Below are 120,140 nucleotides of genomic sequence, written 5' to 3' on the forward strand. Positions count from 1 at the left end.
GAAATGTTTTCAAGGAAAAAACATTTATATTAGGGCTGCCCCCAAATAGTCGACTAAATGTTAGTCGATATGAAGAGGGCTTGGTCGAATACATTTTCATTAGTCGGTTAGTCGCAAAAAAAATAAAATAAAATCACGTGAAAAAATTACGCAATCAGGGGCTGCGCACAATGCGCAGTCAGTGTATGACATGACATCAAAGCAACGAGAGATCAACGAGATCTATGGTGGTAACTAAAATAAACATTGTCACGTGTTTATATTTCTTCGCGTCAAGTATAATTCTCCTCGACCGTTTGGAGAGGCGCGCGCGCAGTCAGCGGAGACTCGCGCTCGTGCGGACGCGTCGAGTATAAACAAGGCTTTAGCCCTGCAGGAGGGTGAGCCCGAACCGAAAAAGGAAAAGCAGGCCGAGATATCCATGCTGATGCCCATTGATGAGGAGGAGCATGCAGAAGAGATGAACTAAAAATGTACTTGGCAAATAAAACAAAGGTTGATTCGGGACCATTGGATAGGTGGCAAATTTTTTTACATCGATATCCAAAGCTCGCTAAAGCAGCTAAACGCCTCCACTGTATCCCTTCCACATCCACTCCATCAGAGCGCATCTTTTCAAAGGCCGGCTTCATTGTGAACAAGTCGAGAAGCTCCCTTCTTCCCAACAATGTGGACAAGCTGGTGTTCCTCTCACATAATATGAAAAAAATAAAATCGAATTGAAAGCTTAGGTAAGAATGCTTAATTTTCTTTTTGTAGTGTTTCTGTTTGCTATCCGTTAGGCTATAAAATAAAAACAACAACGGGTGTTTTATTTTATAACGGGTATAGGCTGTACAAAATTAAATAAATATTATTTTTATTTATTCGTTTTTATATAGCCTAATGCAGAAGTAGTTTTTTATTCTGTAAGAAAAATTAGTCTGATGTTTGCAATTTGTTGTTTCAGTTAACTCATCCGTCGTCTTAATGGCAGTTTGCGGCTTTGCTCTGATATTTTTGATTTGTATTAGTGTTCTTTAAATTAGCCTATTTGTTCCACATTTTGTCTTAAATATAGCCTAGTTGTTCTAAACAATTTAATCAAATACTTAGGCTGTTGATTTGTTTGCCGCCTTCTTTTTTATTCTAAGTTTTGGCGTTGTGCGATGTGCCGTACATTTATTAAATTGTTCGGTTTTGTTAATTTTCCTTTTGAACAATATAAAAATTATATTAATTTTCCACTGTATTTTATTTTTATACCAAACAGCGTTTTTGATACAGTATTTATTTGTTTTTGTTTTTTTGCCTTGTTTTGTACTAGGCCTAAGTTACTAATAAGTTTATTTAATTTATTTTAAAGAACTAATTTTATTTTATTTTATTCAAAACTGACATGTAACTGTTACAGTTTGTATTTTTTTGATAATAAATTATTAAAATGCGCAGGCAGTCTGATTGCCGTTTTATGTTATAATTAGCCTATAACATGCACGCGCTGTATACTTTAAATGCTTTACTATTCTGTTTTAAGCGCTTCATTTTCATTTTGAACGCGCTAATATCATGCTTTAGCATTTTCTGTCATATGGAAGTGTTAAACTTCAACTTGGACTATACCTTTCCTTGTATATACGCAAGTTTTATATTAATATCATAAATGAACGATTATTCGACTAATCGCTAAAATGCAGGAGTGTTAGTCGACTAGGAATATCTTTAGTCGGGGGCAGCCCTAATTTATATATGTAATTTTGGTGATCAAAGGTGAGTTTTAAGGGATAAAAAGATTGACTACAGGGGGACTTTAACTAATTACATTTTATATAAATTTAAACTATAATACTTTTTCATTTAATTGCAAATAACAATTTCATTTAATTGCAATTAACACTATTCAGTTCACACAATTTCGGTAATACTTATTTTTTGTACTCTTTTAGAAGTAAAAAGTCTACTTCTTTTTCAGAAGAATGGCATGAGGATGAGTAAATGATAACATATCTAGTTTATATTGATCTAGTTTAATAATTTCTCAATTCTGGTGCCCAAAGTAGGGTAAAGTATGATGGATTAGGAACTTAATTCAAGTGTGCATTTGTAAACCTATGGCTTAAAAACATGTTAATCCAATGGGGCAAAAGGGTTTTAGGTTCATTATTCGCTGTTATTCATAAACATTTAAAGGTCCCATGACATGAAATTTTCACTTTCTGAGGTTTTTTAACATTAGTATGAGTTCCCCTAACCTGTAGGCCTATATGGTCCCCAAGTTTCTTGCTCAATGCTCATCACGGCAACATTTTATGTGATGGGAATAGATCTAAATACTTTAAAAACTTCTGACGATTCGTTAATCTCGATAGCTGTAATAGTAAAAACTTATAATAGCTGAAGTAAGAGTATTCTAGAGAGTTTCACATGTAATACGTAGCTATTTCATATGCAAGCATGTCAGCCAATCACAGCAGTGGGCGGTTACACTGAATCTCACAGCACCCAATCACAGCAGTGGGCGGTTACACTGAATCTCACAGCAGCCAATCACAGCAGTGGCCGGTTACATTGAATCTCACAGCAGCCAATCACAGCAGTGCACGGTTACACTGAATCTCACAGCAGCCAATCACAGCAGTGCACGGTTACACTGAATCTCACAGCAGCCAATCACAGCAGTGCACGGTTACACTGAATCTCACAGCAGCCAATCACAGCAGTGCACGGTTACACTGAATCTCACAGCAGCCAATCACAGCAGTGCACGGTTACACTGAATCTCACAGCAGCCAATCACAGCAGTGGCCGGTTACACTGAATCTCACAGCAGCCAATCACAGCAGTGGCCGGTTACACTGAATCTCACAGCAGCCAATCACATCAGTGGCCGGTTACACTGAATCTCACAGCAGCCAATCACATCAGTGGCCGGTTACACTGAATCTCACAGCAGCCAATCACAGCAGTGGCCGGTTACACTGAATCTCACAGCAGCCAATCACAGCAGTGGCCGGTTACACTGAATCTCACACAGACACGCCCCTTCAAACAGAGCGTTCAAATCAGAGGCTAAAATCAGGCTAGGAAAAATGCCTTTTATTTCTAAATTATGACTATTTTTTATCTAAAAAACATACTAACATTATAAGGGCAACCCAGGACACATTATAAATTATAAAATAACCCCATGTCATGGGGTTCTCCTTCTTCAGTATGTTTCCTCTGATCATATGCTGCCTGCGGGAGAACATACAAGATATGAATTGGAGTTGACATCACTGTAATCACGTGAAAGATGAAGGTCTACAAGCAGGATGGTTTTTTTAGCTGAAAATATAAGTCTGAAGCTTTTTCCCCCATCAAGGAACGTAAAGCCTTCACTCTTGGTCTGAATACTGGGACTGTAAAGAGCAAATCTTGTTCTCGTATCTTCAGCTCCATGCGCTCGGCAGAGGGTGGACGTGTAAAGTGAGAATAGCAATCTGACAGATTGTGGGGGAAGATAAAGAAGAGGACAATTATAGTAGCACATAGTTCATTCAGAAGGGAAATGAAGTCTCGGATAACTCGTGGGTAACCTGACGATGAAACTTTGTCTTCCTCGAGCTTCTAATAAAAGTAATTTCCACTGTGTAATGTGTAGAAAGAAGATGGTTGGGAAAAGCGGGGTTAGACAGCTCTCCCAGCCCGTCATCAGAGCAAATACAGTCTAATTTGATGTTTTAAATATTTGAATAAAAGTTTTACGTACACTATTTTGACTTAAATCTTATAACACACTTTACATAAAACACTTTTATAAAACGTTCAAGCATTACTAAATTATATCTTATGTAGTAAAATGACAGTCTCAGTCCAAGAGTATTTACATTTAAACATAAATAAATTTATGTCAAAAATTTAGTACATAAACTTATTTATGTGATATAGTTAAGACAAAGGCAACACACACACACACACACACACACACACACACACACACACACACACACACACACACTCTCTACTCTCTCTCTCTCTCTCTCTCTCTCACACACACACACACACACACACACACACACACACACACACACACACACACACACTCTACTCTCTCTCTCTCTCTCTCTCTCTCTCTCTCACACACACACACACACACTCTACTCTCTCTCACACACACACACACACACACACACACACACACACACACACACACACACACACACACACACACACACACACACACACACACACACACACACACATACACTCTCTCTCTCTCTCTCTCTCTCTCTCACACACACACACACACACACACACACACACACACACACACACACACACGCATACACACACGAACACACGCAAGTTATTGTGTTCTTCTATATATATGATGCCTTGTTTTTGTTTTCTGTCCCTCTCGTGATATTATTGGCTTATAATTTATTAAATCATTGTTGTGTTAATTTTCCCAGGCTCAAGGACACACCTGGTTTCTCAAGATGGCAAACAAATACAAGGTCAGACAAAAGTTATACTTACATTTTATCCCAAATTCCCAATAAAGGGCTTACAGATAATGTTTTGCCTTTTGAGAATATAGTCAAAAACAAGCTTGGACCCTGTAATCTGCTTTTAACTCACAGAGAAATCATCTCATATGTTTTGTTTCTTAAAAAAAATTACAGGTAAAAAGTGAATTACACATATTAACCTTATCAAGCGCCCCCCTTTTTTTGAATATACATGAAAATGCACATTCTGAACTTAAATGGTTGTAATTCAAGAATGCTTTGGAATATAGATGTAAGATTGGTCTTGTTTTTAAGAAGACATTTGGCAGATTTTTGTAGAAGAGAAATAAATTAAGGAAGTTAAACAGAAAAAAGAAAGTTAAAAATTTTACAACGATTTAATTATTCATATTTTATATACAATATATATTTTAAAAACCTGGAGGACTCTAAAAATGCAAAAAAATCAAAGGCAAAAATCTGAACAAGTTGTGTTTAAAATTTTAGGTTGATATCTCAAAAAATAAGCTTTCAGTGAGATTTAGTTTGGGCGCAGTACCACACTTCTCCACTAGTGGACATTACTGCCCATATAAGGGCGACTCCATTTCCATATGTTGTTTGAGTGATCTGAACCATTATTTTTACAATTTTCATACAATTTATGAAGTAGAAATCCTATTCAGAAGTAGTGTTGGAAGTTTGGCAGATTTTTAAATGAATTCAACCTCTAAGAAACACAAAAAGATCACGTATGTGCATTATAGCTCGCTGCCACGAATGGTGAATCACAAATGGTAAATCTATAATTTTTATTTATTTATATTTAAAACATTTTCAGACCTTTTTTTCTAAAACAATTGAATGGATGCTATCTTTTGAACTCTTGGCATGAAAACAAACTGAGGTTTCTACCATTCTTTCATGATTTTTCATGTTCATCACTATTTCAAAATAAAGGTCTGAACACGCCTTAGGAGTATGAAAATATTCTTGTTGCAAATTGATAAATTACGGCTCCTCTTTAATGTATTTTAAAAATCAGTCACCACAAATGAAAACTAGAGATTTTAAGCTTTCAAATGACATATAGTTTGTCAAGATTGGTTTAGGTTTAGTATAGGATATTACGGTTTAAAATATATAATGGCCGCGGTGCCAATATAAAGGGTTAAAAGTTTTTTTAGAGCTTATTTTCTATTTTAAGGCCCATTTAATTGTACACAGCACTGGATATATATATTTATAGTTCATATTATAGATGTATGCAGTGTAAGCATCTTCAAAATAGGTTAGTTATATACAGCCACGTCTGCTGACTCTAGAGATTTCTTTTTCTGGGTTTTACAACAGGACAGATTTGATTAATCTGGCCATACAGACTGGATCAGACAACCTAGATAGAGATATAAAATACAATAGAAATAAAACAGAAATTGAGAAATAAAATAGTAATACACAGTGTTACAGTATGTACACTTAAGTATAATAATGTAAAGTTGAATTAAAAATATACTTATTTAATCATGTTTCATGTCATGTGATCTCTGCATTGTTTTCATTGGTTCTCTTGTGTCATGCTCTGATTGGTTCTGATATTTTGTTAGCAGTCTTGTCGTTTCATTGGTCCATGTTAACTTCACCCTAACATTCAAAATAAATAATTGGTTTGAGTAATGCAAACTTAAATTAAAGAAATTAGTGTGTATTTTTATGAGTATTTAGAACTACACTGTAAAAAAAAATGTTGGTTTAACTTAAAAAAGCAAGTTACCTTAATATTGTGAGTTCGTTGTAATTAAAAATTGTAGTTAATACAATGAAGACTAATGGTTTTATTAAACAGAAACTCAAAATAGTGTTATCTTCACACATTAGTTATCGAAGTTGATTTGACAAAAGATACAAAGTTGTGATAACAAATCATGGAAATATTTTTTTACAGTGTAGCGATGGGGAAAAACTAAGCTTTTTATATCGCTGCGTCCGAAATCGCATACTGTAGGTATACTTTTAAATTTGAATTTATTTTGCGTCCATTAAAAAAGTACGTTCTATAAAGTAGGAATATGGTAGTATGAATGAAATTTGAATACATCTGACATGTTGTTACTGTCCCGTGACCAACCAGAGTCAGTTGCTTTTTCAAATACCAATCAATTGCCAAAGTTTAAGTAAGCAGAACTAGCTGATTTTTATTTTGTACTTAAACATTTCAAGTTGAGTACAATTATAATGTATGAGTACATCATACAATTAACTTAAAGCTTTCATGTAATCTCAATGTGAACACTTTCATTAATATAGACTTAGTAAGCTTTAACAAGCTAATCTGTTAACATACTAATTTGCTAACATACTAGCAATAGTATGTTATACAGAAGCACTTGCTCTATAAGCGCAACAATATAAAGATATTATTTGCTCTCAATCAATCTCATGCATCACTCGTCACCATGATGGTAACTATCCTAAAACCAACATTAACAGAAATTCTTCTAAATTAGCATAACAAAACATCACTACTAAATCTCCCACTTAACATTAATCTTGCACACAAATAAACATTATATTACACTTAATTTTAGCATTTACTCTCCCTTTCAAGTGCCATCGGCAAAGCATGCTGGGAAATAGACATCCCAGCCTTTTCAGTTAAACTTAAGTTCTTCTAAATTAAAAGAAATAATTTCATAAAACTCAGAACAATGAAAAAGTTCAGTTTACTTAAAATATATCAGTTCTGTGAACTTGAAAGAAAAAGAAAGTGCTAAATACTCATAAAAGTTCATTTGACTGAACTAATTAGTTTAATTTAAAGGTCCCGTTCTTCGTGGTTAAATTTTTTAAACTTTAGCTAGTGTGTAATGTTGCTGTTAGAGCATAAATAATACCTGTAAAATTATAAAGCTCAAAGTTCAATGCCAAGCAATATATTTGATTTAACAGAAGTCCCCTTTCAAAGCCGACAGCGAACAGCCGGTTCGGACTACATCCTCTACTTCCTGCTTTAATGACGTCACTAGAACAGTTTTTTGACTAACCTCCGCACACAGGAATACACAGTAAAGGGGGAGTGGTCTTGTCCTACAGAGAAGAGGAAGAGTTACGTTTGTAAAGTGCGTTTGTCGCCATGTCGTCGAGACGCTGTTATTTTCATCCCGGAGTCAAATCACCTTTGTTTGGCCATATGATTTGATTGATTTGATTTATTTTTATGGATTGACAAACATACATAATCCAAAGGATAACATGTTAAAGTGTAAACACTTATTTCCAACATGGTCCTTGGTGGTAAAACATTTCATACAAAAAACACAAAGACAAAATCATTTACACAAATCATCCGAATTTCAACAACATCATAAAATCAGAAAATCATAAACCACATAAATTAATCAATCTATGCTAGTTAAAAAAGATCAGCTACTCTACTCCATAAAAGGGCCTTAACCTGATATCTAAAAGTCCCTCTGGTATTTACCATTTTGAGGGAAATTGGCAAATTATTCCACAGCATGATACCAGTATAAAAAAAAAGAATTTCCAGCTGCATTGTTGACTCTGGGTACTTTACAAGAACGGACACTGGCCCTAGTATTATGGTAATGCTGTGTATGAACCATTTTTATATTGGAGTGTAAATATTTAGAAGCAGAACCATTTATGACATTATACATATGTTTCAGCTTTAACTGCTCCACTCTAACCTGTACTGGCAATAGTCCTACTCTTTTAAAAGCATCTCTGCCAATATGAGTCCTAGGGGGTGCATTTAACAGGTAGCGGATAACATTATTTTGCATCACATGCAGTCTGTTTTTAAGTTTAACTGATAATCCACAGTACCAAGCTGAGCATGCATAATCAAAATGACATTGAATTAACGATACAACCAGTAATTTCTTGATAGAAAAATCTAAAAGCCTTGTTCTGCGATATAAAAATTTCAATTTACCTGCACACTTGGATAGTATTTTGTCAGCAATAGATGAACAGGTTAATGACTGGTCTAATGTTAACCCCAAGTATGTAACACTTTTCTGAGACACTATTTCAGTGCCATTACATTCGATCTTAAGCAATTTTACTTTAGACAACTTCTTTTTTGTTCCAAATAGAATGGACTCAGTTTTTCCCAGATGTATTGAAAGCCTGTTGTCTATAAGCCACTTGCTGACACTATTTAATTCGTTACCCAGTGTCTTCTCAATCTTGCTGATGTCATCCCCAGAGACCAACAATGCAGAATCATCAGCATATAAAAGCAGCTTACATTTCACAGCAGCTGGCATGCCATTAATATAAACTAAAAATAAAAGAGGGCCAAGGATTGAACCTTGAGGAACCCCACAAGTAATATCTCGAGAATCTGATATGGTCCCCTCAACATCACAAAATTGAGTTCTTCCAGTGAGGTAAGAGGTGAACCATTTCACAGCAGTATTTCTGAAGCCTATACTTTGCAGCTTTGATAATAAAATTGCATGATTTACAGTATCAAAGGCTTTTTGTAAATCAAGAAGAATCATACCCACATACTTTCCTTCATATTTACAATAACACTGAGCGCATGCATCTCCACGTTACGGTAAGAGGCGTGACCTTTTCGGGCAACGTGCGCTAAGCCGCTGTCCAATCACAACACAGGAACCGCTGGCACAATCAGAACTCGTTACGTATTTCTGAAGGAGGGACTTCATATAACAAGGAAGTCATCAGCCCGTTTTTAGGACAGTGAAAACAGCGGTATACAGATAAGTACATTTTGTGAAAAATACAGTTTTTTTTTTACACGCGAAACAGTTAAGGGGGTTTAAAGTCCCCCTGTGGTGTAAATCCAGCTTTTAATGTTGTTTATGTGTCTATGTGTGGTGTTTTTAATCTGCTTTAAGACAAACCATGTGTAAATTCATAAGTCGACAGCATTGCTGAGTATTTTGTGCTTAAAACTGCATTGAACCAAAGACAGTCTCAAAAACACGGATTGAAATCGCTGGTGTTTCTGACGTCACACACTACCTTGTAACCAATCAGATCAACGTGTGATCGTCCACCAGTGGATCTTTGAGCTGAGTGAGTGGAGGCGGGGCTCATTTGCATATTCATAGAACCGCGTATACTAAATGAGGTCAGGGTGTCGAGTTACATTCAAGATATTTTAAGGCATTACGATTTTATTTTTTTATACAGAAAAAAACGGTAAAATAATAAAGTTGGTGATCAAAGGTGAGTTTTAAGGGATAAAATGATTGACTACAGGGGGACTTTAACTAATTGCTTGATTCACTGTTTAAAAGCGCTGCACGCCACTCTGGTTTAGGGCTTATAAGACCAATAAGACCAATAAGAGACTTTTAGCTGCAACTCTTTGTATTATACAAATGTGTGATTAAATGTCAACAAATTTATAAAACTAATCTGAGAGCAGGCAAAAAAACATAGACACTGGTTCATGGATTAACAGATCGCCCCCTAGTGGCGAACTATTAAAATTTGGAAACATTTCGAAACAGTTATGACATAAAGCTTAATTTACTGAAATCACGTGACTTAAGACAGGCTATTGGCTTCTTGACAAGAAATGCTAGACTAAGACACTCTTCTCCGCTTCTCAATACATAAACTATCAGCCTTTATATTGCCAATATAGTGGGCTGATGAAAACACTGAACTTATTCAAAGAAGCTCTTTATTTTACGCTCCAAACTGGAGCTTATCTTCATTCACGATAGAGGTGGGCGGAGTTATGAGGTTTGACTGACAGTTTGAGGATCCAATGGAGTTATGAGGTTTAATCAAGCTCTTTTTCATACTTTTAATTGATTCATTATTTGTAAAACTAACACATAGTAAGGATTTATGGGGGAGAAAGACGAAATATGGTGACGATATATACTTTCCCATAGTGTTGGCCCACATCTGGTACACATGGATTCCACACGTACCGGATGTGGGCCGGATCTGGGCCGGATCTGGGCCGACACTATGTTGCTGTCTGGATAAACATGCTTTAAATATCCTCATAGCAACTGCACATTTGGTTTGGTTGCATGGATTGTTTTTATTTAGGTGTCTTTAAACCCCTTATATTGGCCATTACATATTTAAAACAGTAATATACTAAACCTAAACTAATCTTGACAAAATATATATAATTTGAAAACTTGCAATCTCCAGTTTACATTTTTGGTGACTGATTTTCAAAATAAATTACAGAGGAGCCGTAATTTATCAATTTGCAACAAGAAAATGTTCATACTTCTAAGGCGTGTTCAGACCTTTTTTTTCAGACCTCAGTTTGTTTTCATGCCAAGAGTTCAAAAGTAACTAAATCTCACTGAACGCTTATTTTTTAGATATCAACCTAAAATTTGAAACACAACTTGTTCGGATTTTTGGCTTTAATTTTTTTGCATTTTTAAAGTCCTCTAAAGGTTTTGAAAATATATATTTTATATAAAATATGAATAATACAATTTTTAACATGGTACATTTTCATAAACTCAAACTTCTATAACTTTTTAACTTTCTTAATTTATTTAACTTCAACAAACAATCTGCCAAATGTCTTCTTTAAAACAAGACCAATCTTACATCTATTCCAAAGCATTCTTGAATAAGTTCGGAATGTGCATTTTCATGTCTATTAAAAAAAAAGGCGGTGCCGCTTAAGAACTCCTTGAAGTTGTCTTTGCCACATAAAGCCATGCTATCCTTCCCTTTCATTTGAAATGAGGAAAGACGAAAAAGTATGCCAGCAGTTCAGCGAGGCAAGACGTTCTCTTAACGTGAATTTAAGGTCAAAACTGTGTTCTAAAAATGGCGGGTGACCTAAAACAAGACGTCTCCAGACATACTTCATAAACAGCCTCTGAGGAACACCACTACAAACCCATAACCACAGCGTTTCCGTGTCGCTGCCAAACATCAGTGAAAGTCTAGCGTGCATACCTGTCAAACACGTCTGAGATATCTCAAACCCTTTCTGACCTCTCTCCTGTTTTGCAGGGTGACTTGTGGGTCGAACCCCAGGGAACATTAAGCAGGTTTACGTAAGGCTTAGTTGGGAGTATTGCACTAATGTGGAGCTCACTGTCTAAACAGTGCATGACTATATTGACGTCATGTGAGTTGCTTTTACCTCCCTGCAGTTCTTCAAAGCTCAATCCTTAGAGCTTGTGATAAAGACTTGTATCTGTGCAGGATTTGTATTTCGTATTGGGGAAATTACAACATTTAGGGGCGAATTCAGGTTGATTGGGAAGCCAGGCATCTCAATGGCAAGATGTGTCCCAATTAACCTGAATTCACCCTATAGTATATTGTTTTGATATGGGGGAGACAACTATTAGAAAATCTGGAAAATCTGGGTGCAAAAAAAAAAAAAAAACTTTGAGAAAATCTCCTTTAAAGTTGTGCGATTGTGCTGCATTCACTCACAAAAATACATGTTTTATATATTTACGGTAGGAAATTTACTAAATATCTTCATGGAACATGATCTTTACTTAATATCCTAATGATTTTTGGCATATAAGAAAAATCTATAATTTTGACCCATGTATAGTTGGCTATTGCCACAGATATACCCGTGCGGCTCCAGACTGGGTTTGTGATCCAGGGCCACATATGTAAGATAGGCTCGGAGGTTGGTCTTTCATTGCACAGAAAACGTCATTCTTACTTACAATCTCTTATGAAATTCTAGACTAGAAGCGGGAAACTTAAGCAAAGCTCTTTGTCTGCCCTCCATTTCATCTCAATGCAGTTTACGAGGATACACTGACATATTAAAGAAATACTTCAACCAAAAATTATTTTTGGGTTATTTTGTTTTGTTTAAGGCAAGACACCCCAGGTAAAAAGATTAACTAATAGATATCACCGTACTTCCCCAGTTGATTGGTTACATTAAAGGGACAATATGTATCTTTTTAGGTATTTTATTATCTAAAATCAATATTTTTATTCCTAAATATGTCCTCAATGGTGTACAAATACCTCGGGCAATTATCTGACTTATCCTTATAAATGAAGAATTTATTATCTTTATATACATGGGACGGGTAGGTCCACGGAGGCTTCCATGTAGTTCCGCCATCTTGCAAAACTATAATAGCAGAGAGGGACAAAAAGTACTAAGCCAACGCGTTTCCACAGAGCGTTTTTTTACGTTCAGAGCCAGCCAGTCATGTGACGTGACTGAAACCAGCAGAAGCGCAGGTGCAGAGCAGTGAGAGGCGCTTGAAACTGCACCGGCAAGTTTAAAAGTCTGGATTGCATTGTTATTATGGACCATACATATGCCAAGCCACAGGAGAAGAAAACATCGTCGCCAAAAAAGTCAAAAATAGAACGTAAAAGGAAACGTGACCGTAGATTACAGAAAACAAGAGTTAATGTCGCTAATGTGGCTAATTTTATATAGCTCTCCTTTTTCAAAAACAGTCCATTAGCTCAACTTGTGAATATTTTGCTACGTGCATAGAACTGTACAGACAATGAAGATTCATTGCTATTGCTAGACATAAATTGTATACCTCGGTCGCTTCTCTTCTCTGCCTTTGTAAACTTTCAATTCTATCAAGATCGTCTCTCGTAGCTGCCGGGCAACTTAGTCGTCGTGGTATTGACTCTCGCCCCCCAACCCCGTCCCGTCCAATATTTCATGTTTTTCACAGTCAGTAATTTACTGTAACATTCGTTTGTTTGTTGTCATGTTGCAGTTTGTTTGAAATAACACACCTGTTCACCTGAAGGAAAACTCGACGAAGTGCTATTAGAAGACATCTTGTCAAAGCTTTTTGGTACATATCGCCTACCGTAGATGCAACGCGCATTTGAAAAAGCGAGGCGCTGGAGAGCAAAATTAGTTTGAATGCAAAATACAAATTCACCACTAGATGGGAGTAATTCCTACATAATGTCCCTTTAAGAATTGCAAAATAAATAAATAATTAAATTACAAGTTTTCTGAAAAGTTATGTTTAAATATGCAAATGAGACATTATCTAATTAAATATGCATGCACTACAAAAATCTAAACATTGGATAAAGCCAGGTTCAAAATTCTGTTTTTTGTTTTGGACATATTCAAAGGATTTTACAGAGGGGATTTTGGATATCTCTTTTTTTCAGCAGCCAGAAAAATAAATAAAATAATTCACCATTTTTTTTAGGAATAAAATGTTGTATAAAATCATGGAAATTATAAACAAACCTCTCTGTAAAAACATTCAGAATATAGATAGGAATAAAAGTTTGGTGTAAGTACTACTGAGGTGGAGATATAAATATTTTGAGAAAACGGCCTTTAAAGATAATTAAAATCTACAAACGTGAATAGATAAAGTCCTATAAAAGATTGACTTAAAAGCGTATGAATAAACAGTGTTTTTGCCTGTAGTGTCTCGCCTTAATAAAGATACGATGCTAATGATATCCGTTTCGCTTCACCTCGTCTTCTTCCTCATAGACTGTACCAGTGATCATTTGCAACAACATCCAATCAACAACCGATGCACAGAACCAAGTCCCCGCCCCACATCTTTCTATTTTTTCTATTTATCTTTCTATATGATCCGTTACTGTGCGTTCACACCGCCGGCGGCGAGAGCGTCAAATTGGCCGGAAGCCATTCATTTTCAATGAGAGCCGGCGGCGACCTCCGGCGAGGGCGGCGCGGCACGTCTTGGACGGCGAGAGCGGCGAGAAGAGTTGAAATCAAGTCAACTTTATGAAAAATAAGCTTTGACGCGGTTCGGCGGCAACCATAGACAGTATATAAAATGGACACAGCGACCCCATAGATTTCAACGGAGAAAAGTGAAGCCCATTTGAAGCACTCACTTCCTGATCGCCAGGCGAACTGCGCAGGCTCAAACTGAGCTTGGTGACGTGAGCAACGTGCCTGACAGTTTTCAGTCTTCTAGTCGCTGTGCCGAGAGAAATCTGAATCATTCCCTTCCGAATCTTGCAGAGACGGCGAGCGTGAGCATTAGCTGTCCATGAACTAGCGGCAGGATCAACTTTATCACTCTCTGTGGGCTACTCCCTTCACTTTATCGGACTTTATGCCTCAACGTCCCCCCGATTGCTTGCGAGCTTCTCCGCCGGTCTATACGGTAATTGCTCTACAGTGCGACAGAGAGTCGCGTGATTATGACGCAATCGATAGCCTATTTTTTACAAAAACGGCTTCTACGGGGCCATAACGTAAGGTACAAGGTAATGGAGCCTTTTATACATTGTCGAGTTTCTTTAGAAGTAAATAATGGACAAATGGAGTCTTTGGACGCCTCAGGTGATGTTCTGCTACAATGGCGGCGCCCGCGGAGGCTTCAGTTTCCGGCGGATGGATTACTCCCTTGGCGGCAACCAATCGGAATGTAGAAGTCCTCCGCCTGAGAGGATAACAGAGAACACAATCCTGTAAACTTTGGTTCCGACCGCATTAGTTCCTAAGCAAAATGGAAGAAAAGTTCATTATTTCTGTTGCGGGTTTCCCGTTATTGTACGACGTGTCCCTGTTTACATACAGGGACATTAATAAAAAGAACGACGAATGTAAAAGGTGTCTGAAATTGTTGGTGTTTTGTTACTTTCACATTTAAAAGATTTTAATAGGTTAACTTATACCCTACGTGTGGCCAGAATGCACAAAATAGGATACTGATTTATGTTCAGTTTTTGCTTTGCGGCTCCTTTAAATAAAGTTTTAAAAAAAATCACGCATTCTAAAATCTACGTCAGAGCGCCAGAGAGTCCCCGAATCTCACGGCGTCGGTGGCAGGGCGGCGAGAGCGAATTTTGCCGCTCTCGCCGGCGGCGGTGTGAACGTACAGTTACACACATACAGTCTATGGTTACACACGGATGTACGTCACGCCAGAGAAGAAAAGACCTGCCACGATTTGCTACTTCCATTTCAATTAAACATGTAGAAGATTATGTGACATTAACCCTCTGGTGCTCTTTGCATGTCGGTCAAAAAAAGAGCGTGATTTTTTTCTCTCTCTCAATAAAATGAATGTACGATAATGTTTTTTTTTATTTCATATTTTGTATTTTTAGGGGATTCTATGGTAGCCTACTAAATTATATTTACGCTGTATTTCTAATCCATTTATTCACTTTTAAAGCATAGACCTGTAACTTAAACTGTCGTAAATCTTAAATGATTGAAATCTTGAAGATTATGTGACTTCACAGACTGAAGTTTGAAGAAAAAAAAGTTTATTTTCAAAGACAACTCTTGGCAGATTATTGCTGGAGTGGAAAAAGTAAAAAAAAAAGTGAAAAAAAAGTTACGGAATTTTACATTTATTGTAATTACATTTTTTTTTTTTTTACGAATGCACAAAAATACAAATTATTTTTTTTTATATGAACTATATATTTTCAAAAAGCCATAAATATAAACAAGTTGAGTTCCAAATTTGAGGCTGATATCTCAAAAAATGAGCTTTCAGTAGGATTTAGTTTGGCCGCAGTACCAAAAGTTTTCAATAGATGAAATTTGTCTTCAATTAATTTCCAGTGCATGCGCTCATTTTTAACGTGAGAAGCAAAACTGTGAATATTATTTTCAGGATAATTTTCTGTGTGTTACATTAGGATGTACGTCACAACACAGAAGAAAAGACTTGCCGCTACTTCCGTTTCATTGCAACTTTAGTCATTCAGAAGATTATGTGACATTAATTACAGGGAAGATCCTCTTGAGGCAGAAGGGTGTTAAGTTCATCTTATCTTGCCAGATCATGAGTCCAGGGAGTGAACCTGCAAGGTGTATGCTACCATCCCTGAGCTACAGCACAATTTTCTGCGTTATATCTGTAATTGTGTACTGAACTAGTAATGCTCGTAAACTCCTTTAAAGGTTAGCTTGCTTGTTTTGAAAGGTTGATGTTGCCAACCAAATTTTTTTACAGCTTATCTTGACATCACATTCCATGCACCGAATTACTTTAAAATGGCAAGAATCAATGCTAAAAACCTGTTCGGTCAAACTGTGACCTGTAGTTGTCAAGCCAAGTTGGCATGGTTTGAGGGGAAAATAGGATTTACCTTATCCTTTTACAGAAGGACTTGTGAAATGGAGCAAGCTGTTTTTAGAAGATTAACACATTGTTGCTATTTGTATTTAAACACTTTGCATTCCCCTGGATCTCAATTGAACACTGCATACATTGGCAGATTCCTGAAAGTTCATAAATCTGGCAGATTTGCTGGATGTGATTGGTTTATGCACGATTATGTTGGTGTTTTTTAGAGTATGATCATAAAGATGCTTTCAGACGCGATCCGATAGCTTTGTCCAATTGCTTTCACTGAGAAATCCCATACGGAAATGTAATATGTACACATATGAAATATACATATATTAAATATATCCACATATATAAAATATATATGCCCATATATAAAACCTATTAGAAAATGGAACAATTGACATAAAACCAGTCCATATATTTTCTGTATGTATAATAGTGTTTTTTTATATACATGTCACATATATAATTATCAGTTTTCAAATAGAATTTGTGTAGTATATGTAATAATAATAAATAATACATTTTATTTATAAAAGATTCGAAAATGAGATAAAAATTTGAAATGAAATGTGGATATGTAGACTTGATCTGTAGACTTGAAAAAAACAGTTAAATAGTAAATAGTTTGGCATATATAAATTAAACATATCGGTGACATATATGGTCAAAACATACAGTATTATATAAATAATAATCATATACATCATATTAATATATGTCAATATACTCATTTAATATGGCAATTTTTTTTTATATATGTTAAAAACCTATATCAACATATATGTAGAGATATGTATATATGTGATAGCAATATATTGTCTTATATTTAGCATATATGACGGCGTCACTAGCGATATAGGTCATATATGTCATATATTACATTTCCGTATGGGATATTTGCCATCAACTGACCTGAGGTAATTTCATTATCTTGGAATGATATTCTGCAGTATAATTTTGTAATCGTGACATGATTTTCATTATTATCATACGCAGGTTGGCAGGAAACTTTATGAATTCACAGTCTGTCTGCAGTCTAATCTTCAATGTATTTACCATAAAACATTAATCTTGAATTGATTTGGTATATAATCACATCAAACTAATAAAGTCATGTAATTTGAGTAAACGAGGCTTCGTTACGTCACTGTTTTGAAATTTCAATGGTTGGCCTCTATAGGGGCGATCTGTGAACCCACAACCCAGTGTCTATATGCTTTTTTGTGTGTGTGCCATGACATGTAATGGCACATTTGTATAATGAAAGGAGTTAATAGTATATTATTGGCCTGATCAACCAAGCTCTCCACAAAACAATTTAATAAAATTACTCCGATAGCGATTATACAGATGCAGTTTGTTATGCATTTAATAAATTACATATTTAACAAAACATTAACAATTGGTTAGTACCTGTTACGTTCCTCCAGATGGTAAATCCAGGGGGAGGAGGAGCGACAATATTTGAAATAAACCAGGGAAAAAGACAGGAAGTCAGATTAAAGTGCAAACTGAAAAGTATATTTATTACAATATGGGCCAAAGAAAACCAATAACAGCTACTTTCTCAGAAGTCAACCCAGCACACAAAGTAAGGCAACTAGACACCGGCTAAGTAATTAAAGAAGCAAGGTTCAATGCTACATGAACCAACATGAACAATCCTCTCTCCACTGAGGAGGTTTCAAAGTCAGACACTGTTCTGAACTCACAAACACATCTAAGTCAAAGTTCAACCCACTGGTTGACTGGGCTGTCGCTGTCGCTGTCTCTGTCTCTGTCTCTGTCTCTGTCTCTGTCTCTGTCTCTGTCTCTGTCTCTGTCTCTGTCTCTGTCTCTGTCTCTGTCTCTGTCTCTGTCTCTGTTCTGCTGGGCTGACTGGTTGGCAGTGGTATGCTTCCGGATGTTCTGCTGCTGCAGTGTGAAAATCAAGCCTTCTTATCCTCCAGGCACTGAGTGTTGATTAGAGTACACCTGCTGCCACTCACTCATGCAAGGCTACTACCTGAGAAAGAAAAGAAAAGAACAAAACACACCCCAAACCAAACACATATCCCTTAGGGTCGTAACAGTACCGGTAAAACATTTTTTTTTTCTGTGCATGTTTCTGATGGAAATACACCGTTCACCAGCGTGTGGCGTTTTGAGCGCTTTGAAACAATGAATGATTTTGTGAAGCAATTGACCAGACACTGACAACATGCTGACAGACAGGACAGACCAGGTTACTTTTTTGTTACTTTTGATATTAAACATATTAAACTAAGTCTCACCTTTCAAATTTGGTCATTTTCTAAAAGAAATTTAAACAATAAATACCGTTTTGTGGCTCTTTAATGTGCCTGACAGATCGCTGTAGAGCCTCAGTTAAAGTGAACCGATCATCTCTTTCTTCTAGTTTATTTATAGCATCAAATAAACATGAATGAACATCAGAAGGAATGTTGTTTTAACCGCGGAAAGCCATCAGCACACTCCGCTTTTTCGTTCAAATCCTCCCATGTTAATCTACTAACTCTCCTGACTGCTTTGTCGGACAAAATGGCGGATCACCTGTCAATCAAGCTTCCTACGAAGGGTCAATTCACCTTTGGCTAAGCCCCGCCCCCTTAGTTACTGTTGCTACGTCCGTCAACTTTCATCTGGGCTCTGGTTTGGTATCAACATGGTTTATGCTGTGACGGCTCTTCCTGCTGAAATTTTATCAAACTTTTATAAAGCAGCAAATAAAGTGTCCAATAGAAGTAGGCAAAAGGGGCTGCAGTGTGTGTTCGAAGGCTATATTCAAGACATACCGGTGAAACGCAAGCAACAACAAGGCATCCAAATAGAGGCAAAAGCATAACGGTCATAGTCAAAAAATGAACCACCGCATATCCTAATGGAGACGGAGGCTGGGACTCACAATATCAGGAGCAACACTGTTCATGCAAAGCTGGGTCTCTATTCACTTCTATAATCGTTATTACAAAGCAAACGGACTACGCGAGTATAAAGTTGTATTTATTAGCAGCGTGTGCTAGCGTATCAACAATTAGCGTAGAGAACCGAAATCATAACCTAAACAGCATAAAACTGTCTAACTAGTATAACTTCACAGTAAGGTTAAAAGCTAAATGTGTCTTAGAGACAAAAGTGAGCTTGTTGATCTTGAGGGGTTTCGCTGACTGAGGACGTCCACACAGTTTAATCCAAAGACAACACTTGTCAGGATTTGACTTCGGTTTTGGGAAGGGAAAAAACAGACACTCCCCTCCAACCTCTCTGGGAAACGCGTATCTGTGTTACAAATGCCTGTCTTAGCCAAAGGCGAATTGGTTCAATTGATTCAAACTTTCGAAAAGCTCGGTTTCTCCCATCAATAGATGAAGGAAGGATGAGGAGATATGGATGAAGCTCTTAAGACATTATTAACAGAACAAAACAAATAAGGATAATCCACAGAAGAAGAACCGCAACAGCTTTACATACACAGAGTAAAGACTGAACATACTTCAGGAACGAATCCTTGGTAACGAATTCGGTCCAACACTTTTTCAGACAGATGTTACAGCATCCATGATACAAAACTACTGCATCATTTTTAATGTGAGTCTGTCTTTAATGCTGGTACTTATCACATTAGTTAGTTACATTAATGATTGTTTGATCATTTATTATTGTACTAAGTTAGAGCTATATTATGCAAAAAAAACCCAAAAAAACGTCTCGGTTACGGATGTAACCCTCGTTCCCTGAGTAGGGAACGGAGACGTTACGTCGAATGACGACGAATGGGGTTCGCTTAGAAGCCTATCCTCTTCGAACAGTAATAAAACGAGCCAATGGCAAGCAGCGGTTCTAGCGGTACAGCGGAAGTGGCAGGAAGACGTAACGTCTCCGTTCCCTACTCAGGGAACGAGGGTTACATCCGTAACCGAGACGTTCCCTTTCGTTGTCACTTCGAGTTACGTCGAATGACGACGAATGGGGTTCCCAGTCCAATCACGCCACCTCGGCTGTCTTCCAGTGCCCTGCGTCAGTCGGAGCTCCCTGTCGTGACTAGCACGGATGAAGGACTCCTACTTAACACAGGAATACCAAGGTACACTGGGAGCATATCTCAGTGGAATATGCAATCAGTGCCCGCCCGAAGGGGGGACTTAAGAATAACATATGACCCGGAGGGGGGTGCATACGGAAACACTGGGGTGTCCAGCCCGTAGGGTGGAGTATTTCAACCCCAGGGGTGGTAGACTGGCTTGCCAAGGGAAAGACACATGCTCGAGAGAGGCTTACAGTGGAATACACACGTGGGGGTCGCCCAGCGGGGGAACCATGCACATGGTGGCACCTAGCCAACGCGAAAGCTGCCGGAGGCATAACTCTGGCGTTGACGTCAACAGCGCTGGAGGAACTCAGGGCTTATCAGGCTCACCTGAGGAAATATTGCACGTATCCAGTCCGTGGAGTGGAATGGCGAGCAAGCGAAGACACCTGAGCGGGTCCTAGCACCATGGTTGATAGCGGCAACATACACTTTCAGGGTGGAGGGAGACAGCTTTCGCTCCAACCGATCCTGCAGGAAGGAAAGCACGACACTGATCGGGCATGATCTGGGGTCTTCTGAGTGAGAAGAGCACCAAGAGACGAAGAGGTTCCACTTCGACGCGTAGGCATGCCTAGTGGACGACGCTCTAGCGGAAGTGATGGTAGCCACCACCGCTGGTGGTAGGGTACTCAAACCTGCCTCGTCCAGTCCAGGAGCCACACGTGGAGGTTCCAGAGATCGGGACGAGGGTGCCAAAGGGTGCCCCGTCCCTGAGAAAGGAGGTCCTTCCTCAGAGGAATTGGCCAGGGAGGAGCTGTGCAAGAAGGCTCACTGGGGAAAACGCATACTTGCGGAGGCCCCGGGGCCAGCTGTGCGCCAGAGCGTCCGTGCCGAGCGTGCCCTCGGTCAGGGAGTAAAACTGGGCGCAGTGGGACGAGTCGTGGGAGGCAAACAGGTCTACCTGTGCGTCCCCGAACTGATCCCAAATCAGCTGGACCGCCTGGGAATGGAGTCTCCATACTCTCGGAAGAGGCTGAAGCCGTGAGAGCTCGTCGGCTGCACAGTTCAGGTCTCCCGGAATATAAATGGCTCGAAGCGACCTCAGATGCTTCTGACTCCATATGAGGAGGTGGCGGGCGAGTTGCGACATACGGCGGGAGCGTAGACCACCTTGTCGTTGATGTACGCTACTGTCGCGGTATTGTCTGATGGGACTAGTACGTGCTGGTTCTTGAGCAGCGCCCAGAAGCGGTGCAGAGCGAGACGTACTGCCAGCAACTCGAGGCAATTGACATGCCACAGGCGGTGGGGTCCTGTCCAGGAGCCCGCGGCAGCATGTCCATTGCACATGGCGCCCCAGCCCGTGGAGGAGGCATCCGTTGAGACAACAACATGCCTGGAAACTCGTTCTAAGGGCACTCCGGCCCGAGAAAGCTGAGATTCGTCCACGGGGTGAAGGTCGGATGGCAGGCCGGAGTAACTGGTACTCGGAACGTGCCCTGACGCCATGCCCACCTCGGGACTCGATCGCAAAGCCAGTGCTGAAGCGGTCTCATATGAAGCAATCCGAGCGGCGTTGCCGCGGCTGCAGATGCCATATGCCCCAGGAGCCTCTGAAAAAGTTTCAGTGGAACCGCACTCTTGCCCTCAAATTGTCTCAGGCAAGTCGGCAGTGACTGCGCGCGCTCGCTCGTAAGCTGCGCGCACATGGCGACCGAGTCGAATTTCCTACCGAGAAAAAAGATCCTCTGCACGGGGCAAAGTTTGCTCTTCTCCCAGTTGACCCGAAGGCCCAGACGGGCTAGGTGCCGGAGCACTAGGTCCCTGTGTTCGCAACCCTGGTCCGAGAGTGAGCTAGGATTAGCCAGTCATCGAGATAATTCAGGATGCGAACCCCGTGCTGCCGTAGCGGCACAAGGGCTGCCTCGATGACCTTCGTGAAGACGCGAGGAGACAGGGCCAACCCGAATGGGAGAACTGCGTACTGGTATTCCTGCCCCTCGAAAGCAAACCGCAAGAACGGTCTGTGTCGAGAAAAAATGGAGACATGAAGTAGGCGTCCTTCAGGTCGATCGCTGCAAACCAATCCTGTGGCTGCACACATTCAAAAATGCGCTTGGCCATGAGCCTCTTGAACGGAAGCCTGTGAAGGGAACGATTCAAGACGCGCAGATCCAGGATTGGCCGTAACCCACCGGATTTCCTGGGGACAATGAAGTAGGGGCTGTAGAAGCCGGATTGCGGCTGGAGGGACAGTCTCGATCGCACCCTTCACCAGCAGGGTGGCGACCTCCGCTCTCATGACAGGGGCATTGCCACCGACCATAGTGAAGCGGACTCCCCTGAAGCGGGGAGGAGACCGTGCGAACTGAATCGCATAGCCGAGCCTGATGGTTCGCGCAAGCCAGCGGGACAGGGGGGAAGCTCTAACCAGGCTCCCACGGACTGTGATGTGGTCATGCGAACGACAGACGTCCCCCCGGGGGTGCAGCGAAGCGGAATGACCGGCCCAGACGTGGGTGGCATAGCGGCCCGGTGTGGGGGCACGGTCATTAGCCGCGTCCTGCCAGAGGAGGCCAGGGAAGGACCAGCGTTCCACAGGGGCGTGCTCTGGCAGGGGTCTGGCGACAGAGGGGGACGAGAGTGGCGAGGCCCGTGAGCGTGCGCACTGTCATCCGAGAACTCTGTGACAGAGGAGGCGAGAGTGGCGGGACCCGAGGGTGGCGCGCACTGTCGTCCGAGAACTCTGTGTGCTCAGAGATGGGAGAGACAGTTCTTTGGAAAAAGAGGTTTTTCCCCGGCCCTCCACCGGGGGAAGGAGTGGCCCTGCAACCACCTCCTAGAAAGAACTGCAACCCATCTCTGAGCTGCCCGTAACGGGAGCACTGCATTGCTGCGGGGCTGGTACGGGCTGGGGCGCCTTCCTGCGACTACCTCCACGGCACGGCCTGGGTGAAGGGTGCTGCTAGGGCCGGCAGGGAGTGTCGCAGGAGGGCGCCCTCGGCGGCGAGCGGAATGAGGCAGCTGAGTCTGCTCTGGGCAGCCGAGAACTCTGGGCAGAGTCCTCGACTGCGCCGCCGAGGAGGCCAGTCTGGGATATGGGGAGTTGAGGAAGCGGTTTCGCTCAGCCTCGCCCATATCAACCAGACTAAGCCAGTTTTTGTCTCTGGACCACATATGTGGACATCACCTGACCCAGGGAGCGTGTGGTCACCTTCGTCGCCCGTAGAGCGAGGTCGGTGGCGGCACGCAGCTCTTGCAAGAGCCCTGGACCAGCCCTACCCTCGTGCATTAGCAATGAGCACCCCTGGCCTGGTAGACCTGAAGGATGGGCATAGCATGCAGTGAGGTGGCAGCCAGCCCCACAGCTCTATAGATCTCTGCCACCGGAGTAGACAAAAACCTACATGCTCTGGGGTGGGTGGGTGCTTAGGGCCGCCACACCAGTGGAGGCGCTGTGGGGACACAGTTGTGTTGCCACAGAACACTCCATAGGGGGAACCCCAGTGTACCCACTGGCCGCGACCTCATCGAGGGCAGAGAAGGTGGAAGAGGCCGCTGAGTAATCTCATGACCTCTTCATGCACGTCCAGGAAGAAAGGAATCGGGGGCGGGCCGACGTGTGCCGGTGCGTCCCCAAAAACCGATCATCAGCCTCAAGCACCTGGGACATGGCGGAGGGTTCCACACAAGCCCAAATGCCCGCGACTGCCCGGGGAAGCATGGCAGAGTTCTGGTTCAGACTCGGGCAATGCTGGCACACCCGGAAGAGGCAGCACAGCCGAGTCTTCTCCAGCGTACTCACGCCCACCTTGTGATGCGGCGATAGACAAGATTTCATCTGCCGGGGCATCGAATGAAATGCTGGACCAGCCCGCGACCTCTGGCCGGGACTGGTCAGCGATCTCATCCGGATACCACACGGATTGCAATGTGAAGAGGAGTGTGTGGACCGAGGATAGATCGTCGGGTTGGTTCCACACAGCAGCCTCTGATCACCCTGCCCACCAGCCGAAGTATTCCCTCTTGCGGAGAAAATAGATCGGGGTGTGGATGAGGGGACTCTTTCTCGAGGAGGTCATCGAGTCTCGATCGTTACATTGCGATGGTCATGTCCCCGCAATGAGAACATGACGCATCCACGAACGCTGTCTGTGCGTTTGCCCAAACACATCAGACAGCGTCCGTGCCCATCAGCTGATTTAATCTGTGTATCGCACCCAGAAACACACGGGCGAACCGTCTTTAAAAAGACGCGCCGCGTGCAGCTCTTTTAGAGAGATAAAACTCAAACAGCAGTGTTGAAGCGCCCAGGGAGAGACACACGACTGGCAGACCACTGCGCAGATCGGCAGGCAATATGAAGCTCGCTGGAATTCGCCGTCACACCAACACTTCTGAAGAGTAGCTCGTCTCGAAGAGTGAAGAGAGATGATCTCAGAATGGCTTGTGGAGTGAAGAATGCTCTTGGCTCCGAAAGCGAAAACATATCTGCATGTTGCCAGCTCACTTCCTTTATACCCACATGGTGGGGCGGAGTTATGCTATGCAAATTCAGCAGACCCATGGCATTTGCTTGCCATTGGCTCGTTTTATTACTGTTCGAAGAGGATAGGCTTCTAAGCGAACCCCATTCGTCGTCATTCGACGTAACTCGAAGTGACAACGAAAGGGAACTGTCTTTACCCTAATATATTTTAATAAACTTAAAATAATTATTAAAATTTTAGATTTGTCAGCACAGATTTTGCAGGAAATTGATATACATATGTCATTCACCCATGCATGTCACTTCATATCTGTATACAGAGAAAAGAAGCTCCGAACGTTTCTTGTCACAACAAACAAGAAAATTCGACTATGGGTCTTTGAAAATGGCAAGGAGGGAATTACCCATCTCGAATAACATTCATCCATGTAGATCAGTACAGCTGAAATACAACCAAAATGCATGCATGTTAATTCTCCAACTGCTAGAGGGCTAAAAGTTACACAGTGTGGCTTTAAATGTTGAAATTTGATACACACACTGACATGGAGATAAACACAAGGCCCAGGACGAGTGCACAGGACACTTGGGGATTATTATTTTAAGGGCATTTTTAAATGCTGTTAATAATGAGTTGTAAAATCTGTGTGTCTGTGTAAAGAACTCCTCATGTTGATTTGATGGCGATACTGAATAAAGTCTTTGATTAATTATTTTAATTATTGTATTTCAGAGATATTTGACATTAAAGGGGTGCATAATGCCCCTTTTTACAAGATGTAAAATAAGTCCCTGATGTCCCCAGAGGTGAAGTTAGTGAAAGATATCAAAAATTGCCATTGTTACTAGTGGAAATGTAATTCCTGATATCAAGAATGATCATTTCAACTAGTGAAAATTGAATTGTTGTTATCAAGAATTCATATCCTGGAAATGAACAAAAGTGAAAATGGCTTGCCATGCAAGGCTCACATTTGTGATGTCATCATATAAGGACTTAAACAATATTACATGCAATATCCAACTTTGAACAGAAGGGGTCACTTTACTACAACTTGTATATAGAAGGAATCCAGATTGTTCATTGAACAGCACAAAGACCATTTCTAAAACACTAAATTTGAAACCAAGTATATATAAACTATTTAACAAGACATCAGCTTTTTGAGCTTAATTTATTTTGACATTCAAAAACTTGACATAGATATGCAAAAGGTTTTAACACATGCACACACACACAAGTGTTTGCACTGAAAAAAACAAAGTTGCTTATAAAAAAATACAAACTCACAAAGAGAGATCATGCTTTATAAAAAAATTAAGATCTGTCGCCTGTTCTTCAGTGTGACTGAAAGGAATAGTTCAGCCTAAAGTCATTATTCTGTTTCAAACCCGCCGTCACACATACTATTCCACACACACTGTAAAAAGTAAACATGTGCAATTGTTGCTTTAAGGGGGTATTTCTACCTCATTTATAAATTAAAATTGTGTTGTTGTAACCTAATTAAATCAGGTTTATGAAACATATTGACAAGGGAATGCTGTTTTTTTTTTTTTTTTTTTTTTTTTTACTTTTGTTTGTATTGGAACAAAGAACACAAAGTTATCATGGATGCCAGAATATCAGACAGTATCACAAAATAATTCCAACATCTTGATATACATTATCACACTTTCCTCAATGGTTTACATACATAATCCATTTTTCCCAAAACTTGTTACATTTGTACAATTTGAGCCTTAATATAAGTCTCTCCATACTGTATATTACATTTAGGATCCCTAACCATTGATCCTAGTTGGAGGGTCAACCTGCAACCATTTACAGGTTATTGCTTTCCTCCTGCTTGCTTACAATATTTTTTATAAATATTTATCCTTGTCTAAAACATCTCCTGGTATTTTACCTAAATATATAGTAGTGAACGAAAAACCTCTACTCCCATTATTTTCCCAATCTCTGCCACTACTCCTTGCCAAAATAATTATATTTTTGGGCATGCCCATAAAATGGTAATGATTAGCCATTGGGGTTTCACATTGCCTCCAGCAAAAGCCACGGCTCTGTGAGCCTGTATGAAGTGCTGTTAATTTGGGAGTTATAAAAAATCTTACTAAATTCTTCCATCCAAATTCCCTCCAGGATCTTGAGTTTGTGGTATTTGCCTGTATCACACATATGTCTGTCCAGTCTTCATCTGTTATTTGTGAGTCAGACTCTTTCTCCCATTTTTGTTTAATGTATATTGATGAATGGTTCTTGGATGCTTGCATACTTCCATACAATCTAGAAACCAGATTTTTGTTAACTTCTAATGTGTACGCATTTGAGATATATAAAAACCCTGCTTTTCTAGTCCAAATGTATTTGAAAGTGGCTGATAACTCTGTAATTTCTCATTAGATATGACTGAACAGTAAGATGTGATACCTCTCCAAACCCATTGTTTAAATCTCTCGTCTCTCCTAGCCGGCTCAAAACCTGGGTCAAATACTATCCAACTTAAAACTCCAGTTTGATCCTCTAACTGTAATTTCTTCAATACCCTGAACCATACCCTCAATTAAAATACAGTACAAGTACTCAATCTGTTTTTTTATTTCCAAGTATCGACTGTATAGGTGAATCTATCTGTGAAACTTCTAGGGTTTTCCATCTTGATTCATAGCCTGGTATACACCAAGTTACTAAGGGTTTCAATTGAGCAGCGTAATAATAGTCCTGAAGACATGGTAGAGCTCTCCCTCCCTTTTCTTTTGTCAACTGCAAAGTTTTAAACTTTATTCTCGGTTCTCTTTCGAGAGTACTCTTGTGTTGCGTAAGCTAGCTTTTCTTCTCGAGAAAATCCCTTTTCTCGAGAATACTGAAGCCAAAAATTATCTATAATTTTGTATTATTTTAAAACGCATGTTGCTACAGCGAGCAGACCTAGGCGAGGCAGCTCGCGCGCCTATTGGCTGCTCTGCGCCAACTTGCTGCAACCTATCGGCAAGCTGCCCGTGACGTAAGCACCAATGAGGGCGCTGGCTTATGCCTATATAAGCCAGATCCCGATAGGGTGCTCTTTGATTTTTCATCTCTTCAGGGAAGTGTTTACTCACGTTCCTCCCCGAACTTCACGAGGAACTTTCGAAGTGCTGGAAGGCTCCATTTTCGGCCAGGCTAAGGACCTCTATCTCTTCGACGCACTCCACCGTGGACGGCGCGAAAGACAAAGGCTACCCACTTCCCAGTGTTCACCCCTACACATAAGCACAGCCCGCACTCATTCATTCGGGGCCAGTATCAATAAAATCGGCTATAGCCGCTTGTGTTTCAAATGTAGGAAATGTGCCCGATATTCAGTGCTCACACCTACTCATAAACACTGCCCGTTCAGTGACACACACTCACCTAGGGCTCTCATCTATAAACACCCCGAGTGTTTTAAGTGTAAAAAGTGTGCCTGCTTCTCAGCGCTCACTAATAAACGCTGTGCGCCCTGTGTCACACACACAGGAAATAGGGTTTCCTTCAATAAAACACCTCCCTGTCCCCACGACAGATGTGTTATATGTAAACAGACCGGCCGCTGCTGTCAGCGCGCCGCCTCATATTTGATCTGTCTCTCTATTTCCTCATCATAAATCCCATTTAGGTCTTGTTTAACTTTTCTTATTCGAATCAGTATCTGTGGATCTTTCTGTTTGCTGTGTTTGATATCCAAGTTTTCCATTTCCTCCTGTAAAGCTAAAAATCTTTTTTGTTTCTCTTTTTTACGAAAAGCAGTTAGAGCAATAATTCTGCCTCGAATTACAGTCTTTGCGGCATCCCACATAGTACTTGGAGATACTTCCCCATTATCATTGGAGATACATTTCAAATTCATTCTCAATCTGCTTCTGTATCGCTGTATAATTCAAGACACTCGCATTAAGTCTCCAAAGTGTATCTTTCTGTTGATTATCTAAATGTTGAGTAAGGTATACCCCTGAGTGGTCTAATACATTCCTAGTACCAATATTACAATTTCTAATTATGTCTATCTGAGTTATACATAAATAGATAATAAATTATTGAGTACAATGGCTTGCAGAATAAAATGTAAATTGTTTCTTCCTTGGGTGTAATTCTCTCCATATATCCATCAAACCCAGTTCTTTAAGCATTCTTTGAACCATTTTAGTATTTGAGTTTTTCTTTTTGATCCCACCAGAAGGATTAGTTGTATCCAGTCCAGGCTGAAGTTTGCACATTTAAATCCCCATCAAATATAAGGGTTCCATAGGATTCTGTAGCTATTAAATCAAATATTTTCTTAAAAAGAGATTCAGTGTCTCATCTGGTGGAGCATACAGGCCTACATTAAGTAACGTTACTTCTTTATTATCTAATTTGCCTTCAACTAAAATATATCTTCCCTCTTTATCTTTAATTTCAGACTTAAATTCAAAATTCACTGCATTAGAAATCACATTATAATCACTGTAAACACATTATAAATAATGCGAAAACGAAACCATCGAGAGAAATACCGGAGTGAACATGGATGTCAACGACTTTTGTAGATTATGTGATGTAAATCTACGCATCCACGGCACAATCGGGGCCTCTAAACTATTATTTGACAGTAAAGAGAAACAGGAAAATATTTGCAGCCAACTGTCAAAGTTAGGATTAGTTCTGTCAAAACGGACCGTTTCTAATTGGTTTTTCGTTTTTTGATTCTGACACCAAAAACGGTTATTTGGTTTTTCGTTTTGAAACAGAAAAAAACGAATTACGGATTATCCACCACGTGACCTCCATTTTTGGAAATTAATTTTGTGAATATTCTCCACAACAGAGCGAATTGCATCCCTTGTCTCCATATCCGCCGTCGTTTTCGATTTCCCCAATCTCAAACTCGGCGCTTAGCGTCTACGTCACGGCTCTCAGCCCGCCTTCTGTTCGTTGATTGGCCGGCTGTTTTCAGGCCGGAGGAAAACTGAGAGACATGTCGATGTCTCAGACTCATCCCTAATTTCCACCAACTGCGGAACGGCTGCAGATCCGCTCCGGAACGGCGGCGGAGTCAATAGGTTTCCATTAAAGTCAATGTGTGTATTTTCACTGACTGCGGAACGGCTGCGTTCCGACTCCGGCGATCCGCAGCCCTTACAAAGAACTTTATAAATTCATGCTTGCTGGGCTGTTAATAAATATACGCTGTAATATCAATTTATCTCCCGAGTCTTTCTGGTAGAAATGGAAGCTTTAGCGTAAGTTCTGCCAGGAAGACTCAATCAGCGTGCCACGTAATACTTAACTTCTAACCAATCATGTGCTAACACTCACAGTATAAAAGATTGGTACTTACAATCGTCTGAGTTCGCAGATGCTGACGCTGCCAATTACCTCCATCCTCCCCCACCACCACCAGGATGGTCCCTTCCTTAACCTCCAGGGGGGTCGGTTGCGCCCCTGCCTTCGTCTTCAGGCAGGATATGCAGATTTCGCTACCCTCGCATTGCTCTCTAAGGACGGGGCCTACACCAAAGAACTTTATAATTCATGCTTGCTGGGCTGTTAATAAATATACGCTGTTATATCAATTTATCTCCCTAGTCTTTCTGGTAGAACTCATGTTCTGGTGGAGATAAATGGGTCTCTTGCCAATAAATTACCTGTATTCTTTCTCATTTAATTTTTGCAATAATTCTACTCCTTTTAATCAGAGTATGTAGCCCATTGACATTAGTGTAATTATTATATATTCCTGACCATGCATTTACTTGTTTCAATTCGCATAACTTTTCATAAAATTTCCCTCCAGCCGGAATGAAGTCCGACTTCTACAGCCCCTTCTTCATTGTTCCCAAAAAATCTGGTGGGTTACGACCAATCCTCGTCCTGCTCACTTGAACCGGTCTCTTCACTGGCTGCCGTTAAAGATGCTCTCGGCCAAATGCATTTCCGAATGTGTTGTTATCACGGGTTTGCATTCTGAACGATTATGGGTGGCTGGTCCTAGCTCACTCTCGAGACCAGGTTTGCGAACACAGGGACCTAGTGCTCCGGCACATAGCTCATCTGGGCCTTCGGGTCAACTGGGAGAAGAGCAAACTTTGCCCCTTGCAGAGGATCTCTTTTCTCAGTATGGAACTCGACTCGGTCACCATGTGCGCGCAGCTTACGAGCGAGTGTGCGCAGTCACTGCTGACTTGCCTGAGACCGTTCGAGGGCAAGAGTACGGTTCCACTGCAGTTATTTCAAAGGCCAGCTTCTGTTTCTTTAGCGAAGTGATATGTGTATCTGTGTGTATCGGTCCGTGAGGACGCTCCGCTACCGCCGGGCGTTCTTCGAGGAGGATGGTTCGGTTCATGTTACCCGAAGCGCGGGTCCCGCTGTTGCCGAGGCGCGACATTGACTCGCATCGTGGGGTTCGCAAACGGATCTGACAGCGGGGTTTGAGACGGGCGCCGCCCTATCTCAGCTTTCACCTGCCAAATCCAGTGCCTTATCTCAGGGAGAAGCACGCTCTGAGTTTCTCCTCCCCGCGATGAGGCACTCATGCTGCGATTTTCCAGTTCCGAGGAATTGGTATCGTTAGTGTTTTGTTAAGAAAGAGAGAACAAAACAATAAAAATATAATGAATAAAGCAGATGTTTATGAGTTTTCTATAATAAATAAATAAGTCAGCTCATAACTCTGTTGAATAAAGAGGAGGAGGTTTTATCTAGTGCTGTTGCTAAGTTAATTATTTACTGGCCAGCCGAACATTATGAGAGTGAGAATAAAATGAAAACTCTATATCTCAGCCTCCTCGTGGCGTTTTGACGTTTTGACACTGAGGTGTTGAGATCGTGGAATAAACCGGTTTCTCTTTTATGTGTTTAATCCCCAAACTTCTACTATAGTAATATTATGGGTATTTAGTATCATGGTATGACAGAGCCTCGGTTTAAAGAGACGCTTGCAAGCTATCTCTCTCCTGAGTCGGCGTCATTATAACTCCGACGTTACCCACCAGCCATCATAAATAATAGATAAATATTATTAGGCAGCGCTGGTCGGTAAAGTATATAAGGACATGGATGAATGGGAGGATGTCAGCGCTGACGCTATTCGAGAATTGCGTCGCGCAACAGATAAACTATACCGGGGAGGGACGGTTTCGAGAAATCGTTTCTCCTCGGCGTCCTCTGGAGGGCGACTCTCTGAGGAGGATCGTAGCGCTGCCAGTTCGGTTGTTTCCTGATGGTGGCCACGGAGTGATATATATTAAGTTTTTCTGATGTAAAGAAAAATAAATATAAAATATGTCTGTTCTTCTGAACGCTCCGCTTTCAAATAAACAAAGGAATAAACTATTCAGCGGTGTTCCAGAGGTTTCTTCCTCACCGATCTAATGTTCCTGAGACTGCTGGGCGGGAGCAGTCTCAGCCTACTAAAGCTAGCCAGTTAGAGATATGCAAGATCTGAGGACTGTTTTATCTCTAATATAGCTTGGAAGAAGAAGCCCTGACGCTGAGGCTGCAGGCTTCTGAGGGTGGTCCCCTCCGGGGTAGGGACGGTTTTGAGAAATCGTTTCTCCTCGGCGCCCTCTGGGGTGCGACTCTCTGAGGAGGTGTCAGCGTCCCCAAACGATCCTCCGAGGAGGGTCGTATAGGGCAGTCATTTCGGTTTCCCTGCCGGTTCGCCGTTTCAGGGCGCCGAGGTGCCTGCTTTTTCCAACGATCCTCTGAGGAAGAGTTGTTGGAACTAAGATAGTTAGAGGTAGGCAAGATCTGATGACTGTCGTTATCTCTAATAAAACTTAGACAAGAAGTCCTGACGCTGCGGCTATCGGGTTTCTGAAGGTTCCTCTGGTTAACTAGCTTGACAATTTGAAACATTGATAATGTAACTAATCTAAAACTATACAAATTATATTACTATATATTTCTCTATATATGTGTGTTTATGCTGCATGAATAAATATATTTGCAATAAATTACACATACAGTAGGCTACTATATCTGACCACATATACATATATGAAGTGTATTACTGAATATAAAATTACATACATTATGATATACTGTCACATATTTATTTGTGTTAGAGTTTTATTTCAATTAATCTTTGTAAAGAAAAGCCAGTGATCAAGTCAAATTTTGCCTGCAATAAGAGATATTGTTATGCAAGGTCAGCAACTCTATTGTTGTACTTGTACAGTCCCCTAGTACTGCAAGGAGTGAAATAGTGTATTAGCACTTACTCTGAAGTTCCCTTTGAAGCAACTCTATCTCTAGTCTAGTGCCAGTTTTTTCTTTAAGTTGTCAAGTTCTATTTCTCCCCTTAAATTAATTTTTTTTGGGGGGGGGCACTACATTTTCTGTTGAAAAACGATCAACACGTCTCATTCAACAAATAAAAAGGAAAACTACTGCACTGCCCACCTCTGTATAACTTCTTTGTGCAGACTCTTCTGTAGATGTGGACTCCTGCAACTCACATTGCAGTCAGAAATAATAGGCACAGTATAAATTATATAAAGTTATTTATGCACATACAGGTACTTCCAAAGGACAGTGATCTGAGAGGGTTTCTTTACTGTCCTGTGCAATGGAAACAAATAGGCATTACAAAGTGATGTAAAATGACCTTTTGATGTAAAAAGTTACTGCACGTTTCACCACTTTCTTGGGAACAGATAAAAGTGTTGGTGTATATTATGTAAAACTGCACAAAAGAATGTCATTAATGAACTACACTGGGAAAAAATGTGATCAATAACTCATGGCAAAATATTTTTTCATAAGTTTATCAGTACAAGTCAAAGCAATTCAACACTACTCAAGATTTAACAGTTTAAACGACTGTACCAGCCATTTGGATTATAGGCCTACTTAATTTAATGCAGCAACAAATCATTTGACAGGTGAGTAAGGACATACATCTGTTGCTGCTGCTGGTCCCTGGCTGCGGGTCTAAGGAAGAGCTAAACCCGGGGATGCCCTTCACAATGGCTCAGTTCACATTCAACCCAGTGTGGACCACCACCTGTTTTTTCTTTTTTTTTCTTTCTTTTTTTGCTCAGCCTTTTTATTGGTGGCCGTTATAAACAGACAAAAACATAATTTAACAGTGCTTTTTAAAAGGGACTAGTATAAGTACCTAGTAAAGATGATTATTTTGTAGAATATTCTCGTCACTTTTACTTGTTCCCATGTTCTATTGGACGGTGGCTCTGACATTAAAAATTAACAAAGTAATTATGAAATTATTAAAATACAACAATATATACTGTTATAAGTGTAGCTCTTGCTCTGCTGCGGAGAAAAACTGTGCGCGCTCTTTGGTCGCGGTGAGCAGCCAATAGCAGCGTTGCTGATCAATGTTTCTACTATCGATACATATCCCCTTTTAAATCAGCGCATGAATGCCTAATAGGGGATTATCACACTGATACGTAGTACTTCCGCATTCAGTGATCTTTGTGCACTGCCACTTCCGGTGAATCACTCATCACTCTGGCGAACCCATGATGGACGACCTTAAGTTTATTTATACTGCATCCCTGGTATACTGCATCCCAAAAAACGTGCTACCTTGTTTTATTTTTAAGTTTGGCCCTTCATCCCGGCGAACCGCTTTAATCCAATTCTTCCTTAGACTCAGTTCAGTCGGGAATCCATGAAAACTTAAAGGAACACTCCGACTTTTTGGGACTTTAGCCTATTCACCTTTTCCCCCAGAGTTAGATAAATCCATACATACCTTTTTCATCTCCGTGTGTGCTATGAGTCTGTTTGACGCACCCACCGCTAGCCTAGCTTAGCACAAAGACTGGATGTAAATGGTTGCAGCTAGCATACTAATCCAAATAAGTGACAAAATAACGCAAACATTTTCCTATTTTCATGTTGTGATTTGTATAGTCACAGAGTGTTCAAAAAACAAAGTCAAATGAGACACAGACATATTTTAACCGTATAAATACTGGGAACTATATTCTCTGAAGGCGAAGCACTGCTACTTGGGCGGAGTGATAACCGCAGCACCTGAGACGCGCCGTGGTGAGGAGCAGAGAGTTCGTTCAGAGCGCGTCTCAGGTGCGCTGCGGTTATCACTCCGCCCTATATCAGGGGATATAGTTCCCAGTATTTATACGGTTAAATATGTCTGTGTCTCATGTGACTTTGTTTTTTGCACACTCTGTGACTATATAAATCACAACATGTAAATAGGAAAATGTTTGCGTTATTTTGTCACTTATTTGGATTAGTATGCTAGCTGCAACCATTTACATCCAGTCTTTGTGCTAAGCTAGGCTAGCGGTGGGTGCGTCAAACAGACTTATAGCACGCACGGAGATGAAAAAGGTATGTATGGACTTATCTAACTCTGGGGGACACGTTGAATAGGCTAAAGTCCCAAAAAGTCGGAGTGTTCCTTTAAGTAGGGTTGGCGTTGTTTGTTTGATTGACAAAGTGGAACAGAGCAGTGACATCTAGCCTTCGTTTCAGCCATTGTTGAACTGCGCCGGAAGTGGACATGCACAAAGTTGAAAAATCCCGCCCATGAAACCCGGAAAGCGTGATAATCCCCTATTATCTCAGATAACTCAATCCAGCTATACTAATCATAACCGGCTGGTGTGTTTGAAGAACCCAATTAGCCGGATCATGATTAGCACGATGATATCATCTTGGATGTGTCATTTGATCTCGGATGTAATAAGCGACGTACGAAGAACGGACCCCAGATGAGAGACCACTGAGGATGGAGTCCTGCTGACTTAAACATTCACATGATTCTCTGTACATGTAGGCCTTCATGGTAAAATGAAAAATCAAACAACATGGAAATGACAGGTATGTGACACCTATGTTTCAGGAATGGCACAAAGGTGTGATCAGTGTGTTCAATAATGTGCTTTTTTGTCCTTTTTTGTGTATCTTTGGATTATGTTGTGTTGTAAATAAGTCCCAACAAGCCATTATTTTTTAAATGCAGTCATTCTTTGTGCCTCATAATGATAGTGCCTGAGAGCTCCTAATAGGGCCATTATGGGAGGGTCTTTGTCTTTCTCAGGTGTGAAACACTTAATATGCATGGCTTGTTAACGGCCTCCTCGCATACAGCTTTCTTACACAAAACATGTCTTAAAATGTTTAAATCAATGTATTGTCTTATCTGAATGAGTATGCTGGATGATTTTCACATAGTTTTGAAGCAAAGATTCTAGGCTACATGATACAATTCTCAAAAGTCTTGTAAAGAAATAATCAGTTTGGGTATTTTGACCTTATTTCAGTGACAATTTTTTATTTATTTTTCACAATCCACGCATAAACATCATTATCGCAAAACTACAAACTTTTACATACATGCTGCTGATATATTATTGTAGCAGAGTTTGTGCTGAATGCAGTGTAATCAGACTTTAGCCATGAAAATGTCACAAGTAACAGAAATAAGTGCAAATGTCAGAGCATGTCAGAACACCTCCAGGACCCAGAAAACACCTCAGACCCCAGAGGGTTAAACATTATTTTCAACGTTTATAAAACATTCAGAAATAAAGTTTTCATAACCTAATTGGAATGTTAGCAAAAACATTCTAAGAACATATTTTTGTTTGCTGGGATGCTGCTCTTTGCACTTTAGTGAAGCAAAAAAAAAAAAAAGAAAAGTCTGACAATATATATTTCATCCATCAGGCAGCATAAATGTTGTGCAGCTGATGGAAAAATATTTGGCAGGTTTTGTTTTTTGCATGTTTCAGTTAACAGCTGCTAAGGGTTTGGACGAATTTCATTATAGTTTTTGAGAACTTGAGAGAAGCGAATGATTTTGATCTCCCATGGTTTAGATTTTCTGTCATCCCACAGATACTCGGGTGAAAGCAGTTTACTGGGTTTATTATAAAGGAAGTACTTGTTCAAATGAGACTCCTCCTGCCACGCTGCCTCAATGGATTTAGATGCATCAATCTCCAGATTCTCTCGGCAGGTTTTAGCAAGTTGATATACATCTTTCACTAAGCCACCGATCACAGCCCCGCCATAATAATAATCACCCTCAGCAGAAGGAATAAAAGCTTGAGACTCTGGTCGGCGTTCATATGGGAATTTTTTACGATGTTTACCATAAAACCATGGATGTATGACACCTACCAGACGACTCAAAGTCTCCACCCCCCAGCGACCATAAAACTTTGAGTCCACATCAAGGCTGAAAACATAGTCCGCTTTATTGAAAAGTCGACTCTCAATCAGTTTCTCCAGTCTTGCCATCCTGCTCAAACTGATATCCTGCCATCTGTTAGAACTAGGGACTGTCAACACCGTCAAATGATGTTCTTCTCTCAGTTTCACTGCAGGAACATGTTCTGGATGATCAGTGAACACATAATAATGCACACGGAATCCAACAAAGTAATTCTGCTCTGCAGACTCCAGGAAATCTTTAAGAAACAGTGTGTACCTGAAAAACAGAGAGGTAGAGTGACAAAATTATAGAGTAATAAACTGACAAAATATTAGAATTTCTTTTCCCCTTTTTGGCAGTTTATTAAGAAAGACCATATAAGTAAGTAAGTAAGTAAGTAAGTAAGTAAGTAAGTAAGTAAGTAAGTAAGTAAGTAAAGTTTATTTATAGAGCGCTTTTCACAGATACAATCACAAAGTGCTTTACAAAGTGCAATCATACAAAATAAAACTTACGATTATACAATTTAAATTAAAAGGCAATAAAGCCCAGTCAACTAAAAGCTTGTTGAAATAACAGTGTCTTTAGTTGCTTTTTAAAAGAATCGACAGAGTTGGCCACACGGAGGGACAGGGGCAGGGCATTCCACAGTCTGGGGGCTACAACCTGAAAGGACCGGTCACCCCGGGTTTTATAGCGAGTCTTTGGGACCAATAAAAGACTCTGGCCTGAGGATCGAAGGGCACGGCCTGGTAAGTAGGGGAGCAACAAATCAGCAAGATATTGTGGGGACTGACCATTTAAAGCTCTAAAAGTTAAAACTAATATTTTAAAATCAATTCGAAATTTGATGGGTAGCCAGTGTAGGGAGGATAAAATGGGTGTGATGTGTGTCCTTAATGTGATGTGTGTCCATAATGAACTCAAATATACTGTACATTCACTCTGAGTTACCTCAGCCTTTAGATCTGAAAATTAAGGTTATCCATTTTTTTTTTTTTTCATAAACTTACCCAGAAATGCTGCATAAACTGCTTTCTGGAATACCCCACAGGGTTCAATTGCAGTATCATGATTTAATAATAATAAAAAAGCGATTTCTTTTTACTTATATTCGATGCCCCATAGACTAGCGTTATAAGCTAATTTGTTTTTAGAGATAAAACTCTTTACATTTGATTATCATGAAAACACATCCCAGAGAACGATCGAATCGGTAACCATATGTTAATTACCCCTTCATTTTTCACCGGAATTGTCCTTTAAAGGGTTAGTTCACCCAAAAATGAAAATAATGTCATTAATGACTCACCCTCATGTCGTTCTAAGCCCGTAAGACCTCCGTTCATCTTCGGAACACAGTTTAAGATATTTTAGATTTAGTCCGAGAGCTTTCTGTCCCTACATTGAAACTGTATATACGGTATACTGTCCATGTCCATAAAGGTAATATAAACATCATCAAAGTAGTCCATGTGACATCAGTGGGTTAGTTAGAAGTTTTTGAAGCATCGAAAATACTTTTTGGTCCAAAAATAACACAAAATAAGACTTTATTCAGCATTGTATTCTCTCCCGGGTCTGTTGTCAATCGTTCACAGTTACGCTGATGATGTGTTATCTGGTGCGCCCGAGCTTCATTTATAGTCTGAGGGAAACGCACGCTGTAAAAGTGTCTCATCCGCGACATGCACATTTACGCACCATTAAAAAAATGATATCCACGCAAACAATGTAGAATAGCTTGAATATAGCGTGCGTCTCCCTCAGACTGTAAACGAAGCTCGGGCGCACCAGATAACACGTCATCAGCGTCTTACGTCAGCAGCGTCACTGCGGAGTCCTGAACGCAGATTCACAACAGACCCGGGAGAGAATACAATGCTGAATAAAGTCTTATTTTGTGTTATTTTTGGACCAAAAAGTATTTTCGATGCTTCAAAAACTTCTAACTAACCCACTGATGTCACATGGACTACTTTGATGATGTTTATATTACTTTTTATACCTTTATGGACATGGCCAGTATACTGTATATACAGTTTCAATGGAGGGACAGAAAGCTCTCGGACTAAATCTAAAATATCTTAAACTGTGTTCCGAAGATGAACAGAGGTCTTACGGGCTTAGAACAACATGAGGGTGAGTCATTAATGACATTATTTTCATTTTTGGGTGAACTAACCCTTTAAGGTAGGTACAAGTATGCTGTTAAATCTCAAAATAATTGTATGTCATATACTAGAATTGTTTGGGGTGGGGGGTAACTTAAAGGGGATGTCTAATGCTATTTCATGCATTCTGACTTATTTATTCTGTTGAAGAGTTGGATTGTCATGCAACATGGCCAAAGTTTATGAGTTAAACGTATGACAGAGTATTTCTGTGCCAAATACACTCCTTCAGGATTCTTATAAGTTTCGGAAATATTTTTTTGAGTATGGCCATGACAACCATAAAGGGCTTGTATAGGCACTTCTCCCGGAAGAGTGAGTGCACACACACACACACACACACACACACACACACACACACACACACACACACACACACACACACACACACGCACACACACACACCAACCTGGGGTGCGTTTCCCGTACAACTAGTCGCTGCTTAACTACCATAGTACGATGCATCGTTTGAGAAATCAACTAGCTAGTCACGACTGTTTCCCGAAACCGTATGTCGCAAAGTATCGTTTAACCACGTTGGTTTATGACGTCTCGAACGTGGTGGACTAATAACTTATTTTAATCATTCTGTTTGAGATCGAATTAACGCTAGATTTTGTCATATAAGTTACAGACATGGCATCTGAAGACCATTTCTAATTTTTCTCAGTTATTTTGCTTTATTACCAGACACGATACTTGGCTCGTTCTTACATAGTAGAGCACGTTCGCACATGCGCAGTCTTCAAAAACGGTGCTTTAAATCTCTCGACAAACTAAGACGTAAATTACATTTGTATGTATTCTAAATAAATAACACAGGTTGTACTGAATGTCAGCTTATTTTGCTAAAGATAAGGATTTATTCAGTCTACATCTCATGTAAACTAGAAACTATGCTTCTAACCACAGCTCGAGAGCTGTCGTTCCAACCACACAAGTTTGCGATGCTGTTTGCGAACGTTCATTGGAACGATGGTTTCAGTAAACACCAAATCGTTAAACTATGCTGATAACGACGGAACTTGCGACCATAGTTGGCTAACGATGCTTTCGGGAAACGCACCCCTGGGTGCGAAACCATCGTTCTAACGAACGTTCGCAAACAACATCGCAAACTTGTGTGGTTGGAACGACAGCTCTCGAGCTCTGGTTAGAAGCATAGTGTCTAGTTTACATGAGATGTAGACGGAATAAATCCTTATCTTTAGCAAAATAAGCAAGCTGACATTCGGTACAACCCGTGTTATTTATTTAGAATACATACAAATGTAATTTACGCCATAGTTTGTCAAGAGATTTAAAGCACCGATTTGAAGACTGCCGTGTGCGAACGTGCTCTACTATGTAAGAACGAGCCAAATATCGAGTCTGTAATAAAGCAAAATAACTGAGAAAAATTTGAAATGGTCTTCAGATGCCATGTCTGTAACTTATATGACAAAATCTAATGTTAATTCGTTCTCAAAGATTAATTAAAATAAGTTATTAGTCCAACACGTGCGAGACGTCATAAACCAACTTGGTTGAACGATGCTTTGCGACATACGGTTTCGGGAAACAGTCGTGACTAGCTAGTTGATTTCTCCAACGATGCATCGTACTATGGTAGTTAAGCAGTGAGCGATATAGTTGAACGGGAAACGCAGCCCAGAGCGAGAGCAAGAGCAACGCCCATCAACGTGCAAGTTTGGCTGAATTTGAGTAACTGAGAAGAGTTTCATAGTTCAGTATTGGCCTAATAATATAAAAAATTTGGTACTTAACGTAAGCATCAGCATTACTTAAAGGGGATTCTGGTTTATTTAATATTGTTTAAAGTTAAAGTCAATGAAGATCAGAAATAGGAGAGGTATTACTTACTTTCCAAGAGCGAAGACTGTAGTTGCTATGGTGATGTTTTGTTGTTTGTAGATTGAATCAATCAATGTGGGATCAAAAGTTCCTTCCCATACAACTGGGGCCAACCATGGTGACAAGTGAACACCTTTACCATCTGGGCTGTTTTAAATGAGGAAATTCATGCATCAAATCCAAATCCAAATGCATAGTAGTATGAAATAAAAATAAATGTATAAAAAAAAAAACTGTTTATGTTCTTACCCCACTACACTGGGCTGGTTGTAAGGAAGCCTGTTAATAAAAAAAGAAGAAGATGTTGTGACCAGTTATAATGTCTTGTAATTATCTACACGCAAAGCTTGTTATTCCTCATTTTGTAACGTCAGTTGTAGATGATGTGTCTTACAGTGGGCTGGACTTGGATCTTAACATCTAAAGCTCTTGATTGACTTTATTATTGTTTAAACTCTGCAGGGCATTACACCAAAACCAGATAGGCTACCTATTAACTAAAAAAATCTAACGATAACTTTCAACAGTCTTTACAGTCTTTCCCTTTAATACCTCAGCAACTTCCCACACACTTTAGTCTTGTAGCTCTTTCTGAATATAATACTATACAATTACATATATAAAATTAGCACAAAATTTAAATAAAAGTAAATTGGAAAACATAATTTTGGTAAAGTAAGAACAGAATTTTGAAAAAATTAAAACAGATTCCCTTTTTTTTTACTTTGTCAATTTACAGTGTTAAGACAACCTAGATCGGTTAGTTAACGGATAAATCTAGTTAACGGAATCCGCCACATAAACGTAACTTTACGTAAACGTAAATCATTCGCAGTATACGGGTCTTTCCCTGCCATTAATGCTTGGATAACACGCCACGTCTCTTTCCATTAATAATAATAATGTCTAATGCGGTGGCTGTGATATTATATAAAAAAAACGTCCGTTGCCGTGATTTTTGGAATGACTTATGAGAAAAAATGACGTTTTAGTCGCATAACATTAATGGAAACGCCTCTCATTTCGCAATAGTCCAACTGTGACAAAACAAGTGATCTTATAACATCTGTCCTCATGTTAAAAGGCAGCATGTGAGAACACCTTCTCACCATAAAAAGACCATTGCACATCCTGCGCACAACTATACTGATGTGCTTGGACCATAATAAGTGGTTGTCGACTTCGATACCCAGAAGCCTCGTCTGTAGTACCTGCTCAACATACATATCTTTAATTACTACATTTAATCTGGGTTCACTCAACAACATTTCTCTGGTACCAAAAACAATACGTTTTGTCTTGCCAACATTTAAGACTAACTTATTATTTGTAACCCACTCTACTACAGACTTTAGTTCTTCCAATAACACAATTTCAAGGTCGTCAATTGTTTCTTGAGATGAATAGATAGTCGAGTCATCAGCGTACATAGCTATTTTTACTTTCTTTAAGACTAATGGCAAGTCATTTGAAAACAGGAGTTGGCCCTAGGCAATATACAGACTTTGGTGCATTAATCATAGACAAACTGATCTATAAATGAACATGCATTACAGAAACTGTGTGAATGATTCACTGATTTGTGTAGTGTCTTTTAATTCTATTATTCTTATTTTTGATACTGTGTGATCCAGTGTTAATTTTGACAAGAAATTTTAATTTAGTTTTAGTCTTAGTCTTTTGACTATAATTCTTTTTAGTTTTAGTCAAGTTTTAGTCATCTGATTTGTTTTAATTTTAGTCTTATTTTAGTCGACTAAAATTGCTTGGTATTTTAGTCGACTAAAATTGCTTGGTATTTTAGTCGACTAAAATTGCTTGGTATTAATAAATAACAGTATTAATCAATAACAGATTTACTAGACAATTTTTTTACCGCTGGTATAGAAAACAAACTTAACCAAAATATATAAAACACAAATGTAACTTTATTTCAACACAACTGTGTCTTTATTTCAATTCAAAAGCTGTTATGCAGCAACAAACACTGTCATGGACATGGTAATGTAAACAATAACTAGCTGTCAATTCACCATCAATAAAATAAAAATAAAGTTAGGTCCAGGACCTTAAAGCTTACAGCTGAGCTGAACAATAAGTGCAAACATCTTTAATTTGAATCTAAAGTGCACTGAACGACATTTTTTTCTTCCTACCACAATGCTGACAATTCAACCACAGAATACTAACACTTATTTACCTCTATTCATTTTCAAGAAAGCACTTCGTGCTAAAGTGACTTTTGCTCTGTTACGCTTTCCCCTGGTTAGGTCACCTGTGACACTGAAAACTCTCTCTGCAAAAGCTTGCGAAGCAGGCATTGCTAACAGATCTAATGCTAATGGTTTCAAGCTGTGATAAAATGTGTCACATTTCCCAAGCCAAAACTGGACTTCTGAATCACAAGTAATTGGCTGTGAGAGCTCCTCCTTGTACTTGCTTAGTTGCTGCCTGATGCTACATGTGGAGGACTTTGGTCTAGGCTTTGCACGGCATTTGGACAGAAATCTGAAGACTGGCTTCCTTGAGGAGGAGGATGGTGGTCCAGGGTCAGGCTCTAGTCCATTCAGTTCCTCCACATCATCATCAGGGTGAGTCTCTTGACTCTGAGTGCACTGGACCACATACCCCTCTGCCTGCTTAAAAAGTTCCTGAACACTGTCATCAGCCACATCAAGAAGAGTATCACACACAGTAGGGTTGAGAAAGAAAGCAGCTACAACAAGTGGAGAGAACTTTTCATCTGATGGATCCAATACCCAGGCAAAGCGCTGGTTCAAATTGACTTTCATTTTTCGTGCTAGAGTGGCCAAATCCCGATGATTTGTGTTTTCTTCAAAATCAGTAAGGTGGCTATGCAAATCTAAGAGGGCAGGGGCGATCAGTGACATAGACATCGTGTCACTCTGAAGAGTCTGTGTGTGTTCGGCAAAAGGCAACATGAGTTCATGCAATGAGCTGAGCTTCTGCCACTCACTAGAGAGTAAGTTGTCCCACCCCATCTCATTCGCTATTTCGCAAAGAGGATCTTTAACTTTGAGGAGTCGTGCAATCATGTAATATGTACTTGACCAGCGCGTGGGACAATCATTCACAACAATTAGGCCACACTTATCCAAAATCTTCTGTGTTGCAACAGATGACTTGCGAAAGAGCTTCACAATTGATCGTGCTTTGTCAAGGATTCGCTTCACACTCGCCTCCTTGTTTAGCATGTGGACCACAAGCTGCAGCGTGTGAACCACACATGGCATCCGTTCCATACCCATCTCCATGTTTTGATAGCTACCAAAAAGAAAGTAAATACATATCAGGTAAATGAGGTAATACATTAAATATGAATAATAGTTAAAATTATGAATAAAAGTGGCTTAAGTTACCGATGGTCTTCAATCTCCTCCTCTGAATCACTTTCACCTCGGAGGGACACCTCTTCATCTGAGCTAGCCTCTTCTTCTTCTTCTTCTTGAGTACTGTGTTTAAATGCTGCTACCATATTGCTACCATTGTCCGTTATTACAGTCACAATTTTGTCATTTGAAATGCCCCATTCCTGCATGCACTTATCCACCGTGATCATAGTTCCATTTCCTGCTTCCGGTTCTGATTCTCAGCTTGCAACAAGATTGACTTATGATTTAGATTTTGACTACAGGCTCTTAGTACTGTAGAGTAAGAAAGACATGTCCCTTCCCCGGAAATGAATATTTCTTAAAATTAATAAACAATTAACACTGAGTGTTCACAGGACGAACAGGTGGGCTGATTGTAATATTAACTTTACTACATTAAGTTAATTATTAACTGATCCAAATATTAATAAATATTAATAATTAATCACCAGTTATTATTGATTATTAATATTTCATAGAGCTAACTTGTTACACTCGACCTATGCATTTGCAACAAGAGATAGTATCCAGTGTGAAGCACTGCCACTGGCGGTCAGGAAGAACGAAATAGAACGGAGATGAATGAAAGGTACTTTGTTTAATAAATAACTCAGAAACATAGCCAGCAGGCAAGACAGCATGCAACACACAAACAATACCGGACACTAGACAGAGCACAGGCAGGAAGTTAGGCCCTGTTTACATGTACATGGTTATTTTGGTACATTTCCCTTCGCTTATGCCCTTCGTTTACACGGAAACGGAGAATTCGCCTCTGAAAACGATTCTTTCTAAAAACTCCGGCCCTTAAAAAAAAAGAAGATTTTTTTAATCTACAAAAAAAAAAATCTACAAATTTCAGAGTGGAAATTTTTTAAAACTTTGTTTGCACGTTTTGCATGTAAACTGAGAGTATCTTGCTTTATTATTATTTATTATGAATTTCTTAAATAACCAAACTTCAACAACAGTTGAAGCGCTGCTGATGACTCCAGTGTATATGACAAATGTAAATTTCAGGGTGCTAAGCCCTATTTCTTTATTTTTTGTAAGGAACTTAAATCCTACCTGGACACCCTCAGTACATCCAGCAACTCCAAAGCCCTTAAAACTGTCTCACTGTGTAATTTGCATGATATTCTCCTGACTGTATAACCTGTAACTGTACTCTCAATTACATTTACCCCTGGTATTGATTCTGTATGTTCTTAGCAATGTAATAAAAAAAACAAAAAAAAAAAACTTTCATTAATTTCCTCCGTTCTCCTTTTCTTTCCTTGCAGCCTTTCTCTCACATCCTACAGGGGTGGAGCTGAGACACAAGGAAAGGAAACGAGAAAAGGAAACGGGTGTGCAAAAATAAGAATTGAGCCCTTGACCCTTGGTCTCGTCCCCAAACTACGTTTCACAACCAGACACGTGAGAAGCAGTAAGAATATAACGCAAGATAACTCGTGCATGATACTTGAATTGTTATTAAAGCAAGTATCCCATTTATTTCTAGAAGTATGCTAATAACTGCTTATGTTTTAGAGGTATTTTCTCAAGATTGTTTTGAAAAAACACTCACCTGGTTGGAGTGGAAGTGTAGGCAAAATAAATCAATCTGTGAGGAAACACAATAACAGATCATGAATGATAAAGTGAAGCAGATCATATGTTTTCTCAATTGAATTATCAGATTTAATACACAGATACATATAAACCTGTCACAGTAGTTTGATGAGGTTTTGCAGTGATGTAGCAAACACACATTGTATAGAAAAGTTTATAAGGGTTAAATCTGTTCCTAAATGCCCAGCAGAAAGACTATGGAGTTCATTTTCAGGAGCTACTGTGGTGTCATCATTATTACTTATTTCAATGTAACTCTAATCAACTAATGGACAAAAGTAAAGTGATAAAATATGAAAAATAGTGATATAACTGACAAGGTAGTAATCAGTTGTGACTTTTACAACTTTTACCATGACTCTTTCACTTCCAAATCATTTCAAGATTGCTGTGATTGATTAGTAGAAACTCTTTCAGCACCAGTTGCAATAAGATAAGGGCCACACTGAAACTATTTATTTGTATTTATTTTTTACTATACAATAAAACGTACTCGGTTACTAACGTAACCTCGGTTCTCTCTAGAGAGAGAACCGAGTACTGCGTAGTAAACTACGCTTTGGGGAAAATCCTTTTCCACGAGAATACTGAAGCCAAAAATTATCCTTAATTTTGTATAAATGTAAAACGCACAGCATACATACCTAGGCGAGCTAGACCTAGGCGCCGATTGGCTGCTGTGCGGGCAACTGCTTAAACCTATCGAGTATGACCACAGCATACAGACCTAGGCGAGACAGCTCACGCGCCGATTGGCTGCTGTGCGGGCAACTGCTTAAGCCTATCGAGCGAGACCTTGAGTGACGTCACACCCAATGCTTCGCGCCCTCCCGCGTCACGTCCTGCCGAAACGGGCGTGGCTTAGGGCTATAAATTGCGCTCGCAGGCTTAACTCTGTGATTTTTAACAGTGAAGCAAACATGATACGACATGATACGCAGTACTCGTTCCTCTCTCTAGAGAGAACCGAGGTTACGTTAGTAACCGAGTACGTTCTCTTACGAGAGATACTCTTGTACTGCGTAGTAAACTACGCTTTGGGGAACTTGTAAAACGTTGTGCGTGCTGGGATCCGACACCATAGACCCAAGGCGACCAGCCGGGGTACATACAGTGCATAATCACCCAGGGGACTCACAGGGAATCCTGGAAGAAGAGGGATTCAGCCACTATCTTCCGAAAAAAGGCGGCTTAGAGTGGCCCTGCTATTTATAATAGCTATTTATAACAAGACTGAATTTCAGTCTATCCCCTTTTGGCCATATTAGACCGATAGTAACCTGGCTTGAAGAGCGGGAACCTCTAGGTTATAAAACCTTATAAATGTAGACGGGGAGGCCCAGCCTGCCGCCATACAGATATCTTGCAAGGCAATCCCACTTGACCAGGCCCACAATGAAGCCATGCTTCTTGTGGAGTGCGCTCTGACACCCAAAGGGCATTGCATGCCCTTGGTTGTGTAAGCTAGAGCTATTGCGTCCACTATCCATCTGGATAGGCTCTGTTTCGAAGCGGCTAGTCCCTTAGAACGCCCACTAAACGAAACAAAAAGCTGCTCCATCTGTCTGAAGGCAGACGAGAGAGACACATATGCTCTCAATGCCCTGACCGGGCAGAGAAAACTTTCGTCCTCATTTTCCCCAGCGACCGGTAGGGCAGACAGGGAAATGACCTGTGCCCTAAACGGTGTGTTTAGGGATTTAGGAACATAACCATGCTTAGGTTTAAGTATAACCCTCGAGTCATTAGGCCCAAACTCCAAGCACGTAGCACTCACTGAGAGCGCGTGTAAGTCCCCGATGCGCTTCACTGAAGCGAGAGCCAGAAGAAACACCGTCTTGAGCGACAGGTGTTTGAGATCAATCTCCTGTAAAGGCTCAAAGGGATGACCTTTCATGGCTTCCAGTACCGTAGAAAGGTCCCATATGGGAACTGTAGGAGGTCTGGGAGGATTCAGTCTCCTAGCTCCTCAGAGGAACCGGATGACTAAATCGTTCCTTCCTATAGACTGGCCAAGCTGCTTACTGCATCACAACTGGGAACCAAGGCTGGCTCGTCCAGAGTGGCGCTATCAGCAGCACTGAGCATCCTTCTTCCCTTATCCGTTCCACCACCTGGGTTAGGAGGGAGACAGTGGGAAAAGCATAGAGAGGACGACGAGGCCACGAGTGGGTCAGAGCGTCCTTGCTTTTCGAGAAAAATTCTGGACAGTGAGCGTTTTCCTGAGACGCGAACAGGTCTACATCCGCTCTGCCGAATTTCTTCCACAGCAGCCGTACTGTCTGTGGGTGCAAAGACCATTCTCCTGTCGGAACGTGGTTCCTGGACAGTCTGTCTGGTCCTACATTCAGGAGTCCCGGCACGTGCGCTGCTTTCAGCGAGAGCAGGTTGCTGCGTGCCCATATCAGGAGGCGCCTGGTTAGCCTGTACAGGGTCAGGGACCTGAGGCCGCCCTGGCGATTTATGTAGGATACCACTGATACGTTGTCTGAACGTACCAGAACGTACCAGAACGTGGCACCCCGTTACCAGGGGACGAAAGCGCGTGAGCGCTTTGCTCACTGCTAACATCTCGAGGCAGTTTATATGGAGGAGCTTCTCCCGCTCTGACCACAGGCCAAAAAGCGGTCTGCCCTCGAGCAGCGCTCCCCATCCTGCATTGGATGCGTCCGTAGACACCACCCTCAGTCTCGAGGAAGTCTTAAGGCTTACACCTGAATGGTACCAGTCTTTCGACCCCCAGGGGTTCAAAGCTGTGGTGCACGCTTGATCGACCTTGAGGCGAAAACGACCGGTTGCCCACGCACTGTGAGGCACTCTCTCTTTGAGCCAGAACTGCAGCGGGCGCATGCGCAGCAGGCCATCAGACCTAGCATCTTTTGAAAGCTCTTGAGAGGGACTATAGCGCCGCAGCGGAAAGAGCTGACTGTGCGCTGAATATCCAGTGTGCGCTGGGGTGACAGCCGTGCTGTCATCGACAGCGAGTTCAGTTCTATTCCCAGAAACAAAATAGTCTGACTGGGGAATAGCGAACTCTTTTCCCAGTTAAACCGAGATTGTCGAGGTGGTTCAGTAACATGGCTCTGTGCTCCACGATCTCTGAGTGAGATTGGGCTAGAATGAGCCAGTCGTCCAAATAGTTCAACACTCGAACGCCCCTGAGTTTGAGGGGTGTGAGCGCTGCGTCCGTTCACTTCGTAAATGTACGGGTGCCAGGGACAAGCCGAACGGCAGGACTGTGTACTGATATGCCTGACCCTCGAAGGGGAATCTCAAAAATCGTCTGTGACGTGACGCAATCTGTATTTGAAAATACGCGTCCATTAGATCTATCGACACAAACCAGTCCCCTTGGCGAATATGCGCGAGGATTTTTCTGGTAGTGAGCATCTTGAACTGACGCTTCATAAGCGCTTTGTTCAGTTGCCGCAGATCTAGTATGGGTCTTAGACCCCCCTCTTTCTTCGGTACCAGGAAGTATCTGCTGTAAAGCCCCCCTTCGCTTTGAGCTTGAGATAAGGGTTCTATTGCCCCTTTGCTCAACAGTTTCTGAATTTCGGCTCGAAGTAGATGTGCTACATTCGAATCTACCGTTGTCTCGACGCAAGGGCGTCGGCGAAACTGCAGCGAATAGCCTTCTTTTATGATTTAGCACCCATTTTGAGATCCCGGGAAGCTTCGCCCACGCGACTGCACGGGTTGCTAGGGGCTGAGTGTGAAGCGCGCTCTGATCGGCTCGCGATACAGCGGCTTTGGTGAGCTGTGACGTAAGCGTCATGCTCGTAACATCTGAGGCAGGAGCCGCGCTGATGACAGCGGGTAGAATGTCCGCGCTCGACCCCTCTACGGTCGTAAACCGGGAGGGGGAGGGCTGGACGAGTTCCACTGGAACTGTAATGCTTGTGTGTGGGTGTGGGCGAGGGGAAGCGGGCACATTTACCACCTTTATAGCATCGCTCGCCTGGGCAGAGCGCATGCAAGCTGGTTTCGTTTTTACAGAAACCGTGAGGCGTGCAGGAGGTAGCATAAGTGGGCACTGGGTCGTGGGCACGTTTGCTACATTTGAGTCGATTTTATGTGCGCGAGCCCCGTGTGTGGGGCTGTGTTTGTGTGTAGGGATGGGCACATTATAGTGGGCAGTCTTACTACACATGAAACACCATCGACCGTGGCCGGGACACCAGAAAATACGCTCTTTAAAGGATTTATCTGGGTAGCCGTATAACGGCTTTTGTGTGCAGGCAAGCGGGCAATGAGACAGGCTTGTTGGCTGATATATACACTGGACCAGTCACTTCTCTTGAGACTGGACGAGCGGCAAACTTTGGTGAGGGTCCGGCCGCAGCGGGACTTGAACACCGTCGGTTTCCTAGGAGTGCTAGGATGATTTCGGGGCCTCTGGCTTCAACGCGATCTTCGGCCGTGGGCCACGCATCGCGGGGCGGCGGCTGGAAGATCGAGAGCGCGGTCTCGAGCTCTGTGTCTGGCGGCGTTGAGAAGAGGCGTTGGGCGGAGGCTTAGGCTGTGAGCTCTGAGCAGACGGTTTCGTACGGCCTGCTGCAGAGTTGGAGCGCTTCGGGAGGAAGTGCTTCATAGCCTGTGTCGCTTTCTGCACCTCAGCGTACCTGTCGGTGAAGTCTTTGACCGAGGTTCCGAAGAGGCCAGCAGGGGAAAGCGGCGCGTCGAGGAACGCGGTGCGCTCCGCATCCGGCATGTCAGAGAGCGTGACCCAGAGATGTCTCTCAGACACGGTGAGCGCTGCCATGCTCCGTCCGATGGCCTGTGCTGCAGACTTTGAAGCGCGGAGAGCGAGGTCCGTAGCGCTCCTCAAGTCCGCCACACAGATCGCGTCAGGTCCCTTCTCGTCCAGTTTGCGGAGGAGATCGGCCTGGTAGATGGCGGGACATGACCACACTTTAGATGGAGCTGTCTCGCCTAGGTCTGTATGCTTTGGCAACGCGTTTTACATTTATACAAAATTAAGGATAATTTTTGGCTTCAGTATTCTCGTGGAAAAGGATTTTCCCCAAAGCTTAGTTTACTACGCAGTACGAGAGTATCTCTCGTAAGAGAACCGCTAGTGTTAAAAAAGTGTTAAATTAATAACACTAAAGTTTTAATTGTTTTAATAATTAATTTTCTAATATTTCAGCATGCTGGAAAAGTTCTCATTGTTAAAGTGCTCAGTAATCATCATTATCGTTGCATGATTTATAAACACCCACCAATACCCGTTTGAAAACGCCCACAAATTTAGAAACGCCCACATTTGTTCCTCAGAGACCCCATACTCTTATGCCGAGTCCACACTGCAGGATTTTCAAAGTAGTCATGTCATTGTTCTTTTCACACTGCCTATCTGGAGTAGCATCAGTCGCTGCCAAGTTCACACTACATGATGGATCTGCGACAGAGGGTTTCACACTGCATGACTTAACAAAAGAAAGATTCGCCAGAGAAACAGAGGACCGTGTCCTGGTCGAAAACGGGGAGCTCCAAGCTCTAGCGACCTCTTCATGAAGCTCAGGAAGGAAGGGCGCTGGCTTGGATGCAGGTGAAGTGCGCTCCCCGGGCAGGAAGTAGCCGTCCAGATGGTTGTGGGCGGGCTGCTCGGGCGACACCCACTCGAGGCCAAGGCTCGCCGTGGCCTCAGTGAGCACGCGAACTAGCTCCGCCTCGATGCTCGCTCTCTTTCCCGTCGAAGCACGGACAGGAGGCGCGAGATCCTCAGAGCTCGCCCAATCCTCACTGCCTGACGCCAGGAGAGAGCAGGAATCCCCTTCTCTCAGCATCGCGTCGACCTCATCCTCGTCGACGACAGTTCTTATATATAGCATATCATAAGTCTGCTATGCTATTACATATTTATAATTAGTGTACAGTATTAGCAGTAATGTTAATCTTAGTGCTAGTAATTTTTCCTGCATTAGTTGTTAAGTTTTGCATGAATTGTGAATTTTTTTCATTATTTCTCTGGGAAGTATTGAAAAATAGTAGTTATTGATTAGTTATTAGTGAACTACCACTTAAATCTGTAAAAAATGCAGTAGTTATCTGGGAAGTATTAAAAAAATAGTAGTTATTGATTAGTTAATAGTGAACTACCACTTACATCTGTGTGCTATTAATTACTAATTCGTTAATCAGAGTTACTTGTTAGTTAACTGTAGTTACTAGATTGTTAACATTGTGTTACTCATTTGTTCCTGTGTAGTTATTCATTAACGAAGGATCCGTATTTTAAAGTGTTACCGATTTTACCTCGTTACTCATAATGTTCTGATGTGGGAGGCTAAAATGTAACATCATGACAATGCTGTTGTTTTATATGGATGTAAAAGGTAAGAGAATTATGAGTCGTTCAAAGTAAAAAAAATAAAAGAAAACGAGCAATTTGTCAAAATGCTACTAAAATTATGCCTTGCCTGCCTTGAGTGAAAAGGCTTATAAATAGAAATAGGTTTCTAAATGCAAATAATTTATCCACATTATTAGTCATTAGTTAACCATTGTCTTGTACAGGGTGTGTCTCGCATACGGTACACACAAAAAACAGCAACAGTACTTTCTCAGGAAACTCTTCTGCCAGTTGATTTAGTACAGTTTAGTTTATTTTGCATGCATAATCTGATCTAGCACACTAGACAAGAAAGTGTAAGACTAGAGAAACTGGAAGAGAGGACTACTCTCTGAGAAAACAACGGTAATAAACATTCAAACTCTCTTGCTATCTCTTGCTCTCTTGCATGATAATTTAGAGTGTTTTCACATCTGTAGTTCGGTTCATTTGGTCCGGACCAAGGGCCATAAATTATACATTATTATACATCCTTTTTGTGTATATAAACAAAGCAAAGTATAATAGTTTGCAATTATTGTAAATATTTTTATGTATTAAAAAAAATATGATTTATCCCTGATTATCCACAGTTTAGTCCACAAAGACTGCTGTTAATAATTAGGCCACCATGTGAAAAAAAATTGTATCAGTCCAAATTAAAATGACACTTAAACTCCTAAACAGGTCCATTACTGATATGTTGTAGTTTATTCATTTAATATACAAACACTAACGGTAACAGGAAGCCAGCTACAAATGACAAAGTAGTAACTACGTACCCAGTTATTGAGAGGCCAGCCAACACACGATGAAAGGTACTAACATTTTGAAAGAGTTTCATTATTCCTGTAGGATATTAGGTTTTGTGTCCTTATTCACTCGAAGAACGGAATGTCCCACAGAGAAAGGAAGCAAGAGAGTGATAATGGGAGAAGCGTGTTGCTGTTATGACTAGACTAGTGGTTCTCAATGGAGGCGTTTAGAGAACAATGGGGACGTTGGAAGCAAGATTTTTGAAAGGGGTGCGTTCACGAGTTTAAATATAACGCACATTTTTTTTCATTTACTTTTATTCATTTTAACCATTTAGTAATTTATTTGCAATAAACACTTTAAGTGGGCTATTTAAAAAGTGTTAGGACTATGTTTCCAACAGAACTTAACTTACTCACTAACTGCATACTGTACCTTGTGGTAAAGAAGAGACGACCCAAATCCGGCGATATGTTATGCCCTAAATTAATACATGACTAACTAACTGTATTTTTGTACATTTACAATGTACTATGTACATTTCTGAAATGCATTTTCTGTAAAGCTGCTTTGAAACCATATGTATTGTGAAAAGTGCTATACAAATAAATTTGAATTGAATTGAAGTGAATTGGTAAGAGAGGTATTGCTCTGTGCAACAGGAATTTGTTCACAGTCTGCAGAGCTACACAGTTTCAAGAGTGGCGCCCACAATTTCACTGATTTTGCAAGATGAGTTAGCAGGTGTACATTAAATGGGTTGATGATGGGACCCAGATAGGTCTTATCTATGGCTATTATGGGCCACAACGGGTATATATATATGGGCTACCATATTGTCTGTTTGGGTTACCTTATTTTACAGTAAACCCCTACATACAAACATTACATGCAATCTACACTAAAATGTTAAAGGTATTCAATGAACAGAAACCAGTAGTTCGTGCTTTACTTTATTAAGCAAGTTATAATAATAATAATTTAAACATGACTATTATTACTTGCACATTTACAACTATATAAAACACAAGTATAAAAAAAAAAAAAAAATGAAAAAAAGTTAAAGGAACACACCGATTTTTTGGGGCTTTAGCTTATTCACCGTATCCCCCAGAGTTAGATAAGTCCATACATAATCTTCTCATCTCCGTGCGTGCCGTAACTCTGACGCACCCACCGCTAGCCTAGCTTAGCACATAGAATGGAAGTAAATGGCTCCAGCTAGCATACTATTTCCAAATAAGGGACAAAATAACGCCAACATTTTCATCACATGTTGTGATTTGTATAGTCACAGCGTGTGTGAATAACAAGGTCACATGAGACACAGCCATCTTCTAACCGTATACTGGGAACTATATTCTCAGAAGGCGAAGCACTGCTACTTCTGTGGAGTGATTTGCTCGCAGCGCCTGAGAAGCCCTGTGGTGAGGAGAAGAGAGTTTGCCTTCTGAGAATATAGTTCCCAGTATACGGTTAGAAGATGGCTGTGTCTCATGTGACCTTGTTATTCACACACGCTTTGACTATACAAATCACAACATGTGATGAAAATGTTGGCGTTATTTTGTCACTTATTGGAAGCAGTATGCTAGCTGCAGCCATTTACCTCCAGTCTTTGTGCTAAGCTAGGCTAGCGGTGGGTGCGTCAGACAGAGTTACGGCACGCACGGAGATGAGAATGATATGTATGGACTTAGCTAACTCTGGGGGACACGGTGAATAAGCTAAAGCCCCAAAAGTCGACGTGTTCCTTTAAAGGACAAGTTCGGTATTTTACACTTAAAGCCCTGTTTTCAGATAGTTTCTGATGAAATAGAACGGTTAAGATTGAAATTTGGACACATGCTGCTGGCCCGAGAATTTTTGGTTTCTGTGGTAGCACTAAAGATTCATGTTCCCACGGGTGAAATGCTCCTTTAACTTTCTCACTAACTGCATACCTTGTGGTAAGAGTGGTATTGCTCTGTGCAACAGAAATTTGTTCACAGTCTGCAGAGCTACACACTTTGTTCCATGCACCAGTTTCAACAGACCACAATTAGTATTTTCAAACACAAATGCTGAGTGTGTTTAGAGTGGCGCCCACAATTTCACTGATTTTGCAAGGTGAGTTAGCAGGTGTACATTAAATGTCATAGATGCCTCGCCATACAGGAACTGAAACCTTGCCACAAACTTGAAAAAACATGTTATCTGCTTTGTTAATGTCTTGGAAGATAATGTTCTCATCCAGAAGTAGAAATACTGCTGATACCAGAAGGCCTAGATGCTTCACATAACGTGGTTGAAGTACACCATTCAGGACTGGCAAGCTGTAAATCAGGAGCCTGATACCAAGTGCGTATCTATATGACGAATGTTATTTCTCGTGCCAAAAATGTTTTTGCGTGCATATGATACGCACTTTATGGCGTGTAATACGCACACACTCCCCACCTCTAATCAAGGGTTTTCAGTGAGTAGCACATGCACGCAAAAAAAAACATTTTTGGCATATAAATGGCAGGAGAAATAACATTCGTGGTATAGATACGCAATTTCATGAGATCGTGTTGGCCATGCAACCCTTCCCCAGCCCGGGAATCTTCTCACCTCTGTCTCGGTGTCTCACACACAACCTCCAGCTGTATCAACATCATAAAATGAACCCAAAATACAGACAAAGAACACATGGCATTAATTTGTTAAATCATCAAGAACAAAATAAGAAATAAAAGATCAAAATCTGCCACCACACGATAGACCGATTACAGATCAGTGGGTGGGACTTCACTTGCAGAAACAAAAAGCAATATCCTCCATCTTGTTTGGAAGCTAAGCACTCTTTCCAGTACTTGAATTCTGCAAGGGGTCTGGGAAGTCGTGTTATCAGGTGTGGTGACCGTGTCTTTATGTCCTTGATCCTGTTTTCTAGCACCCTGATAGTGTTGGGACTCCCAGTGTAATAGGGTTGATCACTGTTGTTCAAAAAAAGCTGTGAGCTGTCTAATTATGGAAGCTTATGGGTAGCAAATTTCAATTTGAAATGTAATATGCAAAATGACAATGTAAAATGGCAATGCATTTCTGTATTTTAATTTTAATTTCCCCATACATTTGTGCGTTTGGTGCAAACTTAAAATGAAAATTCAATTATATAATTTACATTTGCCATTTCATACACTAGTTTTAATATGTAAATTTAATAAAAATGTGAACGCTTTAAAAGTTGCAAAATTAAAATATATTACAAAAATTAGTAGAAATGTTCAAGCTAAAACTCTAGCAAAATTGTAATTTAAATATTATTTTTTCTTAATTGCATTTATACTCACAGTTAAGACACTTGCGATTGCATTATGATTGGATTAAGTGTCCCGCAATGAATGTAGCAAAATTCTATTTCAATTTGAAAATGCATTCTGAGCCGATCACGATCATTTTTCCAAATAAGGTCCCATGGTGGTCCACCGGAAGAGGAGGGACTTAGTGTCTGACTTGGTGTCTGTAGCTCATGCTGTTTTGAATCTGAGGATTTTCAAGCAGCGACTGGATTTGAGGCACAATTGGTATGTTGATAAAAAAGCTTGGAACTGATTTCAATGGGAGCACTACAGATTGCACACTGTGCAAAGTTTTTGTCTTGTATGTCTCCTTGTGTGCCCAGGGGTTTGAGGCGGCCGCCTCCATCAAATTTCGTCCCGCCTCCGGCTCGTGACAAATCTCGGACAGACAGTCAGATGCTCAGATACACTTTTTCCACTGTGACGGTTCTATTGCGGGTTCCCGGTGTTGTGCCGAATTTCGACCCCCGCCAAATTATTACCCCCCTAGCATTGGTAGGTTTAGGATTAGTTGAGGGGGAGGGGTTAGGATTAGGGGTGGGGTTAAGATTAGGCAATCAGGTACTAACTTCAACGAGGGGGGTAATAATTTGGTCCATTCATGGCCTGTGTCCATTCTCAAAGCGTATAGTTTGCCGATAGTGCTGCGTGGATCATAACCCGTGGGTCGGCGGGGCAAGTAATACAAACATAACGTTACAATTAATCGAGGGTGGATGACAGATTAATAATTTTAAATCATTTTTTTCTCAATTGCCAAAACACAATTTCTGAAACCTTGCTCCATTTTCTGAAAACAGTAAACACAAAACCTCATCTTCAAGCACTATTTACAAAACCTCCAACTCCTCTTGCAAAATGAAACTTTCGCCTTCGTTCAAAATCAAACTCTGCTCTCAAATCATAAACAAAGTGATCAAAATGATATACACTATCAAGCAGTCAGTAAACAATACACCAAAAAATTGAAAAAACATTGTTCAAACCACTTCTCAGGGAGAAGTAAATTTTTAATCTCAAAACAAATTTAATACTTTTCCATCATTGTCTTTTGATTAACAAAAACATGTTCTATCATAGTCGAATAGAATAGAATGAGGCATTTATATAGCGCTTTCATATGTACTACTGTACACCCAAAGTGCTTTACAATCATATCAGGGAATCTCTCCTCAACACCACCAGTTTGAGCATCCAGTGGGATGATGCGACGGCAGCCACAGTACAACGGCGCCAATGCGCTCACCACACACCAGCTATAGTGGAGAGAGGAGAGAGAGTGATAAAGCCAATTCAGTGGATGGGGATTACAGTTGTTCTCGATAGTTTACACACATTTTCTGAAAGCATGCCTCATATTCTCAGAACTCTACACACAAATAAAAAAACACACACAATGGGCAAAACCCCTCAATTCTCCTGTAAAATTAAACTTTACATTCAAAACAATGTTATTTCTTCTCAAAATGGTATTTTGTTTTCAAATGACACACACAAACCATCATATGAATAGACATTTATAAGAACCAGTTGAACACTGATGTGCTCAATTTAAAACACTATGATGAATGGAAAACACACCTTTTTTCAGTGCTACTGTCACGACACACACAATGGAGAGACAGCAGATCAGTAAGATGTATTTATTTGGGGTAATCCGTAAAGCGTAATCCAGTCCAGGCAAGGGTCAAATACCATATAAGCAATCCAACAAGAATAACAAAATACAGGAACAGGCAAAAAACTAACCAGGAAGTGTGAGGACATCTAACAAGGACTCCGTGACAAACACTGAAACTGACAGGGTATATATACACAAGTGCTAATTAAGGTGACAAGAAACAGCTGAACACAATGAACACTAAGTGACAGACAGGATCATGGGAAATATAGTGAGAATGTGGATGACACCGTGGGGAAGAGGACATCTAGTGGACACCAGGAATACACAAACCAGACACTGTGACAGCTACACTTACTACATAAGTGTGATACATAAGTGTGTTGTAAAATATTTGAGAATATTGTTTCTATACTCGGAACACACAAATATGTAGTACTCCTGTAAGTAACAAGACAATGAAGAACGCATTTGTGATTGCTTCTCGTCTCTGCATTTACTACGAATTAATAAAAGTATATGCATATTACAACTGTAAATATTTAGCATATTCAGGGTTTACAATTGCCAAAGTGACACCCTAATGGATCATTTTTATATATAAAACACTTTAACTAGCATTTAGCCTTTATCAACTAATAACATGAGAATGATGATGTAAATTACATTAAGAATCCACTCCCTTTTCTCAGTTTAGAACATATACAAGTTCGTTGTCTGATGTATTACTTTGAATGACTAGACACGTGAAATTCACTCAACTACATTCACTCAAATGTAACGCATTACACCGTTTACAGACACCGCCGATTAACGACCACGTATGTAACTAAGAATAATTTATAACACTAAACAATATTATCCCTTATAGATTCGAATAGTATTTATACTTTAACCAGTTATGTGGCGGACTTTTGCGCTAATCGCGGAGCATTTATGCTAACCATGTGCTCAACATGACAAACTCATAACTCACTACTCATATAGCAAAACAACTGCGTTAAACACGCGCACAACTCATTCATATTATTAACAGTGTTTATGCTTAAATCGGAAGTGTTTCTTTCATTATACTTTGCAGTTACCTGTAAGTAACAAGACAATGAAGATAAGAACGCATTTGTGATTGCTTCTCGTCTCTGCATTTACTACGAATGAAGCATCACTAGCGCGCGGTTTACTATGCGATGCGTGCGATGACGTCATCACGCTGGTATGCCAAGCGAAAATAATTATATGAATAAATGCGCATAACACACACTCCCTTTTTAAACATAAAGCACAAATAAACATTGTAACCATATTTAAAAGTATTGGAAAATTAACATCACACTATATTACAAAGAAATGTACAAACACAAACGGCCTGTACTCACTATTACAAATACACGGTAACAAATATATTTTATTTTTCCCACAACAACAATGTACACAGTGTACATCCCAACCAACACAAAGTTGCACATACAGTGGTCTACATACAAAACAACAGATTAATTTACTGTATATACAGTTACAGTAAAAAAAAAAAAAAAGAAAATCCTATGTTGGCATCCATTGCTCCATTGAGGAGCTCACCCGTTTCCCTTTTATGCTAAAGCTCTGATTGCTAATTGTAAAACTGTGTGACGGTGTTTGATCATGTGATGAGTCAGTGTGCATATTTGAATGGCTGTGTGTTCCTTGTGAAAAGGTATGTTTAGGTTATGATTTCGGTTCTCTACCCTAATTGTTGATACGCTAGCACACGCTGCTTATAAATACAACTTTATACTTGCGTAGTCCGTTTGCTTTGTAATAACGATTATAGAAGTGAATAGAGACCCAGCTTTGCATGAACAGTGTTGCTCTTGATATTGTGAGTCCCAGCCTCCGTCTCGATTAGGATATGCGGTGGTTCATTTTTTGACTGTGACCGGTATGCTTTTGCCTCTATTCGGATGCCTTGTTGTTGCTTGCGTTTCACCGTATGTCTTGAATATAGCCTTCGAACACACACTGCAGCCCCTTCTGCCTACTTCTATCGGATACTTTATTTGCTGCTTTATAAAAGTTTGATAAAATTTCAGCAGGAAGAGCCGTCACAGCATAAGCCATGTTGATACCAAACCAGAGCCCAGATGAAGTTGACGGACGTAGCAACAGTAACTAAGGGGGTGGGGCTTAGCCAAAGGTGAATTTTGCTTATAGTTTAGCAGAATTGGTTCAGGGTTGGTGAAAGAGTTACATGTTGTGGTCATTGTGTCAAGTACCAGAATCTGTAGTTTTTCAAAAAACATTTTTTCTCGATTGCTACATTTCTTGAAACTATGCCTCGTATTCTCAAAACAGTAAACACAAATCCATAACGTCTCACCCAATTCCCCAAACATCCTATTTTCAGGTCAAATGAAGCTCTACACTCAAAACCATTCACTCTAGCTGAAAAACCCAACTTTACCCTCAGACATCACACACAAGCCCTCACAAACACAAACACACACACTACAACATATAGTCTTAGACACTGGTGCAATAAATTCAAAACAACATTTCCAAAACTGGTAAGTTATGTTGTTTGTGGTTCCCCCTGTAAGGTCCGGATAAATCGAAGCAATGAGGGCAGTCGATCAGCGGGTGAAGGTCTTTGCGCGTTATTGTCTTTATTTTAACGCAACACAACACGATTAAATGGAACACATTTTCTCATATGAATTTGGAAGAAGTTATTCCAATTTTAGGTTTCGTTTCTTGTTGCGTAGGCAAACAATTAGATCTTTAAAGCCAACAAGGGTTTTCATCCTCATCTGCGCTGCCGCTATCATGTCCCTGCCGTGTGTTTGTGTCAAATTCTCAAGTTTTATCTGACTTTTTCAGTGTCCGTCTAACTGGGTGTACCGACCCATTCTTTAAATGAGTTTATATAGGATGTGTCAGTTTATCCCTCAACACTTCTAAAAAGGCAAAAATAATTGATTTACCACAACGGCGGAAGCAAGAGAAGATGTTCAAAACTCTTGTTGATTTTAAAATCCCAATACTTTGCTGAAAAAGACATTGCTTGCCTGTCTTGCGAGATCACGTCGCCGGGGTCACCACCTGTAAGGCCCGGCCAAACCAACACAACAAGATTAAATGGAACACATTTTCTCATATGTATTTTCTCGTTATTTCATCTGACTTTTATCTTTTATCATCTGAAAATTTTAATGATATCTGTGCATCATTAAATGTGAGCGAATGTTTATTCCTTTTAAAGGGGTGGTATAATGCCCTTTTCACAAGATGTAAAATAAGTCTCTGATGTCCCCAGAGTGTGTATGTGAGGTTTTAGCTCAAAATACCCCACAGATATTTGTATATAGCATGTTAAAATTGTCATTTTTTGAGGGTGAGTAAAAATACAGTTTTTGTGTCTGTCCCTTTAACAATGTTACTCAGCTTTTACTCAGTCTGCTTGCTACTCTGAAGCAGCCCCTCCCCTCGTCATTAAACTCGTGGGGCAACTTGTTGAGGTGTTAGCCATTTGGGCTGTGAGTGCTTAATTTTCCCAGTAACTTACAACAAAGATGAAAGACTCGTTTTTGTTTAATAGAACAAAAGGAAAGTGACTGTCTCAGTTTTCCTTTGGGGACTGATTAAGTAAACTCACAGCCTAAAATGTTATGCTACAGCACAGGCTTCATCAGTAATGGTGTTAGGTCAGACTGTAAATGTAAAATGCCCTCATGCAGTGACTAATGAATCAAGCAAAAGTCACTTCTGTCACCTCCTTCAGAATTTGAGTTGTTTTGTTGATGGTTCAGCTCAAGAAACAAGCCGTTAGAACCTAAGTGGCACGGACCACATCAAGTGATGTTGATTACAACAGCTACAGTGTTGTGTCAGGGAAGGAAAACTTGGACTCATGTGGCACACTGTAGAGTTGTTCCTCCTCCTACAGGGATAGGATAGGGCATACACATGGACCAGTGAGGAGCCCAGGGAAGAACCGAAAGCAACAGGCTTCGGGGATCAAACCTTGTGGTGAAGATTTCCCTTATAGGCCCATCCCCTCCACTAGTCAATCCTCACCTCACTGTTTCTTTAGGTGTCTCATGAATTAAGAATTAGGGAAAGAAGGAACAACAAATAGCAGACTCAGATTGAACAGATGATACAACCAATGTTTGCAGTCTTTACAACGAATACTGCTCTGTTGCCGTTTTCTCTTTTGTTTTCTTTCTTCCTCTGTGCAGATACCACTGGATGACTGTCCCGAGACCCATATGCACCGACCTCCTCACCTGCGTATGAAGCCACAAACTTCCAGAAAACGACTCGACCCACTGCTGAGCCAACTATCACAAAGAAAAAAAAAGAAAAAAAAACACAACGCAGAGACTCACATACTCTGTCATCAGTGAAACCTTCAGTCATCCATCGAACATGATCAAGATTGTCGTATACTAACTTTTGGAGCTTTAATCCCGTCTCACAGGTTTAATGGATCCAACAGAGAACTTGAACAAAATCCAACAAGACATTATTGATCTTTCAGCAAAATTCCACCAGATGACTGAAAGGTTCACAAACACTAATTGCTTGTTTGTTTCTGTGTCCGCATATAATTACAGAAGAACTACACAGATCCGAAGCTATGTGCCTGTAACGATCACAAGTTACAAGAATGAACTTTTAAGTGTCTACATTTGTATTTTGTGAGAGTTTTTAAGAACTCTCAAACGGGGGACTGAAGAATAACAAATTTATTAAATGTTTAATTTAGGAAACTGCAAAAGTGAAGAGACTAAATGTTTAGATCAGCTGCGAAACTTCCAGCAAGAGAGTCCGGTCAGTCCTGTTTTCTGTATTTGTTAGATTACTGAAAACTGGCTCATGGAGCTCCTGTTTCAGCAAGAGAATCCTGCCAGCCCTGTTCTCGTGTCTCAGCGTTTGAATAGTTATGCTAACTGGGTCTAGGGCAGGTTCCAAAACCTGTAATACTTCATTTCTCCCTGCCCCTAAAAGTACATAAATTGGAAGTACACTGTTACAGTTCAGACTGTTTGAAAGAATTGCAGCCGCGCTCAATAAAGAAGAACTTCTGCTTGAACGTGATCCAAACGTCTCCTGGTCTTTGCTTAGAAGAAGGAAAAGTTTCCTACAAACCACAGGTCACATACCCACCTGCTGGTCATAAAACCCCCAAATATGGACATTTCCTGTCATAAAACCATATATCAGGGCCATAAATCATTTTTTGACACAAGCTTCCCCATATAGACCACTTGCATTTACTCATTTCACTTGCACAAGATTCATTTTTCTATGAAACAAATGCAGAATCAGAATACTATGCAAACCAATAACTACATTTAATCTAACTTTATTGACCAATGCACTTGCTTCTGACCTTCGATAATTCAGATTAGCAAAAAATTACTATAGATTTCTTTGTTTTAATTTGGTAAAGTAAGTGTTAAACTTTTTTCTCCTGCATCCTATTCTTCCGTTATCCAGGATGGCATCAGCTGAAAGGTTTGTTTGAGCGACGCCCTCTACTATACACGCGTGACTTTGCATTTCCTTCAGCCTATCATAAATTTTCCATCCACTGTAAAGTTTTTGCTGCGTTCACCCCTCATCACCCTCGAGTTTTCCTCAGCAAAAACAGAACGTGAAGACACTTTCCTCTCACGGTCTCTGCTTCAGGGACTTTGGTTTGGAACAACATAAGATTGAAGAAAATAATGACAGAATTTTCATTTTTGATTGAACTTTATACTCTTTAATGGATCACAGTGACATTCCTTCCACATACATCAGAGACAGAACACATATGACCATACTGACGTAAGATGAAACCCAAACCCATAGAGATAAAAATGAAAATAAATGTGAAGCAATCTCCTGCAAATTAAACATATTTGTAATTTGGGAATAAGAAATACATCACTCCCAATGTTAGATAAGGTTTAGCTTCTCTTTTTTTTTTTTGCAAAAAAAAACCCATGCAAATCTTTCACCAGTTTTTTTTATTATTATTTATATATTCAAAGTTCCTTTCTTTGCCTTCCCCTTCACCTATGCAAGTGCTGATATGAGTAACCCAGATAACAGGGAATCACTAACGTTATGTAAAAGTTATGTAAATGGCAGTAAAAAACGTGGTAACACTTTAACATTCTGTTAACTATAAGTAACTGTTCAAATACATGTCAACTAACTCTCATTAGAGTATTAGACTGTCTGCTTAATATCTGCATTAACTCTTAACTCTTTATTATGATGCTCCTCCAACAGACACTCTACTGACTATAAGTAACTTTGCAACTACATGCCAACTTATTCTAACCCTAACCCTACCAGTCTACTAATGCTCTACTAACACTCTAATGATAGTTAGTAGACATGAAGGGGCAATGTTACTTATAGACAACAGAATGTGTTAAAGGGACCATCCAAATAAAGTGAAACCAAAAACTTTCCTAAAATAATGGTTTTGAAAAGTGTTATGTTTTCATACTTAAAATAAATTATCGTAACGTTGAGTGAAAATGTTCTTGGAAATGTACAACGTTCTTGGAACGTCTTTGTGATGTTATTTGTACTTTACTGATATTCTCATATTATTGAGAAAGCGTTCTTAAAACAACATTCCCAGAGAACAAAAATATGTTCTTAGAATGTTTTTCTAACATTCCCATTAAGTTATGAAAAAGTTATTTCTTAATATTTTTTAAACTATATGTTTAAAAGTTTTTTTTACGTATTAAGAACGTTTTGTTCTTGGTTTATGTAAACGTTAAAGGGAGATTCCATTCTATAATTGTGGAAATGTTATGAAAATGTTATTTCTGAATGTTTTTTAAACATCCAGTTTTTTTTAATGTTATAAAATAAAACCTAAAAATAACCTGCAGGGAACGTTCTGGAAAGTAGAGGTGTGTGTTTATGGCTAGACTGTCATGATATGTTGACTGTTGTCATAAATTCCATTTACATCATGTGATGCAGCAGCAATATTTAATGCACTAGAAACTGTAAACACTCTGGACAAATGTGTCAACAGTTTTTGGTACTTAAAAACCCTGTTACTTTGAAATCCATACCTGTGGCTGTAAGAAATTAATTGCTTACATTTTATCTATTTTTATCACTTGAATTCATATAAACATAAGTAGAAACAGGGCAGCACAGTGACTCAGTGGGTAGCACTCCAGGTACTTCAAAAAAACTTTCTTAATACGTAAAAAAAAAAAAACAGATGTTTTGCACGTTCAGAAATAACATTTTCATTACATTTTCAAAATGATTAAATGGAATGTTCCTTTAACGTTCACATTAACCAAGAAAAAAACGTTAAACATTATTTTCAACGTTTAAAAAACATTCAGAAATAAAGTTTTCATAACCTAATTGGAATGTTAGCAAAAACATTCTAAGAACATATTTTTGTTTGCTGGGATGCTGCTCTTTGCACTTTAGTGAAGCAAAAAAAAAAGTCTGCTAATATATATTTCATCCATCAGGCAGCATAAATGTTGTGCAGCTGATGGAAAAATATTTGGCAGGTTTTATTTTTTGCATGTTTCAGTTAACAGCTGCTAAGGGTTTGGACGAATTTCATCATAGTTTTTAAGAACTTGAGAGAAGCGCTTGATTTTGATCTGCTCTGTTAAAGACTTTCTGTCATCCCACAGATACTCGGGTGAAAGCAGTTTACTGGGTTTGTTATAAAGGAAGTACTTGTTCAAATGAGACTCCTCCTGCCACGCTGCCTCAATGGATTTAGATGCATCAATGTCCAGATTCTCTCGGCAGGTTTTAGCAAGTTGATATATGTCTTTCACTAAGCCACCGATCACAGCCCCGCCATAATAATAATCACCCTCAGCAGAAGGAATAAAAGCTTGAGACTCTGGTCGGCGTTCATATGTGAATTGTTCACGAGGTGCACCATAAAACCATGGATGTATGACACCTACCAGACGACCCAAAGTCTCCACCCCCCAGCGACCATAAAACTTTGAGTCCACATCAAGGCTGAAAACATAGTCGGCTTCATTGAAAAGTCGACTCTCAATCAGTTTCTCCAGTCTTGCCATCCTGCTCAAACTGATATCCTGCCATCTGTTAGAACTAGGGACTGTCAACACCGTCAGATTATGTTCTTCACTCAGTTTCACTGCAGGAACATGTTCTGGATGATCAGTGAACACATAATAATGCACACGAAATCCAACAAAGTAATTCTGCTCTGCAGACTCCAGGAAATCTTTAAGAAACAGTGTATACCTGAAAAACAGAGAGGTAGAGTGACAAAATTATAGAGTAATAAACAGACAAAATATTAGAATTTCTTTTCCCTTTTTGGCAGTTTATTAAGAAAGACCATACAATGAACTCAAATATACTGTACATTCACCCGGAGTTACCTCAGCTTTTAAATCTGAAAGTTAAGGTTATCCATTTTTTTCCCCATAAACTTACCCAGAAATGCTGCATAAACTGCTTTCTGGAATACCCCACAGGGTTCAATTGCAGCTAAACATTTATTTAATAACAATATTAACAAAAGAATACAGACAGAAGACAAAACATCCATGCAAGAAAAAGACCTGAACGCTAGAAACAAGAGGTCTAAATACACAAGGAATGATCAGGTTAACAAAACACAGCTGAGAAGAACAATCAATGAGCACTGGGTGAACGACAGGTAACGGAACATATGCAAACTAAAATTACAACTAATTGGGGGGTAACTTAAACGGGATGTCTAATGCTATTTCATGCATTCTGACTTATTTACACAGTTAAAGAGTTGGATTGCCATGCAACATGGCCAAAGTTTATGAGTTGAATGTATGACAGAGTATTTCTGTGCCAAATACACTCCTTCAGGATTCTTATAAGTTTCGGAAAGTTTTTTTTGAGTATGGATTTGAGTAACTGAGAAGTTTTTAAAAACTTTGAGTTTGAGTAACTGAGAAGAGTATCATAGTCCAGTATTTGTCATTGAGTAGCCAGTACTGTCTTAATTAGCTCCTTTGTTGCACTTTGCCACATTTGAATAAATGGGATTTCGGCCTAATAATAGAAAAAAATTTGGTACCTAACGTAAGCATAAGCATTGCTGAAAAGGCATTCTGGTTTATTTACTATTGTTTAAAGTTAAAGTCAATGAAGATCAGAGATAGGAGAGGTATATACTTACTTTCCAAGAGCGAAGACTGTAGTTGCTATGGTGATGTTTTGTTGTTTGTAGATTGAATCAATCAATGTGGGATCAAAAGTTCCTTCCCATACAACTGGGGCCAACCATGGTGCCACTGGAACACCTTTACCATCTGGGCTGTTTTAAATGAGGAAATTCACATATATATGCATCAAATCCAAATGCGTAGTAGTATAAAAAAATATATGTATAAAAAAGAACTGTTTATGTTCTTACCCCACTACACTGGGCTGGTTGTAAGAAAGCCTGTAAAAAAAAAAAAAAAAATCAGTTGTGACCAGTTGTAATGTCTTGAAATTATCTACACGCAAAGCTTGTTATTCCTCATTTTGTGACATCTGTTGTAGATGATGTGTCTTACAGTGGGCTGAACTTGGACCTTATCTTTATTAAACTCTGCAGGGCATTACACCAAAACCAGATAGGCTACCTATTAACTAAAACAATCTAACGTTATCTTTCAACGCTCTTTACAGTCTTTCCCTTTAATACCTCAGCAACTTCCCACACACTTTAGTCCTTTGTAGCTCTTTCTGATTATAATACTATACAATACCATTACATGTATAACATTAGCACAAAATTTAAATAAAAGTCAATTGCAAAACAGAATTTTGGTAAAGTAAAAATAGAATTTATGAAACATTAAAACAGATTCCTTTTCTTTTCCTTTGTCAATTTACAAAGTGTTAAGACAATGTAGATCAATAACTTCCTCAAATCCTAACAGTTTGTTGCAGTTTGAAAGCGGTAGTTAAAGGGACAATGTGTAGTTTTTAAAGTATTTTATTAACTAAAATCAATGTCTTTATTCATAAATATGTCCTCACATAGTGTACAATTACCTCTCCCTATGATCCGACTTATCCTCGTATGCAAATAATTTCTTATCTTTATTTACATGGGACAGGCAACTCCACAAAGGCTTGCATGTCGTTCCTCCATCTTGAAAAATTGGGACAAAAACACTAGGCTACCTCAACGCGTTTCCACAACGCGTTTTCGTCCAGAGCCAGAGTAACGTGACTGACACCAGCGGACAATGAGAGAGGCGTAATGCATGTTACTTTCCTGGTAAATTTGAAAGGTTGCACTGCACGGTACTTCATAATTCAGGATCAAACTTATGCCGAGCCACAGGAGAAATGCCAAAATTGAATTTAAAAGGAAAACGTGCCCGGCGAATTCAAAAACCGTGGGTAAATAACGGGATAGCTTTACACAGGTGGAAAGAGCTAATGAAGGAGAAAGACTTTGAAAGGGACGTTGAAGTTCCCTGCTTTCTTCTCGACGGGTAAGTCAATGTTGCGGTCTAAATTACAAGCTTTTTTTTCATTCCTTGGTTGTGTAATTCATTATATAGGCAGCATAACAGTAGAACATGTAACGTATAGTTAAACTCGACAAAGGGCTATTGTTGTCATAGATTCTTGGTACATAACGGCTACCGTAGTTGCAACACGCGTTTGAAAAAGCGAGGAGCTAGAGAGCACTATTCGTTTGAATGCAATATACAATTTCACCGCTAGTTGGGAGTAATTCCTACACACTGTCCCTTTAAAGGAAGCCGCCACATAAACAAAACTTCTGCAAAATAAATTGTGTAGCTTCGTATTGTGTAGCTACAGTAAGACGCAGTGGGGAAACTCCTTTTCCTCGATAATACTGAAGCCTAAAAGATAAAACGCATTTGCAGCTGCACAGCTAGCACAGAGAGTGTCTGGCTCACTCATTGGCTGTGCTGCAGCATCTGCACATCCAATGGCGTTGCGCCTCTCGTCAGAGACTGCCAAATTGGGCGTGGTCTAGACCCATATTATCGCCCGAAATAGCCATTATAACAGATCTATCTCCATCAGCGACAACTTCACGTCTCTGAATCCTCTGAAAGCCTTCGCCGTGGAAACAAGCCCTTCTTAGCTTGAGCGAGCCGTCTACAGCAGCGAACACCTTCTCTCAAAAGTTGTTCAAGTCGTGATAAGTCGTGCCTGTCTCTGTGCTGCGGACGCGGCTAGCTCTCTTTCGAGATGGCGACGCCTTTCCTTCTGCTCTTCCATTTCCCGCCCTACTTCGGCCTGGAAAAAAGAAGCGCCACAGCCAACGGCAACCCGAGAGCATGGAGGTTAGCGAGCTCACGCCGGCCACGTCCCTGCGTATCTCGCTTTCCCCTGCGTATCTCGCTTTCCCCTGCTCAATCACCGTCACGATCCTGTTCGCGGGAGACTAGCGCCCACCCACGTGGCGGCAGTCTCTCCATCACGACAATCTCTCCATCGCCGCATCGGAAGAGGATTGGCCGGGCTCTCTCGACCCCACCATCGCTTCTCTGTCTGGCGCCAGCGTCTCAGCCACCAGGACTAACTCTGAGGCGGAGATGCTTCGGGTCCTCACCAAGGCCGTCTTGGACCTCGAGCTCGAGTGGGCCGCACTCAAAGATCCTCCTCGAAGTCGGTTGAACGGCTGGTTTCTGACGGGGCCCCTCGCCACAGACCTGCGCCGTTTTTCCCTGAGGTGTGTCACGGCCGGCTCTGAGCCGCGACAAATGAGGGAGGCAACGAGAACAAAAGCGAATCAAAAAGTATTTATTAACAAAAATAACATTAACAACTCATAATTAAATAAGGAAAAACATGACGGAAAACATTCCGCTCAGCACATCAACTTAAATAAAGAATAAGCTGCGTCATGAACACAAACCCCAAATACGCGCTCCAAATCACAGGCCTGCAAACATAAAATCCCAAACAAAACTAATACATGAAGCAAACGAATAATAAACAAATAAAGCAGCAACCCAAAATAACAAAAGACTAAAGGGTAACCGAGGAGCGACTGAGGTCAGAGAACCATCACCTTTTATAACTCTCTGCAGGTGTTTCACATAATTACCTCAAAGCCCCCCCCACTGCACTATAATTGTACGAGCCATAAAGGCACGTCACACACCCCCCCTTAAAAGATAAAACCCCTATACAACACACAAAACAACAACAACAACAAAAAAAAAATCCAACAGGGTACATCCCAACCTCCTAACTAACATCACAAACTACCTAAATCCTATCTAGTCTTCAGTGGCTTGCCGAGCTCGGGGCGACTTTAAACACTGAACTCAGCATCCTCAACAATCCCATAACCAGGACTGCCGAAGAATACTGAAGTGTACCCCCACTCAGGATTACCACCCAAAACAAAAAATAAATCCAAAATACCCCCCCCCCCCCTAACTAAATTGGGATGTACACCTACAAAGCCAAAAAAAATAAATAGACAAATCTGTACTAGGCTACATAACACTAATGTCACAGCATCTTCCAGAATCCATCTCCCCATACTACTCATCACCCTCGCCACCTAGGAGAAGAGACAGGCTGGAGAGAGAAGCGGAGAGAGAAGCAGAAAGAAAAACAGAAAACAACATCGTAACACATCATACTCTTGATAGAGCATCCGCAATCACGTTTTCTGTACCCTTGATGTGTCTTATATTTGGGAGGTTCCCCGATGCCTCCCAAACAACTAAACAGCACACGCTGAACACTCGCTCACGGAGTCGGAGATCACGACAGACAGGTGTTCTCAATTACAACGAACGGCTGGACGAGCCCCCATATTTGTCACGGCCGGCTCTGAGCCGCGACAAATGAGGGAGGCAACGAGAACAAAAGCGAATCAAAAAGTATTTATTAACAAAAATAACATTAACAACTCATAATTAAATAAGGAAAAACATGACGGAAAACATTCCGCTCAGCACATCAACTTAAATAAAGAATAAGCTGCGTCATGAACACAAACCCCAAATACGCGCTCCAAATCACAGGCCTGCAAACATAAAATCCCAAACAAAACTAATACATGAAGCAAACGAATAATAAACAAATAAAGCAGCAACCCAAAATAACAAAAGACTAAAGGGTAACCGAGGAGCGACTGAGGTCAGAGAACCATCACCTTTTATAACTCTCTGCAGGTGTTTCACATAATTACCTCAAAGCCCCCCCCCACTGCACTATAATTGTACGAGCCATAAAGGCACGTCACAGGTGCACGAAGAACTGACTAAATCATGGTGTGCTCCTCACTCTGCACGTGTGGGTTCTTCGGTTTCCGCTGGATGCGTTTACTCCGCCTCCGGCCAGGCTGCCTCGGCCCTGCACATGATGGCCGTGCTACAAGTCTACCAGGCCAAACTCCTCCAGGCAATGGACGAGTCCGGCCCAGACCCCAAGGCCTTCGGGGACCTCCGAATCGCCAAGGACCTAGCTTTGCGGGCTACCAAAGCTACAGCACAGGCTATCGGAAGGGGTATGGCTAACCTTACATGTTTCAGCACGGAGCAGAGCTTACATATAAACTGTCTGGAATTGAAAGCAGTTGGTTTGGCCCTCAAAGTATTTCTGTCAAACCTCAAGGGCCACCACGTCTGAGTCCGCATGGACAACACGTCAGTGGTGGCATACATAAATCGCCAGGGCGGTGTCAGGTCGGGCAACCTGTACACACTGGCGAGAGACCTCCTCCTCTGGACGCAAGCCAACCTGGGCTCTCTAAGGGCAACTCATATCCCTGGCATCCACAATCTGGGTGCGGATATGCTCTCAAGGGACAACCCTCCCCCAGGCGAGTAGTCCCTGAACCCTCAGACGGTCAGTCTGATATGGAGTGTGTTTGGTGAGGCCGAGGTCCACCTCTTCGTCTCCGGAACCAACACTCACTGCCCAGTGTTCTTCTCGGCCACAGCCCATCACTGGCCCAACCGCCCGCTTTATGCATTTCCCCCCGTCTCGATGATCCCTCAGGTCATCAAACGGGTCAGGGAGAGCGGATGCCCGGTCCTCCTGGTAGCCCCCCTCTGGAAATCCAGGCCGTGGTTTCCAGAGCTGGTCCAGATATCCCCTGGCCTGTCCCGCTGAGGAAAGATCTCCTCACGCAGGCGAACGGGGCGATATGGCATCCACTCTCAGGGAACCGAGGTTACGATAGTAACCGAGTACGTTCAGTGACTGCCATTACTTAAAATACAGCATGCAAAAAATCAAATCAAATAAAAATGCAACGTAAGCAATGACATCCGAGTGAATGAGACGGAGGGAAGTTAGCGAGTGAAGGGCATGACAATTTTGGACTGGAACGCATCCCCGGTGTGGTGAGGAGATGAGTCCCACCTTAGGACCCAAGAAATCCGATTGGTTCAAAGCACGTTTTATGGGTAATCACTTTAGTGCCTGGTTACAAATCAAACAAAATCACTTTAATATATAAGACGTTTCAACTAAGTTATAACGACCATTCATGTATTTTAACTTATTTGCTTCATAGTACATAACCAAAGCTATAGAATCTATAGATTGTGAAATTAAACATTTCTCATTCTTAGCGTTTTGTTAGTTAGTTTACATATAAAATTCAATTACTATACAATAGCTGTCTGTCTTTCTGTAAAGCTGTGTGTACTGTGAAAAGTGCTGTACAAATATATATATATTATATATACTGAACAATATTATAAGTGCAACTCTTTTGTTTTTGCTCCCATTATTCATGAGCTGAACTCAAAGATCTAAGACTTTTTCTATGTACACAAAAAGGCCTATTTCTCTCAAATATTGTTCACAAATCTGTCTAAATCTGTGTTAATGAGCACTTCTCCTTTGCCGAGATAATCCATCCTCACAGGTGTGGCATATCAAGATGCTGATTAGACAGCATGATTATTGCACAGGTGTACCTTAGGCTGGCCACAGTAAAAGGCCACTCTCTCTCTCTGTTATATATATATATATATATATATTTTTTTTTCTCTTCCCTTACATTCTGCCAAATCTTCTGATGCACACTCCCGTTCAGTAGGTGGCGGTAAAGCACCTAATAAGCTGCAGTGGCGCCTCCAGAAATTTTTCATAGGGTTGGCAAGATGGGGCCACTTAAAATCTTGGGGTGGCACACCAAAACTATAAACCATAATTTCAGAATTTTATTCTACTGTTGTAGTAAACCGGCCTGTAGAAAACTATCAGAAAGACTTAAGGAAACTCCTACTGATATACTTTGGTTTATTGTGTTATATTTAACGGACAGTGCATCACGTTGCATGAATTTCTTAAATGAAATAAACTGAGTTCACAAGCAGGTTAATACATACACACACTCAATTTCGTCATTGCAAATAACACATATGACTCGACTGACAGAACTAGGGACTAACAGACACATGAAGTAAACTTGTGTGTAGTTTATAAAGTCCAACCTTGCACTTGAAAACAATCTAAACTCTGTTTTTATTTTGCAGCTCTTATTGATGCGACTTACCAGCAGCGAGAGATGTGAGACTCTGCTGGTGGTGACGTAGCTCCGCCCGCAATATCACGCACACAAATGCGAGTGACGCAACAGCCAATGTCGAGTTTTCCCAATTAATGCATGAATTTAACAGCATTATTTAAACTCCGTTACACATATACATGCACCAGCTAACGACGTTAGCTAGGTAACTCTTGTCAAAACGTGTCAAAGACACATCAAAAAGCTGCTGTAACACTGTAACCATTTGGCACTTAAAAAGCACGTCACGACACATAATTCCCCGTCTTCTTTTACTAAAGAATATATTTGTGACTTATTTACTTACCGGTAGTATTCGTCTTCTTTCTTAACTTCTTTTGAAATTGTTGACCAACGGGCACGCGCTGAGCTGTTGCTGTCTGAGCGCGCAACAGCAGCATGTACGGAGGGGCGGGGCGGGCTACTGTGTGCGATCGAAAGTCTAGAGCGGCTTGCCTGCCTGGCTGTGCATTAAGGATAAAAATGGATAACTGATGCTACTAAAATTTATACTGGCCAGTAAAAATTATATACTGACCCCTGGCCACCCCCTAGTGGCGCCCCTGATAAGCTGGTTTGCCAACCGCCAATAAAAGCATAGAAGAAAAAGAAGAAGAAGAAGAAGAAGAAGAAGAAGAAGAAGAAGAAGAAGCTTACACACCTTGAAGTGAACTCAAACTGAGTTGCGGTATAAAATTATTCATATTGATTAATGGTTTATTGTTCTTTGTTGTGATGTGATTGTGTTGTTTCACTGTTCCAACTACTATTTTTATGTTTGTTGTGTTAAGTTAAAGTGTTTCTTTATTCACATAAGTTTTATATCTTTTTACCCCACTCCATAAAAATATATAACTTGTCCAGGAGCGTAAGTGTTGTGTTGGAGGACGCTAGTGTTACACAAGTCACAATAAATTAGAGCAAAACTGTTGAAGGAAGTATTGTACTCACCCATGTGGTGATCGCAACTGAGAATTTTCCTGATTCTCTTTTTCTTTTCTAAGAAATAGGAGACACAGCAGTGAATTATTGTGTTCTGTAATATAACTTTTGTTGTGTTTGTGTTTGTATTAGCATATGGATGCATGTTCAGGCTTACTGCACAATATACACAATTAGCAATAGCAATAATGCATGCATTTGCCTGGTAGAAGAACATGTGTGTTGGAGCTACTAACACATTACAACTAGGCTAACATGTAACCTACCATAATAACTGTGGGGCGTGTGAAAGCCTCTATGGTCCAAATAACATAATTAAACAATATTTAAGATATACAAATGTGCGTGTACGTGTGTATTTGTATGTGTAGAGAGTATGTAGCCTACGTTTAGAGAGTTGTATTTTTTCATTCTAATATAATATACTATATAACAATATACGAATTAAAACTGCTACTTATTTGTTTATATTAATTGTTTTAGCATTTAAAAAAAAGAAAATATTACAAAGAAACTATGTTTACGTCTGAGGAATATAATGGAATACTCTGGGTTGAAAACAACTTTAGACATAAGTTTATGAATTCTAAATGTTTAAATTTCAAGTTAAGCATGATTTCCGTATTTTTTAAATAACATTCATTATGTCAGCATGACAAAGAAGGAAAGAAAGTTTAATATTCTAAATATTGGACCAGAATAGAATGCAGGTTATCAATGTCCACTACCATTTCATTTTAACCTTTTTATTTTGTATAATTCTAAAACATTTGTTGCTACTGTTTGTGATTTTTTTTTTTAAAAGATGTGGTGACTTAATATGCATACAAATTGGTCTACATAAAATGAAAATCTATAATTTTTCTACCTTTTCTCTCACCCTCTTTGCTAAGCCTGCATTACACTGTAGCCGCGTTTCCATTACAGATTTGCGCAAAACTTGTGCAATTTTTTTCTAAATATCGATACAAAACTATTGCGAAATGACGGCGTTTCCATCAACCGATGTTATGCGACTAAAACGTAATTTTTTCCTCTCACGATAAGTCATTTTAAAAATCATGGCAACAGACGTTGGTAGGTTTATACATAGATATACATAATAAAGGCTAGATGACTTACGGCGGAGTCTCGAACGGCATCACCCGGTGGCCATCTTGTCACAGGGAAGCTTTCTGTAAGGTGAGTGATCTGCACGAACACAAATAATCTTATCTCGCTGAAATCTTGACGGATTTACAAACGGTTTGGTTTCATACAAACGTTATTAACGTGGCTATAATTCTGGATGCTTGAACATGTTCAAATATATAATATTATAATTATTCATAAGTATGCAGTAACTACATCTCTGACGCTTATAACAAACCTCTGAGGTGTACTTTAAAAAGTACATGCACCATTAAAACAATGTTACGAGTGAGCGAGCCCCCTGTGGCAAGATGGCTGCCGTGTGCGGACGTCGACCTCCATTGGCCAGCAGCGCGGACGAGACATCTAGCCTTTATTATATGATATCTAAGGGTTTATATATCACAGCCACCACACTAGACATTATTATTATTAACAGAAGGAGAAGTAGGCGCGTTATCCAAGCATTAATGGCAAGGAAAGACCCTTATACTGTGAGCGGCACATATTAGGAGTTTCTGGTTGTTTCTCCCACATTTCTGCTTCAAGCTTTTGATTGTGGCATTTCTTTGAGGTTTAGAATCCAGTATTACTGTAATTCTTTTGTCTTTTATGAATTTAATAAAGAACTCTGTCTCGTAATCTGTCCGAACACACAGCACCTTCTAAGTTTCCATTACAGTTTTGCAAAATATTTCTTTTTCGAATTGCCTCGAAAACGAATTTCGAATTCACCATTTCAGCTCCTAATAAGCTTTTGAACGATCCATGATGATCCATGCATGCCCTACTTTGGTTTTATTTTATTTGTAACATGATCACTACCTGTTTCATGTTGTTATATTCTGATTGTATATTTGTAACTGTCAATATTTTGTAAAGTGTTCTTGGGTTTTTAAAAGGCACTTTTATTATTATAATTACTCAATCGCATATTGATCTCAAGTTTGGTATGGAGTACTCCCATGTCACAGTGTCTGGTTTGTGTTTCCCTGGGTTTAACACTAGAGGTCCTCAGCTTTCACGGTGTCTAGGCATTCTCACTACGTTTCCCATGATCCTGTCTGTCACTGAGTGTTCATTGTGTTCAGCTGTTTCTCGTCACCTCGTTTAGCACTTGTGTATATATACCCTGTCAGTTTCAGTGTTTGTCACGGAGTCCTTGTATTGTATATCACACCACTTCAGTTGCCTGTTTCTTGTCTTGTTCTGGATTGCTTTTGGATCTATCCCTGTTTCCATCGTGTGTGGGTTGTGACATCCCAGGCTTAGTTCTAAAACCGTTGCTATCATTAGGATATCATTAGAATATCATTAGGAAACATAGAGTTAGTTTTCACTGTTATGCTGATGTAAAATTTCTAAAACCGCATTTTCCAACTTAAAAATATCTCTATACTCTCAGTGTCAAATGCAGAAAAGTTCATTCATATTCATGACCCCCAAGGCTAGATTACTGTAATGCCTTACTGGTCATTAGCGTAATCAAGCAAAAGTGTCCAATAACAGGAAAGAAGCAGAGATAAAATGCGTAGTATAAAGTGAGGACTTTTTTAAAAATAATTTGGCCATGCTGACAGTACGTTTGAACTTGCACTATAGTGTAGGCCATGTGAAAATGTATGCTTCTGAATGCACTTTTGTTGGCTATATGTAAAGGCAGGCGTACGCGGTGCAATTTCTGCTGTTTTAAGTGTGTGATTTGAGCAAATGTTTCAGTGAGTGCATTAAGAGTGGCAGTACTTACTTAAAGCAGGATCGTTGCTCTTTGTATCTGAAACAGATATATGGTTAATAATGCTGAAGTACTGCATGGTGACAATACATTCCCCTATAATTCAGAAATAAGGAATTACAACAGTGGGCGAGCTTGTGCAAAACAAAACACAATTCCGAAAACAAAACAACACATTTATAAACGAAATGACTTGCAATCAAGACTTCAGAAAGTAACGTAGGCCTACAGCAGACTGCAACAGGAGAGAGTTGATTTGCGTGTGCATAGAGCTGTCTCTTTAACCGGCTAATTTAATGCGATTATTATGGAGAAAAAAAACTTTTCATGTTAAAATCTTCCTACCATCTGGTTTGGTCAGACAAAATGTTAAAAAAACCCGATCATGTAAAGTGACGTGTAGAGTAAGAACAGCAGATTTAGCTTTTGGTGTGAACAAGTTTGAGTCTCCCTTCCGGATCCCTTTCTTCTCCCTATACCCATCTCTTATCAGTTTGGAGAGGCATTTCATTTTAAATAAAAAATGCAAGTGTATAACAGGTACTTAATAAACCTACCTATGATAATCTCTTTGCACTAAATAGCGTCTAGCACATCTAGAATAGCCTCTACCAACTTTAAATCTAAGAAAAGTTTCCATTGGCAAGAAAATGGAACTTACACTGCAGTTATGAGAGTAATGTTTTGAATAATTGGACATATGAAATGATTTTAAATGACATTATCCTTTAAATATGAAACTAAAACCGCCAGTAGGTGGCGGCAAGTCACAGACTTAATCATTCAAACGATTTGTTAAAATTGCTGATTTATTCAGGAACAGTGTTTTGCTCTGAGACGTCAAACCGCTTTGCTTAAGCTTAGTTTGGAACTATTTTCGTTGGCGAAATAGAGAAAACAAACTTACACAATATTAACTTCTTGTGTATTGATCTGTATAAAAAAACTTGGAAAAAACAGCACTCTTGCTTGTGTGCTTAACTATAGCCTACGAATATTATATAAGACAAAAGCTCATGCAGGAGCATTGTGTCTCGATTAGATCCAAGGAAAACGAGAGTTACGTATGTAATTGCAGTTCTAGGCGTTCTGGATGACCTCCAGAGGTAGTGCTTCACACTGTATACTATCTCTCGTTGCAAATGCATAGGTTGAGTCTAATACAAACAATTTCCCTCGTGACAGGGATGACTCGGGGTGCTCCCCTATTTAACCCTGTGACTTCCTGCAGACTGTCCCTACGGAATCTTCTCGCCTGACTTCGAGTAACAGAAAGCTCTGCCGGTTATCCAGAACTCATTGAACCGGAGTTACATACATAACACTCGTTCTATTTCGTTCTTTTTGACCACCAGAGGCAATGCTTCACACTGGATGATTTATAACAACAAATTTCTGGTGCGACAAGAAATCTGCACCCATGTTTGACACCCCTGGGATTTGCATTGCTCTGATGCTTGCAAACCGAGGGAAAGCCCAAGTCAGCAGTTCCTGGGATACCTGAATGGATTGGCTGGACCTTGTGCCCCCTTGATTGTTGATGTGATAAACCACTGATGTGTTGTCCGACCTGATGAGAATATGCCTGCCCTTCAAAAATGGTGCATGGTGCTTCAGAGCCAGCAGAACTGCACGAAGTTCCAGGGTATTTATATTCTTGCCCTTTTTCCAGGGATCCCATTGTCCTCTGACTGCTCTGTGTTGCCAGACTGCCCCCCCCCCCCCCAGCCAGTAAGGGATTCATTGGTTTGGACTATCTCCCTTCAAGAGGGAATCATGTCCAGAGCAACCCCCTTGGTCAGATACAATCTGCTCCTCCAAGACTTCAGGGCAAGAAGTCCTCGCTGTGTTACCTTGATCAACCTGTTCTTGTGCCATCTGGGATTCAAGTGGAGACTGTTCACCCGTCTTTGAAAGGGACGTAGTGAAAGGAGGCCCAATGGTATGACTGCCGCTGCTGCTGCCAACATACCCATGAGCCTGAGGCAGCACCTGAATGGAAGTCTGGCTTGCCTTCGAAACCGTTGAAGGACGAGCAGTATATTGTCCACCCGCTATGTTGATGGCGAGGATTTCATTAAGCGTGAGTCCAGCATAACACAGTCGTCCAAGTACGGAAGCACCTGTAGCCCTGTGGCTTGGATTGGAGCCAGTGCTGCCGCCATGCACCTGGAGAAGACTCGTGGGGATAGGGAAAGGCTGAATGGGAGGACACAGAATTGATAGACCTGGTCCTGGAATGCGAAGCGGAGGAACGGCCTGTGTTGAGGAGCAATTGGAATATGGAAGTAGGCATCTTTTAAGTCTACTGTGGTGAACCAGTGCTGCTGCTTGACCACCTGGAGAACATCGGTTATGCACAACATACGAAATGGTAAGATCTTCAGGAACTTGTTGAGGCCATGAAGGTCGAGTATGGGCCTTACAAACCCGTCTTTCTTTGGAATGATGAAGTAAATTGAGAAGAACCCACTGAGCCGTTCTGACCATTCTACTGGTTCGATGGCACCTTTCTCTAGGAGTTGTGCTATTTCTTGTTTTAAGGGAAGTGAACTGTTGGGGTCTGAAACTACGGTCATCTTGACCCCCTTGAAAGCGGGCGGCCGCCATCGGAACTCCAGCTTGTACCCTTGAGTTAGTGTTGCTATAACCAATGGTCGGAAGTTGTTGTTTCCCAGTAACTGAGCTGCTGATAAGAAAAAACGTCCGATGGCCGGCCACCAGACCTTCAGGACCTACGTCCATGGAGATACAGGGTATCTTGCTTTATTATTATTTATTATGAACTTCTTAAATAACCAAACTTCAACAACATAAGAGCAGATCCTTTGAGCGCTGCTGATGACACTGTAAAGTGACACTAGAGTGATCAAGTATTCCTATGTATAAAAAAAGCTTTCCTTCGATTCCTCCGTTCTTTTTTCTTTCCTTGCAGCCTTTCTCTTGCATCCTACAGGGGTGGAGCTGAGACATGAGGAAATGAAGCGAGAAAAAGAAACGAGGATGCAAAAATAAGAATTGAGAAGCATCCTCGGTCTGGTCCCCAAACTACGTTTCACAACCAGACACATGCACGAAGCAGTAAGAATATAACGCAAGATAAAGCATGCGTGAGACTTGAATTGTTATTAAAACAAGTATCCTATTTATTTCCAGAATAAGGCTAATAACTGCTTGTGTTTTAGAGATATTTGCTCAAGAATGTTTTGAAAAGCACTCACCTGGTTGGAGTGGAAGTGTAGGCAAAATAAATAAATCTGTGAGGAAACACAATAACAGATCATGAATGATAAAGTGAAGCAGATCATATATTTTCTCAATTGAATTATCAGATTTATTACACAGATACATATAAACCTGTCACAGTAGTTTGATGAGGTTTTGCAGTGATATATACTGTAGCAAACACACATTATTGTATAGAAAAATGTATAAGGGTTAAATCTGTTCCTAAATGCCCAGCAAAAAGACTGTGGAGTTAATTTTCAGGAGCTACTGTGGTGTCATCATTACTTATTTCAATGTAACTCTAATCAACTAATTAGAGCCCTGCACGGGCCTCAAATCTAGGCTCTAGCCCGGCCCTGGCCCGAGACGCTCAGGTCCTAGCCTGGCCCGTGTCCGACAGCTCATCAGAATTATCAGCCCGAGTCCGACCCAAGGCCGTTTTTTTTTTTTTTTTTTCTCATTACACAGCGGTAGCCTGTCCTAGGGCAAACTAGCTATTTGCAGCCATTAAAATAGGTGCGTTTTGTTAGTTGTGTTTCCTTTCATTTCTTTATTAAGGTAAGTTTCATTACTTTATTAAGTTCTTTATTTAAGTTAATTTAGACAAATGTTCTGATTTTTTATTTTTATTTTTTTATGACGACCAAGCAGCCGACAGCGAGTTAAACATGTTTGATCCATTTAGCCTCTCAAATCAACACTTTACTTGGATACAATAAAATCCATAAAACACCTTAAGCATATCACACACAGACAGTTAGTTTAAACGTTTATTATAATTTTTTAAAAGCTGAGGCAAACCACTCTGCTGCTCACAGTCGCAACAGCGCTCGCAAACGAAATGAGCTAGGCTATAGCCTACAATCTAAACAAATCAAATAAATTACATTAAATCAAAAACAAACATGCAGATTATCTTACCTCAAAAATCAAGTCTTCACTACAGAACATGGCCATTCTTATTTCCAATAGTTTCCAACAGACTAATGAAAATGAAAATAAAGTCGTTTTCAAACGAAAACTAACAAGACCCCTAACATGGCTATGAACAGTCTCTTACAGAGCATCGTGAAGAAAAATCACAGCATCCACAGTGGAAGGTTTTAATCCAGTCATACTTTTTTCTTTAACTATTACAGCTGCGCTGAAGTCACACTCGCTATACTTCTGTTGCTGGCGGGGACACTAAAAACAGAGTCGTGCCGCCGGGAAACCTGTGTGCGTGCGTGAGCAGACTGTCATCTGTCAGTCATATGTCAGTGTGATAGGTTTAAAACGTCTTTCTATGTTTGTTTTTCCATTGTCAACTTCTCATATTTAATTTGAATACATGTCTAAAATAGGCTATAAAAAGAAGGAAAAGCCTAAAACAGGCCCGAGGCTCGGCTCGCGTGTGAACTATGACGTGAAAATTGGCCCGAAGCCCGCCCCTAGGGGCGTAAATAAGTCGGGGCCCGTCGGGCTCAGGCTGAAATGCAGGGCTCTACAACTAATGGACAAACGCAAAGTGATAAAATATGAAAAATGGTGATATAACAGACAAGGTAGTAATGTAATAAGTGACTTTTACAATAATTATCCTACTTCACATTCTCTCTTTCACTTCCAAATTATTTAAAGATTGCTGTGATTGATTAGTAGAAACGTCTCGGGATACGACTGTAACCCTTGTTCCCAGAGAAGGGAATGAGGCACTGCGTCCACTCCCGACACTTTGGGGAACGCCCTTAGCGTAACGCATCTGAAGTATGAATGAAACTGATCCAATCCTGATTGGTGCTGCATCATGATGTAACATGTGACAGCATACACGGAAGCTACAAAGGGATGCCGGCGCACAACAGAGTTAGCTTCTGCGATGAAGCAAGTCGCTCCCAGGCAGGGGAAGGCGTGGCGGGGGGACGTAGTGTCCCCTTCCCTTTCGAGGGAACTCAATCTGCGTCAACAACTGACACTTTGGGAAACGAGTACCCACTATGCCCACTACGAGTGTGAAGCTGCGCACAGGTACACTTAGGACGAGAGCACTAGAGTGCCTGGCGTAGAAGAAATGTCCAGGCTATAGAATCTGATAAAAGTATGAGGGGTGGCCCTTCCTGGCAACTGGTCTGACTTCCGTCATGAAGAAGACCTCTGGACATAAATCTTGAGAGCTCTGACAGGGCAGATCAAATTAAGTCTTTCTTCATCCGCCATCACCTGAGGTGGATGATGAAAAGCCTGCAGAACCGTTGGCCGTGCCACATTAGATGGCTCTTTATGGCACATAGAAGTAAATTACTTTTTTATGAGATCTCTTGGCTCATTTTCTCACAAATGTGTCCAGGCGGATTTTCTCACAAATGCAGTTGAGCAACTTCTTCTTCTAAAACAGTAGATGGCGCTAAAATAGGTGATTAATTTAGCGCTAGTCTCCTGGGAGAAGCACCGATTTGAAACGCCACCACTGTGGTAGGCATTGTGCCAGAGGTGTCCAAGGCCATTTGGGACAGCCTGGTGGATGACTTTCTGCCTGTACCAAAGACTGCTGATTGGCAGGAGATCGCCTTTAGCTTCAAGGAGCCTTAACGAAGTAAATGTACTTGAAAATGTACTTGAAAGTGTACTAGTGAAAATGTACTTGTAAATGTACTTCGTTACTACTGTCACAGTGTCTGGTGGTTCCCTGGGTTTAACACTAGAGGTCTCAGTTTTCACGGTGTCTAGGCATTTTCACTACATTTCCCATAATCCTGTCTGTCACTGATTGTTCATTTCCTTCAGCTGTTTCTCGTCACCTTGTTTGCACTTGTGTGTATATATACCCTGTCTGTTTCAGTGTTTGTCACGGAGTCCTTGTATATTGTCCCCACACTTCCGTTCCTGTTATCGTGTGGTCTTTGGATTGTTTTTTGATGGATTTTGACCTTTGCCTGGACTGACTGTGAGTACGGATTACCCCATTAATAAATACTGCAATTGGATCTCTCTCTCCTGTGTGTGTGTTCCGTGACAACTACCCACCTCTGTGTGCATCATAACACGGTCGTCTACACAATACTACTCGTTCCCTTATCTCAGGGAACCGAGGTCGTTCCCTTTTGAACAGTCAGTCGTATTGCGTCTGCTAGACGCAGGGGTGGGAAGTAACGAATTACAAATACTCATGTTACTGTAATTAAGTAGCCTGGGAAAACCCAGACCACTCTCAGTTGTAACTGAGTTAGGGTCTGGCAAAGCTCCATAGACAATTCATTTCCACAGGGGCGTCACCAACGGACGTCGGATAGATCTAAGACCAATCAGAGCGATGAATGACATGACGTATGCAGAGCGACGGAGAAACATCTCGAGACTCTCAGCAATTCTCTGTTTGTGTTAACGAAAATTACCATTTTAAATCGCTTGAAACAGACGCGATAGCTGATTCGAACGAGTGATGTTGTGATGTTCCACGGCGGCATCCATCTTTGTAATGTACAAAATCTGCGTCACCGTCTCTGCTCTGTCGTCATCGTGTAAAGCCCGCCCCAACGTTTCTGATTGGTGCCACGATTTCGACGGATTGGAAATGGGTTTCAATGGGCTCTTTGCCAGACCCACTTGCAGAGCAAATCTAAATTTGCCAGAAGTGGTCTGGGTTTTCCCAGGCTAGTAATTAAGTGTTTTTTTCCCTGAAATTGTACTTTTTTGAGTAGTTAAAAAATTGTGTGTTTTCACTTGAGTAAATTTTAAGTGATGTATCGGTACTATCCACTATTTTCCTTCCGTTGTGGTTGCTACTTGTTACATGCTTGTTTTAATTGAATTTTTATCCATCAACGTGATTGGATCAAGTAATTGGTCTCGTGAATGTGTCGTCAAATCAAATTACACTCTAAAACGCGTAATGTGGAAAAACACCTTCTGTACTGAAATTGGAGGACCAGATTCAGTATGCAGTGCACCTTATAACCCATGGCGACTTTTAACTTGTACTGCATTTCTGTCAGTGCGTGACTACAGCTTGTTAATAAACAACGTTTTTGATTGATCCATTTTATACAATAAGCCTACATTTAGCAAGTGCATGTGCGCAAAAACATTTATCAAGTTTAAAAAATGTTTTGTTCCATGGATGCTGTTGATTAAACAGCTTCACAGAGACTGTAATGAGACGTGCGTTTGTGTGTGTGTGTGTGTTTCTTTACTTCCCTATTTAATGCACAATTTCCCTTACAAATTATATTATCAGCATTACAATTTAAAGTAATTGTAGCCGTGTAAAATGTAAGGGATGATTTTGTTTTTTTCAAACAATATGATTAAAATGCTGATGTGTACTGAGAATAAATCTTTCACCTTCTTTCACATCTTCTAAACATCTTTCATAAATCTATCTCTGTACTAGTCTTTTCGTGTCGTTTTGATGCATTTTAAAAAGATGGATGATAGATATTCTTCAATCTTTCTGACAAACCACTGATGATAATGTGAATTACAGTATGTACAATGTTTTCAAAAAAAATTAATTGTAGTGTACAGGGTTTATTATAAGGGGGTATATCCGTAGCGTAGTACTCACTACTCACTACTCATGAGTACTTATAAATAAGCTACTTTTTTACTCTTACTCAAGTAGGTTTTTGGTCAAGTACATTTTACTCTACTCACACAACATTTTTTGGAATGTAATGGTACTTTTACTTTTAGTATATTTTTTCAGTACTCTTTCCACCACTGGCTAGACGCGATGGGGACTAATTCAATCACGTCTTGCTGTTCAAGGAGAACGAGATGTTCTATGACCCGAGCCTTGGATGCTTAGACAAATGTCCCAAGGGCAGAGGGCTAATGGGGCAATAGTGCCCTGAGGGGGGTTCAGATAAGGTTGGAACCTTAAGAATATAATGGTGGGCCAGGCTAGCACGGAGGCCAGTTCCAACTATACGGAAAGGATATGTGCCTGCAACGCTATAAAGTTATAAAATCTGGCGAAGGTGGACAGTGAGGACAAGCCGACCGCCGCACATATATCGCCAATAGATACCCCACTGGACCACGCCCAGGAGGAGGCCATGCCTCTGGTGGAGTGTGCGCTGACGCCTTTGCGGAAATAGGCAAGGAAGGCGGTTCTATCCGCGTCCTTAATCTCGGTCAGATTAAGCCATAAGTGGCGCTCCAGCACCATTAAACTGGCCATAGCTCTCCCAATGGCTTGGGTGGTGGCTTTCGTGAAGCGCAGGGCCAGGTCCGTAGACCGGAGGAGCTTTACCTGGAACACTTGGAAGACCGCCATAGAGTGGAGGGCGGATCCCGTCTGGCCAGAGATGCATAAGCCCTGCCTGCGAGGGCTGAAGTCGTCCTGCAGGGTTTGGATGGGTGAGCCATCTTGGATTTCCATCCAATAGCAGTGGCTGGCCAAAGGTGCGCAGCCACGGCTTCTCATATCCCTTTTCCACTGCGCTGTCGATGGTCGAGAGCGTGGCGGAAGTGCATAGGCGGGCCGGGTAGGGGGCGCGCCATGACTAGTTATTCATGAACTTCAAGAACGAGCTCTTCAACAGCCTTAGACAGGAGGCGGATGAGCTCGGCGTCCAGTACAGCTATGGGGTCACTGCATCCTTTAGAAGGCAAGAGGGCGGGATCATCCTCTGAGTCGACCAATCCTCCAAGTCAGAAGCCGCCAATGACATGGAGTCATCGCGAAGATCCTCTTCGGATCCACCGAACGAGACGAGACCGCTCGCTTCACACGAGGGGCGCTGGTCTAGAAGGGTGAAAAGCACAGGTGACATCTCTCTCTGTGGAGAAAGTGAGGCACGCGGGGTCTGAGCCGGAGTGAGCTCACTAACATCAAGTTGCTCAACCCTCTGAACCCGCTGTTTCTTTCTCCGAGACTCGTGGAAGAAAGGAAACAGGAGAGCGCGAGTGGCGGTGTGTAGATTTGCATCAACGTTGCTGCTCTTTTAAATGGAAATTTGCGTTTTTATGTGCTCGCCGGAGAGCGCAGGGAAACAATGCGACAGCTCGCCGCGTGTTAATTAGCTGACTGGAGAGTAGGGCTGAACGATTAATTGCAGTTGCGATAATATCGCGATATGATGAATCGCGATTTTGTAATCGCAAAAACTGCGATTACTCTCTGGTCACGTGACACGCGATAGTAGCAATCTGCACTGCAGATGAAGCATAAATTTTTTATGCTACGCATAGGCCTGGGATAGGCTACAGTAAAGAACAGTTTGTTTAATGTATGTGATAGTGTTATAGATTCTCTTCAACGATTCTGTATGGATTCAGATAATTTCAGAATAGAGTCTGAGCTTAGTTTTAAACACAGATGCGTGATGACGCTGCGTGTGCTTTAAAAACAACCGTGCTTGCTTCTAATTCCTCTGTCACACACACATTCGAACCTTCCGAAAAATAGTCTTTCATACAGTTCGGAAAAGTTGAAGCAAATTGGACATTCGCGGGCTTCATCATTGCACTAGATCATATGGCACTAGATATGTGTAACGGATGTGATAAAAGATGTTACCAGATAATTAATGGAAAACGCCACCCCCCCTAATTTTAAATAAGAACACTGTAATATATTTTTGTAACTCCTAGCTAGCTGTTTAGGCTTAACACTTAGGAAAACAAAAATATAATAAAGAGAAGACACACCACGAGTTGATCACTGTCAATGTCGTTCTTGTTCTGCCTTTACTTGTCATAACCAAGATACATGTGCAGGGCTCCACCTAGTGGTAAGTAACAGCATACATCAGCATACATCACATCTTCCTTTTTTTTTTTTTTTTTTTTTTTTTAAACACACAACTATACACTTGAACTCTTAGTTCTAATTAGAAAGTCAGTAATTCAAACTTTTTTTTTTCTCTCTCTCTTGAGATCTCTGAACAGATCTCAACCTCTCTTTACTTTAGTTAACTACTTGTGTACTTTAGCAAGAATAACGCTTTGGAGGTCTAACCACTCTACCAGAACGCGTCACCTTCACTGTTTCTTCAGCAACACCGTCAGGCATCGAAGACATCATTGCAGGTGTTGGTGCAGACAGCAATGCCTGTTTTGTATCAACCACATCAGGAACACAGTCATTTATAACTGGATCGAATGAGTCCTGAATGTGTGAGTTCTGGAAACTCAACTCTTTTGTCTTGAGCAGGTGTTTTCGATTTCTTCTGTAGATTTCTCCACCCTGTGTTTGAACCAGGTATGACCTTGGCTTGTCAAGACTTTTCACCACTACAGCTGGCTGCCAACAATTCTCAGCTCTCAGCCTCACGTTTTCTCCTTCACTCAGAGTAGGCAGGTTTCTAGCCCCACGATCATAGTAGAACTTTTGCTTCAGCTGCCTGTCTCTTAGTCTTTGCTGAACACCTTTGTGCAGCTGCGGCTGTAGCAGTTTACTCACCGTTGGTAGTCTGGTTTTCAATCTACGGCCCATAAGAAGCTGTGCAGGAGATAACTTCACTCCACCTAGTGGCGTATTCCTGTACTCAAGAAGAGCAATGTATGGATCTCCTTGACTTTCTTGCACCTTCTTGAGTAGGTTTTTGATGGTTTGTACAGCTCTTTCACTTTGACCATTAGACTGAGGATATCTTGGACTTGAAGTCGAGTGTTTGAACTCCCAGTTATCTCTGAAGTTGCTGAATTGAGCACTGACAAACTGTGGTCCGTTATCTGAAACGACTTCATCTGGAATACCGTGTCTTGCAAATATTGACTTCAGTGCTGTTATTACATGCTGGCTTGTTGTCTGTGTCAACTGTTGAATTTCAGGAAATTGAGAAGTAATCCACACATACCAAGTAATCTGCTTTGTTGAAGTGAAAGAGGTCAACTCCTACCTTTGCCCACGCCCTGTCTGGTAATTCATGACTGACAAGAGGTTCTTTGGTATTGTTCCTTTTGAAAGTGTTGCACACAGCACACTTTGACACCACACCTTCAATCTGTTTTTCCATGCCGTGCCAAAACAATACATCTCTTGCTCTCTCTTTACACTTAACAACTCCCAAATGAGCTTCATGAATCCTCTCCAGCATTTCTGCTTGAAGACTTTGTGGAACCACGAGTCTTATGTTTTTGAACAGCAGTCCTTCTGAAATGGTCAACTCTTCTCTGAATGTCCAATACTTTTTCACTGCATTTGGCACATGTCTGATTTGTTTAGGCCATCCTGTCTTGACTACTGCCATCACACTCTGCAGTTCTCCATCTGCTTCTGTAGCTTTCTTGATTGCTTCAAGTTTTTCTTCTGAAATCGGTAGACATTCTGACAACTGATGAACTTCCAAGTCTCTGTCCAGTAATTGTTCTGCTGCTTCTTCCAGGTAGGATCTGTGTAACGATTACCAGCTGGAGTGCCCTCTAGAGCCACCAGAGGGCGCTCCACAATAGACTGATCATTTCCTCACAAACTACATTTCCCATACTCACTGGCCGGACTCATCATCACTGATCACATTCACCTGTTTGTCATTACCTTGTTTAGCTCACCTCTTATAAGCCTGGTTTTCACATTCAATCACTGCGTAGTTTTGTATGTGTTGCACTGCATCTCTAAGCATTTATTTGGTTCCCTGTATTTTGGTTTCTTGGACTCTCTGCCTGCCTCTGGATTACCCGTTTGCCTTGTCCCCTGCCTGCCTCTGGATTACCCGTTTGCCTTGTCCCCTGCCTGCCTCTGGATTACCCGTTTGCCTTGTCCCCAGCCTTGTGTGTTTGTTTGTTTGGACTGCCTACCTGTGCTTTGACCTATTGCCAGTTCATTTGTTTACGTGTCTGGATTGTCCGCTTCTGATTAAAGCTGCATTTGGATCTAAACTTTCTGGTCTCCGAGCAGTTCGTAACAGAAAACTACGCCACACCAGGATCCAGCAGCCATGCCAACCATGTGTCCAGACGTCCAAGTCATGCGTCTCCGTCAGGAGAATCGGTCCATCGAAGACTACGTTGCAGATTTTATTGAACTGGCACATCTCACGCTAATGAGAACAGAGTGCTTAATGATCTTTTTCTGCGGAGGATTATCTGAACCGCTCCGGTCATTGATGCCCGACCATGATCCTCATGGGACAATAGAACAATATATAGACCTGGCCCTGTTGCTGAGCGCTTCATCATTTACTGTGGGCATTGAGGAGAAGGAGCTCTGTGAACCCACAGTATCCTCTCAGCCTGATCTTCATGTCACGCCTGCCCAGCCTGAGAATCTTCACATCACGCCAACCATGAAGCCTGCCACCAGATCGGTCTATGGGCGTCGAGGACTTATTTCCAAGATGACAGATCCACTGCTCATGTCAGCACGGAGGGCCAAGAAGATCGGCCGAACGGGGTCTCGTCCTGCCAAAACCACCATTCCAGAGTCTCTTTTCGCCGAGCCAGAGCCAGAGCTTCACGTCAGTCCTGCCGAGCCAGAGCCAGAGCTTCACGTCAGTCCTGCCGAGCCAGAGCCAGAGCTTCACGTCAGTCCTGCCGAGCCAGAGCCAGAGCTTAACGTCAGTCCTGCCGAGCCAGAGCCAGAGCTTCACGTCAGTCCTGCCGAGCCAGAGCTTCACGTCAGTCCTGCCGAGCCAGAGCCAGAGCTTCACGTCAGTCCTGCCGAGCCAGAGCCAGAGCTTCACGTCAGTCCTGCCGAGCCAGAGCCAGAGCCAGAGCTTCACGTCAGTCCTGCCGAGCCAGAGCCAGAGCTTCACGTCAGTCCTGCCGAGCCAGAGCCAGAGCTTCACGTCAGTCCTGCCGAGCCAGAGCCAGAGCTTCACGTCAGTCCTGCCGAGCCAGAGCCAGAGCTTCACGTCAGTCCTGCCGAGCCAGAGCCAGAGCTTCACGTCAGTCCTGCCGAGCCAGAGCCAGAGCTTCACGTCAGTCCTGCCGAGCCAGTGTCTGCGCACAAGATGGCCGCCGCCGAGCCAGTGTCTGCGCACAAGATGGCCGCCGCCGAGCCAGTGTCTGTCGCAGTTCCTGAGCCGGTGTCTGTCGCAGTTTCTGAGCCGGTGTCTGTCGCAGTTCCTGAGCCGGTGTCTGTTGCTGTTCCTGAGCCTGAGCCGGTGTCTGTTGCTGTTCCTGAGCCTGAGCCGGTTGCTGTTGCTGTTCCTGAGCCGGTGTCTGTTGCTGTTCCTGAGCCGGTGTCTGTTGCTGTTCCTGAGCCGGTGTCTGTTGCTGTTCCTGAGCCTGAGACCGGTGTCTGTTGCTGTTCCTGAGCCTGAGCCGGTTGCTGTTCCTGAGCCTGAGCCGGTTGCTGTTGTTGTTCCTGAGCCGGTTGTTGTTCCTGAGCCGGTTGCTGTTCCTGAGCCGGTTGCTGTTCCTGAGCCGGTTGCTGTTCTTGAGCCGGTGTCTGTTGCTGTTGCTGTTCCTGAGCCGGTGTCTGTTGCTGTTCCTGAGCCTGAGCCGGTGTCTGTTGCTGTTGCTGTTCCTGAGACCGGTGTCTTTTGCTGTTCCTGAGCCTGAGCCGGTTGCTGTTCCTGAGCCTGAGCCGGTTGCTGTTCCTGAGCCTGAGCCGGTTGCTGTTGTCGTTCCTGAGCCGGTTGCTGTTCCTGAGCCGGTTGCTGTTCCTGAGCCGGTTGCTGTTCCTGAGCCGGTTGCTGTTCCTGAGCCGGTGTCTGTTGCTGTTGCTGTTCCTGAGCCGGTGTCTGTTGCTGTACCTGAGCCTGAGCCGGTGTCTGTTGCTGTTCCTGAGCCGGTGTCTGTTGCTGTTCCAGAGCCGGAGGTTCCGATTCCGGTGGTCCGGAGACGGAAGATAAGGAGAAAAGCCTCTTCAACGGATCGTCCGGTGGTTTCTAACCCAGAGACCAGCCCGGAGGTAACTGCCATCCCTGCCGCGTCGCCCAGGTGGCTCGCCCTGCCGGCCCCGCCCGAGCTGCTTGCCCTGCCGGTCCCTGAGCCAGTGTCTGTTGCTCTCCCTGAGCCGGTGTCTGTTGCTCTCCCTGAGCCGGTGTCTGTTGCTCTCCCTGAGCCGGTGTCTGTTGCTCTCCCTGAGCCGGTGTCTGTTGCTCTCCCTGAGCCGGTGTCTGTTGCTGTCCCTGAGCCGGTGTCTGTTGCTGTCCCTGAGCCGGTGTCTGTTGCTGTTCCCGAGCCGGTTGCTGTTGCTGTTCCTGAGCCGGTTGCTGTTCCTGAGCCGATTGCTGTTCCTGAGCCTGAGCCGGTTGCTGTTCCTGAGCCGGTTGCTGTTCCTGAGCCAGTTGCTGTTCCTGAGCCGGTTGCTGTTCCTGAGCCGGTTGCTGTTCCTGAGCCGGTTGCTGTTCCTGAGCCTGAGCCGGTTGCTGTTCCTGAGCCTGAGCCGGTTGCTGTTCCTGAGCCTGAGCCGGTTGCTGTTCCTGAGCCTGAGCCGGTTGCTGTTCCTGAGCCGGTTGCTGTTCCTGAGCCGGTTGCTGTTCCTGAGCCGGTTGCTGTTCCTGAGCCGGTTGCTGTTCCTGAGCCGTTTGCTGTTCCTGAGCCGGTTGCTGTTGCTGAGCCGGTGTCTGTTGCTGTTCCTGAGCCTGAGCCGGTGTCTGTTCCTGAGCCGGTGTCTGTTGCTGTTCCTGAGCCTGAGACGGTTGCTGTTGTTGTTCCTGAGCCGGTTGCTGTTCCTGAGCCGGTTGCTGTTCCTGAGCCGGTTGCTGTTCCTGAGCCGGTGTCTGTTGCTGTTGCTGTTCCTGAGCCGGTGTCTGTTGCTGTTCCTGAGCCGGTGTCTGTTGCTGAGCCTGAGCCGGTGTCCTGAGCCGGTGTCTGTTGCTGTTGCTGTTCCTGAGCCGATGTCTGTTGCTGAGCCGGTGTCTGTTGCTGTTGCTGTTCCTGAGCCTGAGCCGGTGTCTGTTGCTGTTCCTGAGCCGGTGTCTGTTGCTGTTCCTGAGCCGGTGTCTGTTGCTGTTGCTGAGCCGGTGTCTGTTGCTGTTGCTGTTCCTGAGCCTGAGCCGGTGTCTGTTGCTGTTCCTGAGCCGGTGTCTGTTGCTGTTCCTGAGCCTGAGCCGGTTGCTGTTCCTGAGCCTGAGCCGGTTGCTGTTGTTGTTCCTGAGCCGGTTGCTGTTCCTGAGCCGGTTGCTGTTCCTGAGCCGGTGTCTGTTGCTGTTGCTGTTCCTGAGCCGGTGTCTGTTGCTGTTCCTGAGCCTGAGCCGGTGTCTGTTGCTGTTCCTGAGCCGGTGTCTGTTGCTGTTCCTGAGCCTGAGCCGGTGTCTGTTGCTGTTGCTGTTCCTGAGTCGGTGTCTGTTGCTGTTGCTGTTCCTGAGCCTGAGCCGGTGTCTGTTGCTGTTCCTGAGCCTGAGCCGGTGTCTGTTGCTGTTCCTGAGCCTGAGCCGGTGTCTGTTGCTGTTGCTGTTCCTGAGCCGATGTCTGTTGCTGTTCCTGAGCCTGAGCCGGTGTCTGTTGCTGTTCCTGAGCCTGAGTCTGTTGCTGTTCCTGAGCCTGAGCCGGTGTCTGTTGCTGTTCCTGAGCCGGTGTCTGTTGCTGTTCCTGAGCCTGAGCCGGTGTCTGTTGCTGTTCCCGAGCCTGAGTCTGTTGCTGTTCCTGAGCCGGTGTCTGTTGCTGTTCCTGAGCCGGTGTCTGTTGCTGTTCCTGAGCCGGTGTCTGTTGCTGTTCCTGAGCCGGTGTCTGTTGCTGTTCCTGAGCCTGAGCCGGTTGCTGTTCCTGAGCCGGTGTCTGTTGCTGTTCCTGAGCCGGTGTCTGTTGCTGTTCCTGAGCCTGAGCCGGTTGCTGTTCCTGAGCCGGTGTCTGTTGCTGTTCCTGAGCCTGAGCCGGTTGCTGTTCCTGAGCCTGAGCCGGTTGCTGTTGCTGTTCCTGAGCCGGTGTCTGTTGCTGTTCCTGAGCCGGTGTCTGTTGCTGTTCCTGAGCCTGAGCCGGTGTCTGTTGCTGTTCCTGAGCCTGAGCCGGTGTCTGTTGCTGTTCCTGAGCCGATGTCTGTTGCTGTTGCTGTTCCTGAGCCGGTGTCTGTTGCTGTTCCTGAGCCTGAGCCGGTGTCTGTTGCTGTTCCTGAGCCTGAGCCGGTGTCTGTTGCTGTTCCTGAGCCGGTGTCTGTTGCTGTTCCTGAGCCTGAGCCGGTTGCTGTTCCTGAGCCGGTGTCTGTTGCTGTTCCTGAGCCGGTGTCTGTTGCTGTTCCTGAGCCTGAGCCGGTTGCTGTTCCTGAGCCGGTGTCTGTTGCTGTTCCTGAGCCTGAGCCGGTTGCTGTTCCTGAGCCTGAGCCGGTTGCTGTTGCTGTTCCTGAGCCGGTGTCTGTTGCTGTTCCTGAGCCGGTGTCTGTTGCTGTTCCTGAGCCTGAGCCGGTGTCTGTTGCTGTTCCTGAGCCTGAGCCGGTGTCTGTTGCTGTTCCTGAGCCGATGTCTGTTGCTTTTGCTGTTGCTGTTCCTGAGCCGGTGTCTGTTGCTGTTGCTGTTCCTGAGCCGGTGTCTGTTGCTGTTCCTGAGCCGATGTCTGTTGCTTTTGCTGTTGCTGTTCCTGAGCCGGTGTCTGTTGCTGTTGCTGTTCCTGAGCCGGTGTCTGTTGCTGTTCCTGAGCCTGAGCCGGTGTCTGTTGCTGTTCCTGAGCCGGTGTCTGTTGCTGTTCCTGAGCCTGAGCCGGTGTCTGTTGCTGTTCCTGAGCCTGAGCCGGTTGCTGTTGCTGTTCCTGAGCCTGAGCCGGTGTCTGTTGCTGTTCCTGAGCCTGAGCCGGTGTCTGTTGCTGTTCCTGAGCCTGAGCCGGTGTCTGTTGCTTTTCCTTAGCCTGAGCCGGTGTCTGTTGCTGTTGCTGTTCCTGAGCCGGTGTCTGTTGCTGTTCCTGAGCCGGTTGCTGTTCCTGAGCCTGAGCCGGTTGCTGTTGCTGTTCCTGAGCCGGTGTCTGTTGCTGTTCCTGAGCCGGTGTCTGTTGCTGTTCCTGAGCCTGAGCCGGTGTCTGTTGCTGTTCCTGAGCCTGAGCCGGTTGCTGTTGCTGTTCCTGAGCCTGAGCCGGTGTCTGTTGCTGTTCCTGAGCCGGTGTCTGTTGCTGTTCCTGAGCCTGAGTCTTTTGCTGTTCCTGAGCCGGTGTCTGTTGCTGTTGCTGTTCCTGAGCCGGTGTCTGTTGCTGTTCCTGAGCCGGTGTCTGTTGCTGTTCCTGAGCCGGTGTCTGTTGCTGTTCCTGAGCCTGAGCCGGTGTCTGTTGCTGTTCCTGAGCCTGAGCCGGTGTCTGTTGCTGTTGCTGTTCCTGAGCCGATGTCTGTTGCTGTTCCTGAGCCTGAGCCGGTGTCTGTTGCTGTTCCTGAGCCTGAGTCTGTTGCTGTTGCTGTTCCTGAGCCTGAGCCGGTGTCTGTTGCTGTTCCTGAGCCGGTGTCTGTTGCTGTTCCCGAGCCTGAGTCTGTTGCTGTTCCTGAGCCTGAGTCTGTTGCTGTTGCTGTTCCTGAGCCTGAGCCGGTGTCTGTTGCTGTTCCTGAGCCGGTGTCTGTTGCTGTTCCCGAGCCTGAGTCTGTTGCTGTTCCTGAGCCGGTGTCTGTTGCTGTTGCTGTTCCTGAGCCGGTGTCTGTTGCTGTTCCTGAGCCTGAGCCGGTTGCTGTTCCTGAGCCGGTGTCTGTTGCTGTTCCTGAGCCGGTGTCTGTTGCTGTTCCTGAGCCTGAGCCTGTTGCTGTTCCTGAGCCGGTGTCTGTTGCTGTTCCTGAGCCTGAGCCGGTTGCTGTTCCTGAGCCTGAGCCGGTTGCTGTTGCTGTTCCTGAGCCGGTGTCTGTTGCTGTTCCTGAGCCGGTGTCTGTTGCTGTTCCTGAGCCCGAGCCGGTGTCTGTTGCTGTTCCTGAGCCTGAGCCGGTGTCTGTTGCTGTTGCTGTTCCTGAGCCGATGTCTGTTGCTTTTGCTGTTGCTGTTCCTGAGCCGGTGTCTGTTGCTGTTGCTGTTCCTGAGACGGTGTCTGTTGCTGTTCCTGAGCCTGAGCCGGTGTCTGTTGCTGTTCCTGAGCCGGTGTCTGTTGCTGTTCCTGAGCCTGAGCCGGTGTCTGTTGCTGTTGCTGTTCCTGAGCCGATGTCTGTTGCTGTTGCTGTTGCTGTTCCTGAGCCGGTGTCTGTTGCTGTTGCTGTTCCTGAGCCTGAGCCGGTGTCTGTTGCTGTTCCTGAGCCGGTGTCTGTTGCTGTTCCTGAGCCTGAGCCGGTGTCTGTTGCTGTTCCTGAGCCTGAGCCGGTTGCTGTTGCTGTTCCTGAGCCTGAGCCGGTGTCTGTTGCTGTTCCTGAGCCTGAGCCGGTGTCTGTTGCTGTTCCTGAGCCTGAGTCTGTTGCTGTTCCTGAGCCGGTGTCTGTTGCTGTTGCTGTTCCTGAGCCGGTGTCTGTTGCTGTTCCTGAGCCGGTGTCTGTTGCTGTTCCTGAGCCGGTGTCTGTTGCTTTTCCTGAGCCTGAGCCGGTTGCTGTTCCTGAGCCGGTGTCTGTTGCTGTTCCTGAGCCTGAGCCGGTTGCTGTTCCTGAGCCGGTGTCTGTTGCTGTTCCTGAGCCTGAGCCGGTTGCTGTTCCTGAGCCTGAGCCGGTTGCTGTTGCTGTTCCTGAGCCGGTGTCTGTTGCTGTTCCTGAGCCTGAGCCGGTGTCTGTTGCTGTTCCTGAGCCTGAGCCGGTTGCTGTTGTTGTTCCTGAGCCGGTTGCTGTTCCTGAGCCGGTTGCTGTTCCTGAGCCGGTTGCTGTTCCTGAGCCGGTTGCTGTTGCTGTTCCTGAGCCGGTGTCTGTTGCTGTTCCTGAGCCGGTGTCTGTTGCTGTTCCTGAGCCGGTGTCTGTTGCTGTTCCTGAGCCTGAGCCGGTTGCTGTTCCTGAGCCGGTGTCTGTTGCTGTTCCTGAGCCTGAGCCGGTTGCTGTTCCTGAGCCTGAGCCGGTTGCTGTTGCTGTTCCTGAGCCGGTGTCTGTTGCTGTTCCTGAGCCTGAGCCGGTGTCTGTTGCTGTTCCTGAGCCTGAGCCGGTTGCTGTTGTTGTTCCTGAGCCGGTTGCTGTTCCTGAGCCGGTTGCTGTTCCTGAGCCGGTTGCTGTTGCTGTTCCTGAGCCGGTGTCTGTTGCTGTTCCTGAGCCGGTGTCTGTTGCTGTTCCTGAGCCTGAGCCGGTTGCTGTTGCTGTTCCTGAGCCTGAGCCGGTTGCTGTTGTTGTTCCTGAGCCGGTTGCTGTTCCTGAGCCGGTTGCTGTTCCTGAGCCGGTGTCTGTTGCTGTTGCTGTTCCTGAGCCGGTGTCTGTTGCTGTTGCTGTTCCTGAGCCGGTTTTCCTGAGCCGGTTGCTGTTCCTGAGCCGGTGTCTGTTGCTGTTGCTGTTCCTGAGCCGGCGTCTGTTGCTGTTGCTGTTCCTGAGCCGGTGTCTGTTGCTGTTGCTGTTCCTAAGCCGGTGTCTGTTGCTGTTCCTGAGCCGGTGTCTGTTGCTGTTTCTGTTCCTGAGCCGGTTGCTGTTGCTGTTCCTGAGCCTGAGCCGGTTGCTGTTGCTGTTCCTGAGCCTGAGCCGGTTGCTGTTGCTGTTCCTGAGCCGGTGTCTGTTGCTGTTCCTGAGCCGGTGTCTGTTGCTGTTCCTGAGCCGGTGTCTGTTGCTGTTCCTGAGCCGGTGTCTGTTGCTGTTCCTGAGCCTGAGCCGGTTGCTGTTCCTGAGCCGGTGTCTGTTGCTGTTCCTGAGCCGGTGTCTGTTGCTGTTGCTGTCCCTGAGCCGGTGTCTGTTGCTGTTGCTGTCCCTGAGCCGGTTGCTGTATCTGTTCCTGAGCCGGTTGCTGTTGCTGTTCCTGAGCCGGTTGCTGTTGCTGTTCCTGAGCCGGTTGCTGTTCCTGAGCCGGTGTCTGTTCCTGAGCCGGTGTCTGTTGCTGTTGCTGAGCCGGTGTCTGTTGCTGTTGCTGAGCCGGTGTCTGTTGCTGTTCCTGAGCCGGTGTCTGTTGCTGTTCCTGAGCCGGTGTCTGTTGCTGTTCCTGAGCCGGTGTCTGTTGCTGTTCCTGAGCCGGTGTCTGTTGCTGTTCCTGAGCCGGTGTCTGTTGCTGTTCCTGTACCGTGGCCGCCCGAGGGGTCTACACCACCCTGGCCGCCCGAGGGGTCTTCACCGCCCTGGCCGCCTGATAAACTGTCCGCTTCGCCCTGGCCTCCCGAGAATAAGCGGTCTGTCCCTCCCGTCCCGCCCTGGTCTGTCCCTCCCGTCCCGCCCTGGTCTTATGGAGCGTCTGGTAGCCGCTCCGTAGGGAGGGGGTAATGTCACATGTCTGTCCTGTCTTGTGATGCACATGGGTGTTTTGTTATTTTGGGGCCATGTGCTCTTGTCATTGTCTGGTCCCTCCCCCTTGTTATCTGATTATTTATTTATGTGTCCCACCTGTCCTGCTCGTTACCCTCCTTTGTTTGTTCCCCTATTTAGCCTCCCTGTGTTTGTAGTCCTGTTGCTGGTTCGTTGTCTATGTTCCCTTGTGTTCTAATTCCTGTTTAATGCCGGTCTCGTTTCCCCCACACGGGGAGGTTTTGTTTGTAGTTTTGGTTTTGCTTTTTATTTACTTAATAAACATTCCTTTTTGCACTTGAATCCTCGCTTCACTTTTTACCGTTCCGTGACACATTGTCAACGGAAATTTACTGAGTTTGGCTAAAATTAGCTAGTAGGCTAAAAGTTACTTTGAACTTAAACAACGGTATACCATAAAGTATGTTAATGATACAGTCAAAGTTATTACTGTAACTTATTAATGTAGCCTTTTGAGAGTTTCTTTCAGAAAGTAAATGATCTGAAAGAGAATAAAATGTTTGATTTGAACATGTATGGTTTCAGTAACTGCTTTAAAAATATTTTGTAATTTTAGAATTGCTAATCATATCCTCTGAATACCAATACAATTTTTATTGATACCCTTTATCTATTCAGGGGACATCACAGTCTTTATCAGAAATGTCCTGTTCACTTTCTCACAGTTACACACCTAGGGTCTTTCTCAAGGGCACCACAGTGGTATTGAAGAGGCAGGGGACAAATGCTGTTCCCCCCGCCGCCCAACTGATCTAACACCAATTTAAAGCAGAACATTTTTTATAGAATAAAATAAAATTTAATGCATGTTGATTATCTTTTTCTAATGTTTCATTCATGATTCATTAATCTTGTTCCATGGTTTTTTAAATTTAGCTGTAGACCACCATACAAATATTTTGAAAATGAGTGCATGTCATTTACCTCAATTTTTATTTTATTTATTTAAAAAATAAATATATTCTCCTCCCTTAGATGCTGTGAAGAGGTGGAGGCCAAATGCTACAGACTCCAAAATTGATGCAGCAATGGCAGAACACCTGAAACACGCTCCAGGAAGAGCTGCTGGTGGTGGATACAAGAAATGAGCCAAACAATGTGTTTAAGGGATAGTTCACCCAAAAATGAAAATTGTCGTCATTTACTCAGCCTCATGTTTCAAACCTTTATACCTTTCTATGTTATGCTAAACACAAAGATGTTTGGAAGAATGTTTGTAACCAAGCAGATGTCGCTTCCCATTAACTACCATAATATTTTTTTCTCCAACAATGGTAGTCAATGGTTGCTCTATTTGCTTGGTTACAAACATTCTTCAAAATATCTTCTTTTGTGTTTAGCAGTTTTTCATTTTTTGGGTGAATTATCCCTTCCCATACGGTAAAAAATATATTTTCAAATATATTTCAAAATATATTTATAAATATATTTTCTACAAACACATTTTTGGCCATTTTTTGTATATTTTGAAATATATTTGAAAATGGCCAAAAAATATATTTCAGAATATATTTACATAAATATATTTTCTACAAATACATCTTTGGCCATTTAAAATATATATATATATATATATATATATTTTTTTTTTAAATCCAATAAAAATATATTTTGCCCTGCATATAGTTCAGTCCAAGAAAATACATTCACAATGTAACATTTGAATAAAATCTTTATTTGCTGTCTAAAATGTGAACATACAACACATCTGAATAAAAATCAAGTATGATAAAGGCCTTTATATAATAATTCAGTATTTTGTAGTTGGTATTTTAGTTTGGTTAACAAATGTTAAACATTGAAAAAAATAAAGAGAAATGTTGGCTTTTCAAGAATAATAAAATGTTGTGCTAAATCAGAACATATGCTTCTTTTTTTGCTTATGTCCCCAAATAATGTGTTCTTGTTTGTGATGTAGCTACACGTGATTAAAACGTTTTATTGACGTTCAGGTCTGACTGGACCAATTTTGGCCCTTTTTAGAACCTTTGTCAAGTTTAGATGTGTAAACGTCTAGATCGCTGGTCACGATTTACCACAATGGGTGTATTATTATGTTATATGCAGGCTTATATGCCTACACTTATGCAGAAACACACCTTATAAACATCCAGAACAAGACTATTTCTGACGTCCAGGGACACGCAGAAATGACGTGGAATTCACGGCCAGACGACATCAAAGACGTCGGTTCAACTTTCATTTTGGAACTATTTTTCAACCATGACGGGACGTCTCGGACGGACGTCTTTTCAACGGTCATTGAACGTCCAAATGTTTGCTGGGTGTCCACATAATTAAACAAACACAAAAGTTCGGAGAAGTCCGTTGAAAACAGAAATAGCCAGCAGGCTCTTTAACAAGAACTCAAATCCCCTCGTAGGACAGCGCAGCACAGGATGTGGCCAGAGAACAGTGAGCGTGTGGGAGCCTCGGGTCTCACGTGAAGAAAGAGGAAGCCAGTAGCTGGAAGCAGGAGGGCTCTCACGCATGGAGCGTGGCCCTTTTCACACGCGCTCACGCCACACATCCATTTTCTCACGCAGAAAAAAATCGCGGAGCAAAGAGGACAGCAGGTGTCTGTTCCTGTTCCTGAGCCGGTGTCTGTTCCTGTTGCTGTCCCTGAGCCGTTGTCTGTTGCTGTTGCTGTTCCTGAGCCGGTGTCTGTTGCTGTTCCTGAGCCGGTGTCTGTTCCTGTTCCTGAGCCGGTGTCTGTTCCTGTTGCTGTCCCCTGAGCCGGTGTCTGTTGCTGTTGCTGTTCCTGAGCCGGTGTCTGTTGCTGTTCCTGAGCCGGTGTCTGTTGCTGTTGCTGTTCCTGAGCCGGTGTCTGTTGCTGTTGCTGTTCCTGAGCCGGTGTCTGTTGCTGTTGCTGTTCCTGAGCCGGTGTCTGTTGCTGTTGCTGTTCCTGAGCCGGTGTCTGTTGCTGTTCCTGAGCCGGTGTCTGTTGCTGTTCCTGAGCCGGTGTCTGTTGCTGTTGCTGAGCCGGTGTCTGTTGCTGTTGCTGAGCCGGTGTCTGTTGCTGTTCCTGAGCCGGTGTCTGTCGCTGTTCCTGAGCCGGTGTCTGTTGCTGTTCCTGTGCCGTGGCCGCCCGAGGGGTCTTCACCGCCCTAGCCGCCCAAGGGGTCTTCACCGCCCTGGCCGCCTGATAAACTGTCCGCTTCGCCCTGGCCTCCCGAGAATAAACGGTCTGTCCCTCCCGTCCCGCCCTGGTCTGTCCCTCCCGTCCCGCCCTGGTCTGTCCCTCCCGTCCCGCCCTGGTCTTATGGAGCGTCTAGTAGCCGCTCCGTAGGGAGGGGGTAATGTCACATGTCTGTCCTGTCTTGTGATGCACATGGGTGTTTTGTTATTTTGGGGCCATGTGCTCTTGTCATTGTCTGGTCCCTCCCCCTTGTTATCTGATTATTTATTTATTTGTCCCACCTGTCCTGCTCGTTACCCTCCTTTGTTTGTTCCCCTATTTAGCCTCCCTGTGTTTGTAGTCCTGTTGCTGGTTCGTTGTCTATGTTCCCTTGTGTTCTAATTCCTGTTTAATGCCGGTCTCGTTTCCCCCACACGGGGAGGTTTTGTTTGTAGTTTTGGTTTTGCTTTTTATTTACTTAATAAACATTCCTTTTTGCACTTGAATCCTCGCTTCACTTTTTACCGTTCCGTGACACATTGTCAACGGAAATTTACTGAGTTTGGCTAAAATTAGCTAGTAGGCTAAAAGTTACTGAAGTTAACAGTGGTATTGAAGAGGCAGGGGACAAATGCTGTTCCCCCTGCCCCCCAACTGATCTAACACCAATTTAAAGCAGAACATTTTTTATACAATAAAATAAAATTGAATGCATGTTGATTATCTTTTTCTAATGTTTCATTCATGATTCATTAATCTTGTTCCATGTTTTTTTTTAATTTAGCTGTAGACCACCATACAAATATTTTGAAAATTAGTGCATGTCATTTACCTCAAATTTTTTATTTTATTTATTTAAAAAATAAATATATTCTCCTCCCTTAGATGCTGTGAAGAGGTGGAGGCCAAATGCTACAGACTCCAAAATTGATGCAGCAATGGCAGAACACCTGAAACACGCTCCAGGAAGAGCTGCTGGTGGTGGATACAAGAAATGAGCCAAACAATGTGTTTAAGGGATAGTTCACCCAAAAATGAAAATTGTCGTCATTTACTCAGCCTCGTGTTTCAAACCTTTATACCTTTCTATGTTATGCTAAACACAAAGATGTTTGGAAGAATGTTTGTAACCAAGCAGATGTCGCTTCCCATTAACTACCATAATATTTTTTTCTCCAACAATGGTAGTCAATGGTTGCTCTCTTTGCTTGGTTATAAACATTCTTCAAAATATCTTCTTTTGTGTTTAGCAGTTTTTCATTTTTTGGGTGAATTATCCCTTCTCATACGGTAAAAAATATATTTTCAAATATATTTCAAAATATATTTATAAATATATTTTCTACAAATACATTTTTGGCCATTTTTTGTATATTTTGAAATATATTTGAAAATGGCCAAAAAATATATTTCAGAATATATTTAAATAAATATAATTTCTACAAATACATCTTTGGCCATTTAAAATTAATATATATATATATATATATATATATAATCCAATAAAAATATATTTTGCCCTGCATATAGTTCAGTCCAAGAAAATACATTCACAATGTAACATTTGAATAAAATCTTTATTTGCTGTCTAAAATGTGAACATACAACACATCTGAATAAAAATCAAGTAAGATAAAGGCCTTTATATAATAATTCAGTATTTTGTAGTTGGTATTTTAGTTTGGTTAACAAATGTTAAACATTGAAAAAAAATAAAGAGAAATGTTGGCTTTTCAAGAACAATAAAATGTTGTGCTAAACCAGAACATATGCTTCTTTTTTTGCTTATGTCCCCAAATAATGTGTTCTTGTTTGTGATGTAGCTACACGTGATTAAAACGTTTTATTGACGTTCAGGTCTGACTGGACCAATTTTGGACCTTTTAGAACCTTTGTCAAGTTTAGATGTGTAAACGTCTAGATCGCTGGTCACGATTTACCACAATGGGTGTATTATTATGTTATATGCAGGCTTATATGCCTACACTTATGCAGAAACACACCTTATAAACATCCAGAACAAGACTAATTCTGACGTCCAGGGACACGCAGAAATGACGTGGAATTCATGGCCAGAAAAGACGTCAAAGACGTCGGTTCAACTTTCATTTTGGAACTATTTTTCAACCATGACGGGACGTCTCGGACGGACGTCTTTTCAACGGTCATTGAACGTCCAAATATTTGCTGGGTGTCCACATAATTAAACAAACACAAAAGTTCGGAGAAGTCCGTTGAAAACAGAAATAGCCAACAGGCTCTTTAACAAGAACTCAAATCCCCTCGTAGGACAGCGCAGCACAGGATGTGGCCAGAGAACAGTGAGCGTGTGGGAGCCTCGGGTCTCACGTGAAGAAAGAGGAAGCCAGTAGCTGGAAGCAGGAGGGCTCTCACGCATGGAGCGTGGCCCTTTTCACACGCGCTCACGCCACACATCCATTTTCTCACGCAGAAAAAAATCGCGGAGCAAAGAGGACAGCCGGTGTCTGTTCCTGTTCCTGAGCCGGTGTCTGTTCCTGTTGCTGTCCCTGAGCCGGTGTCTGTTGCTGTTCCTGAGCCGGTGTCTGTTGCTGTTCCTGAGCCGGTGTCTGTTGCTGTTCCTGAGCCGGTGTCTGTTGCTGTCCCTGAGCCGGTGTCTGTTGCTGTTCCTGAGCCGGTGTCTGTTGCTGTTCCTGAGCCGGTGTCTGTTGCTGTTCCTGAGCCGGTGTCTGTTGCTGTTCCTGAACCGTTGTCTGTTGCTGTTCCTGAGCCGGTGTCTGTTGCTGTTCCTGAGCCGGTGTCTGTTGCTGTTCCTGAGCCGGTGTCTGTTGCTGTTGCTGTTCCTGAGCCGGTGTCTGTTGCTGTTCATGTTGCTGTCCCTGAGCCGGTGTCTGTTGCTGTTGCTTTTCCTGAGCCGGTGTCTGTTCCTGAGCCGGTGTCTGTTGCTGTTCCTGAGCCGGTGTCTGTTGCTGTTCCTGAGCCGGTGTCTGTTGCTGTTGCTGTTCCTGAGCCGGTTGCTGTTGCTGTTCCTGTTGCTGTCCCTGAGCCGGTGTCTGTTGCTGTTCCTGAGCCAGTGTCTGTTGCTGTTCCTGAGCCAGTGTCTGTTGCTAATCCTGAGCCGGTGTCTGTTGCTGTTCCTGTGCCGGTGTCTGTTGCTGTTCCTGTGCCGGTGTCTGTTGCTAATCCTGAGCCGGTGTCTGTTGCTGTTCCTGAGCCGGTGTCTGTTGCTGTTCCTGTGCCGGTGTCTGTTGCTGTTCCTGTGCCGGTGTCTGTTGCTGTTCCTGTGCCGGTGTCTGTTGCTGTTCCTGTGCCGGTGTCTGTTGCTAATCCTGAGCCGGTGTCTGTTGCTGTTCCTGAGCCGGTGTCTGTTGCTGTTCCTGTGCCGGTGTCTGTTGCTGTTCCTGTGCCGGTGTCTGTTGCTGTTCCTGTGCCGGTGTCTGTTGCTGTTCCTGAGCCGGTGTCTGTTGCTGTTCCTGAGCTGGTGTCTGTTGCTGTTCCTGTGCCGGTGTCTGTTGCTAATCCTGAGCCGGTGTCTGTTGCTGTTCCTGAGCCGGTGTCTGTTGCTGTTCCTGAGCCGGTGTCTGTTGCTAATCCTGAGCCGGTGTCTGTTGCTGTTGCTGAGCCGGTGTCTGTTGCTGTTGCTGAGCCGGTGTCTGTTGCTGTTCCTGAGCCGGTGTCTGTTGCTGTTCCTGAGCCGGTGTCTGTTGCTGTTCCTGTGCCGTGGCCGCCCGAGGGGTCTTCACCGCCCTGGCCGCCCGAGGGGTCTTCACCGCCCTGGCCGCCTGATAAACTGTCCGCTTCGCCCTGGCCTCCTGAGAATAAGCGGTCTGTCCCTCCCGTCCCGCCCTGGTCTGTCCCTCCCGTCCCGCCCTGGTCTTATGGAGCGTCTGGTAGCCGCTCCGTAGGGAGGAGGTAATGTCACATGTCTGTCCTGTCTTGTGATGCACATGGGTGTTTTGTTATTTTGGGGCCATGTGCTCTTGTCATTGTCTGGTCCCTCCCCCTTGTTATCTGATTATTTATTTATTTGTCCCACCTGTCCTGCTCGTTACCCTCCTTTGTTTGTTCCCCTATTTAGCCTCCCTGTGTTTGTTGTCCTGTTGCTGGTTCGTTGTCTATGTTCCCTTGTGTTCTAATTCCTGTTTAGTGCCGGTCTCGTTTCCCCCACACGGGGAGGTTTTGTTTGTAGTTTTGGTTTTGCTTTTTATTTACTTAATAAACATTCCTTTTTGCACTTGAATCCTCGCTTCACTTTTTACCGTTCCGTGACACATTGTCAACGGAAATTTACTGAGTTTGGCTAAAATTAGCTAGTAGGCTAAAAGTTACTTTGAACTTAAACAACGGTATACCATAAAGTATGTTTAATGATACAGTCAAAGTTATTACTGTAACTTATTAATGTAGCCTTTTGAGAGTTTCTTTCAGAAAGTAAATGATCTGAAAGAGAATAAAATGTTTGATTTGAACATGTATGGTTTCAGTAACTGCTTTAAAAATATTTAGTAATTTTAGAATTGCTAATCATATCCTCTGAATACCAACACAATTTTTATTGATACCCTTTATCTATTCAGGGGACATCACAGTCTTTATCAGAAATGTCCTGTTCACTTTCTCACAGTTACACACCTAGGGTCTTTCTCAAGGGCACCACAGTGGTATTGAAGAGGCAGGGGACAAATGCTGTTCCCCCCGCCCCCCAACTGATCTAACACCAATTTAAAGCAGAACATTTTTTATAGAATAAAATAAAATTTAATGCATGTTGATTATCTTTTTCTAATGTTTCATTCATGATTCATTAATCTTGTTCCATGGTTTTTTTAATTTAGCTGTAGACCACCATACAAATATTTTGAAAATGAGTGCATGTCATTTACCCCAAAATTTTTATTTTATTTATTTAAAAAATAAATATATATCTCCTCCCTTAGATGCTGTGAAGAGGTGGAGGCCAAATGCTACAGACTCCAAAATTGATGCAGCAATGGCAGAACACCTGAAACACGCTCCAGGAAGAGCTGCTGGTGGTGGATACAAGAAATGAGCCAAACAATGTGTTTAAGGGATAGTTCACCCAAAAATGAAAATTGTCGTCATTTACTCAGCCTCATGTTTCAAACCTTTATACCTTTCTATGTTATGCTAAACACAAAGATGTTTGGAAGAATGTTTGTAACCAAGCAGATGTCGCTTCCCATTAACTACCATAATATTTTTTTCTCCAACAATGGTAGTCAATGGTTGCTCTATTTGCTTGGTTACAAACATTCTTCAAAATATCTTCTTTTGTGTTAGCAGTTTTTCATTTTTGGGTGAATTATCCCTTCCCATACGGTAAAAAATATATTTTCAAATATATTTCAAAATATATTTAAATAAATATATTTTCTACAAATACATTTTTGGCCATTTTTTAAATATTTTTAAATATATTTGAAAATGGCCAAAAATATATATTTCAGAATATATTTACATAAATATATTTTCTACAAATACATCTTTGGCCATTTAAAAAAAAAATATATATATATATATTTTTTAAATCCAATAAAAATATATTTTGCCCTGCATATAGTTCAGTCCAAGAAAATACATTCGCAATGTAACATTTGAATAAAATCTTTATTTGCGGTCTAAAATGTGAACATACAACACATCTGAATAAAAATCAAGTAAGATAAAGGCCTTTATATAATAATTCAGTATTTTGTAGTTGGTATTTTAGTTTGGTTAACAAATGTTAAACATTGAAAAAAATAAAGAGAAATGTTGGCTTTTCAAGAACAATAAAATGTTGTGCTAAATCAGAACATATGCTTCTTTTTTTGCTTATGTCCCCAAATAATGTGTTCTTGTTTGTGATGTAGCTACACGTGATTAAAACATTTTATTGACGTTCAGGTCTGACTGGACCAATTTTGGACCTTTTTAGAACCTTTGTCAAGTTTAGATGTGTAAACGTCTAGATCGCTGGTCACGATTTACCACAATGGGTGTATTATTATGTTATATGCAGGCTTATATGCCTACACTTATGCAGAAACACACCTTATAAACATCCAGAACAAGACTAATTCTGACGTCCAGGGACGCGCAGAAAAGACGTGGAATTCACGGCCAGACGACGTCAAAGACGTCGGTTCAACTTTCATTTTGGAACTATTTTTCAACCATGACGGGACGTCTCGGACGGACGTCTTTTCAACGGTCATTGAACGTCCAAATGTTTGCTGGGTGTCCACATAATTAAACAAACACAAAAGTTCGGAGAAGTCCGTTGAAAACAGAAATAGCCAACAGGCTCTTTAACAAGAACTCAAATCCCCTCGTAGGACAGCGCAGCACAGGATGTGGCCAGAGAACAGTGAGCGTGTGGGAGCCTCGGGTCTCACGTGAAGAAAGAGGAAGCCAGTAGCTGGAAGCAGGAGGGCTCTCACGCATGGAGCGTGGCCCTTTTCACACGCGCTCACGCCACACATCCATTTTCTCACGCAGAAAAAAATCGCGGAGCAAAGAGGACACTGACATATACGACAGACAAGACAGAGCAGGTTACTTTGATATAAAATAAATTATCAGCTCTCAGATTCTGTCAATGTTATTACGCAATTCAAACAATAATACCATTTTGGCGCTTGTAAATGTGACGTGACATATTTCTCAGTTCAAGCGGCACGTGAACCGATCAACTCTAACTCTTCTCGGCTCTGCCCTTCTTTACTATTAGTAGCCCAAATAAACCCGAACTTACCGAAATGTATGCCTCGGATCAAAGTGTTTTTTAACCACGGTAAGAAGTCAATAAAACAGGTAAATGGTAAATGTAAATGGACTGCAAAACAGGTCGGCTAGAACAATGTCACATAAGTTACATTTACATCAGGAAAGCAATTTAATGACCATAGGCTGTAAAAATTAGCTATAGAGTTTTGTTAAATAGGGGAGCGCGGGGCACAACCTAACCCGGGGCTAAATGTAACACGGACCTTTTACGTAGTTACTCAGGGTCACGTGGGTTGTGTTTACGATATTTTTCTCTCGCTGCCAGAAGACGGTCTCCCGTGGATTTGTGAAAATTTTTGGTAATATTTTGTGAAGATACGGGACAAAGAGTGTTTTGACACCATCTAAGTATTTTTTTTCATCATACGTATTTTTCTGTTTCTGAGTTGTGTGTGTACGTCACCAAATCTAACTTTATATTGCCTTAATCACTGTCTTGTTGGCTAAAACATGGCACCATTTTGAAACATGTCAGCAACTCCTAGCAACTGTTAGCTAGGTTTAAAATATTTTTTACACAGCGGGGTTAGTTGTAGCACAGTGTTACAACTAAGCCGCCAAGTGTTCACAATATTGTAGGCTATGGGATTTGTTTACTATATTGATCACTTGTTTATTTATTAAAAATATTGCCTGTTTTCATGTAATAAACACTTTAAAATGTGATGTTAAGCTTGTTTTTATTATTATTACTGTTACTATTAATAATAATAATAATTTTGCATGCAAAACTGTTCCGCCCTTTCCTATATCTCTATCCATGATATTGATCCATAATAGAAGGATGATTGGATGAGGGATGGATGTATGGATATCTATCTATACAGATGTACAAACAACATCAAACTATACAGATAAAATAGTACTGAATTATGTGTGTTACACACAAGTGTTACAACTAACCCCTCTGTATGTTACAACTAACCCCGCATATGGGGTAAGTTGTAACATTTGCACTTCTGTCACTTTCAGTGCAACTGTACGAAAATAGAAGGTCCTAGAAAAAAACTTTAAGTGTTCATTTGTAGCAGAGATGTGTATGTTTCTTGTGTAAAAAAAATAATTAATCTAACCTAATTATTTTTTAAATAATTGAGCCAAAACCAAAATGCGTTAGGTCCAAAATGCCCCGCTCTCCCCTATAGGCTACATATATTTTTACTTATATCATTAAAATATTATAAAGTTGTTGTTATTATAATAAAGAACGCATTATATTTTATTTAATTTGTTATTTTTAACCTTTAATAAAAATAGGCTAGGGCTCTCTGTTTACAGCATTAGTGATTTATTTTTTTAACATGTATCTACTGTAACTAATAATTATCAAAATGAATTGATATTGAATCAAGATGTCAAGCAATAATAAATACAGTAACCTGCCAGCAATTGTAACCATGCAGCTAAACATTGTAACATGTTGTCAGTAAACTTAATAAAAATAAGTTACCAAATGTTTTGACAATCACAACTTATTGTGATGCAAGTTTTTTTTCTCCCACATACAGAAATGTGGGAGAAATTTTCTTCAGTCAAAAATAAATTAAGGTTTTTGAGGAAAACATTCCAGGATTTTTCTCCATTTAATGGACTTCAATGGCAACCAAATATTCCAATGTTCAAAGAAGGTTCATATGTCCGTCTCAATGCAGCTTCAAATGCTCGACACAATCCCGGTCGAGAAATAAGGGTCTTATCCAGCGAACCGATCAGTTATTAGACCACAACAGGCATGAACCAGCCATGGTACCAGTACAAAAACAATCAGTAAAATATCATCTAATTATTATCAATAACATTTTTAAAATATCGAGATATGTTTTTGTCAATATTGCACACCCCTAATGTACAGTTTTCATTTTGATTTCTTCAGGTCTTAAAAAGCCTTAAATTTTACTTTAAAAGTGTGCAGCTAATCCCTAACATTTTCTCAAACATCTTAAGGTAAAAAAAAAAAAAAAAAAAAAAACATGCTTAAGGCACTGAGAAAAAAGAGACCTTTAACTAAGTTGATTTTAAAAAAGAAATAGTTGTATGATTATTTTAATGATAAATATGTATTTTTAAAGGGAAATATGTAATGGAAATTTAGGGTGTTTTCACATCTGTAGTTCGGTTCATTTGGTCCGGACCAAGGGCAAAAAATTATACATTATTATACATCCTTTTTGTGTATATAAACAAAGCAAAGTATAATAGTTTGTAATTATTTTAAATAATTTTATGTATTTTTAAAAAACAATGATTTATCCCTGATTATCCACGGTTTAGTCCACAAAGACTGTTATTACTGTTATTAATTAGGCTATACCATGTGAAAAGTTTTTTTTTATCAGTCCAAATTAAAATGACACTTAAACTCTTAAACAGTTCCATTACTGATATGTTAGTTTATTCATTCATTCAAGATCCAAACACTAAACGTAACAGTAAGCCAACTACAAATGACAAAGTAGTAACTACGTACCCAGTTATTGAGAGGCCAGCCAACACGAAAAGAAAGGTACTAACATTTTGAAAGAGTTTCATTATTCCTGTAGGCTATTAGGTTTTGTGTCCTTATTCACTTGAAGAACTGAACGTCCCACAGAGAAAGCAAGCAAGAGAGTGATAATGAGGAAGCCTGTTGCTGTTATGACAATAGACAAACCAGTTGTAACGGTCACCAGCTGGAGTGCCCTTGAGAGCCACCAGAGGGCACTCCACATAAGACTATCACTCACAAACTACATTTCCCATACTCACTCCCCGGACTCATCACTTATCATTGATCACATTCGCCTGTACCTCATTCACTGATTGCATTCACCTGTCTCATCATCCTGTTAGTCTGTCTATTTATACCATGTCATTTCATTCACTCACCGCAAAGTCTTGTCTAGTGTTTCACTGCAATTCCGAGCGTTTTCCCTGGTTTCTTGTCATTTGGTTTTTGGATATCATTCTCTGGTCCCTGGATTACTCTCTTGCCTCTGGTCCCTGGATTACTCTCTTGCCTCTGGTCCCTGCCTGTTTTGTTTGTTTGTTTGTTTGTTTGTTTGTTTGGACTGCTTGCCTGTTTTGACCTTTTGCCTGTACACTGGATTACGCCTTTGGATTGCCCAATAAAAGCTGCGTTTGGATCTTAACTCGTCTCGGAGCAGTCCGTTACGAACTGCTCCGAGACGAGTTAAGATCCAAACGCAGCTTTTATTGGGCAATCCAAAGGCGTAATCCAGTGTACAGGCAAAAGGTCAAAACAGGCAAGCAGTCCAAACAAACAAACAAACAAACAAACAAAACAGGCAGGGACCAGAGGCAAGAGAGTAATCCAGGGACGAGAGGCAAGAGAGTAATCCAGGGACCAGAGAATGATATCCAAAAACCAACGAAACCAGGGAAAACGCTCGGAATTGCAGTGAAACACTAGACAAGACTTCGCGGTGAGTGAATGAAATGACATGGTATAAATAGACAGACTAACAGGATGATGAGACAGGTGAATGCAATCAGTGAATGAGGTACAGGTGAATGTGATCAATGATAAGTGATGAGTCCGGGGAGTGAGTATGGGAAATGTAGTTTGTGAGTGATAGTCTTATGTGGAGTGCCCTCTGGTGGCTCTCAAGGGCACTCCAGCTGGTGACCGTTACACCAGTCTAATATAAAAACGTACTCTGACTACATTGGTCCAAAGTGCAAAACATAGAGGTTGCAACTAGATTAACGGCTTGAGAGTAATAAGACGGACCAGGACGTTTGAAGAAGTTTAAAGTAGTTTGAAGTTTAAGATAGATAGATAGATGGATAGATAGATAGATAGATAGATAGATAGATAGATAGATAGATAGATTAGAAAGAAAGATAGTTAGTTAGTACCAAAGTTTGAAGAAGTTTTAAAAGTTTGAAGGTTTTCAGTTAGAAAATATTAGATAGAACGGCAGCTAATGGAGTCTAATGGGCCTTTCCAACTGTCAACATTTTAATTTAGTTAAAGGACAAGTTCGGTATTTTACACTTAAAGCCCTGTTTACAGACCGTATCTGATGAAATAGAACGGTTAAGATTAAAATTTGGACACATGCTCCTGTCCCGAGAATTTTAGGTTTATTTAGCTTTTGTGGACCTATTTTGCCGAACGCGTCACACCCGTGATTCTTCCGTTGAGAGCTTGAATAATAGACACCAGTTGGTGGCGATAATGCACCTTTGCCAATTGCAAGCAAACCGCTGACATTTCATTGAATACACAGAAGAAGCAGAAGAAGAAGCGGCGGAGGAATATCGTACCTCACACAGCACATTCAATACAAGTCAATGGAGTTGGACAAACACTACGATAAAACCTGTTGGAAAGCATCTTTTTCAGCGATTTTTTTGGGGATCATATCAGTGAACACCCCTGACCACTCGGTGAGTTTCACGTCTTTGTAAACGAAAGTTTAATGTGTTTTAGGAAGGAATCTGCCAGTGCACATAGACAACCATTGTGGGGGTGGGGGTGGGGGTGTGGGTGGGGGGGGGGAGCTAAATAAACCTAAAATTCTCGGGACAGGAGCATGTGTCCAAAGTTTAATCTTAACCGTTCTATTTCATCAGATACGATCTGTAAACAGGGCTTTAAGTGTAAAATACCGAACTTGTCCTTTAAGAGTTAGAAAGAGAGAGAGAGAGAGAGAGAGAGAGAGAGAGAGAGAGAGAGAGAGAGAGAGAGAGAGAGAGAGAGAAGGGAAGATTAGTTAGAAAGAATGATTAGATAGATAGGCTAGATAGATAGATAGAGATAGATAGATAGATAGATAGATAGATAGATAGATAGATAGATAGATAGATAGAAGCTTAAATGAGTCTCGATGGATTAGAAATAGTAGGCTACATATATGGCAGCTAATGGAGTCTAATAAAATGCATCGTTGCCATATTTTGAGCTCACTGAAGTGGTTTTCATCCGATCGGGCCCTCTCTCCGTCTCCGCCTTACTAGCTGCAAAGTTTTTTCTCTGGTGTGTGTGTGTGTGTTTATATAAGGCGCCGGACTGGACAAAAGCAAAGCGAACGTCGACAGCGCGCGAGAGAGACCGAGGCTGCGTTCCAAACCGCATACTCAATGGGTAGGTACTTAATTTCAATAAGTAGGCCTACTTACTTAACGAGCGGTAAAAGAGTAGGTACTTTATAGCCTGATCTCGTTAAGTATGAATGCGAACTATATTTACTTTGTTGTTTTTCTGCTATTTCTTTTTCTGTTTCCCTTTTCTCTCCCCTATAATGCAGATTCTAAGAGTGGGATCTTTAAATGTTAATGAGTTGAGGGATGGTGGAAAAAGAGCTTTACTATCTGAATTTCTTAGGCTTAAAGACAATAATGTAATATTTTCAAGAAAAGCATAGTGACTCCAATAATGAATCTGAGTTGAATTTGTGGTGGGAAGGGACAAATTGTTTAAGCCACGGCACAAATATCAGTGCTGGAGTAGCTATCTATTCTCCGCTATAGAATTGGAGAAAGGACGTCTTTTGATTGTGAAAGCTGAAATTCATAGTCAAGTATTTGTTTTCATAAATATTTATGCTCCAAATAGAGGCACAGAAATAACTTTGTTATTCAGAAAGTTGGGAGATATTTTAATAAGTTTTACCCTGGATGAATTTATAGTTGTCGGTGGTGATTGGAAATGTACTCTTAATTTTCTTTTAGACCGAAATAATGAGGAACCTACGGTGGCCGAGAGAGCTCAACGCACTGCAACTGAAGAAAAGACATGCAAATAGAAAAACACCTGCAAATTAAGAAAACATCTTCATCAGTTTCACAACACATGTGTGCTCCAAATACTCACAACACAACCAAATACAGAAACGCGCTGCAAATAGAACAGAACACAACGGAAATGTTTCCGGAGAACCCAATAAGTGACGGACCCGGCTAGTACGTGCTTGGTGCTTACTGCTTATAACTGTCTACTTTCATTTTATTTTATTTTTTTATTTTTTTGCAAAACATACAGAGATGACACGTTTATGACATACAACTTTGTATACAATATACAACATGTATTTACAATATGTTCTATGTTATAAGAATACTATTCAGATAAGAACAATGAGCTGAAGACTAAAATAAATAAATAAAAGATAGAGAAAAAGAACATGAGGGAAAGATATTAATCTATACATCAGTTACATTGTACACATTTTGTCATGTTACGTTAAAATAAGTTTAATAAGAAATGTTAGAATGCAGGGTCCAAATATGAGACACTCACACACAGATATATAACACATATTTTAAAAACTGTGTTGTATAAAATCTATATTTATTTGCAACAGTTATGTTAACAGCAAAAAAACTATATTTCTGGTAAGAACAGCTATTCAGCTGACGGACACCGCGCTGCGTTGTCATGGGAACATCCCAGGTGAAAATAATGAGGAAATTACGTAGTCTTTCGTTGCTCCCTTCATCAAGTCCGTTCCCAAGCGGCTACATAACGGCACACAAGTGCCCTGCTCCCTCCAAAAAGTCCCCACTTCAAGGGCTCTGCCGTCTGCCCTTCTAAGGGCGTAGGGCATAGGGATGCTCACGAGCAATAAGCACGTACCAGCCGGGTCCGTCACTTATTGGGTTCCCCGGAAACATTTCCGTTGTGTTCTGTTCTATTTGCAGCGCGTTTCTGTATTTGTTTGTGTTGTGAACTTTTGCAGCGCGTTTCTGTATTTGTTTGTGTTGTGAACTTTTGCAGCGCGTTTCTGTATTTGGTTGTGTTGTGAACTTTTGCAGCGCGTTTCTGTATTTGTTTGTGTTGTGAACTTTTGCAGCGCGTTTCTGTATTTGGTTGTGTTGTGAACTTTTGCAGCGTGTTTCTGTATTTGGTTGTGTTGTGAACTTTTGCAGCGTGTTTCTGTATTTGGTTGTGTTGTGAACTTTTGCAGCGTGTTTCTGTATTTGGTTGTGTTGTGAACTTTTGCAGCGTGTTTCTGTATTTGGTTGTGTTGTGAACTTTTGCAGCGTGTTTCTGTATTTGGTTGTGTTGTGAACTTTTGCAGCGTGTTTCTGTATTTGGTTGTGTTGTGAACTTTTGCAGCGCGTTTCTGTATTTGGTTGTGTTGTGAACTTTTGCAGCGTGTTTCTGTATTTGGTTGTGTTGTGAGTATTTGGAGCATACGTGTGTTGTGAAACTGATGAAGATGTTTTCTTAATTTGCGGGTGTTTTTTTCTATTTGCATGTGTTTTCTTCAGTTGCAGCGCGTTGAGCTCTCTCGGCCACCATAGGAACCAGATTCTGTATCAGCTTCTTTCTTAAAAAGTATTATTGTTCAACATGATTTTATAGATGTGTGGAGAGAAAAGAATAATGAGGTAAAACAATATACATGGGCAAGAGTTTCACAAGGGAGGATTAGTGCAGCTAGTCTTGACCAGCTCTATATCAAGCGTACAGAAAATAATAGATTAATGGAGTGGAACATTTTTCCATGTTGTGTATCAGACCATCATTTTATTACAGTGAATATTGCCTTGACAAATCAAAAATGTAAAAGTCCTTACTGGAAGTTTAATGTAGCGTTGTTAAAAGAGAAATATTTTTGTGAAAAATTTGAATTGTTTTGAAGTGAGTGGGTTTCCCAAAAGGATGATTTTAAAAGTTTGATACTGTGGTGGGAAATAGGAAAGACCCAAATACAAGTTTTTTGTCAGCAATTTAATTTCTTGTCTACTAGAAAAATTAAACAACAAATATCTGAAATAGAGTAAGAGATCTTTCAGATTACATCTGAAATGATTCAACATTCAGATTCATCATTAGATGGAAAGGTATCTGAAAAGAAGCAAGATCTTGAAACTTTATTGCAAATTCGGGCTAAAGGTGCTCTAATAAGGTTGTGGTTTATGTCTATACATGACTGAGTATTTTTTTAATTTAGAAAAGGTCTTTAAGAAACAAAATGAAATGCACTGTTTAACAACACCAGATGGACTAAAGACTTTTGATTCAAGAAAAATGTGAAAGATTGCAGTGGATTTCTATTCAGAACTATATGTAGTAGTAGTAGCCTTTATTGTCACTTAGTCACAAGTACCAGCGAAATTAGCCATCAACCTGTCCATGCACAAACATACATACAATATGACAATGGGGTAGACAGGACAGGAAGACAGGGGATTGAGGAAAATAATACAGAATGACATGAGGATAGGTGAGGGAAAAAAAGGCAACTCCTAGACTATGCTCCTGTGAGGAGTACAGTCTGGCAACCGGAAAAAACACCTCAGCAACATTAGCACATAATCAGTACTACAACATGAACCCACAAGACTTGCAACAGGGGAGGGGAGTGGGGGATGGAGGTAACCCAGCACAGGCAAGCAGCCATTTTCGGCGCTGGTCACAGAGCCGCCTGACAGACTGGTGGTACAAAGCGGCGAAGGCCATCAGCTTTTGCAAAGCCGTGAGCTTCTCCATGATGTTATCCATATTTCGGGTCACCTCCCTGTTGTTATCCATAATGCGGTTAATAGTCCCAGCCTGAGTGCTGACCGCTCTGCCCACTGCTTCAATCATGCCGGGCAGCATCGTGGGGCTTTGGACAGCTGTCACCGTCTTCTTAATTTCTTGATAAACCAGGGCAATGCCTAATCCAGTCAGCAAAAGGCCTGTTATCATGGTTCCGAATAGATAGATATCTTCAATTTCCTCCACAGAAAGAGCCGCCAGACACACGACACGCCACCTCTCCCTCGCGTCCATCGTGTAGCCAGCTACGAACGTTTCGGCAGGGCAGTCAGGTTCCCCCGAACCAAAGCTTCTCGTCGAGAAGATGGTGTCAATTGCGTTGAGAGACCAGTTGATCAAATCCATGATTTTTAGTTTGGAGAGCAGTGCGGAGAGAGTCTCTCAAAGTTAAGACATAAGACTAGACGAGAGGAGTGAAGCAGGGAAGGTAAGGGGGAGGAGAGGGAGAGAAAATGCGACTGCCTTCGTTGAGAGCCAGAGAGAACCTAAGTACAAAAAGGACCAGAAATGTCCGAGGCATCAGACGGGAGGCACTAAGATTTTTTTCTGGCAGGCATAAGTCTTGCATAATTATGTAGCACTCTTTAGGTTACGGTCCAATATCTAGAGTGCTCTGGGTTCGTTACTGATGTATTTATATTATATTGTAAGGGGAGTGAATACAAGTCTGTAAAATCACAGAATGTAAATTAAATAAGTAAACCTGAATAAATACTCAATTTCAAATAGCTACTCACTTGAGTCCCTCTTTACTTGAAACGATTAACTTGAGTAGTCAACTGAACCTCCAAAGCAAGTTATAAATCACAGTAAATAACTTTACATTACTCACAATTAACTGGATGGATTAGGCTGTATTCAACACTTGCACATCACTTTACATTTCTTTTCAGTCAGTTATTAATTGTCACTGGGCCCAGACTTTTGGAAAAATATAAAACTGTAAAAAATAGTACCAATAAAAGTAAACAAATAAAATGAGATGCAGGCCTGAACGACGCTCGTGTGCGGTGGGGCGAGAAAAAATACAAATCGCCGCTTCACTCTTACTAGAGCCAACAATGATGCAAAATATTACTCACGCACAATAGTCATCACATCGTCATGGTCCCATGACGAATGGAGCAACATAGAGAGCGTCCGGAAGGAGAAAGACTACTGCACAGAGCAAAAAGTTCAACACTCGCCGTGCGTTCCCGATCAGGAAATCCAACGAGGCCAGGGGAACTTTCAGGCAATCCCGGGTACCTGAAGCGCTACCTGGTGAGGAAATCCAACGAGGCCAGAGGAGCTCAGTCTCCGGTTCATCCCAATCACTCGTGAATAACAAGTGCGTCACATTCGCTAGTATGTACTACATGCATACGTGATGATGAACTAATGTAGGAGATCAACACTTTTAACTTCTGTACGAAATTACATGGACTCACTACTGTAACTAAAGCAAAATCAACCCGCAAATCTCACTGCGTCACACTCTTTTCACGTTGTTCGATCTTCTTCTTCCCACTCCTTTTTTCTCCTCTCCATTCCCGCCCCCTCTGGCCTATCACATCGCTCTCCACACCAAACTGACATGTGAAATACCCAATCACAGCCTAGACAAACTTTATACCCTTCTAACAATATAAAACTGTTTTCAATACACATGAGAAATAAATATATACAATATAAATCAAATAAACAAAACAATACAAAGATACATTTTGAAGAAAATAATATAGATAATTTCAACAGGGCTACACCCTCCCCCTTCTAAAAGGTCTTCATGTCCCCATGAGACTTAACAGGGAACTCAATTGTCTACCTCCTGACAGGTAAGTAATAAAGATAAAGATCAGAAGAAAAAAAAATCAATGTATAGGCTAAATTGTGAGATTTAAAGTTCTTATTGATAAGAGATCTGAATCATCATGGTCTGTCTGTTGGTTTTCCAGGTTCATCGTAACTAAGGCGGATGACATGCTTCACTTTTCTACGTTCTTTTGGTTCAGAGACAGACTCCACCCCCTTATCCAAGATACTAGACACAAGGACGTCTCCCCCATCTAGTTCTGTGTCCACCACAGGTTCCAGGACAGGTGATAGTGGATCCTCTGTTCCTTCACACTGAATTAACTCTTCTTGTTCATCCTCTTCCTCAGATACATCCGAAATTGGAGGTCCTTCAACAGGAACAACCGGGGCCTCGCTTGGAGCAGGTAATGTATTATCAGACTCAACTGGTTTATCCCATAACCCAGTTCTTTGAAAAGTAAGTTGTGTTAAAGGTGCCCTAGAATGTGAAATTGAATTTAACTTGCCATAGTTAAATAACAATAGTTTAGTACATGGACACGACATACAGTGAGTTTCAAACACCATTGTTTTCTCCTTCTTGTTTAAATCTCGTTTTTGAAAAACACCCCTGAAAAACGGGCGAATCTCCACATAACACCTACTGTGACGTAACCGATGGGATCATTAATATGTACGCCTCCAAAATTTGCATAAGCCAAGCCCTTTCAGAGATACGGTGCTACACAGAACTGCGCTGCGCAGGTGAAGCACACACACACACACGCACACAGACACACACACACGCACGCACGAACGAACGAACGAACGAACGAACGAACGAACGAACGAACGAACGAACGCACATACACACACACACGCACACAGACACACACACACGCACGCACGAACGAACGAACGAACGAACGGACGCACATACACACACACACACGCACACAAGGGGCTGTTAAGTTCGTACTGAAAATAATGAATAAACTTACCACTCCGAAACGTCCATTTGCATTCTACAAACAACCGCTTGTTCCTCAAACTCTGCATCGTCGTCTGAAACCGGCTCAAACATATACGGTTGTACACCGAGTCTCTCCATTTGCACGTCGGACCTGTTTGCTGTGACTCTCTGAGCTCTTGTAATGAGCCCGCAGTGAAAGAGCCAATCAGAGCAGAACTCCTCATTACTATTCATGACCCTTCCAAATAAGGTAAAAACAGACCATTTCATTCTAGGGCCAATTTATAGGGTTGGAAATTGACCTGTAAAACCTTTTCTGGACATTTTAAATGGCTTTTTAAGCCACATACCCTCTATGTAGATATCAGGGACAAAATTAAAATATTATTTCAACACATTCTAGGGCACCTTTAAAGGATAACAATCTTCCTCTTCAGACTCAAAATTCCACTCATCTTGTTTTTCATGGTCACCACTTTGTGCTGAACTTTGATAGTTTGATTCCCTTAATCGTTCAAACCCTTGTGCTCGGGTTACTGGCCTCTGGCTTTTTGGTGCTTTGGGAACATCCACCGCCATCCTCACCAGATAACCAATTGGCAGTAAGTGGTTACGGTGTAATGTTTTCACAACGCCCAATCCCCGTTCAGGCTTTACTCTGTAAACAGGTAGGTGAGGAAGCTTTTCTATCACCAGGTAAGGCAATGAATTCCACCTATTCTGCAGCTTGTGTTTTCCAGGGATCCCTAGGTTACGCACCAACACTCGATCACCTCCTTCGAGAGTCAGATTTCTGACTCTAGAATCATAATGTTTTTTGTTTCTTCTATGATTCTTAGAGGCTTCCTCCATGGCCAACTGATAAGCACTCTTCAACTCGCGTTTCATTTTATCCACGTACTGATGATATTTGACACCATCTTCACCATCAGGAGATATTTCAAAACACAAGTCAATGGGCAGTTTAGCCTCTCTACCAAACATTAAGTAGTATGGCGAAAAACCAGTGGCATCATTTTTGGTGCAGTTATATGCATGGACCAGCTGACATACATAT

At 41.8% G+C, this 120,140-nt stretch overlaps 2 protein-coding genes across 2 annotated transcripts; both read right to left on the bottom strand.

The window, feature by feature from the left end:
* Nucleotides 1-36,305: 36,305 nt before the first annotated feature.
* LOC306990990 (globoside alpha-1,3-N-acetylgalactosaminyltransferase 1-like) lies at nucleotides 36,306-53,593 on the bottom strand. The gene is made up of 5 exons (XM_079598377.1): nucleotides 53,368-53,593; nucleotides 46,205-46,240; nucleotides 41,492-41,521; nucleotides 41,252-41,389; nucleotides 36,306-37,490 (listed from the first exon to the last, which is right to left on the bottom strand). The coding sequence occupies exons 1-5, from the start codon at nucleotides 53,427-53,429 to the stop codon at nucleotides 36,800-36,802; spliced, it is 957 nt and encodes a 318-aa protein (XP_079454503.1). The 5' UTR covers nucleotides 53,430-53,593; the 3' UTR covers nucleotides 36,306-36,799.
* Nucleotides 53,594-63,804: 10,211 nt separating this feature from the next.
* Nucleotides 63,805-110,476, bottom strand: LOC306990982 (globoside alpha-1,3-N-acetylgalactosaminyltransferase 1-like). The gene is made up of 7 exons (XM_079598364.1): nucleotides 110,308-110,476; nucleotides 80,841-80,876; nucleotides 77,632-77,658; nucleotides 74,763-74,810; nucleotides 67,704-67,733; nucleotides 67,467-67,604; nucleotides 63,805-66,547 (listed from the first exon to the last, which is right to left on the bottom strand). Exons 1-7 carry the CDS (start codon nucleotides 110,367-110,369, stop codon nucleotides 65,857-65,859), a joined length of 1,032 nt encoding a protein of 343 aa, XP_079454490.1. The 5' UTR covers nucleotides 110,370-110,476; the 3' UTR covers nucleotides 63,805-65,856.
* Nucleotides 110,477-120,140: the final 9,664 nt, after the last annotated feature.

Source organism: Phoxinus phoxinus, assembly GCF_949152265.1.
Source record: "Phoxinus phoxinus genome assembly, chromosome: 2".
NCBI lineage: Eukaryota > Metazoa > Chordata > Actinopteri > Cypriniformes > Leuciscidae > Phoxinus > Phoxinus phoxinus.

Bases quoted from the DNA above. Each gene is read 5' to 3' on its own strand.
- LOC306990990 (XM_079598377.1), bottom strand. From the start codon at position 53,429: ATGAAACTCTTTCAAAATGTTAGTACCTTTCATCGTGTGTTGGCTGGC. The intron at 41,390-41,491 runs GTAAGAACATAA...CATTTAAAACAG, and splicing joins AACCAGCCCAGTGTAGTGGG to CCCAGATGGTAAAGGTGTTC. The intron at 37,491-41,251 runs GTAAGTAATACC...TCTGTTTTTCAG, and splicing joins ACAGTCTTCGCTCTTGGAAA to GTACACACTGTTTCTTAAAG.
- LOC306990982 (XM_079598364.1), bottom strand. From the start codon at position 110,369: ATGAAACTCTTTCAAAATGTTAGTACCTTTCTTTTCGTGTTGGCTGGC. The intron at 80,877-110,307 runs GTACGTAGTTAC...GTTTCCTCACAG, and splicing joins GCTGGCCTCTCAATAACTGG to ATTTATTTATTTTGCCTACA. The intron at 66,548-67,466 runs GTAAGTATATAC...TCTGTTTTTCAG, and splicing joins ACAGTCTTCGCTCTTGGAAA to GTATACACTGTTTCTTAAAG.